A 143,115-nucleotide genomic window follows, 5' to 3' on the forward strand; every position below is an offset into this window, starting at 1 on the left:
GTAAAAAAAGGAAATCTATCTTTTAATTACACTACAATGACTCAGTCTTAAGAGAAGAAGTCTTCAACTCTGATATTCATACAGAATTTTAAAACTCTCTCATGGGAGGAAAGGTGAAAGTGTATTTGTACTGATACAGTACTATGAAATAAAGATCAATTCACGACTGAAATAAAGTTTAAAAGCAGCTCCTCTTTTTCCGCACAGGGAATGGTTTTACTGATTTAAATGAGAAACTTCTAGTTGGGGGAAGGAAGAAGGGAAGGCAGAACAGAGAAACAGGGGATCCATGACCCAGAACTGATCCTTAGCTGCTCTCTAATAATGAGAGAAGATTGAGAATTTCTGGGGCAAAACAACAGTAATAAAGTGGAAAATGAAGTTTTAAAATCCACACACATCACTGAATTTATCTATTTTCTTCGAGACAAAATCATTTTACAAAAGGAAGTTCAATTTCAAAGGACTTCACTCTTTTTCCCTCTCTGAACTGAAAAGACACAGGTCCAAGCCCAGTCTCGTCTACAACTTCAAAATATTTAAATGATCCATAACTCACCCCTTCAGTAAACACAATACAAATAAGCTGTATTAATGTTCTGGTTAAAAATTACCTTATCTGTTATCAGTTAAATATTACCTTATCTGCTCTTTGCTCCTTGCAAGTTCCACTGAAGCAGTGCTCGCTAAGAGACAAAGAAGGGACTCTGGTAAAATTCAGTTTGCAATATAGAGGATCTCTAGCCAGTCCTGCTGGGGTAAGTGCTGTCAGGAATGGAGCTCCCCCTAGAGGCCAGTCTTCCAGAGAGTCTTTTCCCATCCATTAGAGCAGTGGTTCTCAAATACGGTCCCTGGACTAACTGCATCAGCATTACCTGAGAACTGGTTACAAATGCAAATTCTGGGGGCCCACTTGTCTCAGTCCATTTGGGTACTATAACAAAATATACAGACTGGGTATCTGATAAACAAGAGAAATTTATTTCTCCCAGTTCTGGAGGTTGGAAGTCCAAGATCAAGGTGCTGGCTGATTCAGTGTCTAGTGAAGCCTGCTTCCTGGTTCATAGATGGCACCTTGTGGCTGTAACCTTATGTGGTGGAAGGGGCAAGGGAGTTTTCTCAGGTGTCTTTTATAAGGGCACTAATCCCATGCATGAGAGCTCCACCCTCATGACCTAATCACCTCCCAAATGTCCCACCTCCTAATACAACCACCTTGGGGGTTAGGATTTCAATGTATGAACCTTGGAGTTCATACCATAGCATTACATTGCAAATGTAGCATGTAGCATACCATAGCAAACATTCAGACCATAGCACCACCTTAGGCCACTTGAATCAGAAACCTCTGTGGTAGGGTGCAGCCATCTGCGTTGTAACAAGCCCTCCAGGTGATTCTGATGCTCACTAAATTTGAGAACCACTGTATTAGAACACTTCCTTCTCCAAGATGGCAGAGAATGAAGGCGTCACTGTGTAAAGAAATTAATCATAGAGGCATGAACTAAGCTAAACTGTCTTTCCTCCAAGCAGACAAAAAAATAAAGCTGATGCTTGTATCAAACAAAAACATGGAGCTTTAATTTAGGAAACGTCATGAGACCAAACTGGTTTTATCTAGGATAAAAAGCTTTCAGCAACTCTGGAATTACTCCCAAAATATGGTTTTAAAGAATGATTGTGTCCCCTGACGTAAATGATAAAGTAATGTTAAGTGTGTAATACCATAATTACAAGAAGAGTATGGGTAACTCCAATACCTACACAACCAGCAATGAAGAGGACTAAATAGTTTCATGGACCCAGTGTTATAACCTTTCCCCATTATTCAGGACCTCGATCTGCCACAAACCAGTTCATGGTTATCCGACTAAAGAATGAGGCTGAACATGTTCACAGTCAAGGTAGAAAAGAAAATAACAACCAGAAAAACACTTTCCATATTTTTCATGATCTTTTTTATTTAACATACATAGTACATGTAAACAACTGGCATAAAATTCATAAAAATACAATACTCCTATGCAATACCACTTTGTTCCTGATACATCCTTTCATTTTCTCCTTAATATCATTGCCCTATTTTAAGACTATACTTTTTCTGCTAGGTATTTTTAGAGGCTTATCTGTTTAGAAATACTGCCCCAACTTTGTTTTCTTATATGTCATAGCAAGAGCCACTTTTATTGCCTCCTTGTCCATCCTTACTTTCCTCACACGAAAGCAATGATATTTTTAAATGCTAAAAATGCATAAAATACTGAGCTTTAATACTGTTTTGTCATGTATATCGAACCTACTACTACTCTATGTTGCCATAAAAGATATTTATAATCTACAGCACCGGCTGCTACCAGATGTGACCAAGGCTGAGTGTGCAGTGTAGCCCAAGGCCTCTGTTCTAAAGTGACTGGCCTAAAATATAATCATAGCTTGCTGGTGGAGTTACATTAATAAATACTGTTACAAAAGGACTCTTCTGAGGAAAAAAAAAACCCCATAAATTTAACTTTTCCCAGCACGTGAAACAGTTATAACAGTATTTTAATGTTTTTCCTGTACAGAATTTCCAATCATTACATGTGAACTTATTAGAAAGGGATTGGAGGGTGGGAAGAATAGAGAATAACTTTAAAAGTATGACTTTTAAAAAAATTGTAACTGCTGGATGAACAAAACAGCCACATTTGGGTGAGAAACAATCGCAGACAGAGCAGAGTACACGTCCCCTCTTCCCGCCCACACCCAGGGCGACTCGCATCCTCCAGGGCCTCAAGTGCCCTCCTCCTATTTTTCCAGATTGCTGCATCATTGCTCAAATCCTCCTCCTAACCCACAACTCCCCAGCTGCTTCCCTGTTTTCTAAAACTGGCAAAAGCCCAAGAAATAAAAGTCACCCAGCAAGCGAGAAACAGGGGGCAGGCCCCTGAAGACACTGAGAGAATCTCAGGGCGGGAAGGAGGCTCCCAGGGGAAACGTGGGCTCTGGGGCAGGCTGGGGCCTCATACTCCTCAGCCGAGGCTGTCTTTGCAGCTGTCTGCTCTAAGCAAGTTAGTGCTTCCCCCAGACCAGGCTTGTCCTTGGGCTCTGGTGAGAAGGGAAAGAGAACAGCTCTTCAGCACCTCCCAGGAGTGGGCACCGGAAACCATCCCTGAGGACTCAGGTCTCAAGGACAATCCACAATGAGGTTAATCTGCCTGTGGTTAATAAAGAGAACACTGTATAATTAAATGTGTAGTCTGCCAGAGTCAAGGTTTGCTTAGAATTTAAAATCTTAAAATCATTTCTCAGAACTATAAGGATTCACTGTTTTGAAGAATCTCATTTCACACAAATTAACTTCTAAGAAACAAAAATTCATACTACAAATTCAAAGCAGCTTTGAAAATTTTTCAAAATAAAAATAAATAGGAAAGAAAAAAATAAAGAGGAAGGCTGAATATATTCATTCTTCATACTGAAATGATGGTTTTTGGAACCAAAATTATAGCATAAGGCTTAAGGCTTCGTCTTATTAAAGACAGGCAATTTCAAAAGTAAAATATAAAAACTTCATTCACTTATCATTATTCATTTACTTTTTTGACAGAGAAATTATTCATGTTTTACTGTATCTTAATAGTAAAGGAAAAATTACCACATACTACAGCCTACTGCTTCACTGTAAATTATGTCTACTCAAATATACATTAGTTTCTAGATGCATTATATTTGGGGTTGCTCAAAATAGTTTTTCGTAAAACTACAATTAAACATGAAAAATTTTAAAAGTGGTTTAAAGGTATTAAAATATAAACATCTGAATAATACTAAGAATGAGAAAAATATACAATTGCCACATTTTTTTTTTAACCAAGTACTTGATAAACAACGAAATGAGTAAATAACACTTATTTGACAATGAATGTTGGGAGTGAAAGAGAGAGAGAAAGCCACACTAACGCCACAAGGTTGGTAGTTACAGGAATTTGGTCCTGACCACCAGGTCCAAGAGTTTGGATTAATAACAGGCAGGAAACGTTTCATTAACAAGAGCAACAGAGAACAAAAGAACATGAAAAGTGAAATAAACAGATAATTCCACGTAGCAAATACCCATGTCTGCCCCATCTACTCTTTCTGAAGTTGATGACAGGGTCTGACATGACGGAGGAGATTACAATCATCACTGAAATGTCCAAGAGACAAGAGCAAGAGGCAGAAAAAGAAGCAAGGGGCAGCAACAGTCTATAACTCTAAAATCAGCCCCTACATAGTTCAGAATTGACTACAGTTTCATATTATCCTTGGATGACCCATCATACTTTTTATACAGGTAGTTTTGCTCACTTTAGCACAAATATTTAAGTATAAGCATATACTCATTTGCATAGCAAATTTTAAGGGGTACATTGAAATAGTAACCAATTGATAAAGGTATAAGTATTTTTACAATCAGAATGACATTCAAATTGACCAAAGAAAACGTTTTCTATTTGAAAACAGTTACCCATAAAAGCTTTTGGGATTTGAATTAAAAACAAGGCGTGAGTTATTAGCAAAACATTGAAACCATTACTGATGTACTTCTCTGTAGGCAGCAGTCATTCTTCTATAACTTCTAAGACTTTGTAAACACTGTTCTGGAACACAGTGGTGAAGTGAGGCTTGGAATCCTTCACCAAGAGGTTACATAAGGGAGGCTTCCCAGCATTAGCAGGATCTTCCACATCCCAGATTTCAGGCATACTGCAACCAGGCCTAGAAAAATTAACGCACAGATTAAAAATCAATGTACATTATATAATGGCAGATACAGCAGCGTGCACTTTTTATATTCCTGCTCTCATTTCATTTTTTTCTACGTAATCTAGTTTTTTAAAAAATCCTTTCATAGTCATTCATATTTATAAGCTGCCACAAATCCTCTTTAGAACAAGGTGAATGCAGCAAAAGTGACTATAAAGAAAGAAACAGACATACAAAATACATGAATTCAGGCGGTGGGGTAAGAGAGATCTCAGTTAAATTCTGCCTCAGCCACTTACCAAGAATGTGGTGGTGGATGGTTCACTCAGTCTCATTCTCTACATTTGTAAAATGGCAAACACCCATGAGATAGGTGTGTTATGGGTAGTAAGAGACTGTATCTAGCACTGTGTCCAGCACATAGTAAGAGATAATATATTATATTGATTTTAAAAATTATAATTGGAAAATATGCTTAGTTCACATTTATGCAACTTCCCATTAATTGTATTCTAGGATGAGTCAATTTAAAGAAAAATCCAGTAGTGTTAAGCTCAGATCTTAGCTAAATGCATAACTAAATCTTAAAAGCAATACATTTTTATAAAGAATAGGAAAAGCGAAATTAGTATTATATGCTATTTGCCCAACTAATTTCTTCAAGATAACTAACATTTATTTCAAATCTAGAACAGTTTTATAGATATAATTGTTGGCTTTTGCTAGAGTTCACAATTTCTTTCTTTTTTCTTTTTGGCTTTTGCTACATTGAAGATTTTTATGTTATTATTACAAAATGTCAGTCTTTTCTTTTAGGGCTTGTGATTTTTATGTTTTGTTTAAGGAATTCTTCCCTATCACAATATCATGAAAATATGCATTCTGTATTCTCCTATGAAAGTTTTAGAATTTTGCTTTTCACATTTAGACCTATAACTCATCTGGAATTAATTTTTCTGTACGGTGTGAGGTAGAAATTTAATTTTAATGTTTTCCATAAAGGTAGCCCAATAGCTCTGGGTCCATTTATTATTATTATTTATTACTTATCAAATCCACCCTTACCTCCACTAATTAGTAACTAATACATTACTTTCAAATCTAAATTACCTATTTTATAATCACCAATGTAATAATTGATTCAGGCAAGAATAAAAACTGGATGCAAGAACTATCTGGTGAACAGTTGTTGAGAAACAGGATAAACAAATGGCCTTTAAGTATCACCCTATAGATTTCTTGTTAATTATAAAGAAGATTTGTCTCTTTAAAATAGAGGGAGTTGGGAGACATAGTCTAATCAAGTGATCAAACTTAGCATCACCAATATAGAACAAAGTGATATGGGCCGTTGTGACATCATGGAAAGTATACAACACCTCTTATGTAGGATTCTCAACAAAATTTGCCAAACCGAATCTAATCATGAGGAATGAATTAGACAAATCCACATGTGGGACATTCTTACAAGACAACTGGCCTGGACTCTTCCAAAATATCAATAAAAACAAAAAAGGTAAAAGGGAGTTCACCATTTATTTGCTTTTTGAGAAATTTTAAAAAACAGAAAAATACAAGGCAAAATTACAGAGAACTAACAACTGCTTATGTTTTGTCAGAGCTGCTTCACTCTTTTTAATAAGAGAAAAAACCATTTCCAACAAGTCCCTTTTATTCCCAAAGGCAGTCCCAGTCCCTTGCTCTCCACCATGAAGCAAGCACTGTGACAGAAATGCACATGCTTTCTGCTTTTTAATAACATCTTTAATTTAAAGCTAACTAATCAGCCAGAAAGTGTCAAAATACAGACCTGTCAAATAAAAAAATGAAAGTCACCATCACCTCCAATGCCATTTCTCAGAGGCGGCTTCTGTAAATAATCCAGCATACATTCTGCTAGACCTTTTTTATCCATGTTCAGACAGACACACATACAAATATAGGCATGGACATGTTTATATACACAGATGCTCCTGGGTTGCTTTTACAAAATCGAGATGGTTCTGGGACTCCTCACCTAATAAAATGTGGCCATTTTTCCATCTCAATACGTAAAGACCTACAATATTCTTTTAAACAGTTATTAGTATTCCTATGTATTATTTAACCACTCTGTTATGGATATTTTGTTTCCTATTTTGTTGTTAGAAAACAATGGTGATATAAACATTTTTGTGCCTATATCTTTCTGCAAGCTAAAATTCTAGAAGCAGCATTATCATTATGTCAAAGGGCTACCCAATTTGCCTCCATCAGATTATCTCCCTAAAAGGTTTTACAAATGAGTGTTCCCATGAAGAGTGTTCGGTGCACATTTTTTGCACACCATCACTGACACTAGATTCTATCAATATTGAACATGTATGATAATATGACCAGGCCTGGGCTTCTACCTTTTCAGTTTCTCACACATGCCAAGGCCTAACTGTTACTACCCTGCAGGCCAATGGTAATAGAGAGTGAAACATACAGGAAGTAGAAAACTACCCAGCTCCTAAGTTCAAATGCTTTCAGGAAAGGGAGGGCAAAGCTGCCTTTCTGAGCTCTGTCTGCCTAAGTGTAACAACAACCTTTAGTCCTTATCTGAGTTTCCTGAAGTTTCCCCAGGCCAGCCAGCTCCATCTTTAAATAGCATTAGTGAAAATCTGAATAATTTCTTCTGAATTCATGTATTTTAATTTTATGTCAACTCTATTATTGGAATTAATGAGAAAGAAAGCAGAGAACTGAGAATAGAAGAGTAGTTAATTACAAACTCATCTACAACTTGCATTTGAACGTATTTTCGTACTTGTATTTGAATACAGGGTGTCAAGTATTTAAGGGATAATCAAGCCACACAATTAAGCCACTTGAAAATGAGATCACATAAACACAGTGCTCACCAATGTGTCGGGCACAGTTAAGCCCTAGATAAATGCTATTCTCTCTTCCTTTTTCTCTCCTATTTGAGTTCCCCATTTGCTCCCCTGGTTCTGACATATTTTTCTATTCCACTAACATACAGGAGTCTCAGGCTGGCATAACTGAACCGGAGAGTGAGGGCCGAGGCAACAGAGGAGACCCCAGTGCCAGTGGAAAGCTCTGTCAAGAAACTCAGTTCTTCCTACTGCAAAGGTCAGCACTAAACCTTAGTCCTTCTTGTCTTTCCTCTCCTGAGCTCCCCACTTGCTTCCCTGTCAGAACAGAAAGCACAGCTTGTGTGTTTTGTTTCAAGGTTTAAGCAGAGTGCACCCATCCAAGGTTTCCTGAGATTCACAATCAGTCCTGCTTAAATCTCGCAGTAGGTGGAGAGTGCTGTTTTAGTTAGGGAGTGGAGAAAACAGACTAGAGAAAGCCACTTCCTTAGCTTCCTCCTCTCCACTTCTGCTGGAATAAACACCAACAAGGGCAAGTCAAGGTCCAGACAGGGAAATCCAGCACCCCCCACATCCCCCCAATTCTCAGTCTTAGTGCCCGTAGTGAGCTCTAAATGTAGGTGACCCAAAGCCACTGAATTCACTGCTGACCTTACTTAGGGTGCAAGATTTACTGCCATACTTCCCAATCTGTCTTTTCATCCTTTCTTGTGTACAAAAACCAGTGCTCTGACCATCAGAATATGGGACTACTGAAGTTATGCAAATCCAAGGAGCTCCATCAACATCTTAGAACTACAGTGCCCCAGCCTCTGCAACTTCCACATACTCAAAACACTATTCAAGGGCCTCAAAACAAAATGAAGAATCTTGAATCATGGCTCATCATTAGCTTGGGGGAAAAAGGTCATGAAACGTTATTTTTCTGTTCCAGTACCCTATAGGTGTCTCAGGCTGGCATAACCAAACTGGAGAGCCCAAGGCAATAAAGGAGATCCCAGTGCTGGTGGAAATCTCTGGCAAGAAAATGAGTTCTTCTGATTGCAAATGCCAGTCCACCATTCATTTATTACAATGTCCTCATAAAATTCTTATGAGAGATGCTTAAGACTTTTTGTCCTAAATTCACGTAAGCTAATCAAAAATGAACTTATGAATTTCATATATATTCTTATGTTCATAAGGACTTAAAGCATTTTCTATATTATGACTCTAAGAACAATAACATTTTCTATAGACTCTGATTAAATTCAAGTCACTTGCGATATATTTATAGGAAAATCATTCAGCAATCAACAATTGTTTGAGTTTGCTTGTGGGCAACGCTGATACTGTGTCACAGAACTATTTTTACTCCTGAGTCAGTATTTAGTTATTTTGTCTTGACACCCTTGTGTCTCACGGAGATAAATGGTGAATAAGTATGATTAAGCCACAGATATAGCATTTTTTTGAAGGCTTCTGTTTAGTTAAAGAGTAGTGAGAATTTTAAAAATAACAGTATTCCACAAAATATCCTTGATTTCTGAGGAAACTGCTCATGTCTGTGCTGCTCATGGAGCAAATGCGTTGGTATTTTAATAGCAAGCTACTGTCTTCTGCTGTTTAGTCACCCAGGTGCAACATTTCCACACAGTCAACTTTAGAATTCACATTTGCTTTTAAGATCTTACCAACTCTTGTTGCTATACTCTGCTTAGTGAATTTCTCTGTGGAAATAGATACTTTTTAAAACTCTAAACCCAAGAGAATGTGGGTCACAGCAAAGTTAATTGTTTTCCCACTCAAATAAGATGGGAAATAGCAAGAAAGAAGTTTCACTCTAAGCTGACGCTGGGAGGGGGTCCATCTATCACAGGACATGCTGTGGTGCAGAGATGCAGTGTAGACAAGGATGCCCCGACTCTCGGCTCCCTGACTCACTTCATCACAATGAGACTCTCCGTGATTTGGTTTCAGACTCGGCAAGTTTTTTGAAAGAAAATACATCCAACTTTGAATAAAAGTTTTTTAAATCGTCAATGGCAAATATGAATAATTTGGGAAATTATCAATCAGTGCCAATATAATACTTTTAAGGAAGTGTACACATGCAAATAATTATTAAAAAACAGATATTTATAATGATTAGAACAGAAAAAAAAACTTCAATTTAAATGATTATCTGGAAAGTTTTTTCCACTTACACTTTGCCAAATGTTACATACATCTCACACATACGACTAGTAAAGCACTTGCCATGAGACTGGATTAACTCACACATCTTATGAATATAAAACATTCACTGTGTTGAATACTCACTTGGATCTTCTTATACACCATGACTCTTCTAGAATGTAATAATTCACTTGTAGCTTTATCAATTCTCGCTTCACTTCTTCAGCTGCTTTTCGACTATACATTGAGTATACTATTTTTGTTCTGGCTCTTTAAAGAAAAATAATTGGACAGAAGATTTTCAAGATTAAAAGGATGCAATCAACCTACTTGGAAGAAGGACTACGCAGAAGAATCAGGTCAAGAGGACATTCTTCACGGGAGCTCCTGCTAAGGGGCATCGGGGAGGTCAAAAGAAAAAAGCAGAAGTGTCACAAGAGTCCTGGGAGAAGAGGTTCGGTTTAATGTATCCCTTCGTTTCCAAACTTAGTCTTTTTGTTCGTTTGTTTGCTTGTTTTTGTTTTAAATTCTTCATCACTCTATCACCACTAAGAGTAAGGCACCCTGTGTGTGGACGGGGACGAGCTGTACAAACACAGCTATAGGATTACTTTAAAGCTGCCAACAGTCCCAACTCTGATACCAGCAATAATTAGCATTAAATGGCTCTCCATTTTATTCCTAGACTTAAAAAAACTAAACTTACTGAATACAATTGCTCTGGAAATTAGCTTACTGAAATTGATTTTTTAATGAAAAAGCTTTTTATTTATAAAATATGTCCCACTGTTAGACAAAAGAATACATTAATAGAATTCACCCAGTCATTTTGGAAATTAATAGCTTGACCTACCCTAAAAACTTGATGAAAATTAAATCTATTTCCTTTTCAAAGAGAACACAAGACTCTAACTTATGAAAAAATAGTAAAAAACAAGAAAAATATCATTCTAGCAGGTTATATTGTGAAAAGCAGAACGAAACCTTCTTTGAATGTGATTCCATTTCAACTGACTCCTGAGAATTCAAGAAAAATGGCCTGTAAGAAAACCTTAATTAAAACTACAGGCTAATGAATCTTCAGGGGCACTTAAGGATGATGACAACTAATAAGGACCTGTATGTTCTGGAGCCTTGTTAGCCTACAGAAAACTGATACGGTATGATTTCTCTTTGCTGCCTGGTAGAGAAGATAACCCCAAAGGTTTAGTTTTACTGCCCTATGGAGCCTTAACAGCTTTGTATCTAACTTAGCAGTCTTAGTTCAGCATTCCTCTGTCCCCTAACTCTATAAATCCCAGTTCACCACATCCTTTTTGAAACACTCCTCATTATTTTGCTGGTTCCCTCACCCACTATTTGTGTGAAAAATCTGTTTTCAACAATGTGAGAATTGTGTACTAACCTCAAACCTGCATCTTCATAATGTGGATGATTCACAATGGGTCGAAGTGCAGAGAGTTTAACACTTGCCATCGTGGGCATGGCACCCGCAAACACTGCTTCTGCAAAGCAGGAAGCAAGGTCTTAGGAAACCACTCGGTAAGCGTTACAGGGGTCTCCTTCTGGTCAACTCAATTACTTCTCAGATGAAAAGCTGAGGCCCAGAGAGGTTCGTGACTTAAAGATTCCATGGCAGGACCAGAATGAGGTCGGATGGCTGATCAAGTAGCAGTCAGCAACCAGGCTTGGGTAAACTATTTTTCTTGGAAGATAGAACCTCTTCATCTCCTCTGAGAATTTGTGATTGATTTTTTTTTCCCCTAATGTTTAGGAGATCTTTCCTGATTCTAGGAAAGAAGTATAAAATTGACTAGAAAAGTTTTAAAGCAACAAAAATTCTGGAAGATGATTTACTATTCAGTCATTTGATACTCAGATGACAATAAAATCTCCCTTTCTAAACATGAATAAATATCAGATTCCATGAGTTCATTTCAAGAAGGAATGTGAAAGACTAAGATTAAAAATTCATTAAGAAAATAAGTATAAAAATTATTTTAAATTGTTTTGGATAAATTTTTAAAAAATTAGAATTTATGAAAATAGCAAAATAAATTACTAAGAAAATATGTTTAACATTTCCTTTGCAAACCACTTACGACTGATACTTGTCCTTTTCTGAATAATCTAGAAGCACCACTGCTTAGAAAGAGATTTTGGAAGTTACCTGGATTTAGGATTTTGCAGCGGTATATAAAATCGTGGGAAAAACATTAGCTAAATAATAGGACTTTTTTACCTGGTTTAGTACTATATTTGATCCATTCTATAAGTTCTTCCTGCGGCAAATTGCTGAATTCCCCTACAATATTCCACTGGGTTTGCAGATTTGCTGAACCTTGTATCGACATTGCTGCTAATACAGCAAAAACAACAGCACCAGGATGTACTTTGCAAAAGAGCCACCCAAATAGCTGAAACCAGAATAAGAATACATTGATAACTGTTAGTACAAAGCAGCACGTATCCAATAAGCACTGGATCTTCCCAGAGAAGAACATAGTCTCTGCTAGAGTCCCAGATAAAGGATTAATTATCCTAAGGAAAAGTTCCAGAAACAATGACCTGAGGGATCAAAAGAATTCTACCATCAGCCTTATTATATAGGTGGGACATGACTGAAGAAGCTCTTCTCTCAACTTGCTCTCTCTACTCCCAGATTCAGGTAAGACCAGGCCTACCTACATAATTCACCAGGCCCAGCACAAAATGAAAATGTGGGGCCCCTTGTTCAAAAACTATTAAGAAGTTCAAAACAGTAACAGCAGAGCATCAAACTACGTGCAAAGTCCTTCTGAGTGCAGGCCCTTGTGTGATCACAGAGGTTCCATACCTGTGAAGCCAGCCTGGGGCAAGGCTCTCTATCATAAGTCATGGGGTGGGATTTAAGATGATAGGCTTCCCACCAGCCTCTTCTCCTGTCCCAGCCTGGGGGAGTCAGGAACAGTGGCCTCATCCCCACATCAGCCTCTGGAAAGCAGTGCCTCTTTAACATAATACCAACATTCTGATTGGGAACCTTGAGGCTGACTAATTTTTTCCATATTCAAATAGTCCACAGTCAGTGCAGTAGTCCCCACTTACCCACGAGGAATACATTCTAAGACCCCCAGTGGATGTCTGAAACCACGGACAGTACTAAAACCTATATAATTCTATGTTTTCCTTATACATACACACCTATGACAAAGTTTAATTTATAAATTAGGCACAGTAAGAGATTAAGAGCAATAACTAATAATAAACTTGGCTTTGGGATCATTATTAAGCAAAATAAGGGTTACTTGAACACATACCTGACAGTCAATCTTGGTAGCCAAGAAGGCTACTAAGTGACCGATGAACAGGTAGTGTATACAGTATGGATATGCTAAACAAAGGGATGATTCATGTCCCAGGCAGGATGGAGCAGGATGGTGTGAGATTTCATCACACAAATCAGAATAGCACGCAATTTAAGACTTAGAAATTGTTTTTTTCTAGAATTTTCCATTTAATGTTTTTGGACCATGGTTGACTGCAGGTAACTGGAACCTCGGAAAGTGAAGCTGCGGATAAGGGGGGACCACTGTAGTAACATTCTGTCCCTATCGTTCTCTCCTTAATATTATTTCTCTACATATCTGTAGAGCTGGATTTCAAGTTTCCTGAGGGCATACATATACTTTTGCTTTCTGATTTTTCTATCTACCCCTCTACCCTCATCCCTAGAGTGTGGTGTAGATGCTTAGTAAATATTTCCTAAATTTAAAAGCAGTAATGCTGCTGCACCTTGGCTAATTGATTGATGAAAAGGTGACATTATGGAGAAGCATAAATCTGTCGATACAGAGCAAGAAAGCAGTTATCAAGAAAAAGTAAGCAGCAAATAATAAGATGGCTTAAACTAAATTTAAAAAAGTAAAGTCAGGGATGTGCATACAAATGTATACTCATATAAGTGAAAAAAAAATTTTAAGCTTGATACTGAAAAAGAACAAATAATTTGAAAATACTTGTAACTTGAAATCAATTGTTAGAATTCTTTGTGATATAAATGTCAAAACAAAAAAAATTATTTCTACAATTAAGCTCTGATTTCTATCAACATCTGTAGTAATCCTTTATGAATTCAGCCTGCACTGATTGAGTGTTTGTTGTATGCCAAGGACTATTTTAGAAGTTAGAAGGGTAAATGATCTGCTTTGGCCCCTACCCTTCAGGAAAGGTGAGTACAAAACCATGACAAACTTTAACTATAATAATTTAAAGAACTTTGGGTAATTCAATATTATTTTAGGGCCACTCAATAACAAAGGCTGGAGTAAAATTATCATAGCAGCTATAACACCAACCTAACAACCATCTTACCTGTCTTGAGCAGATCAAGGAAGCCATAAGACACATGTGTGGTGTCAAGAAGAGTTTTAGTCTCATAATTAAAATACCAAGGGCTGTATATGCTAACAGTTGCAATGCATGATAAACCAGCTGAAAGAAAGAGGAAATATTTTTTACTCCTACTATTTGTGAAGTTTAAGAATAAATTTTTAAACTGGTGAATATACAGAAAAGGGTTCTTTTTCTTAGTAACAATAGTTTGATTTCTGAAATAAACAAATCTTAAAATTTACTTTCAAACTTCTCCATTTTACTAGAGGGCTAAAATTATACATTCATGTAGGCAAGTCATTCTGTAATTCTGCTCAGAGTCAAGCCTGCGGCTAATAAAGCCCACATTTCTGGATCTACGTTGGTGCCACCATCAGATGAAGACAAGAGAGTGGTACACAGAAATAACTGCAGTTTAAGATCCCAGAGCTCCACCTCACAACAGCCATCAAGACCAAGCTGAATCACCAGGAGATGGAGCAGCAACCGGTCACATTTCCGAAGCCTCAGGGCAAGGTGAGCAGAGAGGAAAGAGACTGTCAATCATGCAAAACACATGCCACATACATATGCGTCTCACTGGGTTCCAGAAATAAATTGCTATTACCGTGAGGATAATCAGAGCAGATTGATTACCCCACTTAAATGAGTGGGATGAGTTTCCCACTTAACTGTTTTAACAAATGGATGGTCATGTTTGTAGTATTCTCATAAAAACACATACAGGCTTTGAAAATGATGAGTGACAGTTACCAATAAACTCAGAAACTGGAACTAGAAAGAAAAGTCCAAATATATACAAACATTAAAATAACATAAACATTAAAATAACATAAATTTTAGTAATATTAGTCTTTACCTCTCCATGATCAAACTGGTGTTTTCTGAAATTGAAAAAGAAATACTACTATTCAATCATTACTGAAGCACTTCAACTATTTGCATTTTTATCTTTAAATATGAGTTTTATAACTTCTATAATATTCCCTCAGGATACAAATATGTAAGTCAAAATAACTAAAAGTTATAAACCAAAACTGGTGCTACAAGCTTTTAAGACAGTTTATTTAAAAAAAAAAAATGGCAATGTCGCATATCCTGCATATTTGACTACATGGATATTTATTAGGCCAACAAAAGGCATGCTGCGGTGTATCCAAAACCTTCCTGGTGATATCTTGGCCAAGCAGGGAGTGAAGAGGAACTCTGAAGCCTTCCCAGTTCCATACCCCTGCTTCCCGTCCCTAGTGGTCCCTCAGCTTCCCCAGAAACTGCAGCAGCTATAGAGACAACTTAGGAAGCCACATACGAGATTTTTTCAGCAGCAGCTCTGGAATACACAAATAGCCACAAAATTCCACCTTTAACTTTGCTTGACAGTTTTAATTTCCAGAGAAAGGATACATGCCTAGAGGCCCACATATCCTCCCCACAACTCATTCCGCCCCGCACCCTGTGTTGATTCTCATCATAGCAGTGAGACCAATCTTTTGAAAATGGGAATCCAGTCACGCCATTCCCTTACTTAGAACCCTCCGGTGTGTTCTTCTATAATTAGAATAAACTCTCAAATCCTTACCATGCTACACATGGTCTTCCTAAGCTGGTCCCCACTTCTCATCCTTGAAACTCATCTTCTACCACGTTCCCTCTCGATCACTGTGCTCCAGTCACACTAGACTAATTTTACTCCTTCAAACACCAGAGAGGCGCATGTGACTCCCACATTCAGCGCCCCTCTCCTTGATCACTCCTACTCCACTCCTCTGCTTTATCTTCTCATATAAAACAAAATTCTCATTTATTGGTTTATTTGATTATCATCTGTCCCTCCCTAATAAAATGAACCCTTCAGGAATACAAGATACCAATCCACCCATCCACTCAATTTCATCGAGCACTGAAGATACATCAGTAAACAAGACGGAAAAAAATCTTTGCCTTCACAGAGCTTACATGTAAGTTGAAGGAGACAAACAAAGAGAAAATAAATAGAATATGTCATATGGCAATAAGTACTGTGAGAGAAAGGAAACAGGGTAAAAGATGCAGGGAGTACTGGGTGACTGGGCAGGCATCTATTAATCAGTGTGGTCACCAACTGAGTGACATCAGAGCAAGGCCCGAAGTTGCTGAGAGCTTGAGCCTGAGGATCCCTCAGGGAAGAGCACTTCAGGCAGAGAGAATAGACAATGCAAAGCCCCATGGTAGGAAGGTCCTTAATGGCCTAACAGCAAAGACAGCCTGATTAGAGAAGAGAGAGTGAGGGGGCAATGGTGCTGCCATGTGAGAGGGGAAGACACAGGAGAAGGATGCTGGCAGGGGCACATTCAGTTTTCTGTTCACAAAATTTGAGACTCTCACTAAACACCCAAGTAGAGATGACAAATGTATAAATCTGAGTTCAAGGGAGAAGTCTGGGTGGGAGATACAAATGTGTGAATTGATAACATATACCTTCTCTATCTGGAGCTCTGATATATTTCCAAGACCTAGAACAATGCCTGGCACATAAAGCTCATTTTTTTTTAATGAATGAACAAATGATTCAATTATCCCCTAATCCAGGTAGCACACAATCTGATTTGAGAGTTTGGTTTCAAAAATATTGATGTAGTAACAAACTCAGTAAAAACATGGGGCAAATGAAGGAAGTGAAACGGATTCTTTATTCTTCTTTTGTGCCAAGTAAAAATGATCAGTTACCGTTTATTGAGCACCTACAATGTTAATATGCTCAGTACATCCCATTAACTCTGATCTTACAACTCTTTATTATCCCAGTTTACAACCAAGGAAAGCAAGGCACAGAGCTACTAAGTGACAAAGGCAAGTCTATATTTCAACTCATAACAATCTCTACCCTACTACCCACTTTACCCCCTAGGTCCCTGAATAAAGAGGATACTGGTACTCACATCTTGATAATTAAAATGTATCTCCTACCCCTCCCCTTTTCTTATTGGCATATGACTTTGGTATTTATGTGAAATGAAATGTCAATGTGCCATCCTCCTTTCAAAAAGGCTCTGATTGTACCTGAATTGAAAAGCCCATGAAGTTCAGTGATTTTCATAATCATTTCTATAGGTGAGTTATTCTTGAAAGGACTGCTTTGTTTCTGTGAAAAGTTCCACCTTTCTCTTCCAGAGCTGCATACTATAGCTGTAACTTCATAGCTCCTTCCTGAGTTCTTTAGAAACAATTTCATCTCAAATGAAGAGGAATTTTGGCATTATATACCAGAAGCTTTATCCTATTCCCCTGGCCTTCAAAGGCTTCAGTGTAAGCAAGGGCACAGTTACAGCAAATTGTTTCTAAAGGAGAACAAGGATTGTCTCAGGAGTATACGCAATAATTTATCACTGGTTGGTAGAAATTTGGAGGTGAGAGAATAATATACAAGACTGTGTATTCAAGTTATAAAAGAAAATATAGACACACATAAATTAAACAATCTCTACCCCCCAAAAAATCCCACAAAAGAAAGAAAGTAAAATTAAAAATTCCTTTACTTGAACCTCTAATCCCACGCTCTTAACAGTTACAGGTTTTATCCTCCAGACCCCTCCTATGCACAAATAAGCATACAAAATCTTCATATTTTAAACAAAAGTGTAATCATTCTATATATATTGTTTTGTAATTTTTTAATTCAATGATGTATGATGGAAATATTTCCATAAAGATGGTCCAGCATTCCATTCTATGACCGGGTCATAATTAAGCTGATGCCTTACTAGTGGATACGTTGGTTGTTTCCAGTTTTCATTTTATACACACAACCACAATGGGGATCTCTGTACCATTATCTCTGCATGCCTGTGAACATTTCTAGAGGACATACTTGCATTGGTGGAACTGCCAGGTTTAGGGCAGGTCCACTGTAAGTTTTGCTAGGTATTGCCAAACTGCTTTCCCACCTACTTTCTCCTACCCTTGCAAGCACTGGGTATTATTAATCTTTACAAACTTGATAAAAAAAAGGTTTTCACTTTATCATGGGATTGAGCACTTTTTCATCTATCTTTAGTCATGTGTAAGTCTTCACTCACTCAACTACTATTCTTTACTGTGCGCCAGGCACTGCATATAAACTGTTGAAGTGAACAGAAATGACCCCTCCCTCTTCAGGAGATACAGGTATTTAAGTACCAACGGTGACAAACACTGAGAGAAAGATAAACGGTGTGACAGTAGAGAATAACAAGCAAGGAGACAAGGAATCTACTCAGAAACGATGGTCAGGAAAGGCTTCTTAAAGGAGGTGACACGTAGGAGGTGGGGGGGGCACAATTATGGGCTTAGGGCACAACCACTGCACAAATGCAGAGGAAGGACACAACTGCCATGGTTCAAGAGCAGAAAGGAGGTCCACGCACATGAGTCTAGTGGGAAAGGGAAAACGAGAATTTATTTTTCTCTCAATTGCCTGTTTGTGTCCTTTACTTGTTTTTCTAATGAGTTTTTAGCATTTTTCTTATTAATTTATAGAGGTTCTTTACATATGATGCTTTGTCCTTTGTCATATACTGCAAATATTTTCCCCAATTTATCTTTTTCTTTGAACAATGCTTACAGTATCTTACCAAACCAAAGTATTTATTTGGTCAACCTTGTCAATCTTTCCTTCTAGCTTACAGGTTTTATGTCATATTTAACAAGGCCTCTCTAATGCTAAAATTATAAAAATAATCCCCTGGTTAAATCTGAGGTTTCACTTTTTTCTATATTTAAATCTTTATTCCACCTGGAATTTATCTGGAGTAAAAAGTGAGGTATGGATCCAGTTTTATACTTCCCTGCTCTTCTCTCAAAAGGCAGTCCATTAGTCCTAAAACCATTAACAGAATAATTTCTTTTCCTTGCTCAAATGAAGCACAAAGCTGTGTCCTTCAATTATAGATTATGTGTAGGGCTCCTGTCAGATTGGACTCTGGGATCTGTGTCTGAATAAGTGATGTGAGCTCTGCACAGATAGGGAATAATGAGAATAGCAAAGAAGGGGGACGACAACAATTGAAAACATCAATTATCAAATGCTGAGTGTACAACACGGAATTATAAAACAAGCACAATGTAAATATCCACTTAATAAATGGAGGAAGTAACAAAAGTATTAATAGCATATTTACCTTATATGTGTCTGTTGTTTAGTTAAGACACCCCACATGTCACTAATAATCTGCAAACAGATTTTGAAACACTTTAGAACAGTTGTTTTTGGAAAAACAAAATTTTAACTAATCTATCTCCTAAACTTTCAAACTTTTACTTAAAAATATAAGAAGTATGGAGATAAGAGATAACTCAGAAAACAGTAATAATTACAACAACATAATCTTACATTTGTACAGTACTTGATCATATCTAATACCCAGCAACTCTGTTCAGGTAGATTTTATTATCCTCCTTCGGTAAACAAGCAACAGCTCAGATGGGTTAAATGATCCCCCTGAAGGTGGACAACAACTAAAAGCAGTGCTGGGTCTTGAAACTTGACCTTTTGGTTTCTGATTCACATTCAGTGAATTCCACCATGCCATGGTTGTTGGCAATGCCTCTCCTTAGTTATACACACACGTAACAGGAGCACTGGCTCAGAGACTGATAAGCACAGCTAACTGACACCGTGTTTTCATATTTAGCAGTACCTAGGAGGTCACCTAACCTGAAATCCTATCCCCAGTGTGGATGTCCTCTATGACACTGCTGACAGGTTTTAATTCAGCTCTGAACCAGCCACTGCTTCAATCTATAACACTTTCCTAATCAGTCCAGATCAATTCTACCTCTTGGAATTGACCATAATTCTGAGTAGCCAAAATGAGTGTAGTCTTATTTCCAAGTGGCAGGCTCTTAAACAATGTGAAAATAATTATCCACTTTCCATTTGAATCATTCTTCTTTAAATCAAACACCCCAGCTTGTTTATCCTGATCTAATCATTTTCATCATTTCTAGCCATCCAGGTTGCTGTCTTTTTAACGCATTCTGGACTGCCAACATCTACTATTTTTTGATTACCTACTAGGTGCCCACCCACACAAAGTGTGCAAAAGTGCAAAGGGAGCATAGAGCCTGGCCTACAGCAGAAACTAACCATAAACTGATTAGATTTAAAAAGGGCTGTGAGACTACAAAGCTGAATACTGTCTACACCCAATGAGGGGGGGAAGGTGCAGAGTCTGATTCTCACTCTTCCCTTGCTTTTTAATGGACATCATGTGAGGCAGGTAACAACCTCTCTGATCTTCCAATTCTGCATCTGTCAAAAGGGGGATAAAAGGATCTGTGTACCCCACAGGGCTGTCAAACAACCATTTGAACTAACAAAGCTGAAATGTTTTGGGAAAGTACAAATATATAACATGAACAATAAATATAGTATAAAACATTCTACAAATAATATGACATTGTGTTAACACAGATATCAGTACCTAAAAATCAGACAACTTAGGGTCTATCATCTGTTTTTCGATTACAGATTAATGTCAATTCATTCTCTTAAAACACTTGCAGTTACAGAGTTAACCAACTCTTAAAAGAAAAAAGGATATCACACCTGCTCTTCACTAAAGACTGGAACTTCTCCGGCCTGATTTATATCTGGGTTTAGAATTTCATTATCAAAGCCAAGTTGGGAGTCTAACTATTTTATCGAGTTCAGTAATACATTGTTAATATTCTATTTTTTTTCTTTTGATTAATAATAAACTTGATCCAAGAGTTAGTGAGCACCACACAAATTACTTAGAAAGGCATATATTAAATATTTTAGGGAATTATTACATAGAAGACAAGTGAGTCAGTAATAATTTACACAGCAAAAACAATTGTCTCTGGGTCAATATGGCCTCTCTGATCACGTCTTTCCAAATATATGACTATCAAAACTTGAGCCATCCTTTTCCTATGTGTATTTTATACTGGCAGATAGAATATTTTTAAGGCCTATAAATGTTCTCAAAGGCTATTAGTAAGAAAATACAGAATTTGTCTCAATAAATCTACAAAACCGTGTCAGATTAACATGTAGCCTCATATACGTAACTGCTATGCAGAAACAAGAAAATGTATTATAAGAAACAGCTCTTAAGCGATAGACATACCTTTCTAACGACTGCAAAAAACACGACAAGAACAACTGGAAGCAACAATGTCTTTGTATACCTCAGCGGAGTCTGAAATTCAGAGAGGTTCTGTTAGAGGAAAACGTTGTTTTAAACAGACAAAATTCCATTTCAAATAATGAACCAAGTGAACTTTAAAAAGTATAAGTAGAGAAACATGAGCATTCACCCATTTAGGGTCCAATCTACCCACTGACACCCATCACAAAAATGAAGATACATTTCCATAGAAATGAACTTCTCCAAAATGTTGAGTTGAAAACACTAACAAAGTCCCCAAACACTTGTAAGTGTAAAATGTGACTAGAAAGATTACTGTTCACTTTTTGCACACTACTTTTCTAACTAAAGAGCCCAACTTAATATTCATCTAAGGTCAGCAGAACTCCTTTAAACGACACAAGCTTTTCCTGTATATTTTGTGGGGGATAAAAATCTTAACCCGATCCCATGATACATGCACATACACACACACACACGCACAAAGAATAATGACCAGTGTGTGCGAGAGGAATAAAAACACTTTTACATTTTCTTTAGTAACAATAAAAAACTACAGAAATTTTTTTTAAAATAACAAAGCCCCACACATTGCAATCCTATACACCTCTCAATAATTTGAAGTCACAGTCTTAAACAATCCTGTGCTTGAAATTTCTAAATTGCAATTGATTTGCTTACCACCAACACTTTCCCTCACAAAAACAATCCCATATTTTTGAGTCAAATATGTATGCTTTCCCAAATACGTTTATCAAGAGAAATCTAGTTTCAAACATATTTAAAATACTGGTACACTTTAATTCTATAAAGTACATAGTAAGTAGCATTTTCTGATATTCTCTCTCATTAGTCCAATTTTCTCACTTATTATTCTATATTAGACAAGTAATTTTGATAATTTATTATACAAAATGCATACTTCGTGAGTTAGAAGTCCCATTAAAAGGAGAATTTTTATGTTTTTCTTACTATTACCTTTATAAACATTTGCATAGTACTTTATGTTTTAAAATACATAAATATATTTCTAATTCATAAATTTTAAACTGTCTTAACCTAAGCAAAAAGTATATAACCAAAACTATTTTATTATTTAAAAAATTAGACATTTGCTAATGACAACTAACAATAAATGTCAGAAAAGTTGTAAGATATAGGTGTTTACCTAAAAAAGGCAATGTGTCAAAACTGTGTTACAAGTATTTAACAAAATTTAACAAAGAGTTCAAACAATTTTAACATTATATTACAAAACTTTGTTTATGGAAAACAGTATGGAGATTCCTCAAAAAATCAAGGATAGAACTACCATATGATCCAGCTATTCCACTGCTGGGTATTTATCCAAAGAACTTGAAAATACCAATTTGTAAAGGTACATGCACCCCTGTGTTCATTGCAGCGTTATTCACAATAGCCAAGACTTGGAAGCAACCTAAATGCCCATCAAGGGACGAATGGATAAAGAAGATGTGGTATACATACACAATGGAATACTACTCAGCCATAAGAAACGATGAAGTCCAGCCATTTGTGACAACATGGATGGACATTGAGGGTATAACGCAAAGTGAAATAAGTCAGAGGGAGAAGGTCAAATACCGTATGATTTCCTTCATTAAGTAGTAGATAATAACAACAATAAACAAACACATAGGGACAGAGATTGGATTGGTGGTTACCAGAGGGGAAGTGGGGAGGGAGGAGGGTGAAAGGGATAATTCGGTACATGTGTGTGGTGATGGGTTGTCTTTAGTATTTTGGTGGTGAACATGATGTAATCTATGCAGAAATAGAAGTACAATGATGTACACCTGAAATTTTTACAACGTTATAAACCAATGTTACTGCAATAAACAAAAAATTCAAAAAAAAAAAATAATAATAAAATAAACTGTACTAAAAAAAAATAAAAGGTATTTTTTAGTATTTCTCTTAAAAAGAAAATCAGATTAGCATTAGATTTGACAGCAACACTCTAGACCAGAAGATAGTGGAGTAACTTATTTAAGATACTCAAGGAAAGTTACATGAGCCAAAGATTTTGTCTGTAGCCAAACTGACCTTTATGTATAAAAGCCACGGATAAAATATTTTGAACAAGTTAAAACTCAGGAATTATTGTTCCCATGAGCCCTTCCTGAGGAATCCACTGAAGAGCAAGCTTCACACAACCAAGAAAGGGCAGGAAGGGCTTCAACCCCAGAACTTGCAGTGAGCATTAAAAATAATGACCTACAGAACTACAACAATGACAAGGACACAAAGGTGACAGTATGAGTGGTTACATGTGCTGACAGTGTAGAGACAAGGAGACTCTTAGAAATGGAGTAAGAGGGGGAGAATATATAGGAAGTAAAATAATCTCACTGATTATAGTATTACGATAAATTAGAAACAGGTGGGAAATAGGGGAGGGGCAAGCAGTGACTAGCTAAGTTCGGGATAACTCTCAGGAGGAAACCAATAGAAAGGACTAAGGTTAATATATAATATAAAAGTGTTAATATAAGGGAAACAAAATTATAAAACTTTCTCAGGACCAAAGGATATACTAAAGAGAGTGTATACACGCAAGAACAAACGCAGAGGAAACAAACCACACCTGCATGTGTGTTCTATTAGAATTACAAGTTCTTTTATTTTAATATTTTGTTGTAATTGTCGATTTTATTCTAAGCATAAAAATAGTTATATATGCTCACTGTAAAAACTAGAAAATGCAGGAAAATAAAGAAGACAATCAATTTCACATTTTAATCAGTTATCAGCATTTCCTCCCCAATGGACTGTCTATACATCCTTCACTCATTTCTGCATATATGTGTGGGGTGGGGATGTGTTTTTGGTGGTGGGGAGGGATAAGAGTCCTTGATAATTTTTTTTATTGATTTGGACAAGCTCCTATACTAATTACATTAATTTCTAGTTTCATTTGTTAAATTTATGGCAAGAATCATCCCAGTTAGTCATTTGCTTTTTAATTTTTACAATATTTGATGTACAGATGTTTTAAGTTACATGCAAATCTATTAATCATTCTCATATGTGTTCTTATACTGGTTTTATGCTCATTAAAGAATGAAGTTAATCTTCATTGAAATGTCTCTCAAATTTATTTTTCAGGCTTCATTTATTTTTAACACACGAATTAACTATAAAGAAGTTTGGTGTATAATATGATACAAGGCTTTAACCTGACTCCCCAGCCCAAATCCAATTTTTCAAATAATATTCATTAAATAATGCATCTTTTATCCATTTACCTGTGATGCTCTCTTCTTCGTATTAAGTACATACACATAAACATAGTTAAGTACATACACCTGGGTCTATCCAGCACTGTCTGTTTTTAGCCATAAAAATGTTCCTGTATTGGTATCCCTGTACTTTATATACTGTTGCTATCCATTCTCATTTCTAAAAGGGAAAGATCTCTCTCATTGTTTTTACTTTCTTTTAATAGCAAAATATAATTAAAATATGGTTATTGTAGAAAATTTAGAAGATGCAAATTACAAAAAAAGTTAATCATTGATTACCTCTCCACCCAAAAACCACTATTAAAATTTTGCTCTCTTACATTTTATTCTATGTGTGCTAATTATAGGTAAGTAAGATCATACCATTTTGCTTACTCCATTATACATCTTAAGTGTTGTCCATATCAGTGATATCACATTAAATTGTTCCCTTTTCCCCACTATATGGACATACCATACAATGGATGCACTCTCTGAACTGGCACCATACTCTTGTCTCTACAGCACGGTCCTTGTGAAGATACGTATAGAGACGGGAAATGCCAGGCTAGAAACAGCTTTGCCATTTTCTTCAAATTGACTGCAGTCACACTACGCCTCAATAAACAATTTCTTCTACCACATAACTCATGGTTCACACTCTTAGGTTGTAGTGGCATGTATAGCCCATGTATAGCCTCAATAATGGTAAAGGACTTCCACCACGTCCTAATTCTCTGCTGATGTTTACTCTCTACTTCCTTCACCACTTCCTTAAAAGAGTCTTGATCTGCTATGGACAGGCATTTTAATGCCTTGCAAGATACTCTTCCTTAGTTTCTTTCAGCAGGTTCAACACTATCATCTGTATACTTTTTATCAGCCATTATGTGTCAAAACCATTTGCCAGAACACAGGAAATAAAGACTGATAGGTCACTGGAGTAAACAGTACATCTTCAGAACTCGCTCCACTCAGAATGTCTGGTTGATAAGTTTGCAGTGTGGTGCACTGTTGTCCACTGGTCTGTAACTCAGGACATGGGGCAAACCCAGTGGGGATCAAGGGGGAAAATGAATGTGTCAACAGAGTACTGATGGCCAGTTTACTACATATACACATACAGCTTTGAAGGAAAATGCTTCACAGAAAATAAAATATCATAATAAATCAGGGCCACATGGGTGGTGTTAAAAAAGACACACATGTATACATGTTTGTTGAACCAAACCAGCTCATAAAGTACTGAAAAATAATATTTTATATAAGATACCACTAAAATATCAAAGCACTTTCCTATGTACCTCATTCTGTCCTCACAATATGTTTTTAGCACACTACTAGAAACGAGTAAGCTATGGCACAAAGAATAAGAGTCACTTGTTCAAGCACGTCAAGTAATACTGCAGACTTCTGTCTCACAATCCACTAAATTACTCTCTGGTTTCCTTCTAAACATCTGAATACAGTTTTAGAAAGAAGAATGTTGTTGGAATGAAATCTTGTACTCAATGATATTTTAAAGCAATGAGATCATTCAAACAACCAACCACAAAATGACTGGAAATGTAAGAGCTTGAGAGCATCCCTGAATTAATGGTATTCCTGAAAAGCAGCAACTTGAAAAGCCTCTGTTTACTCATCCAAAAAACTACTGCTGGACTGAATACATGTCCCTAAATTATCAAAATGAGAAAAAATCATATATTTCAGGGAGCTGTATTATTGTAAACAGGAACATCCTCTAAGCTGCCAGATTTTCCTTTTCCTTCAAACTGAGATAACAGCAGAGGAGACAGTCTCAAATAGCAGGAGCATCTTTTCTGAAAAATTAATGGACCAAAACCTAAGGAAAGAAAACTAGAAATCACATCTTACCTCCTTTTCCATAAAGTCAAACTCTGCTGCACAGGTATACAATAAAGTATCAAAATCCTTGTAACTGAAGAATTTCGATGTTAATAAGTTGCCAATATGAGCCTAGTAAGGAATAAAGTGAGGTACCATTAGATTATGCCACATATTGTAATAATGCATTTTAACCTTAACAGTATCTAAAAATAGTCTTCACTACATTCTAGAGCTCACTGTTCCCACACCAGGTTTGCTTCTGTTACAGAAGAAAGTGCTGTACCCTCCAACTTCAGTTCTCCCTTCTTTTGCTGACAAATGATAGCTCCAACACCACCCTGGCTTCCACAATCGATCATTGACACACCAAAGGTTTTTATCCCTGGGTCTTTCCTGCTCAATGTGCTAAGCCTGGTGAAATACGCTGCACAATATCTCCTTTGCTGGGGTGGGCTTGGTAACACACACAGATGTCGATCATAAAGGGACAAGTGCAATGGAGTACAGAAAAGGAAACAGTAATTCAGATTTCCGTAAAGGGGATTGAGAAGACTTTTTGAAAGAAGTAGAAAATGGGCAGGACTTGGAATAAAATGCACCTTTTGACGGACAATCAACATTGTGTAGTTTTTACATGTCACCAAGTGCTCTCAGTTATGTCACCTCACTCACTTCCCACAAAAGCCAAGTGAGGAAGGTTGCATTGTTTTCATTTTAAAAATGAGAAAAAAACTTCCCACTTTTCAATTCATTATTGTCTAAAAAAGCAAGAACCAAAGAAAAGGGGGAAAACTATATATAAGACAAAACAATAACTAAAACCCTAAAGGAAACCTACATGAAGTGGGGGGATCAGGGTGAGAGGAGAAACTAAAGGGTGGTGGGAATGTGCTGAAGAATTTCAAATATTTTGTCTTGTTGGGGAAGAAATATATGCTGATAAGTTTAAGAATCAATAGGGAGAATATACAGTACCTAAAATAGCAGAAGAAAGCTATCCAATGAAAAGGAGAAAAAAATCTAAAAAGCAAGTAAAATAGTTGAAAAATCTCAAACAAAATGGAAGAAAGAAGTCCCCACATTGATAATTGCCATATATACAAAGAGCTTAAATCCACTAATTAAAGGACAGATGCTCAAATTAGATTTATAGAAAAAAAAAACAATATTTTATCATCTACAAAAAATACTTAAAACAAAAGTATGCAGAAAGGTTGAAAACAAAAGAAGAGAAAAAGATATACCAGATAAACTGAACCAAAGAAATCGAGGTTAGCAATTGTAATGTCTCACAAAACTGAACTCAAGCAAAAAATATATGAAAAGACAACGAATGACAGTATATGCTGGTAAAATAAATAGCAAAGCAAGATTATACGTATCATGAACATATTTGCAGTTAACAGTATTGACTCAAAGTGTATAAAAGAACAACTGAAAAAACAGTAGGAAGAAATAAGTTGACAGTGTTCATTGGAAATGTTAAATATTTCCTTCTAAAATAGAAAAAGTAGACAGACAACATAAAATCTGAATAATATTACTAATAAGCTCACAGAGAATACAAACTTCACAAAGAGAGAATACATGTTATCCTCAAACACAGGTAAAATATTTTTTTAAAAGTGTTCACATACCATGCCAAAATAAATTTCAAAGAATTGATGTAATACAAATCATTTTTTTCTAATCATAAATGCAGTAAAATTGGAAAATGATAACTAGAAATGGCTTTAAAAATCCTTTTGCCTAGAAACTAAACAACATAAAACTTAATAACCGTCAGGTGAAAAGAAAATCACAAAATAGTTAATTTGTAAGACACAAAAAAGTCCTATTTATACGGAAATTTATAGCTTTTCAATGCATTTATCAGAAAATGAGAGGTTGAAAACAAAAGAATCAAGCACTTTCCCTCAAGCATCAGAAAAAGCTACAGAACAAGCCCAAAGAAATAAGAAAGGAAATGAGGATGACAGAATTCAGCGACAAAAAAAAATATAACAAAAACCAAAGAGGACGTAAAAAACGGTGGTACTTTGAAAATATTAATATGATAAATAGAAAGTAGGAAAAATAGCAAAAAAACAAAGAACAGCTCTTTATAGGAGACGAATAAAATATTAATTCCAAATTCAAATAAGAAAAACTAAATAAAAGAATATAAAAGACCATTTCACATGTATGCAAAAATTTCAATAAGAATTTTTGCTAACTGAATCCTACAATAATTGTTTTAAAAACAGAATCCATTTGATCACATATATGAAACAGGTAAGTTTCCTCTAAAGACATAAACTACCACAAACTTCCTAAAGAAAGCAATTTGCAGGAGAAAAGCCTCCCACAAAGAAAACTCCAGGCCCTGAGGGCTTCACGGTTGGATTTGACCAAACATTTAAGAAAGAAATAATACCAATTCTACACAAATTCTCTTTGAAAATAGGAGATTGAACAATTCTCAATAATTTTAGGAAGCTAATCTTACCTTGAAACCAAAACTAGACAAAAACATTATAAGAAAATAAATCTACAGTCTAATATCCCTCATGAATAGAGGCAAAAATCCTTAAAAAGAGTAGCCAACCAAATCCAGCAACATATAGAAAGAATAATACATCGTAAGTGAGGTTATGCAAGAAATACAAGGCTGGATCAACACTCAAAAATCAATGAATATGGGGACTTCTAGACATGGCAGAGGACGAAGTTGGTAAATCCCCTCCTCCAATAACAACTACAAAATTGGGTAAAACTGCCAAAAACAACTATATCAGGATCTAGAAATTGACCAAAAGGAAAACAAATTGAGAAATATTCATTCGTTAAAAAAAAGGATGAACTTTGGGTAGAAATAGTGGGAGTCTGGCATTCTTGCCTAGGTTGCTCCCATTCACCGTCAGCACCACAACCACCTCCCCGAGCTCAGTAGGCCCAACAGTTCTACCAGGGCAGGGCTGGCCGTGAAACGCAGAACCTTTGCTACTGGAGGGAGTTGACTTGTTTTGGGGCAGAGAGCAAAAAATCTATGCTCAGCAGTGCTGTCAGTAAAAGTAGCAAACTCAGTGGGAAACGAAAGGCGAAAGCTCACAGCTCTGCCAGCCCAAGGTTGCAGTCTCGGTGAGGTGAACAGCAGACTGGCAGACAAGCTAAGAAATTTTAGAGATTCTGGAAAGGAGACAACCAACAAGGGGTAGACAAGGTGGATTAGAAAGCTGCACACGTGTGCTGGGGGATCCAAGAGAGCCCAACCTCTCCACAAATCCATGACTGACTGGGAAGTGGTGCGCACACTCGTGGAAGATCCTAGAAGGTGCGGCAGACAGAAAAAGAAGGGATGAACTTAACGTTCAGACAAGAGTTAACATAGTGGGCTGAATGCCATCCTTTGAAAAACCTGTTAGCAAGGCTGGCCCTTGGCTGGCATCAGGAAGGTGATTTTGGGAGGCTCCCACCACCCTAAATAACAACAGTGGCTCACTGTACCTAAACTGTACAAACAATGTGGTTTATGCTGAATATCTACATTCTTTCTGGGAGTCTGGAATTCTGATACGTGCTAGGCAGAGGGTGCCTATGTTACCAGACCCCAGTCTAAACGCTGGGGCATGGAGTACTGAGCCTCTGGGTTAGATGCCATCAGGCTTCTACCAAGAAGAGTGTTGACGGGAGCAGGGAAGGGAAATCCAGGATATAGTGAGAAATGGCTCACTCAGTTCCTAAGGACAAGGAAGTACGTCTGATGATCTTAGAGAAGGGTGGGTGGAAATGCTTCTCAAGAGCTATGCAGCCTTGCCATTGTCTTCATTTGATCAGTGTCAAAATGAAGAATTTATGAGCTGATATCCTTGATCAATGTTATAGATTTCTGGAAATATTAAAGTTGCAACTAGATGATTCCTAATGTGGAAATAATTGTTTTTGTAGCACTTCTTTTGGCCCTGGTACAACATAAGGCTGTGATAGAAAATGACAATAGTCACTGTAACCTGAATCAATACCTTAAGTGGTTTGTCTTCCCCCAGTGAGGAGACAGATTCCATAAGCCTAGGACTTGGGCTATCTCACTTTTCTTCCAGTCATTCTCTGCATCCTGGCTAACAATCACCTTCGAGCTCTCATCTTCATGGCTGACTTCCAGGAGCCTTCCCTGACTCTTCCTCTGTGTACTCCTGTAGCACTTTGTACTTATTTTTATCATAGTTTTCATTACATTCGATTATATTTGCTAGAAATCATTCCTATCTCCCACTAGACCAGTGGTATTCAGTTCTGCGTCTCTAGAATGCATTCTACTGCCAGGCACACAGCAGGTACATATTGAATGAAGGAATAAATACATTTTAGACTACAGTTATATGCTTTTAAAAATTTTTCCGCAGGTTGTAGACCACTCATTTAATAGCACAGTTGTTTTCGATCTTTTTTAAGCAAAACATTCCCTTGTTCATATGAAAACCTGTATAAATGTCCAATATGTAAGAAAATCAAGTTCAACTGCCCTGGGTGAAAGAGGGGCTGGCAGGGGGACTGGGAAGTAAATGGACCCCACAGAAGAGTCCTTGAAGAACTCTCAGGACTTCATAGAACCCAGTTTCAAACCACAGCTTTAAGCTATTACAGGAGGAGGAAAGATAGCCAATTAAAATAAATTACAGAAAAAAATATGTGATTTACGTTGCTCTGTGTTGGTTGTTGTGTTGCTTTCTCTTTTCATTTAATTAATGTGCTTACTAAAACACCAAAATAAAACAGTCAAAGCAAAATTATGGATAGGAAGAATCCTTAAAGTTATAAAGCAAAATTATTCTCATTTTATTTTCTCTCCTACCCAAATGCCAAAACAAAACAAACCAACAACAACACTTCTGTTAATACGACTAACTTGGATTAAACTACCTACAAAGGCTTATAAGTAAACCTTTCACAAGCACTGACCAGAAAACTGGGGGAACAAAAGAATGAGACTATAATACGATGTACAAGTTTAAGAGGCTCTGAGGATGGCATCTTTATCTGTCATAAGAGGGGATTATAAAAAAGCCAGAGTAAAATGACTGAATAGACCTTAAAATTTGAGGTTAAGTCTCTAGAGCTTTCTTGTTTTAAAATCTTTGTGATACAGAAAGACCAATAAAATAAGAGAATTGCATCAAAAAACTAATTTGGGAGAATAGAGACTATCTTCATAGTCACATTTACTTTCTATTATAGTAAATAGATAAAAATAACAAGTGAACAGACTTCAACTTAGAATTTGGTTTCAATAGTGGTACTTTAATAACTCAGGTAATTCATTCTTAGCCTGATTCTTTTCAAGCCTTTCAAGTTTAAGCAAAAATGCACTTACATCATCTGCAATGCCAAAGATTTTAGATGTCAAATACTTGAGTATGATAGTTCCAAATAACCAAAAACATCCTTGGATAGCCTACAAGAGAAAAATATAACAAAACAAAAATAAACCAATGTTTCATACAGCCATTTCATAGACATAGCCTAGGAAGAAAAAATAAATGCTTTAACCACACATGAAATAATTATCTCCATATCCAAGAGAAAATGCTAAAAAACGCACCTTAAATGAAAGAATGTTACTCCAAAATCAAGGGGCTATCACTAGAAATAAAAATATACACATACAATCTTATCAAAATTAATTTATTTTATAGGAGACACACAGCAATTGCAGTTAAATTCTCCTTCTACTAATAGTTTCTTACATATGCACTGCTCCTCAGAAAAAACATGGCTCATAAAATAAATAAAACTGGAATTCTTTAACTACCTATTCAATATTAATCTTAACTTGCTTCATGAAAAGGGCAATTTGGCAAATTAAAATTGAGCCCTAATATGTTACAAAACTGTTAGATTTCCTGCATTACATAGATCATTTCCTTAAAAGTAAAACATAAAACCAATGATATATTTTAGAGAAGGAAAAAATATGCATTCAAATAGATTGATCCTTACCCATAAACTAAGTTCAGATACATTTATCTTCAGGAAATGTGGTTTCATTGCCAGTATACCCTGCAAGGAGAAAACAACATAGCACACAGCTAATACTTATAGACATAAATTCAAGTTCCAAAAAATACTTCTAAATAATAAGACTGTCAAGAACCTAAAATTCAGCACACTGTCAATGTTCCACATAGCATCACCACACGCTCAATGACTTCAAGAAATAGCCCTATATTATCCAAGGCAGATGAGGGCAGTTAGGAACTTTGCAGAGCTGAAAACAGAATCACCATACATATATTTCTATGGCTGATTTTACATCTCTGATTTACCTAAGAAATATGTAATAATTTCATAATTTTAGACAAGTGTCTTCTAGTCATAAGGTTTTCCTTAAGTTAAATATTATTAACTCTTAGAACAAGCTACAAATTAGTTTTTAATGGATCAACTACATACTTCTCTATCAAATCTTATGTCTTTCCAGGTACGTAATAGATTCCCAAAGAACAGTGCCTACAGGGATCTAAATCTACTTCAAACTTGGCAAAAATGTGGTTGGAGATCAAAATATAAATATATGAACCCAAATGAAATCTTCTCAGAAGTTTGTGACTATCTGAGAACACAAAACGTGAAAAGATTCAGGTTTCAAAGTGATAACAATAAATAAAAATAGGCAAATGCGTGTTCATGTTAAATATACAAAAACATACTATATTCTGTAATGGCTGGCAATATTTATTTTTATACACTAAAATATAGTAAATATACATAAATATGCTTAATTCATACCTAAGATACACCTCAGTGTCAAGCATCTAGTAGGAAACCTGACACACTATAGGTGCTCAACTAAACTGAAGAGAAATTTCCTGCAAAATGTACTTAGATTTTATTGATATGCAATCTTCCATTCAATGGCTTCCCTGTACACAAGTACCAAGAGCCATGTACTTCAACCTGAGGAAAACCAGGACTTGCCTGTGTAGACATGTAAAATATAGAATTGAGTACACTGTCACATTTCCTAATTACAAACAGAATTTACCGACTGTAAGACTATCATTAATCTCAACACACAGCAACTCAGTTAATGATTTTTTTTGTCATTGTTGAAAATACAGCATCACCATGTGCTAATTGCTAATTTCTGTGATTAAGTATAGTCAAGTCACACCACTTGAAAAGGATAGCAGTCTAGACCGGGAAGAGGCAGATCCTTGGGAAATCGGACCTTAAATAAATATTGTTTGTAAAATGGGACAAAGAAATAGGAGGTCTCAAATTTGTTAATGGGTTCTAGAAATCAAGAAAGTCAAAATGATCTGAGTAACTTAAATGATTATTCAAGTGGTAGGATACATTTCTGTTAAGAGTGCAATATGCTTTGCTCTTCAGGAAACCAGCCTAATACTCAAGCACATGCACTTTAAATATAAGGAATAATTTCTCTCCTCTTAGGTTTGCAAAACATTATAATAGTGAAACTCACTGATAAAAAAGGCATAACCACTCTGGAAGTCCTTAAATTTAGGAAGATTTATACTTAGAAAGTCCTCCTGCCAAAAGTGGCAGAAAGAGTTAGACGACCTTTCACGGTTTGCTCTAATTCTATAAGACAGTCTCCTGATAATCTAAATCTGTTCTTTATAGTGATTCAGCAAAATATAACTGACTCATCACCTGATTTAAACTATCTGAATATTTCATACAAATAGACAAAGGGGGAAAAACCTAAAAAACCAAGGCCTCAAGCGTCTGATGACAACGAACAAGGAGGAGAGACTGCAGTGAGATGCCAGAGGGAGGAAAAGAGAGTGGGGCAGGAATAGGATACAAACTGAAAAGAGGAGAGAAAGAAAGTAGACAGCAGAGAAACCTTTCTAAAATGAAACCTGGGACTAAAACTTAGGTGACGGAAAAGATGAGGAAGGAGAAAGATAGGACATTAGGACTATGAGGCAATGTGCTATGTTTTCCAATATTAACTTTTGTTGTGTTTCTTTCCTGATCTGGAAGTGAGTACTTGAACACTCTATCACATACAGATGCATTCAGTAAAACACTTGAGATGGTTCTTACAGAAAATCCCTCAGGAATCCCAAGCCAGTGATAAAGAAACTGATAAACCATTAGTTTAAAAAACAGCCATGTACTTAAGGAACACTTACCCAAATAATTACCAAAGAGGAAGCATAATAAGAAGTTAATAACATTGAGTTTCCAAACATCAAAACAAAACAAAGTGCAAGAGAAATCTGGAAAAATCCAAGAAAAATATAATTAATGCACATAAAACAAAAAAACATTGATTTTTATTCTGAAAATTGCACGTCCATGATAAACAAAATTCAAACTGCTCAAAAGGGAATATACAATGAAAACAGCCCACATTCTATCCCACACTTCAGAACCTGAAAGATCACCAATATCACGTGCACCCTTCCAGACATTCACGTGTACAAATTCTAGTTTACACTTTTTAAAAACCACAAATGAAAACTCAGCCCATAAATGCTGGTTTATATTTTTGCTTGCTTTTACTCTTAATTCGTTTCAGACAGCTTTCCATATCAATCCAAACTAATCTAATTCATCCTGTTTAATAACTGAATGAAGTAGTCCACTCTAGAGTTGTGCTATAGCTTAATTCACCAGTCCTCTGACTACAGCTGAACATGTAAGTGCTTTCTAGTTTAATTTTGTTATTTTGCTTTTCCTATTACAAACACTGCTGCGATAAACGTCCTTATGTGTATATCTTACGTACATGTCAACACATTCATGAGATAAACTACTAGAAGTGGAACTGATGGATCAAGGGTACACACAAATTAAATTCTGAAAATACACATAAATTAAAACTTGAAAAAATACTGACAAATTGCCATACAAAATATTGCACCAATTTACTCTCCCACCAATTGGGCATGAGAGTTCCTGCTGATACACACTCCTCCAAACACTTTTGAATATTTGCCAACCTAATAGGAGAAAGACGTTGTTTCACTGATTCACTTTTCCATTCTTTCAATAGTGGGTGAGACCCAGCATCTTTTCTTCTATTTGCTGTATGTTGTTTTGCACGTGTGTATATGAATTGCTTATTCCTGTTGCCCACTTTTCTATCAAGTTTTGGTTATTTTCCTTACAAGAGCTCTCTTTATATATTATAGAACATAGCTCCTTACCAAGCAAACATATAAATATTTTCCCAATTCATTTTTACCTTTGTTTGTGGTATTCTGTATTATGATTATTTTCCAAATTTTTATGTTAGTCAAATTTATCATTCACTTCCTTCAGGTCTTTAGGATTTAGCTCCATTATTAGAAAAGCCTTTAAAAATAAAATAATCCATGTTTTCTTCTCGAAGTTTTATTTTTGATCCATATATATGAATTTCCATATGAATTTTAGGATCACCTTAAGTTTCAAAAACTGACATTTTTATTAGAATTGCCTTATTCAATAATGTACATTACATTATATTTATCATTATATCTGTCCAATATTGAGTCTTTAGATCCAAAAATAATACATGTTTCCATTTCTTTAAATCTTCTCTTGCATACGTTAGTAGAGGGTAAAGTTTTCTTCATATAGATCCTGCATAGTAAGCTTATTTCAAAGTATATTATTTCTGTTGCTGTTGTATCAGAAATCTTTTTTCATCATATTTTCTGATTGTATACAGAAAAGTTATGTTAAATATGCATATATAAATATAATATTTCATTGTTTCTAGTAGTAGTTTATTAATTTGGGTTTTTTAGGTATTCAAAATCATATTACTTGCAATGATACTTTTATATCTTCATTTCCTATTTTTGAAACTTATTTTTTAGTCAGTTGTATCTGTTAATATTTATGCAACAATGTTAAGTAATAAGAGTGGCAGTAGGCATATTTATCAAGCTTCTGGCATTAATGGGAATAGTTCTATCGATTCATCATTTTGTGTGATACTAGCTTTTGGTTTAAAGTATATGTATTTAAAATTTCAATGAAATATCTATTTTCATTTGATTAAGATCTTAAAATCAGAAATAGATGTTGACTTTTATCAAATGCCTTTATAGCATCAAAGGAAATGATCATATTATTCACCTTTTTAAAAATATATTAATGTGATAAATTATATTAACATACTTTCTAATGTCAAATCATTCTTGCATTCCTGGAATGAACTTAACTTGTCATGGTATATTATTCTCATATACTTAACTAAATGGATAAGTAACCAAAGTCTCATGACAATAGTGTTTTTCCATAAGTGCTAAAATTTAAGACCAACTCTAAAACTTTCCCAATCGATTTTGCCAAAAATTAACAGAATACCATCACTTTGAATAAACAGATTCATAATCAAGAATCAGGCAAAGCAATAAAAGGTATTCAAGAGAAAATATAAAGTATCTGTATTTTAGCAGGTTAAAAAAAATGAACAATCATGTTAGTGAACTTGAAAACTCAGATGATATGGGAAAATTCCTAGCAAAATAAAAGTTATCAAAAAACGACTCAAGAAAAAAGTCTAAATTGTCCTAGTATCATAAAATAACTTAAATCAGTAATTTAAAATCTGTCTACAAAGAAAATAACAGACCCGTATAATTTAACAGGCAAGATCTACCAAACTTTCAGGGAATATTCCTTCCAATCTTACACAAAATCTACCACAGACAGAAAGAGGAGGGACAATTTACAATTAATTCTATGAGGCAAGAATAAATCTGATATCAAAATCAGTCAAGTATAGCTCAAAGGTTCTGGGAAAACGGCAGGAATCTGTCTCCCCCTCAGACACTAATTGCCCTGGCCAAATGTGTCTGATGGACCTATTTTTGCACTTGGGAGTCTATCAAGAATTGCAACTTCTATGAGAACTTTTGGACAGGAAATTGTAGTTAATTTCAGTCAACTTCAGCTCTTAGCTCAGCAGCAGCTACCCATCTCTCATACACCAGCCATGATGCAAACAGCCCTGCATGAGTTTAAAAGCACAGGCAATAAAAGCAAAATAAATAAGTGGGACTACATCAACCTAAAAAGCTTCTGCAAGGCAAAAGATACAATCAACAATATGAAGAAGCAACCTACGAATGGGAGAAAATATTTGCAAAATATATATCAGATAAAGAGTTAATATCCAAAATATATAATGAATTCATACAACTCAACAGCAAAAAAAAAAAATAAAAATAAAAATGGGCAGAGAACCTAAACAGACATTTTGTCGAGAAAGACATACAAATGGCCAACAGGTACACGAAAAGGTGCTCAACATCACTGATCATTAGGGAAATACAAATCAAAACTACAATGCGACATCACCTCACACCTGTTAGAATGACTATTATCAAAAAGACAAGAGACAAGTGTAGACAAAAATGTGAAGAAAAGGGAACCCTTTCTCCCACTGTCGGTGGGAATGTAAATTGGTACAGCCACTATGGAAAACAGTAATGTAAGAAATTAAAAATAAAACTACCATATGATCCAGCAATCCCAAAGAAAATGAAAACAGGATCTCAAAAAAGATATTTGCACTCCTATATTCATTGCAGCACTATTTACAATAGCCAAGACAGGGTAAACAAGCTACATTTCCATCAATGGATGAATGGATAAAGAAGATATGGTACATACATACAATGGAATATTATTCAGCCATAAGAAAGAAGGAAATCCTGCCATCTGCATCAACATGGATGAACCTTGAGAACAGTATGCTAAGTGAAATGACCCACTCAGAAAAAGACACATACTGCATGACTCCACTTACATGAAGTACCCAGAGTAGTTAAAATCATAGACATATATAGCAGATTGGGGGTTTCCAGGGGCTGGGAGGAGGAAGGGGAATAGGGAGTTTTGTTTAATGGGTATAGAGTTATAATTTGACAAGATGAAAAGAGTTGTGGAGATAGACAGTGGTGATGGTTGCATAGCAAAATGAATGTACTCAATACCATTGATACATATACTTAAAAAGATTAAGAGGGTAAATTTTACGTTATGTGTATTTTACCACAATAAAAAAATGGGAAAAAATTCCTTTTTGGAGACACTTCTATGTCTTTTTTCCTTTATGTAACTATAGGGATTTAAGAACTTGTAAAGTGATAATGAAAGAAGATACTCCACAGTTAGTAAGTAACTAGGTTCCATAGTTAGTAAGTCACATCACAAAGCAGATATCATTTACCCAAGACAGGTTCTACTACAAACTAAACCTGTGTAATATTAGTACTGTTATAACTATAACTTTAAGTCAGAGTCCTCATCCATAGTTACCTACGTGACTGTGTGATTGACAGACTCTAAATGCTTAACAATTATTCTGATTTTTACTGCAATGTAAAAAAAAAAAACTAAAGTATTAAACAGTTTGAAAAAAAAAAATAAGCCAAGTGTAAAAGAAGAATAATTACTATCCAATCCCAGTCACGAACAGATTTAAAAATCCTAACAAAATAATAGCAAAGTGAATCCAGCAATATATAAAAATTGTGTTTAGAAAAGCAAGGTTTCTTAATGTAGAAAATCAATTAATATAATTCACCACAATAACATAATGAAGAGGGAAAAATACACAGGATCATCTAGACAGATACAGAAGAGCATTTCAAGAGGCTTAGCCTTTACTAATTTCTTTTAAAAAGTGCTCAAAACATGATAAGAACATGTTAAAAGGACAAAGAAGTCACGTTGAAGTAGCAACTCTGGGGCAATCCAAGCATCAAAATAAATAATGGAAACAGTTGATTACACTGCAGCGAATAAAGCAGATGCAATTTTCTCCTGGACATAAGAGAAAAATTGGTAGGAGATCTGAATAGAAAAGTCACAAAAGGAAACATAAAGGGCCCATAAACACACATTCGGCTTTATTGAGAATCAGAGAAAATGCAAATTAAGGTCATAAGATACCATTCTATACTCACCAGATTGACAAAATAAAAAAAGATGCAGAATAATATGAACTGCTATACATTACTGTTTGAAGCAGTCTAATCATTTTTGAAAAACAATGCAGTATTAAATTATGAAGTTGAACATGCATATAATTTACCTCCCAGAAATTCTACTACTAGGTAACTACCCTAGAGAAACTTAATATATATGCCCCAGGAGGTAAGTGTAAGAATGTACAGCATTCTTCATAAAAGAAAAAAGAAGAGAAAAAACCTAAATGTCTTTCAACAAGAAAATGGATAAGTTGTGCTTTATTTATACAACGGAAAATATAAAGCAAAGAAAATGTCTGAACTCCAGTAACATAGAAATCCCAGAAACCTGATTGAAACTGTAAGTCTTGTAAAAGGATACCATTTTTACAAACCTTTTTAAAAGCAATACCAACATTTAATAATAAAAATATATTATTTAAGAATACATATATGGTAAAGTCATAAAGGAAAGCAAGTGAATTATAATTTAAAAAGTCAGGAGAGTGGTTATCTCTAGCAGAAGTGAAGGGGATGTGTTCAGGGCACACAAGGGCTTCAAAATCATGATGGTTCTTTCAATTGGAGGGTAGGCTCGTGGTTGTTCATTTCATAACTTTGTTCATAACATCCCTAAATATTATACATGGTCTTTTATATGTATCAATTATTAGAGAATAAAAAATAATAATGGCGTATTATAAAAACATCAAAATTACAGGAAAAAGAAAACATCAAAATTCTAAGAACTAATGACAAAAACAAATGTTTTTAAAGAATAGACATTCACCAAAATCAACCATCCAGCCTTAGGCCTTTGTTCTAGCTGTTCCACCAACCTAGAATATTCTTTTCCATGACATCTACTTAGCTAACTCCCTCTCCTCCTTCCAATCTCTGCTCCACTCTCCCCTTTCTCAGTAAGATCTGCTCTAACCAACTCATTTGACACCTCCATCTCCCACCCCCTGAAGCTGGCATTCCTGATCTCCCTGGGGAACCATGACTTGTTCTTTTTTTCTATGGTCCTTACCACCTTCTAACCTACTATATAATTTACCCATTTACTATGTTTATTATTTATCCTCTGTCTTCTCTCCTTCCTCCACTCTACTAGAATGTAATCAACAAGTATGCTGGGATCTTTACAGTTCTGTTCACTGGTATGTCCCACATGCCTGGACAGCTGGTGCTCAGTAAATGAACATTCTACTTCATTTCAACAGAAGGCTCCTGGATAATATACAATTCCATGCTTCTCTTTTGTGAAGTATCTCTTTTACTGATAACACAGAAGTCAGGCACAACCTCAAATCAGATAATATGACCTAAATTAAAATTTTCTGGGTGGCCTACTTAAAACAAGGTCTGTTAATTATATCATAGTTTTTGAATGACACCTGTTTTAGTTATGGAATCATATTACAACTAGTTTCAACCATGAAGAAATCAAACACTAATTAGGAGTTTGTTTTAAGGTCAAACTAAATGGAAAAAAGAAATTAAAAACCATTACCATGTGCATATAAATGATCTTCTGTAATTTGCATCTATCAATATATCCCACAACATATACTGAAAATAATGATGCAATCTGAAATTTAAAAAAGAAGTTAAAAGATAAAAATTATATATACAATGAATACCTATAAGAATGAAGAAAAAATTACCTTTACTGCTGTTTCCAATTGATTTATATTTATATTGAAAGGTAGATCTTTAGTTTCCCTCTTACCTGCCAATCTATTATTGAATATGGTCAATATATTAATGTAGCAAATATCAGTTGATTTTTCTCTTCCATAAACAGCTCTCTCAATTAACCATATACATTATCTACTTTGTGGATTACCCAAAACAATACTCATTTTAATGTCAAGGTGACTGTACTGTCAATATGTACAATAACAAAGTACCGTGCCCAATAAAAAAATATGAAAATTTAATTATAATATATGACAATTAATACATAATTGGGGAAGGTACGTTAAACTCGAAAATAATTATTTAATGCATGTGTGTGTAAAAATACATTAAGTTCTGCTTGTTGGTCACTCTTTACAAGTATCTCCATTAGTCTTCTCTTTCATTTATCCAGATAGTCACGTTAGTTATTATCAAACTTCAAATAAGAAGGAATACTTTCATTACAAAGGTATTTTTAACTTTCTTTTCAGTTTTGAAGAAAATTGTGTACGTATTTACCAAAAATTCTAAGAGTACTGGAGTTACTTAGATGAATTAATTGATTAAATGATGATAACATACCTCTTAGTAAAATATAGAGGTTTAATGCCTCTCCTCCCTTCTCCATGGAGAAAGCAATTCAAATTAAATCAATGCTTCTCCGACTACACAAACATGGTATAAACAGACTGCAAAACAGCTGAATACTTGAAACATATAACTTCAGTTCTATTCATCAAGTTTTTTTTCTCTAAACAATCTACAACATTGTTTCCCATTAGCAAGAAAAACAAGGTTTTTCTTTGCCCAGATTTATCCACAGGGAACTTTGCATTGCTGATGGATGACTGATATGACACAATAACTAAACAGTTCATATTTTATATAACTTTTTGGAAACAATTCTGTATTTTTTTCCTTTATGTGAAAAGTATGTGTTGTTATTCAACATAAGCCCCACAGAGAAGCACACCACCTCCTCCCCTCGCTCCATGCAACAAAAAGATGGCCATCTCCCTAACTGGAAGCAATGGAACTCTCCCCTTCCACCACAGGGGCTGACCAATACACAGCAGGCCTACAGGGTAGAGTCTCAAGGAGTGACTCTCAGGGACATTTTAAACTAGAAACATTTAAAATGTAACCATACTCAAACAGACAAAGCAGTCTAAAAGAATTAAGTACAAACAGAGCCTCTTTTTTTAAATAATGATAAAAGCAGCCAACATTACTGACATCTTGCTAAGTACCATGTAGTACGCATGAGTCTTACACACCTTACCTCATCTGATCCTACACAACCCAATAAAGTCGGTTTTTTATTTTCTCTATTTCACAAATGAGAAAACTGAAACTAAGAAAAGTTAAGCAGTTTGTCCAAGTCAGGAACCTAGTGAAGAGAGTGAGGTCAAATCCAGGTCTCACTTCATTTCTCAAACAAGACATTTCAAAGATTACATTAAACATTAAACATTAAAAAGCAACTCTTAAACTGCTTTATACGAATATGAATATGGCCAGTAAGATAAAGAAATAGAAGTAGTGGTGAGTGGGAGATGAACACACAATTTACTCTCTCAACAAGCTACCTTTACTTTGCTTTATATACCTCTATTTGAAAAGAAAGTCTATTTGACAAGTGTACATGGAAAGATGACAGATCAATTACAGATTGGTAGGGGAGTTATATAAAATATGAACTGTTCAGCTATTTATCCTATGTGTAAAAATGTACAGCATTATTCATAGAAGAAATACATCTTACCTAAGAGAAACAGTATAGTTAAGCAAAATACTTAAACTTATAGCACTAGTCCTCTTTTAAGCACACTAAAAATACTGAATAACAAAGATAAGCATTCTTATAAATCTGAGTTCAATAAATGCATTCTACTAGTAAGTAAATAATTAACACTCATTAATACATAAATCTTACATATTTCACCTACCCTGAACTTTCTTTAAAAGTATTAACTAAAAAACATTTTAGGACTCAGAATCATATAACATCTCAGTTTTATAATTTTATACAAATGAGCTCACATAATCAAACACACTAACCTTAATTCAGCTTAAAAATATAAGCACCTTACCTGAGTGAGAAGTACAAACTGAGCAAACTGCCAAGGAAGCATGAAAAATACATTGGAAATGCAGAGTGCAATCAAGCTGCCTCGATAAAGTTTTGTAGCCCTTGAGAAGATAAAATAAATATCAGTAAGTTTAACCAGAAAATATTCTAGCATGGGTCCAAACTGCTGCAAATTAGAATCTCTAAAACATGATCTGGTTATAAACATAAATCGGACATAAAATGAACCAACAGGTTAGAAATTATACCTCCTGACACTCGATTACAACAATTTTCTAGGAAAAGTAAATACCCATTATTACTATAAAAACAAAGCCTGCCAAAGAGAGACAGGGCATCTGGGTCAGGATACTCATTGAATTATTTCAAACTATGTTTTGATGAATTCATAATCAAACATGCTTAATGCTGCATTCAATAGATTCACTTGGAGAGACAGAGGATGTCTATGAAAAATCACAGAAAATAGCATATTCAAAGTGCTTAGTATTCTGCAGACAAGTACTGCAAGAATTCAGAATATGGGCAGAGCAGCTGAGGGCGATTCTGCGGAGGATGCGGGATAAAAGCCGGGCCCTGCAGAGGTAAGAAGCAGAGAAGATTAGAGGAGGCAATGGCAGAGGCTGTTCTGGAGCCACCTTTACAGGCTTCACCTTGGTCCTGACTTGTAATTTAGGATTTTTAAGAGAGTGAGGTGATTTTATCTTTCATGCTAGTTTTAAGAAGTACTTTTCTTCCAAATCAGTGAGCCAATGCGAAGCCCCTGATATCTTCCCAAGGTGAAGTGTGCATGTTAACATACTGAGAGACAAGGTATGCACCTTGGATGGAGTAGAGAAATCTTCCTTAGGGTAAACCTACCTGGGCGCTGAGCGCCACCAAAAACGCCTTTCTTCGCTCATTAAGTATCCCTTCTCCAAGGACATCCCTCTCCACTATTCTAATCCAACTCTTTCCATCATGCCCCTAAATCAAGTCTTTTTAAAATCCAGGCAACATATTAATGAGTTATGAATCAATTTATTAGATAAAAAACAGCAATTTATAATGGAGTGAAGTAGAGGAAAAAAAATGTATGATTGCATCCTACACAGTAAGGGTCCTTATTCTCTTATGATTCATAATTCCATGAAACTTCTGTTTCAGCTGTTTGTCTACACACGTGCATATGTATACCAGGTCAGAATGTAAGATGGATTTCTTATTTCTTGTAGATCACAGTCAGTAAGTTGGGAAGCCACTGTCTAAAATAAAGCATTTCTCTACTGTTTTTGAATACTGAACATGATTTTCATTCTATGGATGAATAAGAGACAAAGATTTCCGAGCAGATTTTAATACTAATCTGGCAGCTGGTACAGAACGCACTGGGAAGAGAGAGGAACAAGTGGAAAGCAAAGGAACTCCACCTGATGATGGCATGATCAATACAGCACTGAACTAGGATAAGAGAAATGGAAACAGATATTGCCAGGAACAACCAAGAACCAGCTAAGACTATAGCTGGTATTAGGTGATTTATACAAAACTAAAAATACTTAAAATTCAAAACTGGACAATTAATTGGTTAATTTTAACCAATTTGTTAAGATAAAATATCTAACCTTATTTATAAATGATGTCTAGCATTAGAAGTAGTCTCTTTTCTAGCATTATCACAGCATCTTCAGTAGCTACAGCCAACAGCAACGCTGCTCAGCTTCTTCTCGTCTCACCCACGCCATTCACCAGCCCCCCAACACCACGAGCGGTCAACTACAGGTAGAAACCAAGAACTAAAGGAAACAGCTACTTCACCAAAGGAGACAGAAATTAGTAATAAGGATGAAATATCAGAAGACTGAGATGAGGCTGTCATCTTTCAGAAGAAAGGCAAGACATCTGCTACAACTCCAGAAAAGGAGGATGTGGTTTTCCCCAGCGAAAAGGACTGCAGCCAAGAAAGCAGTTGTCACTCCAGGGAAATGAAAGCAGACACCACACTTCCACACAACCAGTCACACCAGACAGAGCAGCAGCCACATCAGGTAACAAGGGAGCCATGCAAACCAAGGAACAAAGGACAGGAAGACTTTCCTCAATAGGAAGTGATGAGGTGCCACTGAGGATGGGGAGGAGATGGAGATGGTGATGAAGCCGAATGAGCAGTGGCGAAAGTAGTGGCAGCTCTAGCTTCAGACGGCCAGGAACATGAGAAGGAAGATGTCAATTAGGATAAAAATAAAGAGAACGGAAAAGATCTTGAAGGAAAGAAACTCCCCTAAAACTTTTCTGCAAAAACCAAAAGTAAAGATAGGAATGAGGATGTGGATGAGGCTGAAATGACAATGATTAGGAGGCAAAAGAAAACATAAAGAAAGAGCTTGCCACAAAAGCACCTGGAGAACAAGACGTAAGAACCTAACAGAAAGCAGCCCCTGAGGCCAGGAAACAGCAAGCGGAGCAGCCCCATTGTGGCTGGCAGAGTGACGGCCTCCAAAGAGATCCACATCCTCATCACCAGAAACTATGTTTATGTCACAGTACATGGCAAAGGGGAATTAGGGTTACCAGTTAGCTGACCTTCAGATAGGGAGATTATCCTGGATTATCCAGGTGGGCTCAGTGTAATCACAGGGGTCCTTAAAAGGCAAGAAGAAAGTTGGAATAAACCGACAGGAGAAGGAACTCAACCAGCCATTGCTAGCTTTGAAGATGGAAGGGGCCATGGCCATGAGCCAAGGAATGCAGGCAGCTTCTAGAAACTAGAAAAGGTGAGGAAATTGATTCGACCCTAGAGCCTCCAGGAGTGTAGCCCTGCCGATATCTCGATTTTAGGGTTTCTGACCTACAGAACTGTAAGATCTAACATAATAAATCTAAGTTTGCAGGTGATTTGTTACAGCAGCAATAAGAAACCAGTAGAACCTTCTGCAATACATCCCTCAGGATGGCTTAAAGGAAGCAGTGCTCAGCAGGTGGAGCAGCACCATCCGTGGCTGCTCAGATCAGAGCAGATCAGTGAGGAAGTGTAAGAAGCAAAGTTTGCCATCATTGGATTTACGACAGAAGCAGAGGTAGAAGAAAAGCAGAAATTAAAGACTGATGGGAAGTCCACAGTCTGCACTATAATGGAGAAGAAAGCCAAGATCAAGAATGTGAAGTGGAAACACAGCATGTGCAATGGTGAATCAGATGCTCATTATAGCACAACACTTCTTCCTGAAATGTTTGAGAAGGCAACATCTATCAAGGTACCCCAGAGCTAAAGGTTATGAATTCACAGAGTTCACTTTATTAGAAGATGCTAAAGAAGCTTTAAATCTTATAATAAAAGAGGAATTTAGGGGAGAGCAATCAGGCTGGAGTTGCAGGGACTTTAAAAGCTAATACAAAAGCCGCCACCCATCCTACATTCTGTGAAAGGCCGGTCTAAAAACACTAAATAAGAGAAAAAGTCATGTAATGGTTGTTTTCCTACTGAGACCATCACAGGGGGAAATGGATGGTCCAAAGGGTTTGGAGTAACAGACTTCAACCAGGTTCTCCCGAACTCTGCAGATCACTGAGGGGAATTCTCAGTCTGAGTCATCTTCAGATTTTCATCATGCTTTGTTCTATTTTTTCAGAGGCCCCATTTCATTTTATTTTTACCCTCTGAATCAAGGCAGCATCTGTCTAAACTCAGTATTTGTCAACAGAAAGGGGAGAGAACTATTCTGTGTCCTACTCTCTTTCCACTCGTGTGGTACTTGCATCTCTGTCGGGTCTCTAGCTGAAGGCGAGATGACATGGGAGAGCCCAATCCAGCCCTGAATTTCCAGCAGGAATTCTCCTAGCATATCTTTGGTCTACTGAGGTGGTTTCTTTCTACCCCTACTAGCTGATTCTCAGAAACGCTAAACAAATGTAGACAGAAGAATTACATGTGTTAATGTACCTGATCACAATCATTCCCTGAACTGTTCTCTGCTCTAAAAGACTATATCTTATGGATACACTCTACTGCCACCACCTTCCCCACTTCTTCTGCCTATTTTTAGGAGGCTGTAGTGGTGGCAGAAAATGACTTGAGAAAGTGGAGATGGCAGACAAAGTGGAAGCAGATTTGCTGCTCCTCGAGCAGTATCTGTGGACCACTAAGAAAAAGGAAGAAGACTAAAAGGCAGATTAAGAAAATATTTTTGGTAGTAAACATTCTGAAGTTATACTCTTAAAATACCTTTATGAATTCAAGCTGGCATCAGCATCATCTTAATTATTTTATTACATTGACTGCTTTTATTATGGAAACTTAAAAAATTCTTGCTGACATTATTCAATGCAAATCAAATAAAGAAACAACAACTAAAGAGAAGTCAAAGTTACCTGAGAATATGAGTCACAAGCAACATCTGAAGCACAAGGAATGGATACGAGAAGCTCTCTCGGAGAGGTGGTGTCCACATCACACGGGTACACTGAAAAAAAGTTCATAGTGTATGGAATATTTGCTAAATTTGTTAAGTAAGACATACCAAGTGAAAGCCACTATTTATAAATACAAAGAGAAGTTTTCTTCACACATAACTTCAATGGTGTATTGGAAAACAAGCTACTAGATTTTCCACCAACAGCAAAACTGGGAAGTGAGAAGCATTACTGAGAGGGAGACACATGGCATAAGATGCTGTGAAATATTAACATCATGAATTATCAACAACAATGTACCAAAAAACTTCAACTACAGTCTAAAGGGAAAGTACTAGCTAGAAAATGTTCTGCCAAAATTAAAAACATTTCATTTGCATGGATTGTGTAAATTAACTATAGTTTGTCTTCTTTCACACAAATTTCAGCAAAACTAACCCTAAACAATACTTCAAAACTCTTTCTAGTCATAATGTTAGTATTTTCATTCAAATGCTGCTAAAAAGGAGCACTCCACTTTTGTTTTTATTTCTTCTTTACCTAAGCTACCCTGGGCTGTAAAATATTTAAAAGTGGCAGAGAGGATCAAATAAAGTAACGAAAGTCCTAAAATAGGCAAGTATCAACCTTTCTGAAAAGCTCACTTTAGATTTAATGTACTGTCTCCTTTTTTGTACTCAATCATTATTCTGCCTATATACTAAATATATTAATAAGTCCATCTTTCAATTTAAAGAAAACTGCATTGCATTAAATTTAAAAAATTTGATATTACTACTACTAAGCTAGTCACGCTAGAAGAAATCATTACATCTTTCAAGTCAAGCAGGGCTACTTTAGAGACTATACACAATTACAAAGACCACAGTGGAAATAATCTTTTCCTTTATTTTAGCTCTACCTCATACTATTAGATATTTCTACTACTGCTATAGAAAGAGCCAATTTACTCCTCTTTCTTACCAAAACTCATCATCCTCTATGAAATTTAACATCGATATCTTTAAATGAACTATACACACAAGAGAATTCTGAAAAGATTTAAAAAGTCTTTAAAAAGGCATATTTGTTGTTACTGGAATGTAATTTCAAAAATCTGTTATTTTATTAGATTAACTAGAGATTTCAGTATGATTGACAATAGAGCTATATAACCAAAATTTATAAAGCTACCAATCTCTATGCAAAAACGAATAAAATATTTAAGCTACATAATGCACAATTTGAGAATTTTCTTCATACAAACTGCTCACCCACATTTATTTTGCTACCCAAACTTTACTATGTTGTCAATTCTTAGAAATTCATTTCTCTTTAATAGCTGAAGTCACTCAGTTCTCTAAAGCTCAATTACATCCTCTGTAAAGTGAGGATAAGCAGGCCCTCTAAAATGTGAAGAGTGAATGAGTTTAAATGTATGTTCAAATGCTTCTTATTGTTGCTTCAATAGCATTGTGACTTTACTAGATCGGGTACAAACATAACTGCTGTTCCAGATGACCCCATATAGTTTGAAAATAGTAAACAGCTTTGCTTTAATCATATCTTAAGTTTCAAAAAATATGTTTTTCTTTAACTATAACTTTAAATGGAAAATAAAAATCTATAGTTCTCTATATAGGTTGACAGTTTAAAATACCAATGACTTTTAAAGGCATTATCTTGAAATATAAGAATTAAAGAAGGAAATACACATGTGAACTGCTTTAAAAAGGGATGTACCCTGCACTCTAACAAAATACAAGAAATTCTTTAATTGTGAAAATGAATTCAATGAAAATCTTACACTGTTTAAACTGTCATCTCCAATATACAATTTTTAGCACACATTTCATAGCACTGAATAAATTATGCCTACATATGAAACATAATACTATCTAGATATTGATGACGACAAGCTTTTATTTTCTGCTTAGTAAGGGTTGAATTTTTTTAATCATTTACTCAAGAATCAAAAACAAAGGAATTTTAGCAACAGACAGCTTCATTTTTCAATCTCTACTTTCAAACAGTTTACTTATACTATTAGAGTTCTAGCATAATCTAATCAATTTCTCTTCATAATTTAAAAATAAATAGAAGTATGACTGACTAGTGAATTATAAATTGTAGTTAGTATCTAACAGATCATGTTTAAGGCTTATTCTACATTAACTAGATTGATATTTGCAGGATCAATTGTAACCTAGTATAATGTTTGGATTTAAAACCAATTACCCCACCTCTGGCTGCTGCACTGCTATATTAGCTATAATATTGATTTATATTGCTTAATACTAGTTATAATATTGCTTTAAGCACTATACTTCATGGGCTTCCAAAAAAGATTTCTGGCCACCATGGATTTGGCTACTCTTCTTCAGAGAATGGAAGAGGTTTAAGAATTCTATTATACAGATGTTAGCCATTAAAAATGCAAGGTGCAACAGTCATGGTTTAAACATTTCCTATTTGATGTTACTTAGGATAGTCCCATGGTTTATAGAGACCCTTAGCTTGGCATGGGCTTTGTGCAGCTGATGGCACTACATCTTTATAATAAGCCAGGTAGCTTTCTTGGAGTTTTTGTCTCTTTCTGTACCATGTACTGATACACTGACCAATTAACCAGCCAGTTAAATATGTCAGTTTGAATTTGTAATACAACTCTGGCTCACACAGTAATTAATGTTGCAGTGATATATAATTGCTATTATTGAGCTTTATTATCTTAATAAAGAATTTCTGCTGGTTCTATGAAAAGAAACATTTCTCTTTTTTGTTTCTGAACTTCTAGGATATCAGTATATCCTATCCTAAGTTTACAGAGAACTTCTATGAAATCAGTCAGCTTTGTTGGAAAAGCAATGAATTACATCTTCATGACTCAATTTACTGTTGCAATGACTCAAACTCGACCATTCCTTACTCACTTAAAATAGAAAATATACCTGACAAGATATTATCAATATCAACTCTACCACCTTTGCCATGTGGTTGTAAACTACACTTCTCAAGGCTATCAACATATTCAGAATTCTGTCTACAGTATGCAAGTGTTTGTCAAGACAACAAAGGCAGTATAAACTGAAACCAATGATTCTAATGGTATTATCAAAACGGCAACATAACATAGAGAAGCAAAAATAATTCAAGTAACTTTTATACTATTTTACTTTTGAACTCTGTACACCCTTAGTAGAATATACTCTTAGGAGAAAAAAACTGCAAAGAAATCTTAAACCTCATTTAGTACATTTGTTATTGGTAATAGTATTAGCATACTAATTCTGAAATTATTTTGTGTGTATTACAGAATAAAGCAAATAAGTAAATACACTTCAATTGTGGGGGGAAGGAGATACAAATATGGAATGGGGGAAGGCAGAGAAGAACCCCATAATACTGGATTAGAATTACTGGAAGAATCAGCATGAATTAATGATTTTTAAAAAGTATATTTCCTAGCTCTCTGCTGAAAGGAGCTAAAAGTAATTACATCCAAGTAGCAATGAGCACACAAGCACCCTGCTTGTGGTCTCTAAATACCATTTTCCACTAACAGGATCCAAGGTTCCTTGGAAAACAGCTGATTCCATATCGGGGGACAAGAAAGTACTAGGTGATCCTGAAACACCTTTTTGTGCAAGAAAGTAAGTATTCAAAGACTGATAGGGACATATCAAAAGGGCAAAGAATAGTACCAAAAAAACTATAAAATACTTAGGAATTAATCTAACAAAATATTTTCAAGACACAAAACATTGCTGAGAGAAATTAAAGAAGATTAATATAAATGAAAGGATATATCCAGTTTATGGATTGGAATATTTGGTATATTTAGGATGTCAATTCTTCCTAAATTGATCTAGAAATTCAAAGCAATCACAGCTAAAGTCCCAGCAGGTTGTGTATGTGTTGGAGGAGGGAGGAGTCATAGCAAGTTGATCCTAAAATTTATATAGACATACAAAGAACCTGGAATAGCTAAAGCAATACTGGAGAAGAACAAAGCTGGAGACTTTTACTACCAGATATCAAACTTACAAAGCTATAGTATTTGATCATGTGAAACTGGCTTAAAGATAAACAAACAAATAAATGGAACAGAATTGAGAGTCTAGAAACAAACTCACAAATATACCGTCACCTGATTAATGACAAAAGCACCACTACAATTCAGTAGGGAAAGAATGGTCTTTTCAACAAATGGTACTAGGTTAACTGGATATTCAAATTGGGGTGGGGAGTGGGGATCTTAAATCCACTTCAGGTATACACAAAAATTCAAGATAGATCAAACCAAAATGTGAAAGCTACAATAATCAAGTAGTAGAAAACATAAGAGAAAATCTTCATGACCTGTAGTAGGCAAAGATTTTCTAATCAAGACACAAAAAGGACTAAACATAAAAGAAAAGATTGATAAATTGAACTTCATCAAAATTAAGAACTTCTGTTCATTAAAAAACTCCAGGAAGAGTGAAAAGGCAAGCCACAGACTGAGAAGATATTTACAGACAATATATCCGACAAAGAACTCCACAAAATTGACAAAGAATTCCATATACCAATACAAGAAATAAACAACCTAAAATTTTTAAATGGGCAAAGACTTAAATAGCCACAGCAGAAAAGAGGATATCTAAACCAGATAAGCAATATAAAAAGATGCTCGACATTATTACTCATCAGAAAAATGCAAACTGAAACATGAGATCCTCTTTCACTCATGAGGATGGCTAAAATAAAGAGGACTGCCAATACCTAGTAGTGACAAGGATGTAGAACAACTGGAATTTGCATACACTGCTAGTGGGAGTGAACACTGGGACAACAGCTTTGGAAAATGATATGGATAAATATTCAGACATATGTTGAAAGAAGTCAGCCACAAGAACGTACGATTCCATTTATATGAAGTCCCAACACAGCCAAAACGAATTTACAGTGACAGAGGTGAGAATCGAGGATACCTGTTTTGGAGGAAGGGGAGGGATATAGGTTGGGTGGGGACAGAGAAGAGTCTGGCTGAGGGCTGAAAACAGTCTATGTCTTGATCTGCATCATGGCTACGTGGTTGTATATATATGTAAAACCCATTGAGTTCTATGGTCAGGATATTTAAATTTTAGTGTATGAAAATTATGTATCATAAAAAAAGAGAGAAGGGGCTCCTACTGGCCAAAATTATGTCAATTTGAGCATCAAGAAGAATTATGATGACAGTGGATTATAAAACACTAAATAAAAAAAGAATCCACGTATATACAGTGATACTAAGAGAAAATGAAAGGGAGGGGAGGATTCACCTTTACAGAACACCACCTGTAAATGAATGCAGAAGAAACGATAGCATTAGGAAATTACAATTTGCAGTGGCCAAAATAAGAGAACTAAATCAAGATCATCAATGGATGCTACAAGGACTCAGTAAAATGTTATTGAAGAACAGGATATTCACAGTGCCTCAAAATATTATCCACAGACCAGTTATTAATTTAAAAGGAAAAAAACCCATCTTTATAATAGAGAAATCTGACAGACACCACCCTAACCACATGATCAAAGTTAGCAAATCCAATAATGAGTCAAACTGGGCTTACATACCTCCAGATGTAACGCAGAGAAAAGAATACATCATCATGTATATGTCATTCTTCACAAGGGGTTCTAATCTGAATCTATTAAGGACACAATCAGACAAATCGAGATTGTGAGGCCTTCCATGAAACAATGAGCCTGGACTCCTCAAAAATGTCAATGTCACAAAAAGAAAAAGAAAAAAGTAAGACAAATTGTTCTAGATTCTTAATTAGAGTTTGGATCCAAAACAAAAGCATGAAGGAATTTATCATGATAACTGTGAAATTTGAATATGGACTGTTTCAGACATTTTGTATAATTATCAGTGATAAATTTCTTGAGAATGGTAACAGTACTGTGATTACGTAGAATGTCTTTGCTGCTCTCAGGTAATATATACTGAATATATATATGAGAGATGTCATCATGTCCACAACTTACTTTAAATGGATCAGAAAAATGTCGGTGTGTGTATACGAGAGACAGAGAAAGCAAATGTGGTAAAATATTAAAACCAGTGAATGAAGTGAATCTAGAACTCTGTGTAGGTTTTAAATTTTTCAAAATAAAAAGCTGGAGGAACAAAGTACAGAAATGGGCACTATTTTTGATACTGCCAGTTTGGGACAAAATTTACAGTGGAACTAGATGTAGCTCAAAAGAAGATATAGAACATCTGTTGGCTCTACTTGCACACCTGGGAACAACTGCATAATTCAGGTATGGACCTGCCATAGGCAGAGAGTCTTTGCTGGGACCAGTAAAAACAGATCAACTTCTAACAACATAAACTGAAATCCAGAAAAGCCACAACACAAAAATAAATCTTTTCAACTGACAACTTCCCCTCCACCAACCCTGGACACACACACACACACACACACATGAATTTGGCGGAGTAAGGAGCAGTAGGGGAGAGACAGAAAGCAGAGAGATCTCACAATCTCATATAGTGCTTAGCTTCCAGGAACTTGCTGAAGTTGAATCCAGAGATGGAATAAACAAACTAAAAAGCTGAAAACTAACTCCCTCCCAATTCAAATGCTGATAAGACCAAAGAGGGCATGCCCTGGTGTCTTGACGTGAGTACAGCCATGTATGGCCATTCCATGGACCTACAGCCACCAGCACACAAAGAAATATAAAGCTGCTTTCTGTGTGGTGGGAAGTGGCCCTTCTCCCACAGAGATAGTTGCAAATTGTAACATTACAAGGCTCTTTGGGCATCGTAGCTCAGGACGGACTGGCCATCTGTGCCGGGCTGTGACGATAACCAGGGAGCAGAATGCATGTACACAACTGCCGGGCTGGGACGACAGCCAGGGCGCTCAGCACACATACGCAACTGATAACCATTTGTGCATGGAAACACTAAATGCTTGCTCTGCAAACTCTGTAACTGCTTACTCTGGAGATTACTGATGCTATATAAACTGCTGGAAAGTGAGGCCTGGTGAGAGTCTCACCTGTGGAGGGGATGCCGTCCCCAGGACCTCTGACGATCAGACTCCCGCCTAGCCATGTCAATTGAAGAGACTCTCCCAGGCGCAAAGGCATGGAGGTTGTGAGTAACTGATCTGATGTTTTCTCTTTTGGTCAACCTGGTGTTTCTCTTTCCGGTTGATTTGTGTTATTTCCCTTTCCAATCAATCCGATGTTTTTCCCTCTTATTATATGACCTATTCGAATCTGCTTCTATCTCAGTCGATCTGGTGTTTCCCTTTCCGATCGATTTGTGTCATTTCCCTCTCATTATCTGACCTATTCCAATCTGTTTGCAGACTATCGCCTTTACTCTCCTCTATATAATAAAAGATACATTCAGTCCATTCGCTTGGGTTGGAAAGTTTCTTTTTATGTCTCCGATCGAATCTACCAAACCTCTCAAAACACCTGGGCTGAGCATCTGGAAAGTTGGAGACTGAGCCAAAGGGCAGAGATCTCTTTAATTCATTTGAAACTGGAGGTAAACTAAAACAAATTAAAACTGCAGTCCTGCCCAGCTTAGCAGGCTTCATGGTGGGATCTACATGCTCAATCCCTCAGCCTACATGCCCTGACACAGGAAAAGATGCTCCCTATGGGAAAAAAACAAGCAAAAACAATGATCTAGTTCAGGCTTTATCATTCTTTTATATAAAATGTCTTACATAAAATAGAAAGCTATCAAACATGCAAAATAGCAGAAAAATATGACCCACAACCAAGAGGCAAATTCTAGTCAACTGAATTAAATCCACAGATAAAGTAGACGTTAGAATTAGCAGACAAAGACTTTAAAATAACTATAATAATTAGGTTTAGGCAAGAGGGAAGTCAAGATGGCGGCGTAGGCAGACTCTGAACTCACCTCCTCCCGCGGACACAGCCAATTTACAACTACTCGTGGAAAAATTACCCCTGAGACAGAACAGAAAACTGGATAAGAGGAACTCCTGCAACAACGGACAATCCTAATTGAGGTGGAAGAGGCAGAAACTCCCTTCTGGAGAGAAAAACGTCGCTTTCACAAGCCGCCAGCGTCACGGCCGCCCGGGAGCAGCCCACAGGTACGCAGCCTCCCTGGAGGCGCAGGGCCCTGAGCCGGGGAGCGCCCCCACTGGAGGCATTTTGTGGACCCAGCACAATCGAGACGAGTGGCATAATATCTGACTTTGCCTGCTACTAAAACATTGGGGAGCACCCCCAGAAAAGCTGGTTCACAAAGAAATTAAAACTGGCTCTTAAAGGGCCCATGCGCAAACTCACCCATTTCAGAAAGCAACCTAAAATCACCAGAAAGAAAGGTGCACAGTGCTTTGGTGAAAAGAGACTCACCTAATAGGCCCTGAGGGCATCTCGGTGAGGGGTGAGACATCTCCAGGGACTGGGACAGTGGCGGCGGCCATTGTTGTGGCCTGGTGTGGGCGTGCTGACACAGATGCCACTGGAGTTCTCCCTGAGGCCTGCTAGCCCAGGGTCTCCCCCAGCCACTAGAGCACCGATTTAATCCAGCTCAGCCAGGGCAGGCAGCCCACCCTAGAGACTGGCCCCACGCAACAACAACCACTCAGGCAACTTGCGGGCCTGCATAGATTGGTGACTGGATTCTCTGCTACCTGGCAACTGAGCTGACTTCAGTGGGGCAGGACGTGCACAAGGAGCAGGTGGAGAGTGTGGGGCAGTGGTGGAGTGTGTGGGGCTCCCGCCGTGGAGAGACTGGGTCTGCTTCGGGAGGTTGGGGCGTGCACACGGGGCAGGACTGTGTTGACTGTGTGTGTGGACCTGTGGTCGGCAGGGCTTGTCAGCTGCAGAAGACTTGTGCTTCTCAAAAACCCACATAGGTGGTTTGCCCCACCTTCCAAACCCTGAAACAATTGCACGCTCCTGTGCCTGAGGCCAGCCCCACCCAGCTGCAATCCTCAGAGAGCTGACAAGAGACCTAAAGGCTAGAGGCTTATAGCAATTGTAAGGCCCTGAGCCTAACAACCTGCCACGCTGGGGGCCTACTCACTTAAAAGAAATACTGCAACACAAATGTGGTATTAGAACTTGCAGCTAACTGTGCTGGGGCTCCCCACACCTCATAAAGAGACTGAAGGGCCCACAACAACTACAAGCAGCTCAGCATTACAACAGCTGGCCAGGAGCATAACTCGGCCTCCCTGGGCGCCTACAGGCAGAGCAAACAGGCCACAACAGAAGGACACACGTAGCCCACATAGGGGTCACCCCTGGAACATTGAGAACTGAGGGAAGCACACTGCAGGCCTCCTAAGCCATCACTTACATAAGGTCACCTATCCAAGAGCAGGAGACGTAGCTGACCTCCCTAATACGTAGACACAAGCACAGGGAAAGCGGCAAAATGAGGAGGCAAAGGAATACATTCCAAGTAAGGGAACAGGACAAAACCCCAGGAAAGGAACTAAGTGAAACAGAAATGAGCAACCTACCTGACAGAGAGTTCAAACTAAGAGTGTTAAGGATGCTCACTGATCTGGGGAGAAGAATAGATAAACTCAGTGAGAATGTCAACAAAGAAATGGAAGACATAAAAAAGAACCAATCAGAAATGAAGAATACGATACTAGAAATGAAAAATTCATTAGAGGGACTCAAAAGCAGAGTAGAGGATCAGAAGAACGGATCTGCGAGCTGGAAGAAAGACTAGAAGAAATTACCCAAGCTGAACAGGTAAAAGAGAAAAGAATTAAAAAGAGTGAGGACAGTCTAAGGGACCTCTGGGACAACATCAAGCGCACTAACATCCGTGTTATAGGTGTCCCGGAAGGAGAAGAGCAAGATAAAGGGGCAGAGAATCTATTTCAAGAAATAATAGATGAAAACTTCCCTAACCTAAGGAAGGAAACAGACATCCAGGTACAGGAAGCACAGAGAGCCCCAAACAAGATAAACCCAAAGAGGCCCACACCAAGACACATCATAATCAAAATGTCCAGAATTAAAGATAAAGAGAGAATCCTAAAAGCCGCAAGAGAATGTCAAGTTACATACAAAGGAAACCCCATAAGGCTATCAGCTGACTTCTCAGCAGAAACCTTACAGGCTAGAAGAGAGTGGCATGATATATTTAAAGTGCTAAAAGGAAAAAACTTACAGCCAAGAATACTCTACCCAGCAAGGTTATCATTCAAAATGGAAGGAGAGATCAAAAATTTCCCAGACAAGCAAAAATTAAAGGAGTTTGTCACCAAGAAACCAGTGCTACAAGAAATGTTAAAGGGACTGATTTAAGGGGAAAAGAGAAGACCACAAATAGGGAAAATTATCTATTTCCATGATAAGAGGGTAATGGATACAAATGCACAAAAAAGAGGTTAGATATGATATCAAAAACATAAAAGGAGGAAGGAGGGGAGTTAAAGAGTAGAGCTTTCAGACAGAGGTCAAACTAAAGAGACCATCAATTCTGTAAAGAAGAAGAAAGGAACAGAGAAGGACTACTAAAACACTGAGGAAAAAAAAAAAGTTAAAAAATGGCAGTAAGTACATACTTATCAGTAGCTACTTTAAACGTCAATGGACTAAATGCTCCAATTAAAAGGCATAGGGGGGCTGAATGGATAAAAAAAAAAAAGACCCATATATATGCTGCATAAAAGAGACACACTTTAGACCGAAAGACACTCAAACTGAAAGTGAAGGGATGGAAAAAGATACTCCACGCAAATGGCAATGAAAAGAAAGCTGGGGTAGCAGTACTCATATCAGGCAAAATAGACTTTAAAACAAAAACTGTAAAAAGAGACAAAGAAGGGCATTACATAATGATCAAGGGAACAATCCAACAAGAGGATATAACACTTGTAAATATCTACGCACCCAATGTAGGTGCACCTAAATATATAAAGCAATTATTAACAGACATAAAAACAGAAATAGACAGTAACACAATAATAGTAGGGGACTTTAACACTCCACTTACACCAAGGGATAGATCATCCAAACAGAAGATCAATAAGGAAACATTGGCCTTAAATGACACACCAGAACAGATGGACCCAGTAGATATATACAGAGCATTCCATCCAAAAACCGAAGAATACACGTTCTTTTCAAATGGACATGGAACATTCTCCAGGATTGATCACATATTAGGCCACAAAACAAGTCTCCATAAATTTAAGAAGATTGAAATAATACCAAGCATCTTTTCTGACCACAACGGTATGAAACTAGAAATCAACTATAGGAAGAAAATCAGAAAAGCCACAAATACGTGGAGATTAAACAAAATGCTACTGAACAATGACTGGGTCAACGAAGAAATCAAAGAAGAAATCAAAAAATACCTGGAGACAAATGAAGATGAAAATACGACACACCAGAATTTATGGGATACAGCAAAAGCGGTCCTAAGAGGGAAGTTTATAGCAATACAGGCCGATCTCAACAAACAAGAAAAATCTCAAATAAACAATCTAACAAAGCACCTAAAGGAACTGGAAAAAGAAGAACAAACAAAGCCCAAAATCAGGAGAAGAAGGGAAATCATAAAAATCAGAGCAGAAATAAATGAAATAGAGACCGAAAAAATTAATAAAACCAAGAGCTGGTTCTTTGAAAAGATCAACAAAATTGACAAACCTTTAGCTAGACTCACCAAGAAAAAAAGAGAGAAGGCACAAATAAGTAAAATCAGAAAGGAAAGAGGAGAAATTACAACAGACACCTCAGAAATACAAAAGATTATAAGAGAATACTATGAAAAGCTATATGCCAACCAATTCGACAATCTGGAAGAAATGGATAAATTCTTAGAATCATACAACCTTCCAAAACTGGATCAAGAAGAAGTAGAGAATTTAAATAAACCAATCACCAGTAAGGAGATCGAAACAGTAATCAAAAACCACCCCAAAAATAAAAGTCCAGGACCAGACGGCTTCCCTGGTGAATTCTACCAAACATTCAAAGAAGAATTAATACCTATCCTTCTCAAACTCTTCCAAAAAATTGAGGTGTGGGAGAAGCTCCCTAACTCATTCTACAAAGCCAACATTACCCTGATACCAAAAGCAGACAAGGACAACACAAAAAAAGAAAATTACAGGCCAATATCACTGATGAACATCGATGCGAAAATCCTCAACAAAATACTAGCAAATCGCATACAACAATACGTCAAAAAGATTATACACCATGATCAAGTGGGATTTATTCCAGGTATGCAGGGATGGTTTAACATTCGCAAATCAACGTGATACACCACATTAATAAAATGAAGAATAAAAATCACATGATCATCTCAATAGATGCAGAGAAAGCATTTGACAAGATACAGCATCCATTTATGATAAGAACTCTGAATAAAATGGGTATAGAAGGAAAGTACCTCGACATAATAAAGACCATATATGACAAACCCACAGCTAATATCATCCTCAATGGTGAAAAACTGAAAGCTATCCCTCTAAGAACAGGAACCAGACAAGGATGCCCATCTCACCACTCCTATTTAACATAGTAGTGGAAGTCCTAGCCAAAGCAATCAGGCAAGAGAAAGAAATACAAGGGATCCAAACTGGAAAGGATGAAGTGAAACTGTCACTATTTGCAGATGACATGATTTTATATATAGAAAACCCTAAAGAATCCACCAGAAAACTTTTAGAAGTAATAAACAAATATGGTAAAGTTGCAGGATACAAAATCAACATACAAAAATCAGTTGCATTTCTATACACTAACAATGAAGTAGGAGAAAGAGAAATTAAGAATACCATCCCATTTACAATAGCAACAAAAAGAATAAAATACCTAGGAATAAACTTAACCAAAGAGGTGAAAGATCTGTACACCAAAAACTATAAAACATTGCCGAAAGAAAGTGAAGACACAAAGAAATGGAAAGATATTCTGTGCTCTTGGATTGGAAGAATTAACATAGTTAAGATGTCCATACTTCCTAAAGCAATCTTTAGATTCAATGCAATCCCTATCAAAGTTCCAACAACATTTTTCACAGAAATAGAACAAAGAATCCCAAAATTTATATGGAACAACAAAAGACCCCGAATAGCTAAAGGAATCCTGAGAAAAAAGAACAAAGCTGGGGGTATCACACTCCCTGATTTCAAAATATACTACAAAGCTATAGTAACCAAAACAGTGTGGTACTGGCACAAAAACAGACACACAGATCAATGGAATAGAATCGAAAGCCCAGAAATAAACCCACACATCTATGGACAGCTAATCTTTGACAAAGGAGTCAAGAACATACAATGGAGAAAAGAAAGTCTCTTCAACAAATGGTGTTGGGAAAACTGGATAGCCACATGCAAAAAAATGAAAGTAGACCCTTACCTTACACCATACACAAAAATTCACTCAAAATGGATTAAAGACCTGAATATAAGACCTGAAACTATGAAACTTCTAGAAGAAAACATAGGCAGTACGCTCTTCGACATCAGTCTTAGCAACATATTTTCAAGCACCGTGTCTGACCGAGCAAGAGGAACAATGGAAAAAATAAACAAATGGGACTACATCAAACTAAAAAGCTTCTGCACAGCAAAGGAAACCATCAACAAAATGAAAAGACAACCTAACAATTGGGAGAAGATATTTGCAAACCAAACATCTGATAAGGGCTTAATCTCCAAAATATATAAAGAACTCATGCATCTCAAAAACAAAAAAACTAACAACCCAATTAAAAAACGGGCAAAAGACCTGAACAGACATTTCTCCAAAGAAGATATACAGATGGCCAACAGACACATGAAAAGATGTTCAAAATCATTAACTATCAGGGAAATGCAAATCAAAACTACAATGAGATATCACCTCACGCCCGTCAGAATGGCTATAATTAACAAGACAGGAAACAACATGTGTTGGAGAGGATGTGGAGAGAAGGGAACTCTCATACACTGCTGGTGGGAGTGCAAACTGGTGCAGCCACTATGGAAAACAGTATGGAGATTCCTCAAAAAATCAAGGATAGAACTACCATATGATCCAGCTATTCCACTGCTGGGTATTTACCCAAAGAACTTGAAAACACCAATGAGTAAAGATACATGCAATCCTGTGTTCATTGCAGCATTATTCACAATAGCCAAGACTTGGAAGCAACCTAAGTGCCCATCAAGGGACGAATGGATAAAGAAGATGTGGTATATATACACAATGGAATACTACTCAGCCATAAGAAACGATGAAATCCAGCCATTTGTGACAACATGGATGGACATTTCGGGTATTATGCAAAGAGAAATAAGTCAGAGGGAGAAGGTCAAATACCGTATGATTTCCTTCATTAAGTAGTAGATAATAACAACAATAAACAAACACATAGAGACAGAGATTGGCTTGGTGGTTACCAGAGGGGAAGGGGGGAGGGAGGAGGGCGAAAGGGATAATTCGGCTCATGTGTGTGGTGATGGGTTGTAATTAGTATTTGGGTGGTGAACATGATGTAATCTATGCAGAAATAGAAGTATAATGATGTACACCTGAAATTTATACAATGTTATAAACCAATGTTACTGCAATAAATAAAAAATTAAAAAATAAAAAAAATAATAATAATTAGGTTTAAAATTTTACAGAAAAAGATTGATAGAATAAGTGAACAGATGGGAATTTTCAACCGCAAAATGGAAGCTTTAGAAAAAAATGAAATTCTAAAATTGAAACACATCTAAAATGAAAAAGTCACTGAATGAGCTTAATAGAAGAATGAATATATCAGAACAAAGTATCAATGAACTCAGGGACATGGCAAGAGAAAATATCCAAATTAAGGAAAAAAGAGGAAGAGAGTGTCAAAAACCTGTGGGACAACATCAAAAGTTGAACATATGTGGAATTAGATCCTCAAAGAAGAATAAGAGAGAGAATGGGGAAGACAAAATATTTGAAGAGAAAACATTTCTTAAAAATTTTCCAAAACTGATAAAAAAAAAAAAATCAACCCATGGACTAAAGATGTCCAGTGAACCTTAAGCAGGATTTATATAAAGACGACAACATCTAAGTTCATCACCATCAAACCAACAAAAATCAAATATAAAAAGAAAGTCTTAAAACCAAAGAAGAGACACATTACACATTGTAACAACAAGAATGATAGCTGACTTCTCATCAGACAATGGAAGCTAGAAGACAATAGAATGACACATTTAAAGCGCTAAAAGATAAAGTTATCAACCTAGAATTCTTACCCAGCAAAAATACATTTCAAGAAATGACGCACAAAATGAGGATATTTTTAGACACGCAAAAACTAAGAGAATTTGTTAGCAGCCGATCTTCACCACGATGCTAAATAAAGCTCTTAAATCTAAAGAGAAATTATACCAGATGTAAACCCAGATCTGTGGGAAGAAATGGAGAACACCACTGAAACCCATATTGAAATAGCCAGTTGTTCAGTATAACTAGGAGTTAATTAGGCACAGGTTAGGAGATAGAAGGGGAAGGAAGTATGCAATGCATAGGAAACAGCACGTGCAAAGGCCCTGAGCAAGGAGAAGGAATGGACCTTTTTAGGACCTGGAAGAAGGAAGGACAGTAGGTCTGACGCAAAGAAAAGAGCCTGAAGAGTGGTGATATATAGCAGGGGCCAAGTCATAAAGGATGTCGTAGGCTAGTTTTCTACTTCATTATAGGCTAATTTTCAAATCCACATCAACAGATTCATTCCCAACTAAGATTAGCACACTCTTGCTTTGGACTTTTAGAGTTAATGTAAGTTTAACATAAATTCACAAGTCCATAGGCACACCACTCAATAGCTTAAATAAATAATACATCTTGTACTTATACTATTTTCCAAACTAATGTAAAAAGTATTTAAATCATGCCACTCTTCTGCATGTAACCCTCCAGTGGCTCTTCTATCTGCTCCAAATGACCCTTACAATGACCAACAAGGACTACAGAATAAGCTCCCTCCACATCCCACCTCCCATTATTAACTGTCTGGCCTTATCCCTTCCACTCTCTGCTCCTGTCACAATGGCCTCCTCACTACTCCCCAGATAAGCTGGTACTCTCTCACCTTAAGCAGAAGATCATCCTACCTTCACGCAATTATCCACAAGGACAGGAGTCTTTGTTTTACTCCCTGGCACATCCCCAGCATCTACAAGTACCTGGCATACAGGAGGCCCTCAGCATATGTTGTTTTAATTAAGCTGAATAAACAGAAGACCCAGAATAAATGTCCTGGCCAAAACCTTACCATCACTGGAAAGGGAAGAGAGGAAGGGAGGGAGGAAGAGACAAAGAGATCGAGAGAAAGGAGGAAAAGAAGAAAAAAAAAAAGTCCCACAAATTTGCAAGGAAAGAACTTTGTACTTTACTTATTTGTAAAAGATAAACTATGGTGTTGTCTTTGAAATCCTACTCCCCTAAGAGGTATATGTGTTGAGAGAAGTTTGGAGACATTACTGGTTAACTAGGAAACTTATCATCCTCTCCCTGCTTAGCAACCTTGAGCCAAACACTTAACCTTTCAATACCTCCATTTTTATGCATAGTAAGATATTATTTACTACTTATCTACCATACAAGATTATAAGGATTAATGAGACTATTTGCAAAGTGTTCCGAGAATTCCTTCCCAAATCTTATATAAATGGCATAACTATGTCAATAAGTAATTAGGAACAAGCACATTTATATTTATACTTTAACCTCAGTTCAGTTCAAAAATATTCAGGAAACTATATGGGTCAGAAATATGTTATGGGTAATAAAAAAGATTAATTAGATATGCCTCTAAAACAATGCTTTCATAGACTTTGAATTAACTACTTTCGTTTCCAAAAAAAAAACAGTAAGAGATTTTCCTCCTCATATGTGCATATCTTTATATCTGTGAACGTGTTTTATATAAAACACCATCAGTCATGCTCCGTAATAATTGTTTTTAAATCTCATTATGAAAAAGCTAAATAAAACTATTTCACATATAATGAATTTTAACAGTCAAAAACTCAAGAAAAATATTGTATTTAGTTTTTTTTATATACACATCTAAATGCTTTTCCATCAGCATGCTATAACTCCTGCAGCATCAACTCATGGTACATCCATCTTACCTTATAATAGGGAAACAGTTCACAGGCAGAGCAAAACTGTTAGCTTTCATCTCAGCAATAATTCTCAACAGGGGCAGAATCAACATTTAATTTAAAAACTTTATAAGTGAAAACATCTGCATAATTTTTATTATGAAATGTATAACATCACTATTATTGATCTTTACTATGTGTAATTAATAGCTCCTTTATTGTAGTTTCACGTTTCAGATTTGAAGGTTTTAAATTTCTGTTTTAAATAATTTGATTAATCCTTTTATACCACACATTTTGTAGTTTTTTTGTTAAGGCGAAAATTTTCCCTTGTAAAACCATCTGAGAGAAAGAATATTTTAAAAAGTACATCATATACTATCTTAGACTCAAGCACAGAGCAAACTAAATAATGGAAATGGAACTTAAGGGCAAGTAACAATTCACAACTATTTTTTGGCACATAAACCACTCACTCACATGATTAAAATAACTCTTCTAAAAATGAAGGGTACCAATTAGTAACCCATCACCAATTCCAATGAGCAAAATAATGTGATACTTGAGAACGAAGCTCACTAAATGCAGGAATAGGTACTACCAGAGTAGATGCTTCTCCCAATATAAAAATTATATATTTTAGGCAACATTTTTAAAATTCAGAAAAAAATAGGGTTTGAAATTCTCACAATTTGAAAACCAAAATAAATATAAAATTATAACAACATGGTTTTCAGTTACTTGAGTTCTCACCATTATTTTAGCCAAAACTATAGAACTGCAGTTTATGCTCTCAATTTTAATATATGTCCTGACTCAAAATAGTCTCTTTTCTACTCTATAGCTACAGTTACTGATATAAGTACCATTAATAACTTGACTATTTCAGTTAAACTGCAGTTCTAATTCTAATCACATTTAGTTTACCTTTTCCTAAGCAGAAAGTGATGTCTAAGCATGTTTAAATACACTAAATAGCTGAAAAGTATCAAAAAGAAAATCTATCAACCTGAAAAATAAACTGAATAGTCTAAATTTCATGGGGCTGGCCTGGTGGCAGAGTGGTTAAGTTTGTGCACTCTGCCATGGCGGCCCAGGGTTCGCAGGTTCAGATCTTGGGTGTGGACCTACACACCACTTATCGCGCCATGCTGTGACAGGCGTCCCACATATAAAGTAGAGGAAGATGGGCACGGATGTTAGCCTAGGGCTAATCTTCCTCACCAAAAAAAAAAAAAAACAAACAAAAAAAGAAAAACTGAAAAGACTTTGTAAGGAACAATGTTCATGCTACATAAGTATCAAAATTCTAAGAAAAAAGGTAAGATCAGGAATTAATAACCTTTAATTTACACTGAGGGTAACACAGTGGACCTTTCTGCTTAACAGATGGTAGTCTTTAAAACTGTGTCTTGGCTTCAAAATTTTCAATAATCCCTTTCCTCCAACATCTTATTGTGGACACTCGACGCTCTTTTCTTCCATTGTTAAGTGATTATTTCCTATTTCTTAGGTCATTCTCACAGAATCTGTGCTTCTAAATGTTTTATGGTCCACACTACAACACTGAGCAGCATCCACAGTCAAAAAGAGCCAAATAATTGTATTTTATTTTGCTCAAAATTCAGACCAAGCCAATTAATTGATATCAGATTGCAATCATTTTTTTTGTCAAATGCTCTATTTATAAGGCCACTCTAGCTTTAAATTTCTGTGATTCTAAATACTAAGTACGTTTTAGTTCAAGATCTATTAGTAACCTGCTGAATGATAAAAAAAGTTCAACCTTGACTCTACAGTTAGAGCTTTGTAACATGTGCATATTCAAACACTGTAGACGCTTAGTGTATAAACGCATAAAAGGATTGTTACTTCACTCAAAGCGAGCTGACCTTTCTTCTCTTTCCCTCATACAAAACTTACCATGAAAGAAAAGTGGACAGAGATATATGACTAGAAATTCATTCACAACTATGATTAATTTATTGGAAGGATTTCATTGGTACCTTGAATTTATATTAGACTTTAATTTAAACTAAGTTAATAATAATACAAAATAATAATTACATAGCAGTTACTGTGCGTCAAACATTGTTCCAGGCATTTTACACATATGAATTCATTTAATCTCCCCAACAATCGCATGAGATGGGTAACATCATGACACCCATTTACAAAGAGGAAACTAAGGCAGGAGAAACAAAATGACTTGCCCAGATCACAAAGCCACTAAATGGCAGAGCCAGGATTTGAACACAGGTAGCCTGGATCCAGAATCTATGCTTTCTACAATATTGTTCTCTTTAGAAAACCCTTAGATATGTGCAAATTTATAGGTATAATAAAATATTCTGCAAAGGATACTTAAAAGTATATCAAAGTTTAATACAAACACATTAAAATAGAAACATACTATTTAGCTCCTACAACAAAAAATTATCCCCACACAAGGAGGTTACACTATATATCTATATATATTTCTATTATAGCTAAAAAACGAGCTTTCACAGTTTTACATTATATAAAGAATTGATACAGACCCACTATTTCTTCAAATCACTGAAAGATATATCACATAAAAGATACAAAGGTCATGAAAAGTTAAAATAGATGCTAGTTTTAAAATTTGAATAAAAATAAGATCAAACATTTGAAGAATGCTACTACAGATTAAATTTAAAGAAGAAACCTATATTTCTATAAGAAAAATCTTCTAAAATTTTTAAAAATATTTCACTGACTCCTAAAGAGGAAACTTGTATTTCTAGCAGTAAAATCCCCCAAAAGATTTTAAAAATATTTGTTGACTACCTACCTCTCCGTGATTGAAAAAGAAGCACAACACTGTGACCAGGCCTCCTAATCGGCTACCGCTGGAAAAGAGGATAAGAAAATGTAACTCAAATAACAGAAATCCAGGTCAATCCTAATAATACCTTGAAACAACATGATAACCGTCCGGTATTACAAAAAGTTTTAGCCATAATAGAACTCTACTATGCTTATTTGCAAGATAGCTTATTTTCTCTAAAATATCACTAGTCAAAACAAGTTTCAATTACAGGCCAATATCACTGATGAACACAGATGCAAAAATCCTCAACAAAATATTGGCAAACCGAATACAGCAATACATTAAAAAGATCATACACCATGATCAAGTGGGATTTATACCAGGGACGCAGGGATGGTTCAACACCCGCAAATCAATCAACGTGATACATCACATCAACAAAACAAAGAATAAAAACCACATGGTCATCTCAATTGACGCAGAGAAGGGATTTGACAGATACAACATCCATTTATGATAAAAACTCTCAACAAAATGGGAATAGAAGGAAAGTACCTCAACATAATAAAGGCTATTTATGACTAACCCACAGCCAACATCATACTCAAAGGGGAAAGACTGAAAGCCATTCCTCTGAGAACAGGAACGAGGCAGGGCTGCCCACTCTCATCACTCCCGTTCAACATAGTACTGGAGGTTTTGGCCAGAGCAATTAGGCAAGAAAAAGGAATAAAAGGAATCCAAATAGGTAACGAAGAAGTGAAACTCTCACTATTTGCAAATAACATGATTTTATATATAGAAAACCCTAAAGAATCTGTTGGAAAACTATTAGAAATAATCAACAACTACAGCAAAGTTGCAGAGTACAAAATCAATCTACAAAAATCAGTTGCATTTCTGTATGCTAATAATGAACTAACAGAAAGAGAGCTCAAAAAAGATAATACCATTTACGATTGCATCAAAAAGAATAAAATACCTAGGAATAAATCTTACCAAGGAGGTGAATGACCTATACAATGAGAACTACAAGACATTATTGAAAGAAATCGATGATGACATAAAGAAATGGAAAGATATCCCATGCACGTGGATTGGAAGAATAAACATAGTTAAAATGTCTATATTACCTAAAGCAATCTACAGATTCAATGCAATCCCAATGACATTCTTCACAGAAACAGAAAAAAGAATACTAAAATTTGTATGGGGCAACAAAAGACCCCGAATAGCTAAAGCAATCCTAAGGAAAAAGAACAAAGCAGGAGGCATCACAATCCTGACTTCAAAACATACTACAAAGCAATAGTAATCAAAACAGCATGGTACTGGTACAAAAACAGACACACAGATCAATGGAACAGAACTGAAAGCCCAGAAATAAAACCACACATATATGGACAACTAATTTTCGACAAAGGTGCTAAGAACATACAATGGAGAAAGGAAAGTCTCTTCAATAAATGGTGTTGGGAAAACTGGACAGCCACATGCAAAAGAATGAAAGTGGACCATCTGCTATCGCCATTCACAAAAATTAACTCAAAATGGATCAAAGACCTGAAGGTGAGACCTGAAACTATAAAACTCATAGAAGAAAATACAGGCAACACACACTATTTGACATTGGTCATAAAGGAATCTTTTCAGATGACATGCCTACCCAGACTAGGGAAACTAAAGAAAAAATAAACAAGTGGGACTTTATCAGATTAAAGAGCTTCTATAAGACAAACGAAACCAGAATCAAGATGAACAGACAACCCACCCGCTGGGAGAAAATATTTGCAAAACATACATCTGACAAGGGGTTGATCTCCGTAATATATAAAGAACTCACACAACTGAACAACAAAAAAACAAACAACCCGATCAAAAAATGGGCACAGGAAATCAACAGACACTTCTCCAAAGAAGATATACAGATAGCCAATAGGCACATGAAAAGATGTTCAACATCACTAATCATCAGGGAAATGCAAAACAAAACAACACTAAGATACCACCTCACGCCTTTTAGAATGGCTATAATCACCAAGACAAAAAACAAGTGTTGGAGAGGATGTGGAGAAACGGGAACCCTCATACACAGCTGGTGGGAATGCAAACTGGTGCAGCCTCTATGGAAAACAGTATGGAGATTCCTCAAAGAATTAAAAATAGAGATGCCCTATGACCCAGCCATCCCACTACTGGGAATCTATCCAATGCACCTGAAATCAACAATCCAAAGAGGCTTATGCACCCCTATGTTCATTGCAGCATTATTCACCATAGCCAAGAAGTGGAAGCAACCTAAGTGTCCCTCGACTGATGACTGGATTAAGAAAATGTGGTATATATATATACAACGGAATACTACTCAGCTGTAAAAAAAAGACAAAATTGTCCCATTTGCAACAACATGGATGGGCCTGGAGCGTATTATGTTAAGTGAAATAAGCCAGAAAGAGAAAGACAAACACTGTACGATCTCACTCATATGTGGAATATAAACCAACACATGGACAGAGAAAACTGTACTGTGGTTACCAGGGGCAGTGGGGGTGGGGGGTGGGCACAAGGGGTGAAAGGAGTCATATATATGGTGATGAACAAACAAAAATGCACAACCCCAAATTTCACAATGTTAAAAACTATTAAAACATCAATTAAAAAAAAAAAGTTTCATTTTTTAAAAATCATTTTCCATCTTCAAAATGTACAGAAAACACAAAATCTGATGGGGAATAAAAATTTCTTAATAGTCATGTTACTGTGCATCTTGCAACCTCATCTTTCTTTTTCTTCGTTTTTTCCATTCTTTAGTACCACATGTTTATTTTTGTCCTTCAGCATTTCTCAAACTATTTTTCTTGGGACACATGATGTACATTCAGGAAAGGGGAAGGGGAAGTGCAGAAAAGGGCTTTATGGTCATAAAGCTGGAAAACACCACACTGTTTCCTGCTCTCGGAAATTCACAAAGCACTTGAGCACATCAAAGATTTAATTAATTCAGTATTTCTCAAACCCTATCCCCAAGCTACTTTTCTACAGAACATGCTTGGGGAACATGAGCATACAGATCAAGTTTTATCTTTCATTTGTTTTCAAAAATCTGTGAAATATCAAATTGCAGATATCAAAATATGACCATCAGGCTTATAACTCTAGCTAAGAATCACAATGGTATAGCTTGGCCGTCCTAACAACTAATGCTTCATTTGCTCAGGTAAGAGTGAAATATGTCCCCCAATCTCCTCCCTGTCTGGCCAGAAGCCTCTGGGTAGGGGAGAGTAAGGCTGTTTTTAGGTTTGTTCCATCATTTCTTTCATCTTTACTATTGAAGTCATCTTACTCTCTTTAGCTCATGCCGCTTTCTCATTATTGTACTCAAATATCCTTCCTTCTCTCTACCCACCCAACAAGTATATGTATAACACAGAGAGGTAACAGAATCAGACCGTAGGTATTTTAGGCCATTATCTTTACTCCTGGGGACGTGTGAATGAGGAAACACAGAGCAGGCAGATGAGAGAGCAGGGATAATCCGTGTCACAAGCATATAGACCCTCTGTACCCCACACCTGGGAGGAGACAGGAAGGGCTGGATCCCCAGCACAAGAGGCCAGTCAGCCTTAGCCCAAGAGTGAAGTCTGCATGTTTTCCCTACAGAGTCAGGGGCACAGCCACTTGCTGCTCAAGAGAAGAGGTGGCAGCAATAAAGGTTTGAGGAAAAGGAGGTGTCTGAGCTACCACTCACTTTTTAAGGAGAGAGGTAACAAGGGAAACAGAAGGGCTGCAGAGCCGTCTTCAAGGGATCAACAGAAGTGGAAGACCACAAATTCATAAGGACACTAAATGGTAGGATTGTGTGACTTTTCTCCACCAGTTAACAACCTGGACTGGCACAAACGAAATATAAAGGGGCAAAGAAACAGCATATTGGTCAAGTGGCTGAAGGGATGGATTGCAAAAATAAGAGGAAAAAAGGAGCCAGAAAGTAGTACAGGCCAGGGAGGGGAAGTCAGGGTTCTCTCCTCAGAAGCGCAGCACATCATCTTCAAAAGACCAGCAGACAGGCAAACCCCAGGCTTCACGGCCAGTGATGAAACAGAAAGATTAAGAGCGAGCTATGGGTTTAATCAATAAATTTTAATATATGTTTTTGTGTGTGTGAGGGAGATCAGCCCTGAGCTAACATCCGATGCTGATCCTCCTCCTTTTTTGCCAAAGAAGACTGGCCCTGAGCTAACTTCTGTGCCCACCTTCCTCTACTTTATATGGGACGCTGTCACAGCATGGCATGACAGGCAGTGCGTCGGTGCACGCCCAGGATCCCAACCTGCAAACCCTGGGCCACCGCAGCGGAGCGTGTGCACTTAACTACTTGCGCCACGGGGCCGGCCCCAATAAATTTTAATATTTTGAACCTATACTAATGAGATAAAAAGTACAGAGGTCTACATATTTTAAAAATTGGTTTCCTCCTTGTCACCCTTCTCTAATCCTATTTACCTAAGATAATCAATAATAACATTTATGTGTGTCCATTCTTCCAAAGCTTTCTCTATACCCATACAAATACATATATTAATATAATCATATTATTAACATCTCTCTGAAATGTGTTCCTTTTCTAATCAATCATGAAGATTATTCCTAATCAATACATGTAACCCAAGGCATTCTTTTTAATAGATATCAAATACTGCATAGTACAAATGTACTGCAATTTATTCAGCCCCTTCCCTATTATTGGACATACAGATAGTTTTCAATTTCTTGCTACAAAAAAAAAAAAAGTTAAAATAAACATCCTTGTACACATAAATACTGGTGCTTTTATTTCTATAGGGTAGATCTAACTGTGAGACTGCCAAGTAAAATAATGTGAACTTTCCAGAAAACGCCCTCCCAGTCCACACCTCCACCACAGTGTATGAGGGGTCCGTTTCTCTATAACACAGCACCAGATGTGCCCAGACTCTTTTACATTTTGCCCATCAGCTGGATGGGAGCTTTTTTCTCATTGTTATTTTGACTTGTACTTCCTGACTACTTGCACGGAGCATTATTTTAGTGGGTTTTTTGGACAATATGCATTTTCTCTTCTGTGAATTGCCTGTTCACATGCTTGTCCATTTTTCTACTGGATTGTGTTTCCCTAAAGATCAGAGATATCAACTTTTTGACGGTCATATGTGCGACAAAGCATTTTGATACAATTTATGGTGTATTCTGCCAGAAAGAAATTTTAAATTTTATATAGCTAATTTTACGTAGTTCAATGTCAATATTTTCCTTTATTTCTTCCGCATTTCCTGTCTTGTCTGTGAAGGTCTTCCCCACCTCAAAATGAATATAGTGTTCTAAAATTTCTTCTAGGATCATTGTTTTTTACACCTAAATCTTGCATCCATAGAAATGTATGTGTAAAGCCCTAATTTTGTTATCTTTGAAATAGCCAATTATGCTAATACCATTTATCTTTTCCCAGTGAAATGAAATTCAGCCTTTATCATATATTAATTTCTTACAATACTAGAATCTGTTCTATTCCAGTCAATTGATTTAATTCTATAATTTTTGTATCACACTATTTTTATTACTTACTAGCATTATGGCAATTTTAACATATGATAAGGAAAGTTCCCCACTCACAACTACTCTTATTTTTTAAGATTTTTTTTTTTAGGTAATTTTAACCAGTTAAAATTAACTGTCCCCCTCCAAAAAAAAAAAAAGCTGTTGGGTTTCTGATCAGAATGTCATTAAATTTACATATAATTTGGGAAGAATTGTCATTCATATGATGGTAAGTCTGCTCATTCAGTTGGATAGTTTGTCTCGCTCCACTTATTCAATTCTAGTTATATTTCTTCAGATAAAAATTTTATGGACAAATAATATAGCAGTCAAATATCTAGAGTTAAAACTTCTAGAAATACAAGAACATCATCAAATCTGATCATAGAATATTTTAACATTTTCAGAATCTGGCTGGTCACATAAGCTAAAGGAAAAATAATAAGGATTTGAATGAAATAATCAACAAACTCCATTTTATGAATATAGATAGTATTTTGACTATACAGAGATTATACGTTATTTTTTTATGTCCCTGGAGCATCTAGCTGCAAAGGAACCTCATTCTCTGATTATAATCCAAAATAACCTAAAACAAGAAAGATGGGGAAAAAAACAATATTTTGGGAATTTAATGTAAAATTCACTTTTAAAAATGCCCTGGAACAAAGAGGAGTCAAAATTGAAATTTTATAACTTTAATTTTTTTAATGGCAGAGTAAAGATAGGAGTGGGGATGGTAGTAAAGAGAGGACAAGGACAGAAGAGTCACTAATCCAATTTCCTGACCAAATCTCAGGACTGGATCTGCCCAAGAAGTCTTCCACTCTCACTCAACTGCCATACAACCTGTGGGCCTCTGAGGCCTTCCTAAAGGAAGAACCAGTGGGACAAAACTCCCTTTGCACCAAATCACCACAATATAGGTTATGGTTCAGCCTCAGCTGAATATAGCCAGCATTGCTTCACTAACCAGGGAAGCAGATTTTCGGGTACACTTTCATACCTTGCATAGCCAGGAGGGGAGAATGAAATTTGGTTATCTACAAGGAATACTCTGAGTTACAATCATTATGAAATGATGTAATCTGCAATAAATCTAAAATAGGGTCCCCAGTATGTACTTCCCTCCCCTCTGACCCTTAGAGACTACCACATAGGTCATTTTATTTTGCTAAACAGAAAAGATGCAGTAATCAGAATACTTAAAATTGATTTCATTTTCCACCACAGCTGATCAGTTGATATTTCAGCATTCCCTACTGGTTAAAAAAAGTTTTTCTGCAATATTACCACCAACTGTCATAAAATATGAAAGCTCCTATTGTGTAAATTTTAAAGCATTCTAAAGCTTGCTAAATTTTACCACATTTACTTATATACCTCATTCACCTTTTGAGGCTTGATTTCCTTAGATGCAAAATGAGAGGGTAAGAGTGTAAAAGATCTTAGAAATACTTTTCAGTTCTGACATTTAATAATTTTATAATTTTCTTCTTTCCTTAAGTGACATGGATTCAAATCAATCATCACATTTTGATAGGCTTTGTTAATGATTAAGGTTTTTACCTCTATTTACCAAAGAATGTTGAAACATGCAAAGTTCAATGATCAGAGAAAAAAAAGTAATCATAGTTAATTCAAAACAATATTAACTCTTGGAGTTTTCTTGTTGTATAAATGCTTAAGAAAGAGAACATTAGAGAATAATTTGGAAATAACTGAATTAAGAGAATTCCAGTCTCAAGTTTGAGATGTTAAGCTTCAGCACCTTGCTGGCTGGCTGAAAAAATGCCCAGCAGGCCTGGCTGAGAGCTGAGCATCTTCCCCTAAACTTAACAGGTGGAGATACCAGGGAGCATTAAGGAAAGACAGAAAGTAAAGGTGAGGAATGAGAATGAGAATCAGGAAGGCTGCGAAAACCTCTCAGCTTGGTCCTTCCAGTCTGTTACAAGGAACTAATTAATGCCTTTAACTCTGTCTGCCAGGGCCAAGAAATATCTTATTTACTAGATTGTAAACTTGCCAATTCATCATTGTAGTTGCCATAGTGCTTAACATCGAGCCTTGCCCATAGCAGAGAGTCAAAAGATATCTGAGGAGTAAGCAAAAACATAAAAACCATTCAATTAAGACTGCTGGCATTCGGTTTTTTGGAAACTTGCAGTCAAAAACACACCACACCTCACGTCATTGTGAGTCTGGCTCAGATGTAGGCTCCTGCTCTCATCAGCACCATGTGCTCAGCAGAGCCTCAACTATGACCCAACCCCCACACCACTTGACTCCCCATCCAGACCTTTTACTGCACCCTCCAGAACCTCCACTTCATGGTGAAGAACTTCCTTTCCCAGCACTCTCAGCTTCTGCCCAGATGCTTCCTTCTCCTGCCTTGACACCTCACTCTCCTCTGAGAAAATGTTTTCCCTTGTCACTCCATCGTGTTCCTGTATGGCTCAAGGCCTGGAGGTGAGGCCAGTAGCTTCCTCTATTGCCACTTTCAGACACTGCTCCTGGACACTTCATCAGCACCCCTGCTCCTCTGAGCTCATTTCTCACACATGCCCTCCCCACAGCTGTTATCTTCCAACACTCCAGCTCATTCCCCATAATTCACAGCTGTTCCCCTTCCTCACAGGCATGCCTAGCTTTTTAACTCTCTGCTGAGAACCACTGGAGAAAATTACACCAATGTGAAAACGTGTGCTGCCCTAAAATTACAAAAACAAACAACACCTGTCAATCACAAAGCCTCATAATCTCTGCCTCCCAAATATCTCAAAGTCTATCCACTCTGCCTCCCAAATATCTCCAAGTCTATCCACTTCTCTCCATCCCACTCGCACTCCACTAGCTCAGGCTACCATTCTCTTCCACATGACAACTGCAACACCTTCCCGCATGGGCTTCACTATACCCAGGCTTGCTTCTTCTACAGTGTATTCTCTACACTGCAGCTAGTACCACCCTTAAAAATAAATTAATCCAATCATGCTAACGCTATCCCCTCAATCCTTCAAAGGCATCCCATTGCTCTCAGGAGCAAATCCAAATACCTAAACAAGTCCAAAATGCCTCAGAATCTGGTCCCTGCATACACCTCCAGACTCCTTTCACTATTCTTCCTCCTACCCCAAGACCTGTGCTCCAGCTGCACTGTCCCTGTCACAGTTCCTCAAACTAAATCACACTGACTGCAGCATGGAAAACAGCCTAGCGGGGAGCAGGACTGGGTGGCAGAGCTGAGGCAGCCTTAGTGAGAGAGAATGCCGAGGGTCCCGGGGAGAGAGAACACCGGGGTGTCCTGGGGAGAGAGAACACCGGGGTGTCCCAGAGAGACAGAATGCCAGGTGTCCGAGGGAGAGAGAATGCTGGGGAGTCCCAGAGAGAGAAAATGCCAAGGTGTCTTGGGGAGACAGAATGCTAGGGTGTCCCTGGAAGAAGGAATGCCAGGTGTCCCAGGAAGAGAGAATGCTGGGATGTCCCAGAGAGAGAGAAGGCCGAGTGTCCCAGGGAGAGAGAATGCCAGGTGTCCCGATAAAATGCTGGTGTGTCCCAGAGAATGCCGAGGTGTCCTGGGGAGACAGAATGCTGGAGTGTCCCTGGGAGAGGGAATGCCAGGTGTCCAGGGAGAGAGAATGCTGGCGTATCCTGGGGAGACAGAATTCCGGGGTGTCCAGAGAGGGAATGCCAGGTGTCCCAGAAAAAGAGAATGCCAGGGTGCAAAGAGACAAGTGTGAAGACGCCAGAGATATTCTGAAGAAAGAAACCAGTAGGATTTTGTGACTACTTGGATTTCAGAGGTAACTGAAGAGGAAAGTCATGGATCTCTCTTAGGGGTCAGACTTGGGCAACAAACAGTATGGTTAAGTGTCATTTGCTGAGATAGTGACATAAAAGGGGGCAGGTTTTGGAGAGAAGACTCCAGTATTTTCAACTAATAACTTTCATCAATTTATGCAAACTGAAGAAAAATACTTTTCTTTTAAATATTCATATACAACTGTTAGACCAAATGATTAAAGATGTGCTAGCAGGCCAAGTTAATAGAACAGTCAAAAAAAACAAGGAGCTGGACAAGTTTGAGCTGGTACAATCCATAGCCTATTTAAGACACATTTTTAGCCAAAAATCCAGCCTGCATAAACAGTAAATGCTCGATTGTTTTAATGAAGTAAGAACAAAAAAATAAAACAATGGAAGCAAAATTGGCACAGAGAATAAGAAATTCAACTTTCCTTAAAACAGGTGGGGGGCAGGGGAGGAGTAAAGAATTGATATAAAAAGCTAGTCTATTCTGCCACAGAGCCTAGGAAGAACACTGAGTCACTTCACAGGTAACTTGGGTTGGATCATGAGAAGAGAGAGTAGGAAAATTGGTTATATTAACTATGATTATTCACCTCATGTTAGAAAGGGGGACATTAAGCAAAATTAAAAGGGAGGCTTGACGTACACACTAATCTTCTCGTCCCTCAGGGCTTCCGGAACACATCGAGAAACAAAGTAGATCAAAAAAAATTCTTTCTGGTATCCAAGAAGCCACTATGAACCTCCAATGACCAAAGAAGATAATAGAGAAGAACAGAAAATCAGATGAATGCATTGTACTCTGTGACTGGTTGGTTCCTCACATGAAGAAAAGGCATTTTCTGATGACTAGCTATGTCTACAAAAGACGGGCCAGGCTTTTCTCACAAAAGCTGAGAAGCAATGGAGAACTGAGCAGAGACAGACAGAGAAAGGTGAAATATTCAAAAGAGGAGCAAGAGATCAGAGACAGATCAGAATGGCCACAGTGATACTGAGCAGCATACATTAAATGTAGAGAAGTTCATAAAAAAGATCACTAAAAAGTTCTCATCAAAAAGCCACCTCGGTGCAATAGAGGGAATGGAAAGAGGGACAGAGAATACTGGAGCCTGCCCTGGTGAGTGCACCTGGGCCCTCACATATACAAGTGTCCACATACAAGGGGCAGGGGTTGGGGAAGTGTCACTGGTATCTGTGTCACTTCTGCACTGAGGTGGTGAAGAATCGGATGTCCCTCTTCCACTCTCTCTTCTCCGGTCTGCTGGCCATACACAGAGGCTGCTGAGGCTGGTAAATGAAGGAGCTACAAAATGAAAGGAGCCTGGCTCTCCCCCCCAAAGGTGGCTTACAATCTGATCGTTCTATAATAAAACCCACTGGTCAGTAAGGCCCACCCACCTTACAACCTTCTAACCAGCTTTTATAAGCTACTTCATTCTTAAGTATAAATGTCAGGCTAAGGACGACCAGGCTATGAGGAAGCTTCCAATGTGAAAAACAGAGACTAACACAAAGGCACAGGGCACCTGTAGGTAACAGAGACAATGCAAGAGACAAGAAAATTTCAAGCTCAAACTTCTTTAGGAGATCTGGAAATCTTGCAGAAAGTACAATAAAACATAGATAAAATAAGGGAGGAAAAAAGCTAAGAAAATTAGATTTCAATCCAAGAGTCCAATAGTCAAACAATAGGATTTTGAGAAAAACAGAGAAAACGGAAAAGAGAAAGTCATCAAAAGAATACTACTAGAAAAAGTTTTCCCCAGAATGGAAGAACGTACATGTCCAGATGGATAGAGCCTACAGAGTGTCTGATGAAAAGAATGAAACAATATCTACCACATCATGACCTTTAAGACACTAAAGAGAAAAAGGAGAACCTAAAAGCTATCAGAGGGAAAAAATGAGCTATATACAAAAAGAATTGATGGCAGAATAGCATCTGACTTTTGAAAAGCTATATTGAATCTTAGAAGACAGTGGAACAAAGTCTGAAGGAAAATAAAATACTAAAAGCAGCCAAACCAGCAATCAAGTATAAAAGTAAAATAAAGTTCCAACATGCAAAATAAACTTTTTAAATTACCTCCATCTACTCTTTCTTGGGAAGTACCTGAGGATGGGATCCTCCAAAATGAAGGAATAAACTGGAAAGAAGCCAATATAGGACTCAAGCAATGGTGAATCCAACACAAGAGAAGAAAGGGGAACTCTCAGGGTGGTGGTGACCAAACATCCCAGGACAACAGCTGTGCAGCAAGCCTAGAGAACGACTGGTCTAGGGTCAAACCAGAAGACAGAGGGCTACAGCAGGGAAGTCCCAGGAGGTGGGGGTGGGAAAACTGAAATGACAGATTTTATACATTTGGCAAAGTATAAAGAGTTTTACAGTTCAGTTGTAGATTTGGAATTAATAGGTATATAGAAAACTAATGAAAACAAAATATTGGGCAATTATTAACTACAGGACAAAAATTGTTACCAAATAAACAATTATTTACCCTACTTGACTTAGCAGTGAGGGGTATTTATATCGTCATCATAACATACATATGGACTACTGATTTACATGTTAGAATCACTGAGGTTGCAAGGATCTGAAAGTGGTTTCTCTGGACAAAGGGACGGGTGGGTGGTGGAGACAGAGGGGGCAACGGACTCCTGTTGCATTTCATCACAAAAAGCCAAATAATGCCAAAGTCATGTATGTACACACAAAATAATGACAATTAATTTTAAAAACATACTAATAAGTATCATACCCAGCTCTAGAACACAATAATAGAAAGTTGTTCAATAAACTTATTTAGGAACGTGTTGATATTTGTCAAAGAGCTATGAGGAAAAAAAAATCATAAAAATTTTCCAGATAACATTAAAACAGATGTTTTTATTCACCATCAAAAGAAATAAAATAAGAGGCCGGCCCCGTGGCTTAGTGGTTAGGTGCGCACGCTCCACTACTGGCAGCCCAGGTTCGGATCCCAGGTGCGCACCGATGCACCGCTTGTCCGGCCGTGCTGAGGCGGCATCCCACATACAGCAACTAGAAGGATGTACAACTATGACATACAACCAGCTACTGGGGCTTTGGGGAGAAAAAGGAGAAAAAAACAAAAAACGAAAAGGAGGAAGATTGGCAATAGATGTTAGCTCAGGGCTGGTCTTCCTCAGCAAAAAGAGGAGGATTGGTATGGATGTTAACTCAGGGCTGATCTTCCTCACAAAAAAAAAAAAGAAGAAGAAGAAATAAAATAGTGTATTCTATTGATTTGGGGCTTGAAAACCATTAGAAGAGAAACTTCAAAAAACAGACTGAAAACCTACAAACTGTCAGACCATTCAAAACCATGGTGCACAATTCTATATGGAGGATGATGAATCAGGGAGAGATGAGCAATCACACAAATAGACATTCAAGAAAACAGAAATGTCATACACAGTATGCTACCTTTCAAGCCAATTTGTAAAGCATCAAGAAAACGACTCTAAGAAAAAATAATGAATGAAGAAACTATTAGAATGATTACAAAATCACAAGTATGAGAACTAAAAAGGGGGCAAAATAGAATCCTAATAAATACCAATATTAGAAAGAGTAAAGTTCTACATGTCAAACTAATATAAACAATACCTACAGAAGCGTTAGCATAAAAACAGCAAAATCCTGGTAACCAGAGAACTTTTAGGAAATGAACTATTCCAGAAAAGAGAGTGCAAAGTCTACATCCTTCTAAGTGCCATTTTTCTTTAAAATATTTTAGATGAAACTTTTTTATGAAATATAAATACCACTCTCTTTGGAAATGGAATAAACAGCTTTTTATTCATTACTCAGGGTCTTTAAATATAAATTAAAGCTGCAGAAAACTAAATTACTATCAGAAAGAACATTTCAAATGTATTCATCTCAAGACAGCAGAATGTGGTGGCTGAAAGCACACACTCTGGACCCTGTCTGTGTTCAAATCCCGACTCTGTAACTGACTAGCTACATGACCTTGAGAAAGTTATTTAACGTCCTTCTGCCTCAGCTTCCTCATCTATAAAATGGTTAACGTATCTCATAGGGTTAATCATAAGGATCAAATGAGTTCATGACTATGAAGAGCTTAGACTAGAGCCAGGCACATAGTAAGTGTTATGTATGTATTTCTTCAGTAAACAAATAGTCTTAAGTAAAGACTGGAATCTGCAGAGGGAAAGCTTCAGATGAGTCCATTGTAAATATATTTCCTAAATTGGTAAATGCCAATAAAGCTTATGTGATAGATAATAATATATTATTATTGTGCCTTTCATATATGACAACCATGAGCTAAGTTGTTTTTTCCCTAATTTATTTATTCACTTCATTCAATTAAAAAATATTTTCTGAAGGCAGGCATTTTTCTAGGTGCCTTGCAAATATTAACTTATTCTACATAGAAGACAGTGCCTCCTAACTGATTTAGGTCTTCTCCCTCCTATCTAATCACGTCTTAAAAATTCCTCTATCGTCTTCCATTTCAGTTAACCTGATAAAACACTTCACCTCCCCATTACAACCCTGAAAGACCTTTGTTACTTCAGATTATATCTAAATATATCTAAAAGCAAACCAAAGAACTGGCAGTCACTCTAAGTTCTTCCCACGTCATTTATTCAAATTATGTAAAAACTCAATGTTAACAGATTCTACAATTTAGAGCTTCCATATAGCTTTTTCTTCTCCAGTCTTAATCATGACAGCCTAGGATAGCCAGACATCTAAGGAAAGCTTCCAAAATGGAAAGTGGAGACCAAAAGATACAAAAAATCAAAGTAGGGGATTCCAAGATTATTCAGGGAGGAAAAAAAATCATTAGTAACCTCAGAGGGAAAGATACTGAGTCCATGAAACAAAAATAAAATACTATTTTTCAAAAACAGGAAGATTCACAGAACAAATAAAAATTCTTAGAAATTAAAAGCATGATAGAAATGAAAAGCTCAGTAGAAGGGCTGGAAAAATAAAGTTGACAAAATTTTCTAGAATGTAGAACAACAAAGATTTTAAAAACAAAAAAAGATATGAAAATTGGAGAGCCAGGAAAAGCCATGCCAAATAATAGAAGTTCTGAAAGAGAAAACAGAAGGAATGAAATAAGTGAAGAAATAATTCAAAAAAATTTCCTTGAAATGAAGGGCATAAGTTGCAAGACTGAAACAACCCATCATATGTCTAAGATAATAAATGAGAACAGATCTACACCAAGACATATTGTTGTGAAATTTCAGAACCATGGAACAAAAGAGAAGATTCTACAATCTTCCAGAGAGAAAAAGGGGACAAAAGGTCACAAAGGTTTAGGAGTCCCAAATAACTAGGAACGCCTGAACAGCACACCTGAAGCAAGACAATAGTGTGATGCTTTCAAAATTGTGAAGGAAAATGATTTTCAATCTAAAGTTCAATACTCAGCCAAACTATCAATCAAATATGAAGGCAAAATAAACACATTTTTCAAATATGCAAGGTCTCAAAAATTTACCTCCCACTCTCAAAAACTACTAGAAGATGTACCAAAGTGAGAAAATAAACCAAGAAAGAAGAATAAATAGGATACAGGCACAAGAAATCCAATATAAGAGGGCAATGAAGGAAATCCCAATCGGAGGGTGAAGGAAAAGGCCGAGATGACAGATATTCACCAAATAATAGACAGCAGCCAGTCCAGAACCAAGAACTGACTCATGCCCAAGATCCTCACGTTTTATTTAACCTGAGGATAATGTCCAGGTGAGCCTGGACCAAATTCTTTGTCTTTTGTCTTGGCTCCTACATGCCTTACTATTGGCATCATTTCACCCATAGAAGCAGTTCTGCTTTGCTACGCTCCTGAGAGTCAGAGTACACAGTGGTGAATTTAGAAACAGGGAACAGCTCTTCCCCTGACAATATTTCTGCTGGACATTCAGGACCAGGACCACACTACATTTCTTCCAGATGCCCCTACCAAATGAGTCCTACATTTATCCCAGGGGTAGCTCATGACCTTGCCCACTGATGTCCTAAGGAGTAGGGCTCCTGGTTAAAAACCCATGTGTGATTTCTCAGGCCTGACCACAGACAATTACAAAGGTTTACCAGACAGGCCCCACAGAGGCAGGACACATTTCATACATAAAAAAAAGTTTTTAAAAGAGGATAGTGGGTGATATAGCAGATAAAGTACTCAAATCATAAAGATACACAAAACATAAAGTAAGGAATTTCATACAGCTGTTTCTTATAAGACCCTAACAGTAATGTTCAGTAAAGGCATTCCACAGAGCACAACAAACCAAAGACCAAGTAGGCAGCACTGACTGGAGAGGTACCAGGCAGTATAGACAGACGGATACTCAGTATGAGCTGGGTTTGCCCCACGATGATCATCAAACCAACTCAATGCCCACTGTTCTCTCCAAAGATCTGCTCAGATGATGCTTAATCTAGAATGGAACCAAATGTGGAAGGGCCTAAAAACCAAAAAGGGGTATTTTCTGGGGACCCTCAGACAGGATACCGAATCAGAAAGGCAGATTCTATTACAAGATTTAAAAATCATACTCAAACTTAATTGCTTTAATGATTCTGCTCTATTTCCCTTGTCTTAGGAAAGTGGGAAAGGAATTTTTGTCCATCCTTCAGCTATGGTTTTAATGAGGGGTGTAGAAACTCTAAAGATGGTGGCAGCTGTAACCAGGGAGAGACTCTGAAGAGAAAACGAAGCACACAAAGATAGAGACAGAGGTCCCTTAGGTTGGCCACAGCACTTCTCTGTGAAAACCCTGGGTGATCTTATGCATCTTTTTACCATCCAAAGATTAAAAACAAACCAACAAAACAATGGCTTGGCCTGGCCACCAGGTAATCACTGTAAAAGGAGGTGGTGGTACAGGCGGATGGGACCACGTCCTCACCACTGCTGAGACTAGAACGCAGTGGAGGAAGGTACAGGAGTTTTGAAGTCTAGATTGCGGGGTGAGAAGGATAACTCAAGGGGGAGTCTGACTAAAGTCTTGTTCCAATTTTGTTCTTTGAGAGGGGATGGTAACCATGCACACATTCCTAAGCAGATGGGAAGGAACCAAGAAAGACTGACTAAAGGACAGCGACAAATAAAGAATAAATGGTAGCAAGTAAAGATGAACCCTGTAACACCAACAGAGGAATGAGCCTTACAGCAAAAACACATCTTCCAATGGACATCCCTCTTTCAGGATTAATTCTGTCCTAAATTAATTTTCCACTAATGGAAATATTAACCCTCAAAAAAAAAAGGTTTGACTTCTTTGAATTCCAAACCCAGGTGAAATGACCAAAACCTCTGGAACATACACACATACACACACACCCTCTATCAGAGAGGGGACAAAGACAGGAAACAAGTGGAGTAGACGGTGGGGAAGGAGAGACAGGTGGTATGGAGACAATAAGTCTCCTTGGTTAAAAGGGCTTTGGAATTCCCAATTTCAGTTTTCATGAGGCCAAAATACTTTATGTCTTGTCCCTAATTCCACAAGACCTCTATACTCCAGTATTGCACTCCCTCTTTTATTTGAGCTAGTCAGAGTATTTCTGCTGCACTATTTCAAAAAAAAAAAAAAGGAAAAAATCCTGTTTAGAAACCCTGTTATTATTTGTACACATCTTTTATATCAATAAAATTTGTAATAAATTCTACGTATGTATTTTTTCCAGAGAGCTAGCTGTTAAACATTTACCAGCACACCACTGCCTAAGGGTAAATAATTAATAGCTATATATACCATCCAATCTACTCTTACTCAACAATGGCCTAGCTAGAGGGAACCCCAAACTCCAGAATAATACTAAAATCAAAGTAAACTACAAGGAATAAAAGGGTTAGGATTACTTGCTTGGTATCTGCCCTTGGGGTCCAACAAGAAAAGCTTTTGGCATTTATCAATAAGAGAATTTCATTTCCCAGGAATATATAAATTTCCCCCAAAAGAAGCTATAGGGATTGTCCTAAATGCCTGCTAACCATTCTCTTATGTCCCCTCCTTACTACAGAATAGAGACTTCCACATACGCCGTCTTAAGAAACTGTCCTCCAGAAACTGTGGCTGAGAAACAGGGAATCTAATGAAATAAATAAATGTAACCATGAATTAACAACGTAGCTTTCAAAAAATAATTAACAACAAGTATTTTAAAGAAATACTAAAATACTGAGAATTCCAGAAAAAGAAGTACATCATGAACAGGCTATGTTTGCAAAAAAACGTCCTTCTTCATCTCCTCAAGTCAGAGCTTGGCAGCCTGGCCCCATTTCACCTTTTGGCTATATTTTCTATTTTCCCTTCTATTTCCATTTCTGGTGAAACGTATTGGCTTATCCGACCTCAGAAACTTATATCTGTATTATTTTAAAACAAATATACTTCTGGATTAAAAATGTCATACTCAATCTGCCTGTAAATTTCTAATCTGCTAGACAAATCTCAACTTCTAGTTCTCAATACATAACACAATTTAGGAAAAGATTCTAAAGACAATTTTAGATATCTTCCTCTTTATTCTTAACCCACATGTTGAGAAGTCTGCAGCTTTATCAAACTTTATAAAATTAGAAGAGTGACTAAACTAACCATCAAGGAAGAAAACATTAAGAACTAACTAGTAATTTGAGTTAAAATAAAAATACTCATGTCAAGAACATTTAAAAATACAATTAAAAAAAACTGATAGAAAAGAAGTGACAGAAGACTTTATTTAACATAATATAAACCAGGATCACCACTGAAGTATAATTACACACCCGCCCTCAGGGCAAGGGGCAATAGTCAAGACTTCCTAGAATATAAGTGGCTCCATAATGCATAAGAACTGGACCCTCATTTGGGGATGGGTGGGGCTGGAAAGAACCTTGAGTTTAGGATGTGTCTGGACCAGGCTAAAGAGATTATTCAGGATTAAGAAAAAGCCCAAAAACAGAGCAAAGGGAGAGCCAGAGAAACGGAAATGTGTGCCACCACTGCAGTGTCTGTACGGAAGTGCAGCTCCAGAGGGCAGACCACAAGAGTCAGGCAACACTCAGCGGCCAAGGGGCCCCTGGTGCGCAAAGCAGTACAGAGGGTGGAGCTGAAACAGGCTGCAGCCCTGGGAGCTGGGAGAAGAGCCAGAGACAGCTGAGTCATTCCCTCACGCTACCCTAAGCAGTGGTCTACAGATTTTTTTTTTACACTGAAATAACAATAAGAAATGAGACTTTACACTGTAACTCAGCACATGCATGTGTATACACATATATAACAAACAACAAACAGAAGTTTCTCTAAATAGCACCTATCTTATTAAGTGTAGTACACTCTACTATTTATATTTGTATTCTTTTCTTTTTCATGTAAAAAAACTGCTGGGTCCACCCACTAAATTGATTTTAAAACCCCTACTAGGTCTGCCCTGCAGTCTGACAGACACTGTGCTGAAGTAGTCACTGGCTGACCTTGGGGGAGGCGGAAGTCAAGGGTCTCCTGAGATCACAGCTTATCTTGAACCCTTTCCCTCTACTGGTCAAATTTCTGATTTCTCTCACTTGCTTTGAAACAGGTTTCAAACCAGCCTGGCATTAAGGTTTTTCTTCAACCAGCCCAATCCACTTTTCCAATCTTAACCTTCCACAACGCCCTTCAATAATCTCCATCCCAGTAAAACTGACCTGTTATCCTATTATCCCCTTTCCACATCCCAGATTTTCCACCTTTGCCTCTCCCTGGGATTCTTTTCTCCTCCACCTGTCCAGAATGCTCCAATCCTCTAACGCTGAGCTAAAGCAACCCCTCCACAGAACAAATTTCTCCTGCCTCCAGAATTGTGGGCACTTGAACTTTGCCGCCTATCTTCCATTCACATACGCTGCCCCCCGCCCCAATCTCCCATCTCACCCCACAGCCACACTTTCAGAACCCAAACATTCAGGCTCAAAAAGAAACCACTTTGTTGTAATTTATGTGTTGACTGAACAAATGAATATGCATCTCCGTGTAGGGAGAAAACTGCCAACTGGGGACTACTGAGGCTAAAGACTGAGAAACCTCAGGTCAGGGCCCAAACCACCAAGAACCCCTCAACCAAAACCAGAACTCGTATTCTCTGCAGCAGACACTGCACATTCAGTCTTTGAAACGATGGTTATAACAAGCATTATAAGAAAATGATGCTGAATGTTTACATTAATAAACGTTTAGAAATTCTTCTTTCAATGAAAAAAGTAGCATAACTATAGATTAGCAGTGCCATGTTCCATATTTTAATTTCTCCTACTTAAAATCTAATCTCCCAAATGTAATAAACCTATCCATAAGACAGATGGGCAGTTCTTAGCAAAATGAATAGATGCTTCCAAGTTTCTCTACCTTGGGCTCGTCACAATACAAGGCCTTGCTTTCCCTCAAGTCAGCCTCCTATTCTGATTAGCATATACTTTTGGTTAGCATATACTTTTTGTTAGGTTATTTGTGTGTCTTGTTTCAAAAACAAAATTTTCACATCATCTTTTAATCATGCATTTTCATTTCAGTCTCCCCCAATAAAATAAGTAAAAGAATTTTCTTAGAAGTCATAAATATTAGCATCAAAGTATCTTAAATCTATATGCAAATACATTTTAAATTGATATTCTAATAGCTTCCTCATTTGACAAATATTTACGAAGTAACCGCTACATACTCAAAACTGCACTAGGAACTCAACAGATCTTTAAGGTACTAAACTGAAAATCCACACTTCCAAAGCAAAGAAGATAATGGGATAATAGTAGATTCAAACTTATTAACCCAAATTGAAAATCATATACCTATGCTCATACTTTTGTACTACAAAGAATCAGTGAGCAGTAAAAAAGGAAATTCTAAAGATATTCTCATGGTAAAATAAAGTATACAATGTGGTGAATTGTCAAAAACTGAAAAAAAAAAAAGAAGAAAAATAAACAAAAATCCTTAGGAAATTTGTCAATCTTTTAGTTTTAGGAATGTTGCTCAACTATGAAGTAAATCAGGTCAGATATTAAATATCTGCATAAAATATATTTTTATTTTAACACTAGCAAAGTAAGAATCATTAACACCATTTGATAATTAGTGGTCTTTTCCTTTTTTTTTTTGGTGAGGAAGATCAGCCCTGAGCTAACATCTGCCAATCCTCCTCTTTTTGCTGAGGAAGACTGGCCCTGGGCTAACATCCATGCCCATCTTCCTCCACTTTATATGGGACGCCGCCACAGCATGGCCTGACAAGCTGTGCGTCGATGCGCGCCCGGGATCCGAACCGGCAAACCCCAGGCCACCACAGCAGAGGGCGCACACCTAACCGCTTGCACCACCGGGCCGGGCCCGATCTTTTCCTTTATATTTTATGTAAACAATATATACTGCTTATGCTCAAATGCCCATGAATATTTAAAATTTATCAAATATCCCCACCATGCTCTATTTAAGCCTCTAAAATTATTTTCAGTTTGGCTGGCCCTGCCAAAGGTGAAATCATCCAAATGGGAAATACTTTTATATCTATAAGTAGATATATCAAAAATGACATTGTTATAAAACTGAAAAGTTAATGATTATCTATTTTTATTATTCTAGTATATATTATTATAAACACATACAAAAATATTCCCAATGAATAGTCTTACCTTAAATATGTGCCATATATGAAGAATAATGCCATCATTAGTCCATTTAAAATAAAAATTACAGCAACATAAAAGCAAGCAGGATCTCCCAATCCTTTAAAAATAAACAAAACATATGTTCTAACTATAAATTACTTTAAGCGTCTGGCAATTTATATTAAAATGTGCTTATTTTGAAAGTGGTTGCCAGATATATTAAATGGTTGCCTTGGTTCCCATACAAACACATGACACTACTGACAAACACAGATGAGAACGGGACAGTAGCTGCTGGTTTTAAAACGGCTGCAAATTCGCGGACACTTCTCCTATAGAGGGGTGCAGTCATGCCCAAGCTTTTGAGTCTGGTTGGGTTTGTGATTGCTTCAACAAAGTACGGCAGAAGTCATACTATGTGACTTCTGAGGTTAGGTCATAAGAGGCCATGCAGTGCCCAGCTTGGAACTGAGCTGCCATATAAAAAGCCTGACTACTCTGAGGTACCACGCTATATGAAAGCCCAAGTTGTAATTGGTTAGGGCACATGCAGATGTCCCAGGTGACAGTCCCAGCTGAGCCCAGCCCGGGGGCCAAAATGTAAGTGTAACAGCCTCTAGTTAATTTCAGTCTTCCCAGCCATTGGAGCCTAGCAGAGGCCTCTGACACCATGGAAACAAACCAACCAACTAACATGCAGAATCCGTAAGCATAATAAAATCGTTGTTGTTTATACTGTAAGTTTGGGGTAAGTTTATTATGCTGCAACAGATAATTGGACAATATCGTAGAAAGAAACTTGCCTTCACAGCTTTCAACTGGACTGAGTCCTTCTCCTCTGGTAACCGTCCAACATATCTTGGTTTGAATACCAATCAAGTCCATTATTTTGGTATAAATCCGGTACCAGCTGGCTAGGATTACCTATTTTTTTAAAAAATAGAGACATCATAATAAAAGACATTATCCTCAACAGTTTCATTACTAGAATATTTTTGAGATATTTTGATAATTATCAAATTCTCCCTTCCTGTACCACCCATGTGGCAACTTTCAATCTAGTAAAATGAGCCTCACAATCCCCTACAGAGATTCTCCACTGGTCAATCTTCAACTGTTCACCCATGGGTAAGAAGAAAATATAACAAGAAATGTCTAAGATTTATATTTTTCAAAAGCTATAAAACTCTACTAAGGGACATAAAAGAAGATCTGAACAAATAGAAAGATACTATCTTCTTTTTTTTTTTGGTGAGCAAGATTGGCCCTGAGCTAACATCTGTGCCAATCTTCCTCTATTTTGTGTGTAGGACACTGCCACAGCATGCTTTGAGGAGCGGTGTGTAAGTCTGAGCCTGGCATCCGAACCCGCGAACCCCGCGCCGCCAAAGCAGAGTGCATGAACTTAACCACTAGGCCAGTGGGCAGGGCCTGTGTCTTCTTGAATAAATCCAATTTTTCAAGATGTAAAGTCTCCCTCAAATTAATTCATAAACATAAAACACTGCTAATCAAAATCCCAAGCATCTATCTAGAACTGTTACCCAGAAGAATAACACAAAGGAGATAACCGAGGAGAATGTCCTCCTGGATATTAAAATTTGTTACTTTAAATAATTAAAATAAATAGTGTGATATTGACACAAGAATAGCCAGACACATCAAAGTAACACGGTGGAGGGAATGGAGTGCCACCCAGATCCCCCTTCAGGGCTGAGACACTCATTCCCCCAGCAGCTGGGACGGTTGGTGGCTGACAAGCTCAGCTAAGACCTTCTCTGGGAACTACCCTCTGCTAAAGAGAGTAAATTTATAAAGGTCACACCCCCTACCCAAGGGTAATTGCATGCAATGTCTGACTAGTCAACAGGGAGGAATACAAAGGCCATGGGCCCTAGCATCAAAATAGAACAACTCTGCAGGGCCATTTCAGCTCCAGAGCTCCCTGTGGGACTGGCTGAGGCCTCTGTTGTGACTGCATCATAGCCCAACTCCTCCTCTTGCCTCATCCTGCTTCCTTCATCCCCCTTCAGGTGCTGCCCCCAAGGGCACTCCCCTATACTCTTCCTCTATGCAAATCTCCATCTCACAGCCTGCTTCCCAGGACCTCAACCTAAGGCAATACTGAACAAGTCGAAAAACAGGTACAAGATATATGTATAATAATTTTGTACATCATAAAGAAAGCTACTTCAACTCAGTAGGGAAAAGATGGACCCCTCAACAAAGTGTTAGGTTACACAAAAGACCATTTTGAAAAAACATAAGGTTAGATTCCTACTCCACACTGTGCATCAAAACAAATTCCAGATAAATTAAAAATGTAAATATCTAAAACGATAAGGATTAAAAAATGAAAATCTTTTACATGTATGAATAAATGAAAAAACATAAATTTAAAAAATTGGCAGATACAATATTTCTGTACAGAAAAAATACATACACATCACAAACAGTTAAAAGGCAAACAAAAAGCTGGAGAAAATGTTTTATCCATATAGCATATTATCAACATCCTATATATAATAAATAAGCTCTTACAAAACTTCAATAGAAATACAGACAAAGGGCATGGACAAGCAATTATTTTTAAAAGTGAAAATGCATTTCTAATACACAGCACTGAATGAAATGTATACATATAGCAATGAACAAAATACATTGCTAGTGGGAATTTCAATTAGTATAACCTATCTAGAAAGCATTTTGGCAACACGTACCAAAATCATTAAGGTATATATTCTGTTAAACTAAATAGTTCCACATCAATAAATTTATACTTTAAAAAACATAAGGATGTGTGTAAAGATTTAGCTTTAAGGATGCTTATTGCAGCTTTAGAATGTTTAAAAACAGCCAAAATTTCCATAAAAGATGGACTAAATAAACAATGGTAGATTGTATATATAGCCAATAAAAATGATGCTGTGGAAGAAAAGATGACATAGGAAGATGGTTATAAATATTCTTAAAAGACAAATGGCATTTATAAAAAAAATACATGCTGTGTGATCCCATTTCTGTAAAAGTAAACATGTACATGGTTAAAGAAAGTACTCAATAAGCAGTACATTAGTAAAAAAAACACTGAACCTTGGTAGTTATTTATTCATCTCTCTCTCCTCTATCTCTATGTCCACATCAATCAATCGGGCTAACTCACTGATCTGGCAGTTGGACTCCTCCTTTCACTTAATGGGAAATGACTGAGAGCCCTGCTAAGTGCTGGTACTGAGTCCCCACAGAGACCAAGGCAGCCACGGCCCTGGCATCAGGCCACATGCTGTCCAGCAGCATCAGCGTGCTAAGAAGGGGAAACACAGGGAAAGTGTGCTTAACTGAAGAACCTCATACCAAGTCACAGAGGATGTCACTGAGGAAGTCACATCCCAGGTTGGCCCTGGAGAATGCTTAGGGATGTGTCAAATGAAGGCAGAGATGGTAAAGGAGAGGCCACAAAAAGTTAGTGGTATCATTGCCTTCCTCCCTCTCCTCCGGGTGAGCCTACGTTTCCCCCACCCCCACCCGGAGAAAGAGCATTCAATTAAATGAAGACACATAGTGAAGAAATATTATTTGGCAAATGACACGTAAAAGTAATGGTGCTCCCTTGCCATAATCCCTATAAACACACCAAATCTAGTTTTCACATTTTCTAAACCAGTAAATCATAATAATAGTTCCCATAAAATCAGTTAAAGCCCCCCAAAATTAATAATGATTTTCCATATTCCTTTCCAAGAAAAGATATACATTTTCTTTAAGAAAATGAGATAAAATTTGATATATTAAATTACATCTTAGATTTAGAATCAGCACTTAATACAAATAAAACTTTAAAAAAGTTAAGAAAATCACAATTGAAAAAGTAACTTACCTCAGGGTAAAGATTGAACCTTTTTAATGTATTAATAACAAGGGGATATTCAGTTAGCTTATCATTCATAATCATCCACACTCCATTCAAAAATGAGGGTGCTTCCACAATAGTCTTAAAGTAGGAATAATATAGTCCCTGAAATAAGCATATGTTGAAATTATAATAAAAAGTACATAATTACTATGCCTCTTATTAGCTTAAAAAGAAAACAAATACATTGTTTTTGAAAAACAAAGCAATTAAGCGAGTAATATCTACAATTAATTTCACTGGTTTTTGATCACTGATAAATTCTTAAGTTGCAAAAAACCTACATATTTTAGTATAACCTTGTCTTAATTGAAACAATTGAGCTCAAAATAGCTTCAAAAATAGTTTCAACATTTAAAAAGTAATAACTCAGATAGCATACATCATTTAAGAAGACCTTATAACCCATACTAATTTAAGTATTAGAAAGAGCTCTCTTATGAACAGGGTGAGTGAGTGGTTTATCATGGAACTTTAATTTACCATGAACCAAGAAATCTTCCCTAGCCAAAAATGTTCCCTGCTAACTGCTTTTTGAATCCTCAAAATGGCACTATCAGCCATTTTTCCTCCAGATTTACATGTAAAAATGCAAATATATTAGGAAAGCTACACATTGATGCATTACATATAAATTACATTCAGATGCCAATTGATTTTACAGACTATTTTCCCTCCTTTCAATTCAGCATATGGTTAAGATCCCTGTAGGACTGCGCTGTGAGGGTGGCAGAGAGGGACAGTGGTAGTACTCTCATTTTGAGGGAAATAAATAATTTTTTGGCTTGACATACTAATTAGGAAAGATACCAAGGTTGGAATAATACATGGGATAAAAAAACAAGAAAGTACTGGAAGCCTTATGAGGAGTATAAGCAGCACTACAGGGCAAGACGGATGAACACACACCTTCCATATAAGTTTGCCTAGAACTGCCCTGGTAGTCAGCACCATTGGCTGTCAACTCTAATATTTAGTATTTTAAAAATATTTCCTATTGTACTAGATTGAATAATGTCCCCCAAAATTTCATGTCTGCTAGAACCTGTGAATGTGACCTCATTTGCAATAGGTTCCTTCCACATATAATCAAATTAAAATGAGATCATAATGGATTAAGGTGGACTCTGAATCCAATATAACTGGTATTCTTATAATAAGATGGAAATTTACACACAGACATAGGGAAAAATGTCACATGAAGATAAAGGCAGATTGAAGTGACTGCATCTCCAATGCAAGCCAAGGAACACTAAGGATTACCAGAAACCAGGAAAAGCTAGGAAGAGGCAAGGAAGGATTCTCCCTTTGAGAGAGAACATGGTCCTGCCAACACCTTGATTTCAGACTTCTAGTTTCCAGAACTGTGCGAGAATAAATTTCTGCTCTTTTAAGCCCCCTAGTTTATTGTACTTGGTTATGGCAGCCCTAGGAAACTACTACAACCTACCCTGTTTTGCAGGTTTGATTTTGGAATCATGTAAATATCTTAATTATGAAACAAAAATTTTCAAACCCCTAAACATCAAAAGAAAAATAAAAGAAAGGAATTAACTATATATCAAGTTGGGAGAGGATTTCATATAACTTTAAGATATAGTAATTTTACTGTACATCCCTAGTGGAATATATCCTAAAGTCAAAAAGAACTAAGTTTTAAATTGTTTTTAGTAATCATTTTTTTAATAATACCTTTGGTACTTTTATTCCTCAAATATAAGTAATTTGAAACCAAGATTTTCAGGCTAACAGAAAAGATATATTTAACATCAAATAAGTAAAACCATCTAATCCTAAATTTGAATTTAAAAATATAAATTAATGATTTATTTTCTCTTAAAAAAATTGCTTCCTAATTCTGTTTACTAAAAAGGCCTACACACAATGGCCAATCTAGTATAAAACAGGACCAATGAGCATCTCTAGCACCAAAATTATGGTCTCTAAATACCATTTGCCACTGAAAGGAATTGGGGCTCCTTGGAAAATTGGATGATTCCAGGTCTGAAGAGGAAACGCCTTGCAGTACCAGAAAGTAAGGCAGCCACAGAATACTAGTGAGGTCATGTCAAAGGGGCACAGAGCCAAGTGCAAGGGCTCTCACCAGCTTAAAGACAGGTAAGTTTACAAAACATATTAAAATCCATCAGATCATAAAGATATCCCAAAAGAAGGAACTCCATTGGTCACCACTAGCTGGAGGATGCTAGAAACCAACTTATTTTCCTGAAAAGCAGTAAATAAAAAGAATCAAGTATTTTCCTGTCTTGCCCATGTGAAGTGTACCTCAGAGAAACCAAATAGGAATTGTGCAAAAATTCTTCTTTATGGAGGAATTACGGTTAATAAATGCAGGGAAAAAAATAATAGAATAAATAATCACCTTTTGGCAATCCTAAAGAAATAACTGATCCAGGCTGATGCCTAGGCTATAATGGAGGGATCAGCATGACAATAGCTAAAGCCATTGATCAATCTTAACATCACAGAAAGTGAGACGACCACACACCTTGTGCCTCTTGGTATGGCACAGTAAGTGCACAGCACCACTTATTAAGTTTTCCCGTCAGAAAAAAAGCAAACCTTCAGCTATGAAGACCCTGATCTATCAATTTTCAGGAAACTTGGAAAATGGAACATCATAAACAACATGAATGACTGCGGGTAATTCTACAGGACAAATGACCTGGATTCTTCAACAAACAAGTAGCAAGAAAAGCAACAAAAATTGGAAGAGAAATTTCTAGATTAAAAGACTTAAGAGATACATCAACTAAATGCAATGTACAGACATTGTTTGGATCCTGATTCAAACATACCAACACACCGACTGTAAAAAAAAAAGAAAAAAAAAAAAGAAAGAAAGAAAACAAAAAACAAAAAAAAAGACGATCAGGTCATCTAAACACTGATTGATATTTAATGATATCAAGCAATTGCTGTTCACTGTTTTCAAGTGTGACAATGGTACTGTGTTAACAAAAAAGTACTTTCTTTCGAGATACATATGAAAGTATTTACAGATGAAATGATCTGATGTCTGAGGTTTCCTTTAAAAAGAGATAGGTGAGTGGATGTGTAGATAAAAGAAAATGGCTGTGTTGTCAGTTGCTGAGCTGAGGGATGGGTAGAGGAGAGTTGTCTACTCTTCCTCCTCTGGGATATCTGTGAAAATTTCTGTGACAAAAAGCTTAAAATTTTTAGATTACTAAAATACTACAATAAAATATCACATGAAAACTAACCATTTCAGTGCGAAAAGCCATCTCCCTTTCCAATGTTGAGAGGTGAGAAAAATGACGATCATTTTCAAAGAGGTGTGTTATATGGCTCCTGCAAAAACAAAAGACAACAAAGCGACAGTGCTGAAACTTACACGAAGTCTTATTTTTAAAAGAAACTATAAAAGAAAAAATAAAATTATCTATAAATTTGCAGATAATTTTATAATAAAACTCAAATACAATGGTATCCATATCCATTTTTCCACTCAGTATGTCTTGTATTTCTAGTAAAATTTTTCTCTGTAAGAAAATACATTCAAATTAGATTTTAAAATTAGAATGAACCAGAACAATGATACTTTAAGTCAAATACAATAAAATTATAGATTAAACTATAAATGTCATTGGGTTACCATTTCAGAAATGTCTGATTAATGAAATTCATATTTCTCTCTATCCAGAAGATTAAAAAAAAACTAATCTTCCTCTCAACACGAACACTATATTAATGTTAAGCAAAGGAGAGTCTCATACACAACCTCTTTAATATTGGATCTCTTTTTTTATTAAAAAATTACATTATTCTAACCCTGATTTATCAAACTACTTTTTCAGACTACTGTGTTGCATGTGATAATATATATTCATCCTTAACATACTGAAATTATTCCTTATATATATCGGAAATAGCTTTGGAAAGTTATAAACATCTGCATAAAATATACCATAGGAGAAAAACAATCTTACCAGTGCAAGACTGCTGCAAAGGCAGCTGGAAGAAAAAGAAATTTATATTACTACGTTAGCATAAAGAAACGTTTTCACCTTACAGAAAAGCATCACAGAGATAAGCACTGTAAAGTTTGGGATGTGTAAATGTTGGATTCTGAGGGATTAGGGAAAGAATATCGACTCTTCGAAAGAAGCCCCAGGTATGCTTAAAATACCGATAGACTGGATTATAAAGGAATTAGGCATATATCTACAATTTTCATTCACTCACTCATTCAACAAAACACATGAGGGCCTATTACTTGGCAAAAACTATACAAGGAACCCTCAGAAGGAAACTTCCACAAATAGAACTGCCAGAGGAATATAACCAATGGTGGGAGGTAACTTAGAACAAAGAAATATGGTGACCTCAGGGAACAGGAATGGGGATGGATAAAAAGAGGAACTACCACATTTTATATACCGCTGCAATCTATGTTTTTTAAATTAATATAAAACAAGTAAAGAAGGAAGGAAGAGATGGAGAGCAAAAAGGAACAAAGAAAAGGTAAGAGAGAGAAAACAAGCTACTAATAAAATCAGTCTCATGAGAATCAATAGTTTGCTTTCTGTCCAAGAACAAAGAACATATTAAGATGAATCCAGAAAACACCATTCAATTTTCTTATATCACAAGATTCATCTTATTGCAGGTTTCTGATTAATAATCACTAAGGAATTGAACTATGAAAATACTCTTAGAAATGAAAACCAAACAGCTCAGATCTTAAAGACGTGTTTACATTTTTAAAAATTAAAAAATAGATTTGTCTAGAAGATATTAATGATTATAAAAGACAAAGAGTTACTCTTTCTAGATCATTGAAACTGCAAATATTTAACTAGGTTTGTCATTTGACATTTGTTTGTATATGGTACTTTGATCTTCTGAAATTTTGATTTTTTTCTTGTTAACAAATCTACCATCCACTTCCTTTTTGGTTTCTGCCTTTAAAGACTTCAACCCACCATAATAAAATTTGGGTTTTATTTTCTCAGTGATCTAACTACCACGTTCTGAGAAATCATTCTCTCACTGAATGTAAATGCCACCTTTATCATACTGAAGACCCGGTACAATTTATACTTTGGTAATTCCTGTGAGATTATAATTAGGATTTCATTTCTAAATTAATTCGGGAAGAATGTACATGTTTACAATACAAACCCACACGGTAATGTCCATAAACATGGTATATGGACCATGTTCAATTATTCAACTTGGTTTTCAATTGCCCTTGACAAAAATCCTATTAGTCGAGTTAACACATAATTAATTCATAGTTAATTCATATTTCTTATTAAGTCTCTCTTGGGAGTTTAACATTTTTTTCTGTTAGTATCCATGAAATCTTTTTTCATTCTATTTTACTGGATATTGTTAATGTATTTATGTTTGAAGCATATTTATTTTGTAATATATTTCTTCTTGGCTCATTTACTAAACTATTAATTCTTATAGTTTTTTGGTTTATCATCTTCAATTCTCCATTTTAAACAAGATTATTTAAAAATGATAATTTTGCTCCTGTTTTATACTTTCACAGCTAGTTTCTTCTTCCCATTTGACAATAATAATAAACTTCTAGAATAATACTAAATAATTCTGATAAAAGAAGGCATCCTGTCATCTGCTGACTTTAATAGCAATGCATTTCACATTACACCTTTAAATGAGTGTTTGACCTTCACAATTCTGGAGTGATAAATAGGACTTCTCAAGGTCATCATCCCTCTACTTCCTCAGAATACCAATTTCTCACGAGAAAGACGGAAGGTACCAAGTGGCCTTTGGTACCTTCCTTTAATTCAATCCCTGCAGCACCAGTGTAATAATTCTTGGGAGTTCTTGGCATTTGGATGGCATCCTTTAATAGTCTCCAGACTCAATTCCTAATCTGCTCCACATTTTGAATTCCTTTATTCATTTCAATTTAGTAATAATAATAATAACGCAGCTAACATTTGAATTTTTATTATATGCTAGGCACTTTTTAGGTGCTTTACTTGAACGGCCTTAATAAGACCTCACAACTATCCTATGTGGTAGGTATAACTATTTCCCCACTATACAGAGGAGAAATTGAGGCTCAGAGAACTTGAGCAACTTGCCCAAGGAAACAAAGTGGGTACACAGACAAAAAGATATTGGAGGCAGGAATTCTGACCTGAGAGCCACGCACTGCGTGGCCTCCTGCGGAGGATGGAGAGGGAGAGACAAAGGCCGAAGCCTCCTTACCCTCAAGTATCTTATTCCTCTTCCCTTATTTTTTTTTTTATTTTAAAGATAAAGGGGGGAAAAGTTGCAATTCATCTCTTGATACAGGTAGTATGTTTTATACAAACTATTAATTTTATATAAAAATGTAGAGCTATGCTTTATTCAAAATTGAAATAAATTATATGTATATGTCATTTGAAAATAAAAGCCCCAGTAAAGTAGATACTGCCTTGTGAGCATATAATTTAAGCATAAAGACAAAATGACAAAAACTTCTAAGGGCACCCCTAAAGAGCTTTTCTTGCCTTCTTGCCTACAGAAAACATTATATATGATTTTCTCTAAATTTATTCCAGTGATGTCAACCCTGTCTATAGTCTTCTGGGAGTGTCACAAAATTGATAATCTTTTTTTTCCATTTTAACACATATGCTATTTTTTGTCATTCTAAGGTACTGAGGTAAATACAGCATTTTTTTAAAAAAATCAGAACATAAAAAACACTTAGGAAAAATCCAAACCTATTCTGTAAGAAAAAAGTATTCACAGAAAGGTTTGCTTTGTAATCTAATTCAAAAGATTCCAATCCTATGGCTAAGAATTTTGAAAGGTTCTTACATTTAGCAGGAAGCATATAAATTACCAACACTCTGAAACTAAATTGGACACCCCTTCCACTTTCTGAGTAAGGAAATTTTGTACCAGATTATATGTTACATTGTATCAATTTTCAGGCTCAGGGGATTTGAGAGGGCCAATTCATTGAAAATTATTCTATTATTAGAATCTTGTTTAAACAAAATAGAAGATAACTCCCAGAGCAGAAACAATGTTTCACTCTACTTTCTACTATAGTACTTATTAGCAGGAGGCTGAGCACATAGCCCAACTCAAATGTTTGCTGAATTAATATGTACAATTTGATATAGTTAAGAGGGGAAATGAAATGATCCTAAATCATGTCCACATAATAAGCCAAAATTGAACATACTTTGATGGACAGATGCGCACACACACTTGTGTGCATGTAATAGTTTCTGTTTTTGCAAAAATGGAGCCCGCATTGACTTAGTGCAAATTAGATCCCTCATCTACATGTAGCTAGCTGCCCAAGCCTCCAGTTTTCAGCCTCAAGGCCCAGCGCAGACAGGGAGCTGGGTGGGCCAGGTGCTCCTCTTAGCGAGGTTCCACGCTCCCTCTGACACCCTCTCCTTCCGGCCACATTTCCCAAGACCACTGACCAGTCGCGTCTATTGGTCTTCCCCTCCCTCCAGATCGCCCCACACAGGGAAGTCCAGTGTGCTTGGAAGGTGGCGAGGGGACACTTCCTGCCCCCACCCCTGTCTGGCCCGAAGTCATCAGCAGCAGTTAAGGAGGGCAGGAGGAACAGAGAAAGAAATAGGAGAGGGGGTTCTTCCATACTGTTCTTCCATACTGCTCAATCCTCAAGGGCTCCCAAACCCCATTCTCTGTAAGCCCAGCCCCCAAGCCCCCTGAGGCCTCTCATCTCCTCTCCCAGCCTCCTCCCCTCCCCCGAGTCACCCCACCCCAGCAGGTGACTCAGAAGTCCTGGCACCTCCCCAGAGCACTCCCCACCCCGCCCCCACTGCCCCCATCAGGATTGCTGGGAAGTAGAGCCCTGCGATCTGCATTTTTAAGATTCCACAGCTGAGTCTTCTGCAAACTAAACATGGAGACCCACTGTCCTTTCTCTCTTCCTCCTCCTCAGGGTGTGAGAGCAAAAGCTATGAAGCCAGGGTGGGGGTGCCTCTGCCCCTCTGTGGTCACCTGCAGGCGGCTCTCCCGCAACTGCAGCCGCAACAGGTATTTCCGACCACGAATACATTTTCCCGTCATGTTACCTTTTTTCCCTTACACGGGTACCTCATAGCTAGTATTGACTTAAAATTTACAGAGCACCTTCACAAGTTCTCTCATTTGATTCTTACAACAACCTGGTGAGTATTTAGTTCCATTTCACAAATGGAAAACTGGGCTTCCAAGAGGTTATTTCCCCAAATAGCCTTACACAGCTGTAAATGGCAAGAACTACCTGAAGCCAGGGGTTCTGATTCCAAACCTCAGTTCCTTCCACCATGACAGAGCTGCCTCCTTTCCCATTTGTGGGCATTTGATGACCTCATCTTGTAACATATTTATATAGAGAAATGTATTCTAAGTCCAAAATGACTTGCAAAATTTAAAAATACAACTTATTCCTAAATTGAGGTTAATCCATACTTAAAGCATTCTAAAGAGTTTTAGCCTCCCTAACCCTCAAGTGACAAAATGACACAAAAAAGAGGTTAAGGAAACTCCTTAAATCGTTTGGACAAGGTTTCCAAACAAACCTTGACAAGTTCTATCTCAACCCCTTCCTAATATTACTAACCATTTCTTATTGTTCTCCAGGGTCTATCCAGAGTTTAAAAGTTTCTTTCCAGAAGCTGAAGTCACCAGTAAATAATCTCCCTGTTCTACATCAACAATTCATCCTGGAGAACGAAATCAATTTCTAAATGTACAGATCTAAGCATCTCATGCCCTAGTTTGAAAAGTCCCATGACTTCCCATGGCTCACAGCATGGAGCCCACACTCTATTTCCAGCTAATCCCCACCACACACCGGCATGCTGGCTGTACCGGGCAACCATCCCCTAAAACACCAAGTGCTTTAATGATGGTACATGCCTTCGCTCCTGCCTGAAAACTCCTAATTTGTCCTTCAAAGTCAAAGGAATTCAAATGTGGCATTTTGTGAAGCTTGTCTTGCCACCCTAGCTATAATACCTTTATTACAGCACCTAAATAGCTAGTCATGCACGCAACAGTTTCCTCTGCTAGAATGCAAAAGCCTTGAGGCTGAGTTTGTGTTGAATTCATCTTAATATCTACACCTCCTAGCATTGTGCCTGATATCTCACTGGGTTGAATTATTAAATGACTATCACTATGCAAGACAAATTACAGAATGTTCTCAATTAAATAAAAAACACCTAAAGACAATGTCTAAGCACTTCAAACTGCTCAAAGGATTCCCATTACATGAAAGTAAAAAAATTACATAGTACAATAAAATTAATATATTAAAATAAATCATATTTCTAGTCTATAGTACCTGGAATGAAACAAATCCCAGTTTCTGCGTAGTAAACTAACAAGTGAAAAGACATTCTTTAGGACCCAGCTTGGGAAGGAGAAAACAGTCATGTATACCACAAGCTCAGCTCCTTCCTTCTTTCTAGCACCTAGATTTTTGTGTGTTTTAAATGCTTTAAAGTCAACAAGTATCTAAATGCTTACTACATGCACAACACATTTTCCTAGAAACCAAGAAAAACATCAAAAAAATATTAGCCAACATCTGTGACCTTAAAGATAAAATCTTTGCGAGGTAAGATTTAGATACATAAAATAATGAGAGAACACGTTAGGCACTCAAGCCTAAAATGGCACAAAGTCTACAAAGTGTAAGAAACCTGAGAAGGCAGATCAGTGATGACCTTCTCAGGACAGAGTTTACTAAAGTGGGATGGGGGGGGGGGTCTCAAGACATGATTACAACTTCGGTGGGGATTTATGGTGGGTAGCCAGAAAAGATGACAGCTATGATAAAACTGGACGCGGACTTCGATCTAACATGACGAAAGTATTCCCGACGCTAACACTGATGGTACAGAACACAAATGATAATGACAATAATGAGGTAATATTTATTGAGGGCCCACTCATTATACATAGAATGTGTCAGGCTCTCAGAGCTCCATGAACACCAGGAAGGTAGTCTGGCAGAGCTTCCCAACCAGTGGGGCCTGGAGTGCCAAGAAAGGAAGCACCAGAGTCCCTAGGGCCAGTAACCTCTAGGCTTTGAAGAGATCATTTACCCCCAACCCCATGCCACATGAATATTATGATTTTCTATGTGTGCCATGATGTGAAAAAAGTTGGGAAGCACTGGGCTAATCAATAACGAAACACAGCAAGTTTCAGAGAGAACATCATAACGCAGCAATAGAAAGCCACAGTGCTCTAAACTCTACTACTGCATTAGAATCATCAGTGGCACTAAATGAACCTAGAGATACTCGAGTATTAATCCAAGGCCCCTTCATCTGAAACTCCAGGGATCTTTTTTATTCACAAGTGATTCTGATGTACAATCAAGGTTAATTATCACTGGTACAGAAATGACGGGAGCAAAATCTAGGTAGTTCACAAAATTTAATGTGAGAACTGGCTCCTTTGTATTCCAATTGTCCTCCAGCAGTAATTGTATCACCTGAGAGCTTATCAGAAATGCAGACTCTCAGGCCCCATCCCAGACCCCCTGACTCCAAATCTATATTTTCACAAGACCCTTCAGGTGATTTATAAACACTTTTAAGGGCAATGTCTCAACATTGACAGCACCCTGGAATCACCTGGGAGCTTCGAACATTGCTGGGTCTGGCACTGGGGAAATTCTAGTGGGCAACCAGGGTTGAGAATACTGATATAGGAGGGGCATGTTAAGATTGCATTCCTAGGCCCCCACCCTCAGAGATCCTGATTTACCAGATCTCAGTTGGGGATTGGAAATCTATGTTTTTAACAATTTTTATTAGGAAAATGCTTATATAAATTCAAAACATACTCCAAAGGAGAAATTGTCAAAATCCTGATAGCTGAAAACAGTAATTAAGAAAGGGAAAGAAATAAAATTAAAAATCAAATTCTTTTTTACCTCCCCTGGTAAGAAAGTCACTCTTAAGAAATATTCCTTCGATTTTAAATGACTTATAAGTTATTTAGCCTCTCTGAGTCTCATTTCCACCAAATGTGAAATGAGAGGTTTTTACTTGGTTATCTCTATTCCTAGCACTCAATGACCTTGTATAGCTACAACTATTACCACTAATAACTTGGGACTTCACACTCTCCGAGGTGCCTCCATGGTTATTTTGTTTTTGTTTTGATCTTCCTACTCCCCAAACTAAAAGCCTTGGTAGTCTGGCTCTTTTAATTTGTTGAAAGATGTGCTTGACAAGCCAAGAGACCTTAACTTCAATCCCAAACTTACCCAGTGAACTCACTAATGATGTCAGGCCATTCACCTAACCTACTTTAGTTTCTTCACATGTAAAATTCCAGGAGGTAACCTTTAAGCTCCAGATTTTTACAAAATTTCCATGCAGATCAAAGGTGAGAAAAGAGTAAGAAATAAGGTCTTATTAAAAAAAAAAAAACAAAACTTGAACATTGCACAAATGTCTCAAAGGTAACATGTCAAGACAGAATTCTGGATATTTTCCCTCAAACCTGTCCCCTCACCCACACCCCTAGTCTTCACCATCTCCATGAATGCCACCCTTATTTTCCCAGTTACAGCAGCCAAAAAGCCATAGTTCTTCCTTTCCCTTCAGTTTAAGCCCAATTCCCCAGCAAGTCCTACCATTTCTATCTCCAATATAAATCTCAAACCCAGCCCCTTCATCGAGGCCAACAATTCCCTTGCTGGATCCCTGCCAGAGCCTCCTCAGTGGTCTCCCTCTGCTTCTGTTCTTGCACTGCCATAACCCATTTTCCCAAAAGCAGATTTCTCAAAGTAAAAATTAAATCACGTCACTCTCCTGTTCAACACTCCTCAGTGGCTGCCCAATGCCCTAGGAATAAAGCCCAAGCTCCTGTTGTGCCCATCTCATGTTGATGCTCCACCACCCTCTCCTCCTTCAACAGGCTAAGCTCTGCCTACCTTAGCACATGCTGTTTGCTCTTTCCCTCTTCCTCTCTACACTGTGAATCTTCTCTTCCTGTAGGTCTCAGCTTTAAGGCTACCTCCCAGAAGCCTTTCCTGACCCTATAGTAGGTATTTTCTGCTTTTTCTATCTCAGCCACATTTTTTCTTTCCTCCACTACACTTACTGCAATGTGCAATTATTTTTATTTATTTGTCCCTCCCCTCCTCTTTCTTCCAGAATGGAAGTCCCATGGAGCCAGAGGCAACAGCTATCTTGTTCTCCATTTTATCCCCAACAACTAGAACCTGGCATAAGAGGCATCCAATAACTGGCAAATGTGAACGAAGCTACTGTTATTTTACATATATTATCTTATTTATCCTTCACCATAACCAGGTGAAGCATTTATTATCCCCATTTTAAAGATAAGGCAACTAAGAGTCAGAAATACTAGGAGATTTACAGCTTTTACGTGTAGAAACAGGATTCAAATGCAGATCAGTACTGAGATGCCTATGGTACTTCAAACACACCACACCACCTCCTACCCATCCCAGCTCCCAACACCTAGGCTCAACCCTCTGCCTCCACCCAGTTTCGTACCCCTTCTGCCCCTAAGAAGTCACATGTGTTTTCCATTACACAGGCTTCCGGGCTCTCATAAGTTGTAGATAACAAAAGCAGTGGCAATTTTGCTTCCCCAGGGACATCTGCCATTATCTGGAGACATTTTGGTTGTCACAACTGGGGAGGTGCTACTGGCATCTAATAGGTAGAGGCCAGGGATGCTGCTCAACATCCCACAATGCACAGGACAGTCCCCCAAACAAACACTTAACTCAACATGGCATAGTGCTGAGGCTGAGAAGCCTTCCCAATAAAGAACCAGCTTGGAGTGGGGCACAGTTGCCACTGACCACAGGAACCAGGCAGGTCATGTCATGAGTCAAGCAGGACAGATGTAAGGGGTAAAAACAGTAGTTTTTATCATCTATCTTTTCCACATTCAGGTTACATTTTTTTATTATGTTTTGTCAATGGCATCTTACATTACAGTCTTTCACCACCGACATGCCTTGTTTGCATGTTTAACATGTATATTCTTCACTTCCACAAAGGAAAGTACCCCTTCCATTTCTCCTTGAAACACAGAGCCCTCTCCACCTATCCTTCTTCTTCCCTCTTTTGATAATGGACATGGGTACAAGAAACATGTCACTCTTCTCTCAACTCTAATTAAAATAACAGCCATATCAGATGATAAACGGTAATTCACAGCTCCAGTTTTGGGAAAACAATAGAGACTAGGAGAAACTTTGGCAAACTAGACTGTCTGTGTCCCCATTTAAAAGAGGAGAGGTGGTGATTTACTTAGTCCCAGGGGATTGCTGCCACGTAGGAACGTTAGCTCAGTAATGCCAGTCTGCTTCTAAAGAGAGGACATCAGACTTTAAAACTACTGATGCTTCCCTCCACCTCACCCCACTCTCAGATTCCGATTTAATTGCTGTGATGTGTGGCTTGGCTATCAGGATTTTTTTAAGTTCCCAGGTGACTCTAGTATAAAGCTAAGCCTGAGAACCACTAGTCTAGTCCAGGTCTCCCATTTTTACATGTGTACAAACTAAGGCTCAGAGAAGCTAAATGCTTTGCTCAGGCACCCAACCAGTTCAAAACAGGTATAGAATCAGAAAACAGTTCCTCTAAGGCAGTGTTGTCAAACTGTGGGTCATAACACTAGATCATGAAATCAATGTAATGGTTTATAAACAACTTTTTTTTTTTTTTTTTGGTGAGGAAGATTAGCCCTGAGCTAACATCTGTTACCAATCCTCCTCTTTTTGCTGAGGAAGATTGGCCCTGGGCTAACATCCATGCCCATCTTCCTCTACTTTATATGTGGGACGCCTGCCACAGTTTGGCTTGATAAGCCGTGCATAGGTCCGCACCAGGGATCCGAACCTGTGAACCTCGGGCAGCCACCGAAGCAGAGTGCGGAAGTTAACCGCTACACCACCGGGCTAGCCCCTAAACAGCATTTTTTTAAAAAGGACAGAATAGAAAAATCAGAGTGTACTGTATATTATAGGGGTAAGTATCGTAACATGACACTTTTGTTTTAAATACACGCACGTAATAAATATGTGCTGATGACTCTCCATCTGCCTCTCCAAATCCATTCTCCTCCCTTCTCTGCCTTGTTACCAGCCCCAGGAGGATGACCCTACAGAATGATTCAGCTGGGGCCCTTGCCTAAGGGTTTCCAGTTGGTCAGCCAGTGAGTGGCTCCAGCGGCAGATCAGAGGATGGGGGGAGAGTGTGTGGTCACTCTTCTTGAGTGATGCTGCTCCCACAGCACAGCTATCCCTGGGTTCAGCTCCTGATGAAGCCCTCCTTCCCCTACAGAGCCAGAGGTGGTAGCACCTTCTCATTGTTGACAGTCCCTGGGTGCTTCAGTGTCCTTTGTGGGTTCCTTAAACCTGCTCACACTTCTGAAAACAGTCCATTTATTAAATGTGTTTCCTGCCAGGACACTGGCATACACAAACAGATCAACAGACAGACACATGCATAAATGTACTGGGTTGCATTTTCAGAAGTGTGAGCAGATTTAATGTAAAATGTATTGCTTACTGGGGGTTGTGGTCAAAAAAGTTGGAGAAACATTGTCATGGTTCTTCTTACTACAGCACTGCCTCCCCTGGCCGACACAGGGAGCTATTGGGTTGAAACTTCTAAAAATAAACACTTTAAGAACCCTTCTTTACAACCGTTACCATTAAATAAATAGTAAATAATATCCAAAAATAAGAAAAACATGTTCATTAAAATGGATTTTTTTAACACTGCTTAACACTGTCCAAGAATGGAAAGGGCCACCTTGGTAGACAGTGAGTTCCTCATCAGAGCTTAGCCCATATGGAGGAGATGAGAGAAAGTGAACTAGGGACTCCTACTCAGTTTCTAACTCTCAAAAATCTGTGCTTCTATCAGGGAGCCTCAAGTTGTAAAATTTCTTCCTAAACATAAATGAAGCAGTCTTTGTCATAGCAAAGTCCCATACTAAAAAAACTGTACAGTGTCAGCTCAACTCGCACGCATTCTGGGAGGGGGAAAAAGAGAAGAGATGAGGCAGCTTTCAAAAATGTCTAAACTCTGCTCCTCTTTGCGGGTTCAAGCATGCAAGGCCAGAGAAAGAACCAAACATCCCAGGGTGGATCATTCTCCAGAACTCTCTCTCAAGCTGCCCCATGGCCTCATGTAGATGATTAGCAAGGACAGACAGTCTCTAGATTTGGTCTGGTCATCCAGCTTCCATACATCTGATGGCCAATGACACCCAAGAACACGGGACAGCTCCTTCACGGTACCTCCCTCACGCCCAAAAGGGTGAGGCAAGTAAAGTGCCACACTCTTATCTTAACACAAAACTGCATTTAGGTATGAGTATTACTAAACCCAAATCTAGGCCATCCAATATAAGAAGATTCAAAGGAAATGCAATTACAAGAAAGTACACATGCACAAAAGAAAACAGCAATAGATATTATTCTATGATTTGCTACTGTAACCTCCCTGAAGAAGCAAAGCCATTCCACACTTCACCACAAAGTCATTAATGTTTATAATAACCATTCAAGAAAAATGCAACTTCATTCTGTCACCAGACCTCAAATCAGTATTATACATGTGCTTTTATAATAACAACTAAAACTTGTTAAATGCTTTAGACACAAAGTGCCTTCCCATACATTACCCATGCCTTCTAGGTCTGCTCCTCAGGGCATGCTGAGGGAGTAAGTAGGGCAGGTGACAATCTCACATCACAGAAAAGGAAAGGTTCGCAAAAGAAATAATTTGAAACTTAAACCAAACTTAAGCACTGTGAACTGGATCTGGAGCCTCTGTCTCATCCACTGTACCATGCTGCCTCCCCAAGGTGAATTTACCCAACCTGCACATCGCCATGGTTTCTCAAGCTCACTACCGACAAAAGGAGGAATGTACTTAAAATACTTTATTTTTCTAGGCTTGATTCTACAATAGGAAAAAAAAAAGTACCCCAATAACAATATCAACCTTTCTGAGCCCATTAAAACACACACACACACACACACACACACACACACACACACACAAGCACAGTGATGACTCTGGCTTTTTATGATTGAGTGGCTTTTCGTGGTGGCTGTGATCTCAGGGGAAGCCGATTTGCTGTGTTCTATTCCTCCGCCTATATTGAACTCCAAATTCTTTTGGGTCACTAAAGGAATCTGAAAGGATAATAAGGGATAAATCACCAACAGTTAAATAATTTAGTAGCCAAAGCCCATTAATGGCATTATATACGAAAGGCAGTGTTATAGCATTTTACTGGCTGACTTAGAAAAATTAGGCCTATTATCCAAACTGCCATAACTTGCCTTATCGGAATGTCAATCAGGAAACAAAGGAAACCTGAAGTTGGGCCACAACCTAAGAATGTTGCAACTTTATTTTTTTCAGCACATTGTTACACATTATCCACTTGGTGCATGGCAGCGGGAGAAGGGGGGAGCCCTCCACACCGAACGTTCCAGGTCAGCAGGGAGGATTAAGGTTCGGGCGCCCAAAACACAATATAACCTGGAAAGTGATGTGCCGAGGGGAATCACAAATAAAGTGCCACCGGCAGTGTTTGCGGCCAAGAAAAAAAAGCACGCTAAAATCTAATTATAAGTTTAGCAACTTTCTAGCACAGGGAAAGTGCTTTGCTTTCAGCTCAACGGAATCGCTTCCAACCCCAAACAAACCATCCTCCCGGGCCGGGGCCGAGATAACGGGCAGGCGGCCGGTCCGCGCCAATCAGCAGCGCCCAAGTCTCGTTAGCGCAGAGCTGCCAGTTCGCGGCCAGGCCGGGCAGCTGTTGATCTCGGGGCCATTTTTTTTAAAGCCGAGTCAGAGAGCGGGTGGGAAGGGAGCGAGGAAGACTGGGCCCCGGGGAGGGGGAGGGGAGAGGAGGCCGTCCCAGAAAAAGTCGGAGACGCTGCAAACTGGCGGGGACCGGGCGGCGGGGCTCGGGCGCGGAAGCGGGAGGGGAGCGGAGGGGGGCCCGCGCCTCAAAGTTCCGCGTCCGGCGGCGCCCGCGCGCCGGGGCTGCTCACCTAGCAGGAGCGTGGTCCAGGTCCGGCCGCGCCCCGCGCGCCGCAGGCCCAGCGCCCCGCGCAGCCCGGCCGCCAGGCGCCCCGAGGCCGCCCCCGGCGGGCGGCGCGGCGGGCTCGGCGCGGGGCCCCTTCCTGCCCGCGGCGCCCTTGCGCCCGGGGGACGGGGACGCGCGCTCGGGCCCGGGCTCCCCGGCGCCGGCGTCCGGCGCCCCCCTCAGCGGCGACTGCGAGACGCGGGGCGGCTGGGGCGGCTTGGGAGCCGCCTCCCGGTGCTTGTTCCGCGCCTGCAGGACCATCTTGGCATAGTCGCGACCGCTCGCTGCGCGCGCCCGGACGGCGGCCGGGGAACGACGGACTGGCGGGGCGGCCCGGGCGCCGCTCACTCTCCGGCGGGCGGGCGAGCAGAGGGCGGGTCGGTCCCTCCCCGCGGGCCGGGAGGCGGGCAGAGCTGCAAGGCCGGGCGGCGGCTGCCTGCCTGGCGGTGCGGCCGGGAGGCGGCGCCGGACTCGCGCGCCCGCCGCCGTTGCCGCCGCTCCGGTTGTCACGGCGACCGCGGAACGCCGGGGGGCGGGGGCGGGGACACCCTGTGAGCGGCCGCGGCCCCGCCCCCGCCTCCCCTCCGCGCCGGACGCGCGCTCCCGGCCGGCCAGCGCGCACGCGCGGACTTATGGCGCGGGCGGGGGCCAACCCCGTGGCTGCCCCGCGACCCCGGCCCTGCGCGGGCCCGGCACGGGGTTCGGCGGGGACGAGGGTGTGAACCGCCTTCCGGGAGCCGTCGCCCCTCCCTCTGGAAGGGGCTGGGAAGAAAGATGTGCCCTATCCGGGTGGGGGCCGCTGGTCGAAGTTTTGGACGCGATTAAGGCTGCGCGTGCAGCCCGGCAAAGCCCGCGTGGCCCGGGCCGCGCGGCGCGGGGGCGTGTGGACCCGGGAGAGGCGCTCGGGGACGACCACTGTGGGGCGCTGTGCGTGCGCTCTGGAGCCGCGGTGGCCCCGCCGCTGGAAGGCGGGCGGATACAAGTCGCGCATCGTCTCACCTCTACTCCGCTACGTGTAGCCTCGCAAGTTAGAACGCTGCGGTGGGCAGCTCCCTCGCTCACGGATGCGATGAACGGTGCAACCCCACTTAAAATGGCAGCAGAGTATCTCAGGGGTAGCTGATAAGAGTCGAGGCACAAGTGTGTGCCTGACAGTAAAACCGTAAACTGAAAACCAGGGTAGGAGCCCTGGCTGAAGGTGATAAAATTGAAGGGCACGAGAAGGAATGATTATCAACAAGTATGTTCTGTTAGTTTCACATGGTGTAACCTTGTGGCTTAAAAGAAAGAAAGCAGGAAAACTTCATTTGCTGATAAAGACAAAACTTTACTCGAAAACATGTCTTCTCTCACACAGCAGCGGAATGCACGAGTAAAGGAAGCCCAGGAAGATTAGGAAAACCGGGCAGATCCCAGTTATCCTTCCTCCCCTCCACCCCACATTCTTTGCACAAAACCGTACAGCCTCATGGATAACAACTGAGGTCCCTTGCTTGTGGTGTCCAGTGGGCTTGTTCCAAAAAGTTGTTCTTAAGTCCAAATTTTGTAGATCAAGCCACATCGTTCTGGTAGTTATCTCCATTGTAATCCCAGGGGCTTCATGTGGCAATGGATCTTCACACTTAAGTTTCTCTGCCCAGCGATTTCTTTATTAAGGAAGTTAATATCAGCATTCATTCACTGTTACACCTTTTTAAGAGACAATTCTTTTGTAAAGGGAAATTTTTTTTCCGTGCTAATTAATAATCCCTCATATGCTGTATATTTTGTGAATTTGGATTTTCAGATGTTGTCTTTATTGGAGCAGGGAACAACTACTTTTAGACACTTAAAAAAAAATGATTGATATCACGGAATGCTTGGGTTTTGAAACCACGTGTCAGATGGATCCAGTGTTACCCTCTTGGATTAATTTGGAATATATTACTCATTAGAATAAAAGAAACTTAATTCAATGTCTGTTAAAGGTGATACAAATCATTTGTTCACTGATTTTTTTAAATGAGTAGAAAAATACATGGGAAAACAGTTTCAATATTTGGACTGTTAGATTGCTTGTCTGTGTCCTCCTGTACGTGGTAGGCATCCCTTCAGGATCTGCCTCCCTTCAGCTGGTACCATTTTACCAGAGAAAACACTTGGTGAATGAATAAATGAGTGAGTGAGTGAACGAATGCAGGAGATAACAATCAAACGATGATTCACAATGCTGTCTTCTGTAGTGCACTTGAAGTTCACTTAGTTCTAGCTCTCCTCTCCCAAGGTCTCCAATTTCTAGAGGACAAAGAATCTTTTCTACTCAACTTCGTATTGTCCAACAGAGCCTAACCCAGAGCCTGGCTATGAAAGTTTGTTGAATTGAATTGGAAGAAGAATACCTATGTTTAAGAGACACCCAGTGGGTTTTTATCAGTTCCACCAGTGCTGACAAGTCCCCTTCTTAGCTTGGCAACCAAGTGGAGAATCCCAGAGAGGGGCAGTGTAGGGTATTACTTAAAAAACATGGTAACTTTAGGCCTAGATTCCAGTCTTTGCCCTGACACATATCAGCCCTGTGACCTTGGGCTAGTCACTAGACCTCTTTGAATCTCAATTTCCTCATCCCTAAAATGGGAGTAATAAAAACATCTACCCTACGGGTTTGTAAAAATTAAATAAGATGATGAGTGTAAAGTATCTAACAATTACTTCCATCAAAGTAATTGCTCAATAAATGTTCAAAGCAATGGATGATGCATAAGGAGGATGGCAGTCGCTCTGTCCTCCCAGAGCCTGAGACTGACAGTCCAGGATGGGTGTGAGGATGCGGGGGACTGGAGCACAGAAGAGCAAGGACAGCTGTGTGATCTTTGGACCAGTCCTGCACTCTCTGGGCTTCAAGCTTCTCGTCTATATGAGCAGCTATAGGTACTCCCCTGAAGTTCCTTGCTTCCCACAAGTGCTTTACAAATGATGCCCATCTGGTGGGTCATTAAGCCTGGATAAAATAGTAGGCAACTCCTCTTGCCCCTCTGCCCTCGGGAAAAGGAGGATGTTTCACACAGGAAGAGTGGTGGAGCAGAAACTACAACAGTCATGGACAGTTAAGTGCCAGATTTCGTTTTGTATTTATAACTGTGAGATCCACAAGAGCGGCAAATGCAGTTTATTCATATGTGTATCCTTAGGCCAGTGCCTGCCACATAGTGGTAGATGCTAAAAAAAAAAGTGAGAGACAAACTGAAAGCTGCATTTTAAAATATGAGTTGTGCACAGATGATCCTACGAATCAATTCAAGATTATAATGAATATAGATTAGGCATTACAATTACTGTCCACTTTTAATGTGCTTTTCTTTTCAGGAGTTCCAGATGCACCAGGAAGGTACTTCCTTATGTGACACTATAGAAATGCTGGGCCAAGGCAGACAGATTCCAAGGACAGAAACTCAACAAAGAATCTCCTGGGGTCTGGTCTCCAGGGTGCAAACCCAATCCTTTTCTCACTAAAAGCTATAATTTGGGCATTTGAAATAACTATTAATTTTAAAATAATTTTTAAAAAATTTGGGAATGGAGAGAGAGGAGATTAAAAGGAGGAAATGAGCATAAAATAAAGAGGAAGACAAGTAAATGCCCCAAAATAAAGTTTAGTGTTATTAAAGTAGAAGGACCAGGGAAACATTGTTAAATGGGAAATGGAAAGTGAAATTTTGTCAAGGGAAGACTAAGCTGGGAACCAATTTCCTTATTTCTCTATGTTGGCATTTTAAAGGCTTCATTTAAAACTTTCAAATTTCCCCCTTTTCCTCCCTCTTGCTCTCCTACTCACAGAGTGATAGCAAAGGGGGAATCTTGACTGTGGCATCTTTCTCATTTCCATGGGCTAAGTCACTTGACCTCTTTGTTGGAGAAGTGTCTTGGATCAAGTTCTAGATTCTGGCAGTTGTATCCCCCAGCAGTTGCTCACATCAAGAGAGGAACGTGCATAACCCCAGCAGGATTCACGGAAACCTAAAATGGGTGCAACAAAGTGTGTCTGTACACATTCGACTTGCCCCAAAGCTCTAACATTAACTTGTCACTGTGCTATAATGTATTCCTTTAGTCTCTGGCGAGAACAAATGTACATTGCTACTTTGCAGCTTTTCAGATTTTGTCTTCTGTCTTTCTGGTAGCTGACCTTGTATGTCAAACTGTTTGTGCTGCAAGGAGTGTTCCTGAGAAATTCAGCGAGTTCATTATCAGTCCTAGTTCTAGTGCATCGTCAAGAACCACTCCATTACAGAGGGGCACGTCTCCCTAAAATGCAATGCCTGTTGTTGAGGGCTTACCATGTCCCTACTGCCTTAGTAGGTATTACAGACGTTACAAATTCATATAAGTCTCCCATCCCCAAAGGGCTTACGGTTTAGTTAGAGAGGCAGGGTAAGCTAGAACAAAATATAGTTATGTAAGAAAATATGAGATTCAAAGCATCTGTACTCAAAGAGTTCCAAAAAGAAGAGACGATGGGTGACATACTGAGGAGTTTTAAGGGAGAAGATGAAACTAGGTCACTAGGTCGAGGCCTTGTGGGAACAATAGATTTTGTTTGAACAGAAGAAAACCTGGAAAAGACGTTATAGATAAGGAACAGCGTATTTCTGAAACCCATGTGCCTGGCACATGGTAGATGCTAATATGAACGTCTTAAGTCCTTTTTGGAATGAGGAAGGGAAGAAACAATGAATGTAAGTTTGAGGAACAAATACATGGATTAAGGAGTGAATGAATGAAGTAATGGTTGGAGCATGAAATGCCCAGAGTGCCCCGACATGGATTCTCTCTCTCAAAGCCCTGCCAATCTATCTAGACCTGAGCAGACTCTTCACCCAAGGATGCTGAGCTCCCTCCACATCCAGGTAGCCTTAGGAATACTGGGAGCCCATGAATTTCACCTCCCACCTCTAATTTGGGCCAGGACTTGTTTGCATCCAGTGGGCCTTTGCTGACACCTAGCCAGAAGCCTGAGCCTCCCTCTCACCTGCCCCCAGACACAGATAAGGTGGAGGACTGATTCATTTAGACAAAGTATGGGCAGTCTCTGGTCCCCATTCTCCTGGGTAAGCACCTGGATATATCACCCAATTTATCCTCTCACCCCTAAGCTGTTCCCTCTACCCAACCTTACCTTGTGCTCCCTGAGGTCGCCACCCCATCCCCGATACACTCAGCTCTTCTCGGTAGTCTCCACCTCTTGGCTCTTTCCAGAGCCCCTTCTCCTGTGACAGGTTCATTCCCCCACAACTCTACCATTCTTTCCCTGGAGCTTCTTTCCATCTCCTGGAAATCTCCTCTGAACTGTTTTTCTCTCTACCCTTCATCAATGCTGTCCTGTATGGACTGCCTGGTAACACCCCTCCTCTGCCCATTTACTCTAGCCCTGACCCCCAGTCCTCTCAGTTCCTGCCAATGCTGTGAATGACTTCAGCACGCTTCCAACACCCAGCCTCGCAGCTCCTTGACATGCTCATCACTGGTGACCTGCACTCCTACTCCATGTCATCCACCCAGTCTTATGGTCTCATCCTGTTCCTTGTCATCACTCCAATTTGGCTTTGCTTCTGCATTTTAAAATTCAGACAACCCAGCCTCCAATGCCTCCAAGTCTCTTCGTTATTCCATCTCAAGTGCCAGGGCCCATCACTGCAACTCTCTTTCTGCCAGGATCCCCCTCCCTCCCATCTCACCCACCCGGCAAAATCCCACTGTCCAACATCAGATCTATGCCCATGGTACTGAGGAGTGCTGGCGAAATCCCACAACTTGGGAGACAAGAACCACTATGGATTCTTAGTTTCCGTCAGCAACTGGACCCTAAGTGCTGCCCTGAAATCTTTTTACATTCCCCTGGTCCCAGTCTCCAGAGCCGATATAGCAAATGTTCACTACTGCTGTGGACTGAATGCTTGTATCCCCGTAAAATTCATGTGTTGAAACCTAATCCCCAGTGTGGTTGTGTTTGGAGGTGGGGGGCCTTTGGGAGGAGATTAGGTCAGGAATGGGATTAGTGCCCTTATAAAAAAGACTTAGAACTCCTTCACCCCCTTCCACACAGTGAAAAGATGGCCATCTATGAACCAGGAAGGAGGCCCTCACCTGACACCAAATCTGCCAGTGCCTTGATCATAGACTTCTCAGCCTCCAGAACTGTAAGAAGTAAAATTTCTATTGTTTGTAGGCCACCTAGTCTATGGTGTTCTGTGATAGCGGCCCCAGCTGACTAAGACAACTAGCCTCTCAAACCTGCCACACTGCCACCAACTCCCACTCTCCCAGAGATGGCCTTTCTTCTTAAATTGGACACCATCAGAAGGAGTTGCCTTCCTGTCCTCCCATATACCCACAAACTCACCCAAGATCCACCTTTCTTCACAAGGAGGACCCTCTCTTCCATACACAGCAACCTCTCCTCCAAGGGTTGGCTTACCCCAGCCCATCATCTTGGTGCCTCCCTCTGTCAACTAACTGCTTGGTCATCTCTCCACTGTTTGGGCTGCCTTCTAACAGCCTTAAACTTGCCCAAGTGTCTCCTATCTTAATTAGAACCCTCTCTCAAACCAACATCTCCCATGGCAGCTGCTCTCTCCCTCTCCTTGCTTCATTCATGGACATCCCTGGTAGAGTTCCTTATACCTGCTATCTCTGCTTCCTCCTTTCTCAGTTACTCAAGCTGGTGGGAGTCTGGCACTGTGTCTAACACTCCAGAGGACTTCCCTCACCAAGATCACCAATGACCTCCATGTTACTAGGTTCTCAGGACACATCAGTCTTTATCCTGTCGTCTGACCACTCCCTTCCTTTGGTTTCTCTGACCCATACACTTGGTTTTTGTGTCTCTTTGGCTGTTCTCTTCCAGTCTCCTTGAAGGCCTTTCTTATTCACTAAATGCTGATGTCCTCTACTGTTCAAAAACGAGCCTCTGCTCTTTGTACTCCACATACATTCCCTGGGCAATCTCATTACTGCCTTTTAGCTGGAGATTTCCAGCCTTGTGCCTCCAGCCCAGATCTCCTCCCTGAGCCTCAGACCCATATCTTCGACTGCCCATTTGATGCTCACACTGGGATGTCTTTTTGGCACCTCAAACCCCCAAACCCAAACCTGCTTCTCTTCCAGTCTCCTCATCTCAGTAAATGGCACCACGATTCTCCCTATTCCCCTATCTGGGGAGTCATCCTTATTTCTTCTCTCTTACTTCCAATATCCAATCAATCACAGAATCCTGCTGATTCTGTCTCACAGATGTCTCTCAAATAAATTCCCTTCTGTCCATCCTCACTGCCATGACCCACCATCATTTTTCCCATGGCCTTCAGCAGCACCTCTTAACTGGTCACTTTGCATCTTCTCTTACTGCCCATCAGTCTTCCAGAGAACTACTTCTAATATGCAAATCTAGTGATGTCATTCCTTTTTTTAAAAAAATTATTCAGCACTTCCAAATTCCTAAACATAACTTACTAGGCCTTCGTGATCTGTGCCGTATCATACCCTCTCCCTACTCCGTCTTCTCCAGCCTCATCTCTCACCATTCCCCAATTCTTTATGCCTTGTATCCCTCTGGACCTGTATACATGCTTGAACCATCACATTTCTGCCTAGTCAGCCCCTGGCAGTTCTCCTGGATAACCCAGACTCATCCTTCACATCTCACTTAGAAATCAGTTCTTGCAGGAACTTTCATCTCCTCCCTCTCCCCTCTGCTTTGGCTATACATCAAGCTAGACTGTCCCTTGTCATATCACCTACCACACTATCTATTTGTGGAGACCGTGACACGACAAATATGAGAGCAGCTAAAATGTTAAACTAACTCTTTGGAAGATGTTTGTGATTAGGTATACTTGATCTCGTTTATTAGTTACGAGCAGAGATTTACCATTTGAAAAGTAGGGACTATAAATTGGATGTCAGACCCACATCCATGAAAGCAATGCTATGCCCCAATGCCCAGAGCCGGAGCAGCACACACTAGGTGCACAGAACATATCTGTTGAATAAATAAATGAATCAAATCTTGTTTGACATAACTCTAATACAGGTTCTTAACAGTTAGGAAATAGATGGGTATAAGTCTAGCCTTTAAAGGTATTCACTATGTATTTCTAACCTATAATTATTTTGGAATAATTTTTCAGATATATTTAAAAACTAAGAGATTTGTTGTTTCACTTACCAAGCAGCTATTAGTTCAACTCACCTCAGCTCATGCCACTAATCCAGGTTTGCTTTCAGAAACTAATATTAAGAGAATAGGTAGAGATGATCCATCTCCATCTCAAGATGCCCTGAAGCCCACAATGCTTAGCAATGCTGAAGTGAGTGAACTCCTTACTTCTGCCTGCCAAGAAGCTTCATGTTGCCACAGTGTCCATTTTGTCCCAGGCAACAGGTTAGAGAGGAGTTACAGGTAAGGAATTTTTGGCTCTTCAGAGAAAACTAACTGACATGGGTTCCAGCACCTGATTTTGCATCCAGCCAAAGAAGATTGTGTCTGGAGTCAAAGCTGCTCTAGCAAGTGCTGAACTGCAAGGTGCAATGAACCAGTGCACTAGCCTTGGCACCTTGCTTGAGGAGCAGTGTCCACCATGCTGGGTTCCTGGAAGCTTTGGGATGCTATGGGTATAGATTCTGTGCAGTCTCAGAAGGAATAGAGACCCGGTTGCCAATGACCCTGAGTTAATGAGAGGATTGAGAGACAGAGAAAAGAACTTATCCCAATCCTTTCTGACCTGCCCAAAATGACCTCTGTTGGGTGTAGTGGACAAAGGAGCAAGAAGTGGCAATGACTGAGCACATGGCCCAAAATTCCATCCTTGGTCCTAAAACTGTACATTCCATGGACTTCTATCCATATTTGAGGAGTTTCCAACTCAGGACGGGGGTGACTGGGGATGGGTGCAATGACGTTAGTGAAGCTTTAGGGCCAGTGCTATTCTTGACACTGAGACTTTCTTGTTACTCATTTTTTCAAAGTGTGAATGTCAGAGAGGTTTAAGTTGGGGCTCCGGATTCCCCTGAACAGATGCCACAACAACCCCCTCAGTGGTGGCCCACATGCTGTGTCTTGCTTTGTGCAGAGTTTAGCCACAATTTGATACAAAACAGCCTTGTGAGAAGTTGGTGCTGCCCACTCTGTGGTTCCTTTGGCAGCTTATCATACAGCACACGCAGTTCACACACAGACTAGATATTTGCTCGTCTTTCCTCATCTCCCAGGATGAAATAAACACAACTAGGATTTGAAGAATTTACCTACAGGGCACACAATTCCTTCATTCTCAGCTTCAGAGTTCCAATCTGCAATATTATTTTCTTTATCAGAGTTAGACCTGTGCAGAGAACCTGATGTTATTTGATGTAACACAGAGAACCATGTAATACAAGATCAGCCCTCAACAGCACTCCTGGACAACCAGAACAATGCTCGGGCATGCTTCAAGCCCACTCCAGCCAGAGTAGGTGCACAACGAAATGAGGACATTGGGAAGTTAAAAACTTCTACAAATTCAGCAAGTTAAATGCAAATATTTAAAAAAATAATTCACTCTACTGCAATCTTACATGTTCTAAATTTCTCTTCTTTTATGACTATTTGGACAAATGTATGTATTTCGAAAGCCGTTGAATGAATACAATGTTTGAGAAAGAAAGAGTATGGTGAGACAAGAAGAGGACTGAGGACTTGAACAAGGATGGCCCTTGAAAAGGAGAGAAGGCAGAGAGTAGGAAGGGGACAAGTTGGGAGACAGGCAGCTCATTGGAAGCGTGAGGCATTGACGACACTGATGTTTGGAGTCCCGCGAGCCGTGGGTGTGGTGCCTCAGGGAAGCTTCCCTGAACCCCCAGGACAGGCCACCTGCTGAACCCCAAGCCTGCCTCGTCACTGCTTCACTCGACTAGAGGAGCTCAACCTTCACCACTTTCTTTACTGGGATTCCATGTATGATTTTATTTTAAAGGTAGCATTGCTGCTTTAAAAAATAAAGTCAAGCAAAATACCTGGGAAGCTTGACTAAAATGCAGATTATTGGCCCCTGCCCCTAGAGAGTGAGGAGTTTGGGGTGAGGCCATGGATAGCCTGCCTTTCTAGCCAGGAGGTACCGACTACATCTTGTATAACCTGGCCGGGATGGTGGTTTAAGACTCATTTACTCCAAATGAATCAGTTCTGAGTGTTTGGAGATCACATCCCCAGTAAACTAAGATTCTTACTTTTGCTTCCATTTTGATTTTCTGAAGACAAATAAATATTTTCTCAAGTTCCTCTATTATTAATATTTAATAATCTGTACATTTGTGAAGGAGACATTCAGGAGAAGCAAACAAATTTTGCCTGTAGAAAAAATGGAAAAAAGCAACAGAGATACATTTTCACAAAGTTTAGCCTTCATCCTTCTTTTCTGAGTCAGATGTTGGATTAATAGCTATCGAACGTCCACAATAATTCTTTAGTTGTTTAAGATGGATCTTGGAAACAAGTCCTGAAAATACTGCCACGAAAATGAGGTAGGTAACAATAGGCCATGTACTATTCATAAAACTTGTGAAAAGGTTACACAGATATGTGATTTTGGGCTCTGTGGGAAGCATCTTTGGTGCCACCTGACTCTTTTCTTGGAACCTGAAATGGGGGGAAGGAGATGGGAGGGGATCCCCACAGGTTGCCAGGTCTCACCCCTGGAGCTCTGGCAACATTGACATCACCTGGGAGCCCTTTAAGAAATGCCGATGCCTAGACCTCACCCAGACCAATGCAATCAGAAAGGGAGGGTATCTGTACCTTTTAGAAGCTGCCTAGACTCTGCTAAATGATGAGGCTGAGACCCACAACTTTAGGGAAAGAAGAAATGATCTCTGTTCTTATTCCGTGGCTACATGGTAGATTTTTAATAAGTATTAATTTATCTTTATGCAGGGTCTGTACGGTAAAGGGAGAAAACACCGAGGGAACAAGGAATCCAGGATGCCAGGCCGATCAACGTGCAGAAGTGCCTTTCATACATCAGAGGCAGACCTGTGTCCGTGGCACTGGTCTCTATTTGAGTCCCTTGTTTGTAGCCTCTCCAACGCTTAGATCGGGTCACAAATTCTAATTTAACCCGCAGTGCACAGTAGGACACAGCATCGGTTGGAAAATAGTTTGGAACTTCAACCGGAATGCCAGGGATCCACCTCGCAGACTCCTGCTCCTTCTCTCAGCCCAGACCCAGCTTTGCTACAGCTCAGAAAACCTGAGCAGGAATCTCTCCTTCCCCCCTCTCCCTGGACTGGCCAGAAACAGAAAGAGCCTGAAAATGATGGATGTCAGGAAGGAGAAATGAATCAAGGAGCAAGTGTGAGGAGCCAGTGAAGAGAGTCAAGAAATATTTTGGAGAAAAGCTCCTCATGCCAAGTCCCATTTTTCCTGGAGCTACCCAAGCCCAAGACACATTTCTGGAGCCAGGCAAGGAAGAGGCCCACGGAATTTTAAGTACCTTGAAAACAAAAGAAATCCAGGCCGCAGCGCCCTATGTGTTTATGTGCAGGCATGATTCAATGCAGTAATGATTCAACGCATTTGTTCTTTATGCCCAAAGACAAAATGACTGGTAAAACATCAAGGAAAACCCTCAGAAAAAGAAATGCCTCATAATAACAAATATTAATAGCTACTATAAAACTAGTCTTTACCAGGTTCCAGGCACTGTTATGTCTTTCATACACATTATTTAATTCTCACACCCTACAAAGTGCATACTTTTATTATCACCAATTTACACAGGGAAAAATACAGAGAGGCTGATTAACTTACTCCAGGTCAGACAGCTAGTTAGAGGTGGGGCTGGGATATGAACTCAGACAGGACCACTCTGCCTGACCCTTGACTCTATACTGCCTTGTGAGGTAGAACATTCATAAAAGGCACCATGAGTTGTGGTTTTCTTTAAGAGCTAAAAATTGCTTCCTTGAAAATAAAGGCTATAAAGCCCATCCAGCAATTATGGGCTTTCACAAAGAAAGTATGTTCGGGGCAACTGAGTGTGGCATATCCTGGGGATTAACTTGAATTCTCTTTAATTTATATATTGAAAAGTAAGTCGTTTGCAGACTTTGGAACTCTATTCTGAGTAACAAATGACTTGCACCACCGCTGACAGCCCATTGCAACACCCAGCAGGTTGCAACACCACCATGTGGAAAATAGACCTGGAAAACAGACCTAAGTGGAAAGAGATTTATGTGACTGAGTCGGAAAAGGTAGCTGGAAGGTGCATAAAACTAGACGTCAGCAGTTTGTGTCAGGTCTCTCAGATTAGTGTCTTTCTGGAAAAGTGGGCAAGGAAAGTAGCTGGTGGAGGAGCCAGCACATCACAGTGTGGCTGTTGAGCCAGCAGAGATAAGCTTTGGGGTGTCCTGCTGCCTGCCAAAACTATAGGACAGAAGTCCCAGGAGCCACCACATTTACTGCGTAAGATTAAATCACTCCTGGCTGAGAATTCTCCCCTTCGAAACAGCAAGTGACAGGCCCTGGGGGAGGAATGAGCCACTTCTCCCAGGACATGTGCATGCTTGCACTTGGCCATTTTGTTCCCTTGACACTCCAGGTCAACTAGGCGACTTTGGTAAGTCACTTAATGTTACTATGAGAGGATGAAATATATGCTTCCCTAAGTCCCTTCTAACTCCAAACACCTGTGGTGCTTGGATTAAAATGAGCCTGGCGTATCATCTTGGTTCCCTGTGAGGAGGACCACCTCAGACTGCCAGATTTTCACCACATGCTTTCCTCCTGCCCTCAGTCTCCCAACAGTCCACCCCAAAGAGTTTTCTTTTTCATTTCAAAGGAATAGATTCTGTAGAACCCTAATGTATCTTTGATTCACAGGCTCTAAAACATACATTGCTTACATTCAGTCGATTTAGCATTATTTAGGTTATAAGCCTAAGGCATCTCTATATATCCAAATGTTATGTCCTCAGACTTCCCTTCATCTAATTATGTGCTCTTTTTGCCTTTCGTTACAAGTAAAAAGAATTCAACTTAAACTGCATTGTGCGACATTTCATTAAAGAGAAGAAATGCTATTGGAGAAGTTTGCTTTTAAACATCGAAATGTGTCTTTTGGTTACGTTTCAAATTGTCAAGATGAACTTAAAAAAGACAGCCCCATTTAGTGTACAGTTACAATCATGTGTCGCTTAATGACAGGGATGTGTTCTGAGAAATGCGTTGTTAGGTGATTTCGTTGTGCAAACATCATAGAGTGTACTTACACAAACCTAGGTGGTATAGCCTACTACACACCTAGGCTCTATGGTGCTAATCTTATCGGGCCACCGTGGTATATGCGGTCCATCGTTGACCGAAATGTTGTTATGCAGTACATGACTGAATCACAACGTCTGAGCCCATGACCAAAGTTCTGGGTGGTTTTGTTATTTAGGAAATGTGATGTAAAAACTTTCATTCATAAATCCAGCACGGACTGAGTACTTACTATGGGTTTGGCAATGTGCTTGATATTGACAGTACAGATGAATGAAACATAATCCTGCCCTTAAGTCCAATAAAGCAGGAAAAGGTGAGTAAATAAGTTGTAGCAGCTACCTTCCAGAGTGTCCTTCCATTTCAAAAGAAATCCCTTAGCTTCTCCCCACCAGTCCTCCCCTCCCCTCGTCCTCGCCGCCCCTCCGACACCCAGGAGCCTGCAGCTTTATTGTGTGACTTTCCCCACACTCACAAGCCTGCTGCTATACTATGTGACTTGGTCCTTCACCCTAGATGAATGGATGTTGATCCATGCAGGGCCAAGCATATCATCTCTCCCAAGAATTTGAGCCTATAGACTAAGAGGTCTAATTTAGTTTGGGCAAGTCTGCTGAATGAAAGACTCAAAATAGGAAATGGGGGAGCAGCCACCTTCTGCTTGTCATGTAAGCTGAGAAGTAGAAATAATTAGTCTGCGGAAAGAGTGGAATGCAGCAGACACAGGAAGAAGCAGGGGTGGAGGAGAGAGAGAGACAGAGAGAGAGAGAGAGCGGATGAGTGAATAAATCCTGGAGAATCCTGCTTGCCGCCAGTTGTTGGATGCAGATCTTTCCTGAGGTCTGGCCATATTCCAACACTGCCCGGCTTGAGACACCCCGCAGTACTCTTTTCTGTTAAGCCTGCTCACATTTTTTTTTTTTTTCAATGCTTACAACCAAGAGTTCTAACTAATAAATGAGTATAATTAATTGTTCTTAGTATGACAATTGAAGTGGGCACAGGACAAATTTTTACTTAATTTCTACACACAGAGTAAAAATGACAGTTGTGTTTAATGACAAATAGGCCCATGACAACTCATTTTTGTTTTTAAATTCTTTCAACTATAAACATTCATACGCAGCAACATTTGCAAGACACTGAGTTTGGCAGTGGGGGTAACAAGATGCATAGCAGTGGTGGGCAACCTTATTTTGATCAAGGGCAAATTCAGGAAAAAGCAAAAATGCTTACAGGCTGTATTTATCTTTCCTTCAAAATGGCTTTATTATTGATCCTATGGGGGAAATTATGTTCTTACCATTCAGGTGATGTATTTATTGAAGAGAAGAATGTCAGTGAGAAAACTATAGTTGCTTTTCAGCCTCTGAAATATTATAATATGGTCCAATTTGAGAATTAGTAACACCAGACAGCCTTTTATAACTGTCCATCTCTTATGTTTGGACAGCACTTTAACTGTTAACGACATGAGTTTATCTGCATTAGCCCCGTTTATCCTCCCATCCCCCTAAAAGATCTAGCCCAAGAAGTATTATTATCCCCATTTAACATGTGGAGAAACTGAGGCTCTGTGGAGGTTTCAAAGCATATCTGTAAATTCTTTGACACTCTTCCCCCCAAGAAGCGGGATCTATACCCGCTCCCCTGGCACATGGGCAGGACTATCACTGCCTCCAAGAAAACAATGTGCTGGGAGCACACCGTGTGACCTGTGAGGCTGGGTCACAAGTGGCAATTGAATTCCACTTGCCTCTCTCCTGGGACAAGCACCCTGGGAACCTGGGCCTTCTGTAAGAAGTCCAGCTGCCCTGAAGCACCACGCTGGAGAGTCCACATGGAGGGACCACACTGTGATAGGGAGAGGTGCCCAAGGTGCCCCAGCTGTTCCAGCCTCCAGCTGTTTAGGACTCCCCAGACCAGGCACAAGTTATATGACTAAAAAGGTCTTCAAGAGAACTCTAGCCCAGACACTGTGTGACTGTAATCGCAGAGGAACCAAAAACTGCTAGCTGGGCCCCTGTCAACCCCTAAACAGTGAAAGATAATAAATGCTCATTTTTGGTTTATGCCGCTAAGTTTGGAGCAGTCTGTTGTGCAGGAGGCTCCAAGGGAAGTAACTCACCAAGATCACTCAGTAACTTCCCTGTGGAGCTGGGGCTAGAATCCGTTTATTCCATTCAGGGCAGTATTAACCTGACAGTTGTGGGCCCTGGGGACCAGAGAAGAATAAGGTACAGCCCAAGCCCTCCACAGCCAGGGCCTCTTCCTTCCACCTCATCGTCACGGCAGCTCCTCCTTGCTGGAGGTGGGTGGGGTGGATGAGCCCCACCGCTGCTGGTTTCTAGAAGGAATTGGCTCCAGGGCACTCTGGCTATTCCTCTGCGCCATGCTGTGTGCAGGTGGCCTCTGGCACTGAGAGGTGCCAAGCCTGCTGCCAGCCTTGGCTTTCCCTCCAGTCCTTCTCTGATCAGTTGGGTGGCTGCTTTTGCAGTTGAAGGCAGACAGTGTTACACAGGTAGGTGGGTGCCACACGACCTGCCTGCAGAGTGTTGCTTAGCTCTGATGAATTACGCCCAGTCCCTGGTCTCACATTTGGCTGGATCTACAGGAAAAATATGTGCATTCTGGGCCCCAGCTGATCTTTTCATCTAGCTTCTGTTCTAAGGTAAACATTCTGTTAAAATTGTAAATTTTCATCTGCTTCTTCCAAATAAATTGGTAAAAAGGCATAAAATACATAAAAATCGTTTGTGCTTGTAATGAACTCAAGGCTGGTGGGCGGCCAGCACTCACTATGTCCTGGGGTCATCCTGTATTGGGAGGAGCGGGGGCATTTGCATAGAAAACCATGGGAATGGTGCTCCCAGGGGCACAGCAGTGCTGGGGTATTGTGAGCTAGGCGAAAATAAGTAATCTTTTTCATTTCTGGTGTATATGTGATGTATTTTCACTTAACATCCACATGTTTCATGAGTTAAATCAACAAATATTTACCAAGTATTGATTTTATTAAATATGTTTTTTAAAAAATGAGAACCAGCTTATTTTTGCCTCCTGTAAAAGTCAAAGCCCAATTAAAAGATTCATTGCCAAATTTATATTTCTGCTTTCTAGGTTTCCTTTAATCAAAGTATTCCTGTACAGTAAAGAAGGAGGAGGGGCGGGGGGCCTTGGAGAGGGAGGGTTCAGGGTTGTGATAAGGAGTGAATAAAATGTTTAGAATATTAAGCTTGGTGCCTGGCCCATGACAGCTGCTCAGTAAGTAATTACAGAGCATTGCTATTCCTGCCTTATCTCTCCAAGGCTTCCTCACCGGGTGGATACAAATGAGGTCAAGTTAACACGACCATTTACATTTTGCTGACTGGTGGCCGGCTCACACCTGCAGGAGCTCCACACCTCCTCCTTCTGTAAATTCTATGCCAGTATTTCTGGGCCTCTCTGGACGGTGTCTCGCAGGTGTGCAAGAACTAGCCTGCTGCCCTGCCTGTCACCAGAATGCCCTGTCTTCGGCTGTCATGGCCTAGGAAGCTACCTTGCTGGGGAGTACAGCCCCTCTGCCACCCCCTGCTCTGATGTCCTGAGAACAAAGCTGTCCTGTGGCCTGTGACAACGAAGTGTGGAAGGGCAGGGGCAGCTCTGTGTTACCAGGTGTGGCAGGAATGCCGAGCAGGTGCTTGTGAGCTCCTGTGTTAGAATTCACAGACAAAAATGACTATTTAAAAAAGTAGATTGTCTTTCTTCTCCCTAGGAAACAGACAAGCGCCTGCATCCCAGGGGCTGGGCTGGGACAGTGGTGAGTAACTGCCTTCACACTGCACTCGGAATCTCCATTCTCTGCAGCAGTGAAGGCTTTGTTATCCGGTCCAGCTTATTGCCCCCTATCCTCTTCTCTTGGGAGGTCTTCTTTCCTGGGGGTCTATTCAGCTCCCTGGAAAGAGCCAGCCGCATAGTGGACTAGCCTGCGTCCTCCTCCAGGAGGCTCTTCTGCTGGGCAAACAGGCTGCCGCAGGTACACCCCTTGGTCAGCTGGTCTCTTAGGCTCGGGGGCCCCTGCTTCAGGGCTGTTCTATGGAGCATCCCTCCTGCATCTCCATCCTCCTTGAGGGACTGGCCACTGTGGCTGCCGCAGGCTTTTCCCAGCTCGGGCTGAGACTCGGCTTTTTCTGCCCCAAAGTGACAATTCTGACAAATGCCCTTGGGTAGCCTGGCTTCTCTGGGGAATGGAAAGAAGCCAATATGTAGTGAGCACCTACTGAATGCCAGGCATGGTGTCCAGCCACTTTCTCTCCCAGCTGTACTAGCATTCCCCTTTTACAGAGGGGGTGACAGGAGCTTACTTTGCCCTGGGCAGTATCCAGACCTCGAACCCAACTCTGGCTGAATCAGAAGCCCATGCTTGCCAGAGACTCTCTGTCTATATGTTCCCTGAGGGATCTTTGCTCATAAATGGTCACGTGAGTTTCCGTGTCGTGAATTATTAGAACTCCCTCAAGATCTAGGCTGAGCGTGACGCAGTGCCACACAGTTCTGGCCACCATGTTCCTCCCACACGGCCTCTAAGCTGGCCCTGGACCCAGGCTCCACTCATCCGGTATTCCGCCGCCTTTCTGGGGTCTGTGGTAAGTGTCCACGGCCCCTCCTTGCGTGTGTCTCTTCATCCTGAGGTCCAAGGTCCTGAGGTCCAAGGTCCTGACAGTCACCTCCAGTGCACCTCTGGTTTCTCCAAGGGGCCTAGGTTCCCCGAGGACATCGGACCCCTGGTGGCCTTCCTGGTGAAATCTACTCTTTCATTCCTGAGACTGGTAGTTTTTGTCCTCTCTCTCTCTTTCTCTCTCTCTCCCTCTCTCTTGATTAGTTGAGCTAGAGCTTTATCCATTTTATTGATATTTCCATTGACTTTGTCTATTGTTTTTCTGTTTCACTTTCATTGATTTTTGTGTGTGTGTGTGAGGAAGATTGGCCCTGAGCTAACATCTGTCAATCCTCCTGTTTTTGCTGAGGAAGACTGGCCCTGGGCTAACATCCATGCCCATCTTTCTCCACTTTATATGGGATGCCGCCACAGCATGGCCTGACAAGCGGTGTGTCTGTGCGCACCTGGGATCCGACCCAGGGGGCGAACCCCAGGCCGCTGCAGCGGAGTGCGTGCACTTAACTGCTTGCGCCACCAGGCCGGCCCCTCACTTGCATTGATCTTTGCTCTTATCTTTATTATTTCCTTCCTTCTGCTTGTTTTGGATTTAGTTTGTTCTTTTCTAGTTTCTTGATGCGAGACTTTCTTTTTAATATACACATTATATTTAATATACACATTTAATGGTACAATTTTTTTTTTAAGAAAGATTGGCCCTGCGCTAACATCTGTTGCCAATCTTTCTCTTTTTCTTTTTTCTCCCCAAAGCCCCAGTACATAGTTGTGTATCACAGTTGTAGAGTTGTAGCTCTTCTATGTGGGACGCCCCCTCAGCATGACTTGATGAGCAGTGAGTATGTCCGCACCCAGGATCCGAACCGGGGAACCTCAGGCCGCCGAAACGGAATGCACGAACTCAACCACTGCACCACCAGGCCGGCCCCCACTACAATTTTTTTTCTAAGCACTTCTTACAATTGTTGTAAGTTGTATTTTCATTTAAAAATATTTTCTTATTTCCCTCAAAACTTCTTGTTTGACCAATGGGCTATTTAGAATTGTGTTAATTTCCAAATGTTTGGATATTTTCCAGATATCTTTCTGTTTTTGATTTTTTTTCCTTAATTCTGTTATGGTCATACACACTTATGATTATCAACATACTTGATATGCTTTCAATTATTTTTTTAAAATTTTAAGGTTTATTAAATGGCCCAGAATATGGCCTATATAAGCACTTTAAAAGAATGCGCATTTTGCTGTTTTGGAGTGGATTGCCATCTATTGATAGATTTCCCCTGAGAACTGATCCCATTTTCCTGGTTCTTTGTTTGTTAACTAAGTTTCGACTGTATTCTAAACATTTTGGTGTTATGTTGTCGGACTCTGGGTCCTGTTAAAATCCTCTGGAGATTGTTGGAATTTTTTTCCTCCAAAAAAAAATCTGGAGAATGTTAATTTTTTGTTTGTTGTTTGTTTTAGCAGCTAATCAAACTAGTTAGGCACAGATTATGAGTTCTGTGGATCAGTGGTTTCACTACCAGGTCAGGTCTCCAAGTGGTCACTATGTTGCTTGGGGTCTCTTTCATGCATGTGTAGCTTGATCACTAGCCCAGAACTTGGCTGGTTTGTACAAAGAATTGGAGCATCACTTCTCCAGGTCTGAGCTCTCCAAGATTTCCCTCACACTCTCTAGCTCCCAGGGGCACCTGCACCAGTTTCCTCTCACCAGAAAGATGGGTTCCTCTTGGAATTTATTCGGACCACTCTGTTATGCAATTCCATGTGACTGGCACTGCATTCAGGGCAAAGTGGTGAGAAAAAAGAGAGAAAACAATGATGAGGATTTCTTCCATACTCCTTGGACCACAGGGAACCCCTTTGCCGGATCCTCTGACCAGAAAGACTGGGTTTTTTTCAGTGCTTTATGTTCAGCCACAGCCACTGCGGTAAAGTTCTATACTAGGGCCACTCTTGCGATAGAGGTAGGAGAAATAGAAGAGGGAAAATATTGAGATGTGTCTCCCACTTTTCAGCTTGCAGGGGCCCCCTTTCCTGCTCTGGTCAAAAAAGGGAGGTTTCTCTCAGAGTTCTGATATCTGGGCCTGCTGCTCACAGATCCATAACTGGGGCAAAGCTATGAGATAAAAGAGGAAAAATAATCCAAGATACTCACCTCAATACTGGTTTTTCTTCAATTTTTGACTTTTGTGTCCAACGTACCTTCTATTGTTTTTACTTTTCAGGTTCCTTAAGAAGTTGGGTTTTTCGCATTGGTTTTTAGCTATAATTAGTGAGAGAGAGAGACTGTGAGGGCTCACTGGGCCAGCAATGGTGGTCTCCGTAATATTTAACATCTAACAATTATTGAATTCTATACACTACTTGCATCTCTCTGTTATTCCCTCTTTGATGAGGCTTTTAAGAATGCTGGGGGCTGGCCCCATGGCCTAGTGGTTAAGTTTGGCTCGCTCCACGTCAGCAGCCCGGGTTCGGTTCCTGGGCACAGACCTACACTACTCATTGGCGGCCATGCTGTGGTGAGGACTCACATACAAAATAGAAGAAGATTGGCACAGATGTTAGCTCAGGGCAAATCTTCCTCAGCAAAAAATAAATAAATAAATAAAAGAATGCTGGATATGTGGGAATTTCGGAGACTTTGTGGGAATCTGACTTCTGTTTTTGCTGGGAGAGATGCCAAGAGCTTTGTCAGGGGAGTGTTGTCTGTTAGTCTACCTGCAACTCATTTGCATATTGGTAGCTTCAACCTCCCATGAATCATAATGATCCAGTGACCCATTTTTATGTTCACATTCTGGAAACATACCTTACTATCACTACCACCCTTACCTGTAATACTTAGTGTAATTGTGGGTATATATGTCTGTTTCTTCCTTGAGGTTCCTTGAGGGCAGGGAATTTACTGCTGCCTTCTGAGCTCCTTCCAGTTTCTGGCACACAGCAAGAATGTGATCTTTTTTTTTTAATTGTCTGATTTTGCCTTAAAATTGACCTTTCAGATTCTTGGCATGAGCGACAGCATTTTTCTTGTCTTGCTGAACACATTAGATAATAATAATATGTCGCTCATCTCTGAGAACCATCCTGTAATCCCAGCCCTCTGATCCCTGAGAGAGGGTCAACACTTCACAAGCATCAGTGTCCTGGAGCTGGCAGGAGTGGTCATAATGGAATCTTCTCTACCTCAGGACAGGTCAACTAAAGCATAGGGAAGCCAGATGTCTTCCTATTCAACCTAAAGTTATTGATCACCATGAAGAAATTGAAATGGAGAATGTCAGTCACCCCAGACTCATAGTGGCTGTTCTGATCTCAGTTTCTCTCAGCTGCAGAGCAGACAGCTCAAGATACATTTACAAGTCATTCGTTTTTACTTTTGCATTAAGCCGTCATTTAAGAATAGGTTTTCTGGGCCGGCCCCGTGGCTTGGTGGTTAAGTGCGTGCGTTCCGCTGCTGGCGGCCCGGGTTCGGATCCCAGGCGTGCACCGACGTACCGCTTCTCTGGCCATGCTGAGGTCACGTCCCATGTACAGCAACTAGAAGGATGTGCATCTATGACATACAAGCATCTACTGGGGCTTTGGGGGGAAAAATAAATAAATAAATTAATTAATTAAAAAAAAGGAAAACTGCAGGTCCTTCTGAAACACATTAAAAAAAAAAAAAAAGAATAGGTTTTCTGACTTCCTCTGTGTCTCTGACTGCATTAACAACCAAATGCATGGTGTGTGGTGTGCCTCGCTTCACTGACATCACGGTGCTCCCCCACTGCCATATCATTTCCATCCTATTGTGAGCAAAAGCCTTAAGAAGGTTTTTTAGTTAAAAAAAAAAATGGCATTTACGTTCTGCTGCTGTGTGAGTGCAGTCAAGGCAATTTCATGTTATTTTCCAAGGCTTTATTATATACTTGGGGAACTTTGCATCTGAGAGGTTTTGGCAAGATGTCACGTCAGTCACTCACCCACATGTTCTAAGTGGAGCGCCTGCCCTGTCTGGCTGAATGCGACATTCATCATATCGCCAGGAATAGCTCTGTACCCTCAGGAGCTACCCCGAGTCTCTCACACACACCTCACACTGTCACAAAGCTGCCTCAGATGGGAATTTTATTTCCTCCAGAGAATTTTAAATTCCAGCAAATGGGTGCCGGTAAACAAATAAACAGGACATGCTTCAAAGCCTGTACCATAGAGACTTCCACTTAATGCAAATCCTACCCATGAGCGGATCCAGCGGGGAATCCCGGTAGGACGGGCAGCAGAAACCTGAACTTCCTCAAGAGGAGACAGGATCCTCTCAGGTTTGCCAGGGGGCCCGCTGCAGGGTGGTGAGCTGTGAGTCTCAATGGATGTCTCTGCAGCTCCCCACTAAATAGCTTCTTATTGTGGGAATAGGAAGAACAAGATCCTGCTCTGGGCTGGAGCTCTTGGGTTTACATAATGACCTGTTTGCCTACTTCCCTTTCCCTCGCCACTGTTGCACCCGTGGAGACTGGTTTCCCGTCCCCAAGTTCAGCCCAGCCCTGCCCTCCCAAGCCTACACCAACCCTAAGAAGGTTTAGGATGAAAAGAGCTGAGGATTTTGCTTGGTCAGTAATTTTTGAGACAATTCTTTTTTTTTTTCCCCCCCCAAAGCCCCAGTAGATAGTTGTATGTCATAGCTGCACATCCTTATAGTTGCTGTATATGGAACGCAGCCTCAGCATGGCCAGAGAAGTGGTGCGTCGGTGCGTGCCCGGGATCCGAACCCGGGCCGCCAGCAGCGGAGCGCGCGCACTTAACCGCTAAGCCATGGGGCTGGCCCTTGAGACAATTCTTGAGATGACCTTTGGAACCCAACTTCTTTACCTACAGGGTCACTGTCTTATTTTTCCCTTGCAGAAGTGCCAATGCCTTTATTTTCAGCCAGCTATTCCTTGTCCTTCATTTCCTCCACCACCTGGCACCACTATAAAATGACAACTCCAGGGTCCCTTACTTTTTAGACCTCCTGTTCTGTCTCCCCTTTAGATAAATGACCTCCATCTAGGGCAGTTTGGTGTTTATTTGATTGTATCAGTGGATCAGACAGACCCGAATCTAATTTGCAGCCTTGCCCCTTTCTAGTTGAGGGGTCTTAGGAAGGCACTTGACATCTCTGAGACACAATTTTCTCATGTGTAAGATGACACTACTAAGTTGTTCTAAAGATTAAATAAATGATGCATAAAGTGCCTAGCACAGAGTAGGCCTATAAATGACAGCTTATTATTATTATTATTATTTTAGTAGTATCTGCCTGTCCATTTCCTTCATCATTGTTGGCCTGGTTTCAAATCTTCTTCAAACTCATCTTTCTTTAATCACACATCACCGAGGCCATGGCTAAAAGAGTCAGTCTTGGCCCAACTCTCACATTCAGATTTATTCTTTACTTTCGCCTAAACCTGACGGTCATCCATGGATTACTGGTCCTGCCTGAATTACTCTTCCTGCTTTTTCTCTGCCTGATCTGTCCTTTTATTTCCTGAGCCTATAATTTATTCACATGAGAGAATAAAGCTATACAATATAAATTCTACAAATACAGCTTCTCTCAAAGATAAATTATAATATCTTGTATTATTCAGCAAATGACTGGATGTTGATTGTTATGCATCTACTAAAACAGTGAAATGAATGGTTTAGATTCTCTAAAGTAGATTGTTCTGTTTTTCTCTGCTGAACTGATGATCTCTTTGTGTCCAGAACAGATACTCACACTGTTAAAACTATGGTTGGTGGTTGTGTGGACGTAACCATTGATAAAGATTTTAATGTCTTTGGATCTGAGTTAGTTCACATTTACTCTCTGAGACGGAAAAGCCTTCAGTGGTACTGCCACATGAAGCATCAGACAGTGATTAGGTAAAGATGAACCTTATACTGAATCTCAAGAGCAAGACTCCTTCCCTGGGTGCTAGAATCATGACAGCATTAGTAGGATGGAGTCATCAATCTATAACACCAGAAAGGCTGTTTAAATAAACTTTATGAAGATAACAAAATTATTATTAAGAATGATCAGACACATGTTATAGAAAAAGAAAAGTTATAAAGTTCATTATAACATTAACTTGAGCAAAAGTATTTGCAACAAACTATAGGCATTATATTCTCATTTCCCCTCCCAATCAAAGGAGAGGACGGTCCTTTTCAAGTATGAATCACTCATCTCCTTTTCTTCTGCATGCTTTGTGTCATTCACATCCCATGCAGATCTAAGCTGGATGACATTCTTTGTGTCAAAACTATTTTTAATTACTGCAAAATTATCAAATTTAAATTTTAAAGAAAAATATTTCTATCGTGTTCATTGCTAACAGGCCTTTCTCCTTCTCCATCCTCCTTTCTTTCTTTCTCTCTCTTTCTCTCCCTTTCTCTCCCTCTCTCTCTCTCTTTCTTCTCTTATCCTTCTCACTCTCTTTCTCTTTCTCCTTCCTCTTCTTCTTTATAAAACATATGCTGTTAAGTAGGCGTATAGGTTGAATTTGGCCCCCAAAATTCATATGTTGGAGTCCAGCCCCCAGTATCTCAGAATGTGACTGTATTTGGAGATAGGGTCTTTAAAGAGGTAATTAAGGTAAAATGAGGTCATTAGGGTGGTCCCCATTCCAATATGACCCCTCGTATAAGAAGAAGAGATTAGGACACAAAAACACACGGAGGGAAGACCATGTGAAGACAAAGGTATAAGAAGGCCATCTGCAAGCCGAGGAGAGAGGCCTCAGAAGAAATTAACCTTGCCAACCCTTTGATCTCAGACTTCTAACCTGCAGAACTGTGAGAAAATAATTTCTGTTGTTTAGACCATCCGCCTATGGTACTTTGTTATGGCAGCCCTAGCAAATTAACACAATAGGTATTCCCCAGGGGGTGGTCTTTGTGTTTCATTTCACTGCTCTATGTTCTGGCCAGTAGTGTCTGTCATCTTCCTTTGTGTGGAAATGGGTCCCCAGTGGGCAAAAGCATATTCGGTATTAAGAACTTATTATGATCTTGAGTCTGTGAGGATTTAGTTCCAGTGATAAGACAATCATATAAAGTTAATGTAAAGTAAAGTTTGTAAAATGTCAAATGTGCTGTGCATGGAACAAGAAGCATCGCAGTGGTTCAGGGCAGAGTTCACATTAAGTGGTCAAGAAAGGCTTCAAGGTGGAAAGCTTTGAGCTGGACCTTCAAATGTGGGTAGGATTTGGGCAGTGGAGAGGTTGGAGAAAATAGGAAGAGAATAGTCTGAGCCCAAATGTGAACATAAGATAGAGCAGTCTTCTGATTTAATTTGTATAGGTGAGCAACAAGAGATGAGACTAGAAAGATAGGCTGAGACTGCATTGTGGAAGGTCTTCAGTGCCAGGTAAAGACATTTGCCCTGGGAAGAATGGGAAGCGATGGAAAATTCTGAGTAGAAATGTGGCCTGAATGTATGGCGGCCAGTATTTGAGAAGATTAATCTGTGATGAGAAGAAGGATGGTGCAAAGAGAGGAAGTGCTAGAGACAAGGGGACACGGTAAGGAGTTCCTCCTGTTGTCCTTGTACAAAGTGGAAAGGAAGCGAATAGGGTTGTGTGTCTGAGTAGGAAAGGAAAGGAGAATTCCAGCGTTACAGAAGGCATCAATGGGAGCTGGCAGCCAAGAGGGATGGAGGAGAGTAAGGTGACCGACATTTCAAGTCTTAATTAAAAAGGAAAGATTAGCCATTATTATTTCCATTTTACTGATGGAAACACCAAAGCACAGTAGATTTGCCTGTAGGTATTCAAATTATCTGGGCCAATGAAAACAAAAGTTCCTACTCATTTGTCCTCATTGGTAGGTAGTCTCCGTCACATTTTCTACTGCCATGATATCACTTTTAAGATATAATTATTAAAGTTTACCTTTGTAAATAACTCTATGTCATTTCTTTATTTTTGCACTCTTTTTATGCCTTCCCTCATAAATTCCAATTGGTTCCTTTACCTTTAAAACATCACATCTATTTTTCATTTTATCAGAAGCATACAGAAGTGGCGCTGATTCCCTCAGGAGAAATGTATCAGCTGCAGCTACCATAAAATAGATCTTTATTAAGCACCTTCTTTAAATTGGGGTCTTTGATTTTATATATATATATATATATCATTTAATCTCCATAGCAGCCTGTGGGATAGGCAGTATTACCCTCATTTTATAGATGATTAAATGGATGTTCATACAGATTAAATTGTCTAAGGTCACATAATTAGCAAGTGGCAGAACCAAGGCTCCAACCCAGGTCTGCCTGATCCCAAGCCCATACTTTCCCAGCATGACCATTGCTGATAGAGAAGAAAAGATCAAGAAGAAATTTTGCCATGGTTTTTTAGGGCAGTTCTAAGATTGTTACCACTATCTGCCTGTTCTAAGGGTAGATGGGACTTTTTTTTTTCCATTTTTTATTCGGTTGTTTGTCTTATTATTGAGTTGCAAGAGTTCTTTGTAAATGCTAGATACAAGTTCTTTTATATGTATATATTTTATTTATTTATTTATTTTGTGAGGAGGATCGGCCCTGAGCTAACATCTGCCAATCCTCCTTTTTTGGCTGAGGAAGACCGGCCCTGGGCTAACATCCATGCCCATCTTCCTCCACTTTATATGGGACGCTGCCATAGCATAAGGCCTGACAAGCAGTGCGTCAGTGCGTGCCCGGGATCCGAACCGGTGAACCCCAGGCTGCCGCAGCGGAGCATGCACACCTAACCGCTTGCGCCACCGGGCCAGCCCCTATGTATATATTTTTAAAAATATTTTTTGGGGATTAGTTTTAGGTTCAATGCAAAATTGAGGGGAAGGTACAGAGATTTCCCATCTACCTCCTGCCGCCACACATGCACAGCCTCCTGCATTATCAGCATCCTCCATCAGAGTGGTACATTTGTTACAATCAGTGAACCTACACTGACACATCATAGTCACCCCAAGTCCCTAAAGTAAAGGGCTCACTCTTGGTGTTGTACATTCTATGAATTTGGACAAATGTATAATGACATATATCCATCATTATAGTATCATACAGAGTATTTCCACTGCCCTAAAAATCCTCTGTGCTCCACCTATTCTTCTCTTCTTCCCCACATCCTTACCCCCAGTGACCACTGATTGTTTTATTGTCTCCATAGTTTTGCATTTTCCAGAATGTCATATAGTTGGAATCATATGGTATGTAGCCTTTTCAGGTTGGCTTCTTTCACTTGGTAACATTCATCTAAGGTTCCTCCATGTCTTTTCATGGTTTGGTAGCTCATTCCTTTTTAGCACTGAATAATATTCCATTGTATGAATGTATCACAGTTTATTTATCCATTCACCTACTGAAGGATATCTTGGTTGTTTCCATATTTTGGCAATTATGAATAAGGCTGCGATAAACGTCCATGTGCAGGTTTTATGTGAACATAAATTTTCATCTCATTTGGGTAAATACCATGGATCACAGCTTCTGGATTGTATTATAACAATATGCTGAGTTCTGTAAGAAACTGCCAAACTGTCTTCTAAAGTGGCTGTACCATTTTGCATTCCCACCAGCAATGAATGAGAGCTCCTGTTGCTCCACATCCCCCCAGCATTTGGTGTTGTCAGTGTTTTGGATTTTGGCCTCCAGGATTTGTTTTAATCATGTATGGTAAGACACACAGACACAGAAATGACTGTCATGAAGAAAGAAGTTTATTCACACTTCCTAAGAGGAAGGGGCACGCCATGCCACTCCACATGGAGAAGTGCCAATGCCAATGAGGAGGCAGAGGAAGGTGGGGGCAAGTGTGGGCAAGAGGCTTTATTGTGGTGTGTGGGGAAGGAATGTGCAAGCCAGGGTAAGTAAGTTTAGGATTGGCTAGTTTGAATCAGTTCAGCAGGCTCTGGGGTTTAGAGACTGTCCCTAGTTGTCTGGTCCCTGGCCCTGGGGTGATTAGGGCCGGTGGGTAATAGCCTTGAATGTGAGAGCACAGAAAAAAGGCAGTTGGGAGTATGAGCTCTGGACTGGTTAGTTTGTCTATGAAAGGTGTTCTTGTGTTGTTTACTATCTCTAGGAATTAACAAACCCTGAAAGCATCAAAATACAGAACATGAAAATCATGGTTAATGCACTGTCCTTACCACTGCTCCTTCTGTCACCAGCTATGTAAGAAACACTTACTTAACTGAGTTAAACTGGATTGAATTTGGGGTCTAAATGTGTCCTTAAAAACCCACCAACTTAAGCTTCTGGAATGCCTACCTTGAAAAACCATTGAATGGAAACTTCCTTACTTTTCCAATGACTGAGAACATATGCTGCTATACACTTTATTTGCTACCTATTTTCACTTTTGTTTTTTGACAATAAATATTTTCATTATTTCATCTATCTCCTAAAATTTCTCATGGAGATAGACTTCTCTAGGACTCCAGCGCTCTCCTATTTCTCAGTGGAATCTAAAAGCTTCAGTCATTTTGACTTTTCTGTGTGTTTTAAACTGCTTCTCTTTTCTTCTTCCCCTGAAATACAAGTGTCAGTGCCTGTGGGTCATACACAGATCAGGGCTTTTTAGAGCCAAAAGGCCATTAGAGCTCATCTAAACTAGAGTGAGTTGCCTGCAAGAGAGGTGTTCTCTGGTCAGGCAAGAGAGACGTCACTGCAAACAGAAAAGATAGGTATTCGCCATGAAAGAGCGGATTCCATCAAAGCAATATTGTAATAAGCTCAGTTAGTTTGTTTCTTTTAATTGCAAGACCCCCTTCATTGCCCTTATTTGCCCAGTTCTAGTTCTGCATGGAAGCCATGCATGTGGGACCTGTTTGAATATAAAATTCATTCTGAAAACATTGACCAAGCACTTTTGAGAAGCCAGGCATTGAGCTAGGTCTTGGGCGTGCAAGAAATTGCTTTCCTATTAAGGCATGTTTTGTACCCTTAAGGAAAAGGAAAGTTAGTAGAGAGTGAAAGGCACCAAAATGCTGTAGATCCTGCAGTGGAAGTCTTTATCAGTATAAGGGAGAACTACAAGGGGCAGCAGAAATTTCGTTCCTGCCTATTTTTCTGACCTGGAGAACAAAATCGTTGCCTTTGTAACAAGTCTTTGTATTCTTTTGCTATACTCATATTTATCTTCTAACGTCTGATGTCTACATTGGCTCAGACAGTTAAGAAAGCTGTTAATAATGCCAAATTTCTTGCCTTTACTATGGTGACTATATTAATTTTCCTGCAGGAGGGTGTGATTCTAAAGAAAAAAATCTCTTCATTGAGAGCCTCTTTCTACTTCTCCATGGCCTTGCTTCTGGCTGAGGAGGGCTGTGGACATACTGAAAATGAGTATGGATTTCTGTGTGTGTCAGAAGACTTAAAAGTATGAAAGTATTTCACAAAGAATATTATTTCATATGAGTGTGTGTGAATCTGTAATTATAAACCATCTAAGGTGAGAAAATGGCTTAGCTAAAATATTCTAAAACTGAAGTTTATTCTAAAACTGAAGTTTAAGTTTGTTTCTTAGTGGGTGGTGGCAATAGTGGGAAAATAATGCCCAGAGAAAATCACCTGTCATGGAAAGTAAAAGCCATGGTCAATACAGGGAGCAGAGTGTGGAAAAGCTGGGTGGGTGGAGTTGAATCCCCAACCTAAGTGGATGATCTGAGAGACTGGTCTCACAACTCAAGTTTCCTACTATCAATGTCCACGTGATGGCTCTACCCAATTAGATGAATAAGAGGTTCTGGGAAGTTGTTCCAACATGGCGCAACCCAGACAACTACCGTCTGTTGTCTGCCTCACCTGCCACTTCCTTCCTGTCCTTCCACATCTTCCCCTCATTCACTATCCCTCCCCTTCTACTCACCTGGACCCAGGCAGCTAGAGGCGGAGGTATGAAGAAGAGCTCTAGAACCATTTATTAAAGAACCATGCCACCAACCCTGGCCTCTGTTTACCTTTTACTTTTCTAACTGTCTCAAGGTGAAAGCTACAAAAACAGGAATTTAGAGAGGCATCTACAAACTGCCTCTAAAAGTAAGCCGAAACAGCTACCTTCCTCCATCCTGCACCCAACAAGGCTGTGTCATGAGGCAAAATCTGTGCACAGGACATCAGCTCCCTTGATACTATTAGATTCATTTCCAATTGAAAAGCAGTTACTTCTTTCTTTCAATTGGCTTTGCCTTCACTGGTGAGTAGTTTGTCAGAAGCCAAGCACTGGAGACCTGGGATTGTTGGGTTTCTTATGTCATATCTGGAGGGAAAGACCACCCGAGTAAATTCTAAGTTAAAAACCATATGATACCACTACACTATAGCAACCTGCTGTTTTGCAGGACAAGCTCTAGTCACAAATTTAGGCTGTGTGCATTTTCTGTTTCCAGCATAATGACTTCTTAAAATTAAAGATATAAGTTAGCCCTCATCAGAGAAACAAGACAATAGTTAAGGCTCCTAAATTGGCTTAGTAAATATTGATAATAGACTCTAGAGGAGACAGACAGTCCCTAGAGAATAATTGCATTATTGAATGGAGAACAGAAACCCCACCCAGTCAGCAGTTGCTCCGTGCTGATCTGACTTTAGCAAGAACAACAACAAAAAGAACAACAGCAACCAACCTACTGGTCGCTTATTCTATTTTATCTGCTTTACATGTATTACCTTATTTTTTCCTTCAAAAGACCATTCTGAGGGATATACCTTTAATGCCTCCATTTTGCATTTGAGAAAATTTTAAGATGCTAAATAAACTGCTCGGCTAGTAAGTGGTAGAGCTGGGATTCAAACCCGGTCTTCATTTACATACTAATATTTTGAACTTGACCCCTAGAGAACCCAATACAGCGTTGGATATTACAAAATAATTACAAGAACATATTGATCTATTTTTGGGATAATTTAGCCGTATAGTAGGGATAGCAAACAGTGAAAATGACCCAAAGGGATCACCAACCACCCTATCTTGTAATATCTTCCTGTACTTGAACCAGTTATTTTCACATTATTCCCTCATGCAATAATCGCTGAGCACCACCATGTGCCAGGTACTGGGATGGGTGGAAAACAAATAAATAAGACACAAGCCCTGTATTGAAGTGGCTCACAGCTCAATAAGAGACTCGCAAAGGTAAACAGATAATTTTTAAATGATCAGACAACATGGCAGACAACATGGCAGGAGTGGCATTAACACACCATGGGGGAAACGTCAGGACTGGCTTCCAGGAGGAGGGGACTTCTGAGCAGATAATCACAACTAAGAAAAAGTGGAGCTCATGTCCATAAGTTCTCTTTGTTTCTCCCTGGATTTCTTCCATTTTCTATTAAAAGATATGCAAACTAGCTCCTTAACACTTTTTGTAGGTAAGTTATTTCGTGACAAACGTTATAATATTTTATAGCCAGCAGATGGCACTAAATATATATAAAATAAACATTTTGCACAATACAACTTTTTCAGTGGGCATTTTTTCCTACTTATTTTCAAAGGAATTAATCCAGTTCTTTTCTTTTTTTTGTGAGGAAGATCAGCCCTGAGCTAACATCTGATACCAATCCTCCTCTTTTTGCTGAGGAAGATTGGCCCTGAGCTAACATCCGTGCCCATCTTCCTCTACTTTATATGGGACGCCGCCACAGCATGGCCTGATAAGTGGTGCGTGGGTGCGCAACGGGGATTGGAACCAGCGAACCCCGGGCCGCCGCAGCGGAGCGCGTGCACTTAACTGCTTGTGCCACCAGGCCGGGCCCTTAATCCAGTTTTTATAATACCATGAGACATTTTGTTAAGTATGGGGAATAAACAGGAACTATATTTCAGATTAAGATAGTTTTGCTTTTCACAATATTGTAAAGAGAGTCTAATCAAGCCCAACTGTTCATTTAAAATAACTGGACTTGGCTAGCATAATTTTATGACCAAATTTCAGTGTTTAACTCTTCACAGAAGTGTACAATGTGTATTCACTATGCCTCAATGGTTTAAATGCCTGGGCTGTAGTGTTCACAAAAGACTTTTTTCCATTCTGGGAACTCTGAAACTTGAGAACGGTCTGGAACTGTGAGAAAGGATGGGCAGCTCATGGGCATACAGTCCCCTTTCCTGACAATGGCTACTGTGTTAAAGCCTCATAGGGATTACCCTGGAGACCCCAGTAAGGTTCTAAAAAAAGAGGAATTTCCTTGGTAGCACTATCTCTGAGTAGTATAGAAAACTAGGATGGGTGAAAGAGGGAAACTATATTTCCCTGTACTCAGTCAGGTTTTTTGTATTTATAAGCCCTGTGTATACAGGCAACAGCAGAATCTCTCCAGACACCCCAGCAGACTGAAACAAAAGCCTGAACTTGCTCTGCTTGTGATTTGGACTGGCAATCTGCCTAGGTTAGTCCAGGTTCTCCAGGAAACAGACGCTGAGATGGACAGAGTAAGGAGGGCAAGAGGCATATTGAAAGGGGTATCAGCTGTTAGAGGAGGAGGACACAGGATTGGATGGGGAAGAATTCAGGGCATGAGGCCAATCTGATACTTATGAAAGGAGGAGCAGGCAGGAAGAGCCTCCAGCCACGAGGGAGATCTGGCTCACTCAGTGAGGAGCTCCAAAGAAAAGGTGGCCTGTTTGAGAAGTCTAGCATTGGGCAGAAATAGCCAGGCCCTGGTACTCAACATGCTCAGTCATTGACTGAGGACTGCCCAGGAAGAGTGTGACCTCGACTTGAATGCTACCGCAGATGCAGAAGGTGCTGCAGTCGGAGGCTGTCAGTTAACTGTCCTCCTGCAGCTGAACAGTTAGTTCTTTCTTGGAGGAAGATCTGAGCGGTGGTGTACCTTTGTGGCTGCCACACGTCCTAGTTAAAAAAATAACTATTCATGTTAAGAACGCCTTTGTATTCCTTAGGTCTCTCTGACGAAGCTGTATGAACAGGCTATTTCTTTTCCAGTAGCTGAGATACTATTTTGTATAGATGTTAATTCCTAGATCCTTGGGTTATGGTGCAATCCAGAATATTCCAAAAAGGGGATTTGCAGCTTCATTTGAATAATCTCAATATCTGTATATGAATTTTATGTAGTTCTTTTATGGAATTTAAAACATAAAGGCCATTGTCTATAAGTGTCAAAAGATAGAAACAAATTTTAATCTCAGGCAAGCATAAATAAGGAAGTCAGTATCTGCAAAACCTCCTCTAACATAATTCAAAGTCAAATATAAATGATCTTGTTATTTGCTCTCTTGGATTATTAATATCTCTTAGAGCTTCCTTTTGTTAACATCCAATTCAAAGTGGACTCAATGTCCTCAAGAGCATTAAACTGGATCCCACGTGTGGTGATGCACTTCTACAATGCAGTTCTACATGGAGTGTGTTTGATCCTCGTAGTTCTGTGAGGAAGGTATTACAACCCATTTACAGATAAAGAAATGGAGCCTGAGAGTCAATGGATTGGAGAGAAAGCACGTGTACTGTCTTCCCACTCCAGAGGTGTATCTTCCTTTAGACCCTGCTACTTGCATGATCTGACTGTTGCTCTCTCCAGCTTAGAGTAAGTTCGTCGACAAGCACGTGGCTTCACTGAACTCAAATGCAGTTCCTGGATCGAGCCACCTGCCTCAGTGGTGCCGAGCTGTTGCACATGCTACTCCCTCTCCCCGGAAAGACGCCTCCCTTCCCCTGCCCCATTTAGCTAGTTAGTTCCTACCTTTGCTTTAAGATACAGATCAAGCAGCACCTCCACTAGACAGTCTTATGAGAAGTGACATGGTCTGCTCAAGAACTCTTT

At 39.0% G+C, this 143,115-nt stretch overlaps 1 protein-coding gene across 1 annotated transcript; it reads right to left on the reverse strand.

Annotated features, from left to right (window-relative positions):
* Window positions 1-1,941: 1,941 nt before the first annotated feature.
* On the reverse strand, window positions 1,942-109,808 carry DPY19L1 (dpy-19 like C-mannosyltransferase 1). The gene is given in 23 exon segments (XM_014785823.2): window positions 1,942-4,740; window positions 9,888-10,013; window positions 11,149-11,248; window positions 11,986-12,160; window positions 14,097-14,216; window positions 14,977-15,001; window positions 19,253-19,302; window positions 21,230-21,301; window positions 26,374-26,475; window positions 31,697-31,777; window positions 32,323-32,382; window positions 34,491-34,577; window positions 40,789-40,866; window positions 43,052-43,151; window positions 47,398-47,489; window positions 67,357-67,414; window positions 88,392-88,485; window positions 89,171-89,291; window positions 92,245-92,382; window positions 95,523-95,610; window positions 96,249-96,273; window positions 109,358-109,457; window positions 109,459-109,808. Coding segments are annotated over 23 exon segments (2,244 nt in total). The 5' UTR covers window positions 109,654-109,808; the 3' UTR covers window positions 1,942-4,583.
* Window positions 109,809-143,115: the final 33,307 nt, after the last annotated feature.

The sequence above is a fragment of the Ceratotherium simum genome, chromosome 1 (genome assembly GCF_057802395.1).
Source record: "Ceratotherium simum simum isolate JZ-2026a chromosome 1, ASM5780239v1, whole genome shotgun sequence".
Taxonomy (NCBI): Eukaryota; Metazoa; Chordata; class Mammalia; order Perissodactyla; family Rhinocerotidae; genus Ceratotherium; species Ceratotherium simum.